The following is a 121,896-nucleotide window of genomic DNA, read 5'->3' as shown; positions in this document are numbered from 1 at the left end:
AGCATCTGTAACCCGAGGTACCACTGTATTTAAAATGCATCTCTGGGTTATTTGTGGGGCATAGGAATTCGTTCACCCCCCCCCAAAAAAAATATAGCCCAGCCCCCCACAACGTCTGAGGGACAGTGGACCAGCCCCTTGCTGAAAAAGTTTGCCGACCCCTGCTCTAGAGATTATGGAATATATTTCCTAGGAAGGCCCAGTTGGCTTCCTCCCTGATGGTTTTTACTCTCGAAAAGCCATGTTTCTCAGCAGGTACCCAGCCTTTGGAACTGGGGGTGTTTTTGTGGTGTTCTTACATTTCCATAAGTGGTGTGACGCTTCATCTGCTGCTTGTTTGTGGTTTTTTTTTAATGTAAACAATTTTAATTGTTTTATTGCCTTGATAGGTGGTGAAGAGTTTTCATCCGCTGTTGCACCGGCAACGTTTTCTGGTGACACCCCAGGTGCCTCTTGACCCCATTGCCGCTGCTGCTGCTGGAAATGTGAGGAGAAGCACTGGCAGCACCGAGATCTTGTGAGAGCATCACAAGATACCACTGGAACCCAGAAGCCGCCGCTGTCCCTGTTTCTCCAGTGCCATTGGACCCCTCCTGTCCTTCCCTTCAAAGTGTTGGTGCTGACCTTTAAAGCCCTAAATGGCTTTGTCCCAGTATACTGAAGGAGCATCTTCACCCCCATCACTGAGGTCCACTTCCAAAGGTCTTCTTCTGGTTTCCTCATTGCAAGATGCGAAGTTACAGGGAACCAGGCAGAGGGCCTTCTCCATAGTGACGCCCTGCCTTCAGATGTTAAGGAGATAAACGACTATCTGACTTTGGGAAGACATCTGTATCGGGAGTGTTTTAATGTCTGATGTTTTATTGTGGTTTTACTATTCAGGTGGGAGGCGCTGCGGCAACAGTGAGATCTGTGGAACTCCCTGTCTGTGTGCTTCATAGGCATGCTCACACTGCAGCTCAGAAAATTGCTTCCGGCTCCTTTCGGACCATGATATCCAGCTGAGATTGAACTTCAGGGGAATTTGGTCCTGAGCGCCAAACCAGGCAATTGATCCTTGAGGAGTTATGGCGTGGGGAAGGCTGTGGGCCTGTCTGACATCCCCTTGAACAGGATGGGTTGCCATATTTTGAAAAATGAAAACCAGAAAGCCCTGAAAGTTGTTTTGAAGCCTTTTTTAAGGAAACCACCATTTTTTTTTATTTTTACAAAAACACCAAATAACCCTCGATTTTTCGATGGACTCGCCTAAAATTCAGGGCAATTTCCCCTGAATGTCAATCCTGACTTTGAAATGCGATGTCCGGGAACATCCGGAAGCATGGCAGCCCCAATGCAGGGCGAAAACTAGATGATGGCATAGTGTCAGAAGAAAGCGACGGGCCAGATTCCTTCCTTCAGCTCTTTCCGTTTGCATCAACTGAGACCCAGGATATCGGCTTGAACAACAGACCTTGTCCTCTCCCCGACGTCGACTCGGGATCCCAGCGCCGTCCGGCCAAACCCGGACGGGTGGCAGCCCGAACCAGGCCGGAACCCGGCAGCCAGAGGAAGCAAGTTCGGGAAAGGAGGGCAAAGGCGGGCGAGGGGCGGGAAGCAGCAGCAGCAGCAGCCTCCGCACATGCGCCTTTAGGTGGGTCGGCGTGATGCCGTCACGACGCCGCACGCAAGATTCCCCCCACCTCCCCCCGCTCCCTCCCTCGGCGTGACGCACGCCCTGGCGAGCCCGTGAGTTTTCCGTTATGATTATTATTCATTACGGGAGGGGTGGGAGGGAAGAGGGGAGGGGGGGGCGGTCTGGGAACGGGCGGGGAGGGCGCGCGCGGGAAGGAGGGAGGGGGGCCGGAGGGGAGGGGGAGGGGTCTCGTCTCCCTCCTGTCGCATCAGGGAACATGGCGGCTGCCTCCGGTGCGGCAAAGGGACTGCGGCCAGGCCGGGGTGAGTGGCCGGGGGAGAGGCGGCCTCGCAGGCGGGAAGATGGGCTTGTTCTTCTCCCTTCAGAGCGAAGCCTCGGACGGCGGGGGGGGGGGAGGGGGCGGGGTAAGCCGCCGCCGCCGCCGCCGGCCTCCTCCTCCTCCTCCTCCCGCGGCTCCGACTGGGCCGGACACCGGAGCGCCGGGGCCTCCTCTGAGGAGGGTTTTCTCTCTGAGGAGGCCGCAGGCGTGGGGAGAGGAAGCCGAGGCGACCCCCCCCCCCCAGCTCGGGAAGGCCGTGGAAATAGCGAGGTCACCCTGGCAGCGGGTGGGGGAAACGGCCAGGTGAAACCAGGGGCTCCTTCTCGTCCCTGGGGCGCCTTGGCTACTTTTGTTTGTTTCCCCCTCCCAGGCCAGGTGAAAGTACCTGGGCCTCCTGGGTGCCACTTTTTCAAGGCCCCCCCCCCCCCAGCTTGGTCCCCGTTGCAAACGGCTCCAGCACAAGGCCGCCGAGGCTCTAGCCCCGCTGCGCCCTGGAGTTTCGCGATCCGACCGAGTTCCGCGGCTTCTGGCCGGTGGAAGCGGAGTGCTTTCTCTCCCCCGAAGCTCCCCTTTCAGCTCGCGGGGTCGGTAAGGCTCGCCTCGTCCCGCGAGCTCGGCAACTTCTATCAACGTGCCAGGGTAGTTCTGGAACTGGAACGTGTGAAAACGCACCAGGGACAATAGTAACCGTTGGTACTAATCGGCAGCGGACTCCCTGCACTATCCAGTTGCCTAGGGATGGATGGTGTCCTGAAATGTTTCCAAGCTCTTGTACACACACTTGTTGCTCTTCTCTTGGTCTGGCGCTCACATTGCAGGGCGAGAAAATGCTTCCACCGGCAAATCTTAACCAGGCACTTGCGATGTAACTGTTAAGCTACCAGAATGTGTGAGGGTGTAAATCACCTGCGTTTTGTTTTGATGGGAGAACTAACATTCGGAATTCCTTGTCCCCAGGTTGATGAATTTCAAGATGTGAAAGAACTTGGGCGGAAGAATTTTGCTGCTTTAGTGTAGGTAAGGCTTCAGGAGACTACGATTCTACGCAGAATTAGAAACGGAGATATGAAAGCCAGGAGCTAAAGAGCACCTTAAACCGAGGTTGCAGGCACAGCAACGGAATTTCTGGGGCGCTCTTTTTTACAATACGAAGCTGAAAATGAATGAACGACGGCTAAAATCTTACGTTCATTTTTCACATGGTCTAGTCCTTCCCCTGCCCACACCCCTAACATTCTTAAGAGGGTCTCTTCTCCAGTCTTTGGAGAGTAGCTGGTGGTTAGGAGGCAGAAAAAGGTCCTCCTTTCCTTCCACACTGCGGTTTTAATCGGAAATCTTAGGTGCAGTACTGCTTCTGTAGCTCAGAAGCTGCTTGCACTAAAGAAATTCCCTGTCGCAAAATGTGCCCAGAACAATGGGACTTTTGATCACTGATTCTACGTATTTCCTGGTGTGAAAGTCGTACGGCAAGGAGGACTTGAAAATACTTGACAAAACAAGATAAGCTAAAATGTACATTTAAAAAGCTGTCAATTCACCAAAACAATGCAGAGTACAAAGAAAAGGTCAATATGATAATCCTTTTACAACAGTAGAGATGGCACTAGTGGATCAGTAGTTTTTTTAACATAGGAGATCTGGTTCATATTCAGGTCACTTCATGGGCTTGGACACACTGTTGGGCAAGTTACTGTTTTCTTTGCATGTTACTTTACCCTAAGTAATACAAGGTATGAGATAAGAAGTGGAAAAGTTAAAAAAGGGGCTGAAATCATGAACCTGTATATCACATCCATATTATCAGGAGTGACACATGAAATTTGCCAGTCTTTCAAAAGTTAATTCAAGAAAGGAAAAACAGTCTTAATACGTAGCTTTTCAGTTATTTGTAAAATGAGAGTAGTGGTGAATCTCTTATTTACATTTTGGGGGTTAATTTAATAATACTATTTAAAAGCAGTATGCAAAATTAAGGCTCAAAAGTGATGTGATATTCGGCCTATTTGTGGAACCTTATTCAGAAATACAGGGCACAGTTTCAAATTAATGTATAAGTAGCACACCTTAAACCAATGACTTGGGAATATTGTCATGGTTCCCTTAAGATTGCTGCTAAAGTGTGTGCTTTATTGTAGTTTATCACATCAAATTGTTCCCAAGATACTGAAGTTCTTAAGTTCCTGGATGTACCAATACTCTTGACATATGAGTATATTTCAAAATACTGGTGCTGCAAGGAAAACTACTTTTTCATACTTGATGATGCTTTTATTTTTTAATTGGTCTGGACAGGTAAAAGAGATAGCATTGTGCAGCATTAATGTGTCAGAAAGGCTTTATTAAAAGTAAGAAGAGTTGTTCAGAAGTAGGGTAGATAGACTAGGAAGGTCTGGATTTGAGTTCCCGCTTAGATACATAGAGATTGGGAAAACATACATCTTAATTACACTTTTATTTACTAATTCATTATTCATTTTGAATGTGAACAGAGCCTGCTTTGCTCTTAAGAACATACAAATGTAAGAACAGCCTGCTGGATCAGGCCAGTGTGTGGCTCATCTAGTCCAGCATCTTGTTCTCAGAATGGCCAGCAGGATGCCTGTGGGAAGCTTATAAGCGCAACATGAGCACACAAGCACTTTACCTTCCCATTTCCACCAACTGACATTGCTGCCTCCAACAGTGTAGGTAGAGCATAGCTATCATAACTAGCAGCCATTGACAGCCCTCTCCTCCATGAATTTAATTCTATCTTAAAGCCATCCAAGTTGGTGGCTATTTCTGCCTCCCGGGGCATAGTTTGACTATGCACTGCATGGAGAAGTACTTTCTTTTATCTGTCCTGAATATTCCACGAAAGTGACAAATACATTTGAAACCTGCTATTCCAGGAAAAGTCGCTGACGAGGTTTGCTGCCACCTTGCTATCTGTGGCTAAGTCATGATTTGCCTTAGTGTTGTGTCTGCACCTGAGCTTGTAGTTTTGCTCCTTCAGAAAAACCACAAATGATCCACAAAAAACAAACTTCATGGTTTGTTTTGAGTGAGATAAGCCATAGGCCTGAATTTGGATGTAATGCTGAGCTAATCCATGACTTAGCTCACATCAGTGAGGGAGGAGTGGGAACCCACATTTGCTTGTTCTCGCTATACCATGATTTTGCTTAGTGTTAAATGTGAATGGGGCCAATAACTTTAGCATGTGTTGGGATTAGCAAAAACCAAACCACAGAACTAGTGATCGCAATGGCCAGATGGGCTTATTACTAACAGTATTCATATTGCCTCTAGAAGGTAAACTAAAAAAGCAGTTTAGGAGTAATTGTTTTTGTTAGTGTTATATGCCTCATTTCCTCATAAATTTATTATTATTTATCCCTAGTGTTCAGAAGCATTGGAACATTCATTACATTTATGGGACTGTGAACCAATTTTTCCATATCGTTAAGTCAGGATTTGGTTAAAGTCATGTGATTTTTCTTTAAAAAAAGAGGAGCATCAGAAGATCATGTTTTCAAATTTGCATGGCTTAAAAAAAAAAGTTAATTAGCATTTCTAAGATGAAAAATAAGCACTCTTTGATGTAACAGTGACTTTAGTGCTGATAGGTGCTTACTTGAACATTTAGAATTCAAGCTAAAGTATTAATTACTTCAAATGACAAATATAACACTGATTCTTTTATTTCAGTGAAGGATCTGAAAAAAATATTAAGACATGGCATATACTTTCGGACAACTTTGTATTGCGCTGGTGGACTTAAGTCTTGCTTAGTGAAATTCCACCAGTACTTTACAAGCTGACATATCTAGGAAACTAGGAAGTTACTGATAATTCACATTTAAAATTCTATCTAGAAATTGGTATCCCACATACTTAGGACATACTGTTGGCTGACTAGTTTTGTTCAATATTTATCCTTGGCCATGTTGGGGCAAATTATGGGACCAGAGGACAAAAGTATGTGGCGTGTAGCAAGAACTTATTCAGTTAAGTGTTGCAGCACCTTGGCCCAGTTCCATCCTGGCTAGCAGCCATCTGAACACCTTTGCCATGCACTCTGCAGCTATGCTTCTGTATGTAGAGAGGGGAAATTTGCTGAGGGTCCAGTGCAGAAGAACTTGGGCAGCTGCTACGCCCAAGCACCAGTGGTGGCCTTCTTGGCAGTCTCCTTGCTCTCCAGATTAAGACAAGAAGGCATAGAGAAGTGGAAATGGTTGTAGAATTCATTGCTGGACATCTGTCTCCTTACGTCAGGAAGAGGGAGGGGACAAGAGATGCCAGCCAGAAACTCCATGCTGAGGCAGCTCCTAGTCTCCATGTTGCCACTTTCTTTTCTACCTGAAACAGTTCCTCTGTGTATGAAACTTAGCCTTTTACTTTCTTAGCCTTTCACTTTCAGGCTTAGACTTCTAGTTTTAGGACTGGTAGGAAGAAAGAATCACTATACACCTGTAATAAAGGGGTGTGTTTTGTAGGTAGGGCTCAGGACTTTTTTTCCCCATCGCAGAAAGGGAGAGAGCCTGGGATGTAGTCATCTGGTATGCAAGCAAGGAGTTCTTCAAGGTTCAGAGGAAGAATTGGGACACAGTAGTTGATTGCCTGGGGACAATTCTTTTTCGCCATTGACAAATGACTGTCACAGCTGTAGTAAGCCAGTGGCAGCTAGAATAACGAAAGCATCTATGTCATCAAAGCAGGGCAACCATGGAGAGAGGCTTGGATCAAAAGTGCCATTCACAGTCTCCTCTAATCTTTGGGGGTTCATTGGTTCCCCCCCTTCAGCAGTGGCCTCTTGCACCTGCTGAAAAGAGCTTTTGAGACCCTCTGAAGGAGGGGCCTCTATCACAGGAAAAGAGGCAAGCTGCCTCGTGTATGGAAGTGTTTTTTCTGTGTGCAGAGACTTTGGTTCTCTGCCAGAGACTTGAATGCATGCATGTGCCATGTTGGTTTTGCTGCACGCTCATCAGAGCTTAATGTTTATAAGATTGTTTTAAAAGCTTTGGCTGTTATAAAAAGTACTAAATACATTGTACAGGAACATCCCACTGATAATAACAAACTGCTTTAAGTTGCAATGAAATATAAAGCTTTATACTCTTAGGCCAAAATATAAAGGCTGAATAGCTAATCTCCAAACTTTCCATCATTTTATCTGCTGTTGTGTTGTCAAAGTGTCAAGTTACCTCCTGCCTGGAGGCTGGAATGGAGCTTTTTATGTTTTTTTTTTTTTCTGTCTCCCAGCTGCTGCTAATAGATGGCAAATGTATTTTCAAAAATCACACAATTTGCAGATGACTGGGTTGTGGAAAGGAGGAGAATGATTTTCTGTTGTACCACTTTCTGTCCTGTTCTGTGTAAATATCCATTCACTGAATAGCTCTAGAGTTAGGCAGTGTTTCTGATAGTATTTGTAGTGATTGTCTTGATTCTTGAAAATTTCAAGCCATGGCTGTGTATTCAGAAGCAGCTACAGTGTTAGTCGTTGCATATACCGTAGGTACTATGACCAGTTGTAGTGGTTACTTGTGGTACTATATGCCTGAGGTTTTCAACCTTTTTGGGTCCACGGTTCCCTTGATGAACTGCATTCTTTCTGCGGCACCCTTGTGGGGCTCAGGAGCCCAGTTATGTCCCCCTTTGTCTGCAGAGCTGGCAGCCTCTCACCCTTTTTCAAACACCCTCCCTTGTGTGTTCCCTCAGCCTCCTCTTCCCTTTCCCTTGGATTCCTCTGGGCAGTCCCTGGTGTCTGAGCTGCTCCATCCCACCCCAAAGAGAGGTGCATCCTCACAGGGCATCAGAGAAAGGGGGGGAAGGAAGAGGGACAGAGGATAGTATTGCCCGTGGCACCCCTGACCATCATTCATGGCACCCCAGGGCGCCATGGCACACTGGTTGAAAACCACTGCTTTATGTTTATAAATCTACACTTTAAATTTGTTGTTGTTGTTTAGTCGTGTCTGACTCTTTGTGACCCCCTGGACCAGAGCACGCCAGGCACTCCTGTCTTCCACTGCCTCCCGCAGTTTGGTCAAACTCATGCTGGTAGCTTCGAGAACACTGTCTGACCATCTCGTCCTCTGTCGTCCCCACACTATAAATTACAGGATGACTAATGACTATCTCCTGTAGATCTGTGATGGGGGTGCCAAAAAGAGACTAGAGTTGATGTGGGTTTGCCTCCTAGAATCCTAGAATTGTAGAATTGGAAAGGACCCCAAGGGTCATCTAGTCCAACCCCCTGAAATGCAGGAATCTCATTTAATGTTCCCATGTCAGCTGTGGAAAATTATATTGGCATCCTTATTCACTTTAGAAATGAAGAATCCTTGTTGAATCCTTTAATGAAGATACAGCTTCAGGATCGCCCATCCTTTTACCTGTATATATTTCTGGGAAGAGGTCTCCCTTTCAGTGGTAGTAAATATAGATGACAGTGGTTGGAGATGGCACTTGCCTACCAGTCATCTCACTCTGCAAACACTAAGCTTTCGTCATTGCACACTTAGTTTTCACCTAGGCTTTTGCAGCAGCTATTTGTTGGGTGTGTGGCAGAGCTGTGGTAGCCAGAAAGATGGGGGAGTGCTGAAAGCGAATTCCAGCTGCTAGCATTTGTACAGGTGTTGATGGAAGGCAGTTTGCTTGCTTCTTCTAGAGGTCAGACCTTGGTTATGTAGTGAGTTAATTCTGCATAAGCTGTAATTGCAGGTTAGTCTAAGGTTCCCAGATTTTTTTCAATGAATCCGGGGACACTTTTCAACTTCCTACTAAATAGATGGATTTTGTCAGGGGACTGATTTGTAAATCCGGGGACTGTCCCCGGGAAACGGGGACATCTGGTAACCTTAGGTTAGTCTTCTACCATAGACAAATCTTGGAAATTTTTCCAATTTAAGAATGGTATAAAAATCTGATAAATGTCAGCAACTAATTGCCCAGTAAACTAGCAGTGTGGATAAATAAGAATTCTTCAGCATCAACATTTTCTGTTGATCATTGACAGCCAGACGTGAATTGACATTTACAAATACTATTGATTTCAAGATTCAGATTTTGACTGCAGAATTTCATCTTTGAAAGGGATAAAATTTAAATGTGCCTGACTTAGGAAAAGGTGAAATTAGGCCTTTGCTGGGAAGCCTCAGGAGACATTTATAGTACTGTATTTGGCTTCATGGTGCATTCATTATGATACATGGACTACTATATGGATGCCTGGTTTGGTTGCCAGAGCAGAAAAACCTGCTTGTGTGGCCTGCCCACTTTTGGCAGCCTGGTACACAATTCATCATGATATTCTTGCTTCATACTATATTGGTGTGTTTTTATAGCTAAGTAGGAATGAACTCTGAAATCTATGTTTAAGTTAATCATATAGTTATTGAAATCTTCTGGGCATTAAAATGTCAGGAATTGTACAAGGATAGAAATGAAAATAAATTAGGATTTATTTAATCAGATATCACATGTATGGTTGAATTGTAAAAAAATACTATCATTTGGAAGGGATAAACATCAAACTAAAAGGTAAAGGTACCCCTGCCCGTATGGGCCAGTCGTGTCCGACTCTAGGGTTGTGTGCCCATCTCACTTAAGAGGCCGGGGGCCAGCGCTGTCCGGAGATACTTCCGGGTCACGTGGCCAGCGTGACGAAGCTGCTCTGGCGAGCCGGCACCAAACTGAAAAAAGCTTAATACAGAATAAGCACTGGTGATAGAATCTGTTCACAGCTCAGCAGTATCTAAGGTGGAGTGCCTTTTGGAAATGAAAAAGAACATTTTTGTAGTAGTTTTTTCAGCACTCCAAGTTGGTAATTCAATTGAGAGAAGCTGAATTTTAATATTTAGAACAAAGTCATGAAATGTTTTATTCTACAACAGATAGAAAAGTTCAATCTTGCTTTGTCTTCTGTTAATTTTGTAATGAATTACTTTCAAACTTTACAAACTCTTGTCTCAAGCTTCCTACAGTTCCTAGATCTGCTGCCTGTTGTCCTTAGTGTCTTCTGGTTGCCTCATAATTTTCCACTTTGTTCTCTTGCTTGGTTTTCATTTTTATTTTACCTTCTGATCAAACTTATAAAGCATTTTTCTCATCTCTTCACCACCTTGTCCATCACATTCCCTTCACTCTGCTGACACCCTTCTACTTATCAAGCCCAATATTTCTTCCTTCTTGCCATCCTTTTCGCTGTTTCCTTCCACCCAAATGCCCTGCTTCCTGACGTAACAGACATCTCCCTTGGTCTCTATATTTTAAAGAGCTGCTTTTATCCATCTTTGCTCAGAGTTGTCCTTCTCCCTTCTCCTCCATCATTCTCCCTTTATCAGATTTCTGTTACTCTTGGGTAGTTTGTAGGCAAAATATACCAGTTTTGTTTGTATTCAAATGCATAGTCCCCCCCCCAAATGCTGTACAGTTCACGCATATGATTAATAATCTTACTGTTGTTACAGCACATTGGAGTGTTCATAGCACTCAAGATACATTACCTTGTAATTTGGATAGATCTGTATCTTGTGTTAGTTAGCTGGTAATACTAAAGTTGAGTTTTTGTGTTGTTCCTGGGTGTTGATTGGAGGAGTTACTTTGAGTGTAGGAGAGTGAATGTGGTAACAAGTATGGCATAGACTTGCATAAAATGCTGCTTGCCAGACCCCTCTCCCCAATTGTGCTGGGCTTGGGCATACTACAAACATTTCCAAAGGGATGAGGCATTCTCTTCAACTCGGAGGGAAGGGGTGGGGCCTCAACCTTGCAAATATGCTGGGACTTGTAGGCATCCTGAAGACATTGGCTGAGCTGTTGGAACATGTCAGAACAATCTGCGGAAATCTCATACCAGTTAGAGATTGATGGGTCTATTTATGGCTAGTGGGAAGATGACTGGAGAAGCAGGAAGGCCTGAAAGCATAGGAAACTTCTATGGATTTTTTCAAGCTTCCAGTTGTAAGTCAGATTTTTGAGGGGTAATTGTAGCCTACAATAGGGTAAATGAATAGCTATCTTCAAATTTCCTAGTTTAACAGAAGGAAGGAAAGTGGGTTCATTTTAAAATTGGAGTAGTTCTGTTCTGCAGTAGTGCGTAGTTGAAATGCAGATGAAAGTTGCGTTAGATGGCAATATTCTTTGGTGTAAGCTTATAGAAAAATAGAAAAGAGCACAAGTTAATTATTGCCACCTTCAGGTTTAAAGGGAGAGTGCAGTAAGAAATGCAGAATCGTCAGTGTTTGATACAAAAAGAAAATGGCTACCAGAAATGAGTGCTGGTGCAGCAACATGGCTTGCTGTAGTTTTTTATGTGCTGCTTCTACATCTTTCTGATGGTTTTGTTGTAAATTCTGATATAATTTGAAAAGAATTACATATGTTATTTTGGTATTTTGAATTTTGTAATAAATGACTGATTCTACTGTAGAAATATCTGATTCAGATTCATTAATTTACATAAAGTACAAGGAATTAAGTCTCAACCCTGAAAGATGCTGGATATCCATTTTTAACCCATTGCTCTGAAACAAAGCTAGATGCTGATCTTTTGGACACATTTAAGCATCTTAGGAACATCATAAAGTTTCTGTGGCACTGTACCTAGTTTATTTCAAATATATAGTTAAGCTCAGAAAATGTTGATGGTGAAAATGAAGTTTCTTTACATTACTATAATCAATGAAATATCCTCTTCCTTACTTGCAAATGGTGTAACCTACCCTTCAGTGCCTTCCCTCCACCTCATTGTTGAGGAATTTTTTTCTGGAATATTTTCCATTGATTCATTTCCCCCCCGAAATATGCCCGTTTCTAAAAATAAATGAAATCCATCTATAACCATGAATATGGATTCCAATACAATATTAACAAGCTTGGCAGCTTCCAAATTAATAATTCCCAAGCAGTTATTCCTAGGAATTGTGTGAGAAAGTGTGTGTGTGTGTGTGTGTGTGTGTGTGTGCGCGCGCGCATGTATGTATGTTTTGTAGATATCTAAGCAGGGATGAGATACACAGAATAATCCAAACCAAGTAATGAACTCTCAGGACTGGCTGTGCAGTTAAATAAGAACCAAGCTGAAACTATTATTTCATTTCCTAACTACAATTGAAAGCAAAACTGAAACTAAAATTGTGATTGCTATTGCTTTCACTTTCAGCAAACACCATGAAAAGAAATTGACATTCCCAGTGTCTCTCTTTAGGGCCTGTCCCCAGACTTCCCTTTAATGTATTTGCTGTCACCACCTAAAGACTTTGGGAGCTCCAGGACTTTCACTTTGTAATATTACCCATATACCTTTTGAACTATTGACATAAGTTGAGACATACTTTGGTTTAGAATCTACCCGGACTAGAGCACAGATAAGGAAACAAACATTTATTCAGTTAGTGAATGCAATAAGCAGTCATTAAATGCAGCATTCTTATAGCTCTAGTTTTCTGATTTAACCGACTAAACATTTTCTATCTATCCCAGTTACCCCAACTCTCCCTTAATTAGCCCTTGTGCTAGCCAGCACTAATTAACTGTCATTTCCTGCCTGCCACTCCCTGCCAGTCATTCTCTTTAGCTCTGCTTAATATTTCATTCCTCCACTGTTAAGTCAGCCTTCCACTTAGATGTCTGGTACAGAAACTGCTATGTGGTCATGCACGTAATTCTGCAGGTAGCGACTGTGAAACTGGAGGTGTCCAAGTTGGATTATAACTCTGAAGTACAGTGGTGCCTCGCAAGACGAAATTAATCCGTTCCGTGATTCTCTTCGTCTAGCGGTTTTTTCGTCTTGCGAAGCAAGCCCATTGACAGCTTAGCGGATTAGCGCTATTAGCGGTCTAGCGGCTTTTAGCGATCAGCTGAGAAGCGGCTTATCAGCGGAACAGCTGATAAGCGGCTTAGCGCTTAGGGAAAGGGCAGAAAAAAGCGAGAAAAAACCGCGGGAACTCGCAAGATTTTTTCGTCTTGCGAAGCAACCCCATAGAGAAATTCGTTTAGCGAAGCACCTCCAAAAACGGAAAACCCTTTCGTCTAGCGGGTTTTTCGTCTTGCGAGGCGTTCGTCTTGCGGGGCACCACTGTAGAATTGTGGACAACCATGATACATCATGCACAATTACTTTGGTGTGCTAAAATTGTTGTGTTAGTAGTTTTCCCTGCCTTCATCCCTCCCCCTCTTATACAATGTAAGGGAAGTGCAAACTATCATCTTTATAATTTTTTTCAATTTATTATTTCCTTGTAAGGTTTTGAGTTTCTTTAACATTTAAACCACTTTTAAGTATAATAATGTGCCTGATAAAATATGTTGATTCAAAAACTTTAGAATTACCTCATGCTAATTTTATAAGTCACATGATGAACATGTTAGAATTATGAATTTTCCAATTCAAACTCCCTACCACTTTAAAAACCCATTCTATTTTAAATTCAGCTATGGAAGAAACTGGATATCTCTGTTTGCAAATTAAGTTTTTCATTATTGATGCAAAAGAAGCATGTTTTAAGAAGGGAGATGCCAAGAAAATATGCCACTTAAGAGTTTTAAGCGCAAACATATAGATGCATCTGCTTAGGTAAGCTGAATTTGTGCAGATCAACAGTGGCCACATTTGGCATAACACTAAACCATAGTTTCATATTTTGTGAAGAAATTAGCTGTTTCCTGGGCTCTGGCATTCTCATCCCACTTAGCGAAGAGTTTGTAAGCTTTTGCCTTGCAGTATAAGAATCTTCCCATGTCGTCCAAATTGGGGGTAGTGATTTAACACTACATATGGTTTGTTTTGGAAGAGTCAATTACAGCATGGTTTAGGTAACTATTACGATAGACAATAGCCATCTTTGGATATAATGCTAAGCCTTGGTTTAGTGCTACATGAATAAACCTTCCAGACTTGTGTGATCTCCACTCCGTGGTTTGAAGTTAGCTTTTTCTAGAACCAGTTAGCGTTAAACCATGGTCCTTGGTTTTGCCAATGAAGAAGCCACACTTAAGGAGAAGTGGTAAAAGTTTTGAAATCTGCTTCTAGACCACGGAGGGGAGGGGAGGAGAGGAGGGAGATGGTAAATTGACATTGATGGTAGGTTACTTTATGTAGAACAAAACTGGGGGCAGGTAAAGATAACTTTCAGATGGAGGACTGGATTCAAACCTGGCCAGCCTTCTGTGGGTAGCATTCTGATGGTGGACGGAAACTGTGGGGCCAAAAGAATTACATACGTTTTATGTTTAGTCTTGAGGAAAATGTATGTAAAATATATAACATTTTAAGTCTAACCAGCTGCTACATAAAACCATGATTTAGCATTGCCGCCAAACATGGCCAATGTCTATGGCTAAGTTACCTAAATCATACTCTGATAGATCCCTTTAAGTCATAGCCAATGGGAAATAGTGTTGCCTTAATAGGCACAGTAAGATGAGAGAATACTATACAGTGGAACCTTGGTTCTCGAACTTAATCCGTTCCGGGAGTCTGTTCGACTCCTGGAACAATTCAAAAACCAAGGTGCGGCGTTGAGTTGGCTGCGGGAACTTCCTGCACTCAGGCGGAAGCCGCGTTGGACATTCAGCTTCCGAAAAATGTTGGAAAACTGGAACACTTCTGGGTTTTCGGCATTCGGGAGCCAAAACGTACGAGAACCAAGGTACAACTGTATTGCATACTCTTTATTCTCCATGTATATCGGGAGTAGCCAGTTTGGTGTACAATTCCTGTCATTCTGATCATGGGACTTGCTGGAGGGGCTGATGGGAGTTGTAGTTCAAAACATATGCAGTATACCACAGTAGCTGTCCCTGGTCTGTAGCTTCAGTCTCGATCCTCCATGTTCTGTGTCAAAGCAGGATTATTGCTGATGCACTGAATAAAGTTTTGAAAGGATTTTAATTCTGTTGTTGCCACTGGTATCTTGATTCCTTTGTTGCATTCTGGAACATTTTGTTTTTTTCATCCTAGCATTTGATTAAGTACTGTCTAAAATAACAGGTTTCTATTTCAGAAAAACTCTGGGGGGAAAAGTACTTCTGTTTGTAAAGAAACGTGTATGTACTTCAGCAGGGCTGAAGACTGATGGGTACTCAGGATACTTGAGCATTAATCACCATATTCTTCTATAAAATGTAGTCATTGGAGAGTTGGAGGAAAAACGTGTATATAGAGGTTTCAATAATGGGATAAATGTTTAGGTATAAATATTAAGGAAATAACTTACGTGGTGTTTCATTGTTGGTGAGATTGAATGATTGCATATCCATTTGTACAGCCTGGGTGCCTATCAGGGGTATAATAAATTTGCTTTCAGACAACTTTATCATAGTCTTTTATTTACTGCTTGTAGGTTTGTCTTGGTATTGGATCCAAACTTGCAGCTTGAAGAGGGAGAAGGCAAACACAGGTAAGCAGTAAAAACTTCTACAGGTTTGTATCTCAGTTGGAATAATAATTAATGAATATTCAGAATCATAACTAATTTCTTTTCTCTCGTATGATGTTATATTTCAGGTTTACAGATTTCCCCTTTTTCATAAATAAACCATAGTGAAGAAATCAAAATGCATGAAGTTTTCATTAAAGCAAATGTTCTTACATATAATCATCTCTGCAAGAAAGCCATTAGTTTTCATTATGTGATTATTTATTTCTATACTGCCCTTTATGAAGATACACGGCAACCCAAGCAGTTTCTGTGCCAAAACGGTGCCTAAACCCTGATTGAAATGGATCTAAAAAATCAGTTTCCTCCCAAGAGTGCCTGGGTATGGTCTGCGACCACCTGCTCAAGAACCTTGCCCAAGAAAGGGAAATTGGCCACTGGCCACTAATTTCTTAGATTTTCCAAATCCAGTGAGGGTTTCTTGAGTAGTAGTTTTACCACTGCCTCATTCAAGCAGGCAGGTACCACCTCCTCTTGCAAGGAGGCGTTAATCACCTCTCTGGCCCAGCCAGCTGTTAGATCTTATCAGTCATGGGGGGCAGGGATTCAGAGCGCAAGCGGTCACCCTGACTGATTCAAGCACCTTGTCCACATCCTTGAGCCTTGCTAACTGAAACTTGAAACAACACAACAGGACTAGACAGTGTTCAGATACCCCTTGAGATTAATCTGCTGTCACAGCAGATTTACAATCCCAGTGGATGCAAGCAATTTAATTCTCACAGTGCTTTGCAAACAAGTCACAATGCTACCTTCAATTCTGCCACCTCCTTCAGACCAGACTGTAAGCGGCCCGCACTACCTGGAAAAGCTGTGCCAGAAGGCACAAAGAGGATGCTATGGAGGCAGCACAGTATGCCTTCTAAAGTAGACTCTATAATGAGCCCTCTCCAGTGTGCAGTTGCATTTGACTGGAGTTTACCTGCACTTGTGTTTAAGCTGTCTCCCAGCTTGTTTCCTTGCCCTAAGCTCTGGACTATTACCAGGAAGCCAAGTGGGCTCTGTGAAGTGGGAAAGGGCGCTCAAAGGTCAGCATCCTGAGCAATTTGGATGTTCCAGAGGTTGGCCAGGGCTTTGACAGGAGTGCCAGGCATATCAGCAGGTAAACCCTACAAAGATGTCTGGAAACCCATTGGCTCCATCAGCCTCTGAGAGTGGAATATCCTAATTGGCCTGTTGCAGAGGAGAAAAGGTGCTGAAAGCCTAAATCTTGCAAGAAGTGATCTGACCATCCCGAGGGACTGATGTCAATATCTCCCACTTTCAGATGGTTGAACCCCTTCCTGCCTGGTTGAGAAAATGTCCCAAGTGTGGCCTGCTACATGCTTTGGGCCGGTGACATGTTGAGATAGCCCCATGGTCGTCATGGCAGCCATGGAGCCACCCCAGAGCCAGTTGCCTCAGCATGAATGTTGAAGTCCCCCAAAACCGGCAGTCTGGGAGTCCTCAGCACTACCTCTGAGTCTGGCTCTGTCATCTCAGGCAGGGAGATTGTTAACAGCAGAGTGGGTTGTAAACCAGCAGAATCCCTAATCTGTTCCAGTTGCCCAATGCCAGGAACACACACTCAAGATTGCCTCCCCTCCTCTACCCAACTGGACAGTGAGCCTGGAAAGAGAAAGAGAGAGAATTTCTATAGACCACAAGAAAGAACTCCCTCTCCCCAACCTTTAAGCCTACCCTGATGCTGCATCAAGTACCCAGGTGGGCACAGCTGAGTGAGACTTGTTCCACCCACCCAGGTCTCTGTGATACAGACCAAATCTGAGCTGACCTGTCATTCAGCAACAACAGCCCAGTCGCTGATCCAATAGCTGGCTGATAGGACAACCACAATTCCCCATGTTGGAGAAGGGACTGTCACACAGCACAGTCACTAACTGCCTGTGCTATGTGCCCCCAACTCAACCTTCCCCACCCTCCACACCATACCTTCCCCCCAGAACCACTGTGATTGGGGTTGCTCATGCTCTTTCTAGCTCCTCTCCTTCCATGCAGATCTTATGTTCCCTTACTTTAAAAAACAGCAAACCCTCAAATGTAACAACTTAAAAGTTGAAAGCAGTTAAAAACATTTTAAAACATTTTAAAGAGGGCAATAAAAAGAGAGGACTTCCGGGTTGGCGCCTCCGACAATGGCAGAATTCCTCTGATCGGGAGGAATTTGCTGCATGGAAATCAGGGTCTGGCCGCCACGGCGAAGGCGGAGACCCACCAAAAATCACAGGCGGGAGAAGCCTGTGAACGTGGGATTCGGCTGGCACCTTTTGCGCCTCCCCTACTCACGGGGAGACCTGGTTTCAGGGATCCGGAGCGATGTGGGGTGAGCGGCGCGGTGCTTTGAATTGACTGCTTCTTTCACGGAGTTAAGCCGCACTGCTGTTGCCGGAGAGCGCTGACTTTTTCCTGTGGACAATTTGATCCTAAACAACTACCCGTGAGTAGAACGGAAAACTGGATTTTTAAACGTCTTAATTTGGCACCGAAATGGGGAGGTTTCAAACAGGAAGTCCGCCTCCCCCTTTTGTAAATAGATTGAAGCAAAGAGCTTGCAAGCTAAAGTCTTGGAAAGTCCTCTGTAAAGGATTAAACTTCCATCGGCTAAAACCATTAAACCCACCTTGGAAGCAGGAGAAGAGGGGGGGAAATTTGGGATCGCGTAAGCCTGCAGTAGAGAGTGAAGAAAGTTAAATTACCACCGCTCTGAACCTGGAAACAGGCTGCTAGTAAGACTGACGTTTTGGGAAAGTTCATTGACTGTGAATAAAACGTATCTTGACAGCTAGTTAAATAAGAGAAATACATTGTTTCCACTGTCTCCTTCTGCGTTTAAAAAGGAGTAAAAGTAACTGAAAATTGAAACTAATTTTATTGCTTGAACTGTGCTTAAAAGGATTGATACAAATAGAAATTGTTTCCCTCTAGAGGGAGCCTTTGAAACTGTTACAAGAGTTGAGATGGTGGAATCTCCAGCTGCAAGATAAAAAACCGTGAGAACCAGGGATTGACCTTGGATAGGTTAAGAATGTCGACAGAAGAAGCCTTAGTGATTGCATTATGTAAGATAAGTGATTCATTGGAACAGCTCCACAAGAAGACGGATTTGATGACTATTAAAATTGATAACTTGGGACAAAAAGTGACTAATTTGGGACAAAGAGTGAACATCTATACAGGAGCCGTTCAGGAATCGATGCAGGAATCTACTTTGGCGTGGCAGGCTGTGGAGAAGGCAAGGGAGAAAGTTGTTGTTGTTGAACCTAAAGTAATACGGGTGGAGAGGGGGAGAGCCCCAGCCTTACAGAGGCAATTTGATGACTATAAGTTGTTGCCTTCTATGATTGAATTCAGAGGTCAGATTTTGAGGATTGGAGCCCTGCTTGGACTGGAGAAGGAAAGTTGGATAGATCACCTCATGCAGGGATTTACTGACCTTTGGGACCTGGACCTGGGTCAGGAGGAGATTGGAGTTGTGGGGACTTTCAGATTTGGAGGGATTTTGAAACACGTCCTGAAATATCTTTTGGATTTTAGTTTTAATTACGGAGATTTGGCTGACCTGTCGAGAAGGAATAAAAACATTGCTAGGTCGGAGCTTCCCCGAGATCTACTCTTCAGCATCAAAGGAAGGAAATTAAGAACAAGATCAGCAGAAGACAAAGTAAAGTGCATGTATAAATATGAAGAAGACCTGCAGAAGGGACTTGGAAAAGAGTTAAGAGCCTCGGACAGAAGATCACCAGGTTGATGAACTATATGGAATTGACGGAAATGACTGGCAGAATCTGAGACTAGGGAGAAGAGATGGTGGAAGAAGATTGGAAAAAGTTTAAAGTTTATTTATAGAAATACTGTAAAATTAATGAGTGTCAGAAAAATGTTGGAATGAAATTATAAGGCTTTAGTAGAAATGTTATAAGGAGTTAAGCATAAATAAGTATTATAGTATTAATGGAAAATAAGGTTAAAATAAGTTAAGATAATTATATGACAGAAAATATAGAAAGATGGAAAGGAATTGCTGAAACAATTAATAGAAGTGGAATACAAAAAGGGAGCTGAGAGGAGGTCGATGAAACAAGGGAATGAAAGATAAGGCATTGAAATGGTATGATGTATGTTTTTAAATTGTTTTTGCTTTGTTTTTGTTTAGTCTAATGTGTTAATGTTGCATTGTGTACTGTTTATATATTGTATCGTATTGTTTTTTCCCCTTTCTTTTGCTGCTTCTTTTTTCCCTTTCTTTTTCTTCTTTATTGTAAGGTTTAAAAGTAATAAATATTATTTAAAAAAAAATAGCAATAAAACCCTGCAACAAAAACCCCTGTTCAGCCACTTCAACTTTTTGTAGCTGCCCCCACCCCCGGGCAAGGAGCAGGTCATCCAGGACTCACAGCAAGATGGCAATGTGCATTTGGATGGCAAGTGCAAATCCTTCTGCAGCTCATTAACCATGACACTTGCTTCCATAAAACTTACATCAAGCTATAAGTTCTGAGGTGTTCCAACAATAGTTTATGTGTTAAAACAAAATAATAACATTAAAAGCCAGCAGTACTTAAAATGTGTAGAAAAGAATAAATAACTGGGGTGTGTGCCCCAAAATAATATTTGGCCTGACACCCATGCATTCAGCAGAATGTCCTCTACTAGATAGCATTTAGTTACATATTCGCTGTGCTTTGTTTGGGCACTAACCCATCAGTGGACCCATAAATCCTTTTAACCTGGAATTGCTGAAGTAGTCTACTTTTGAACATACCCCCCACCTTAGTTATAAAAGCCAATAGTTATTGATGCCATCCAGGAATTTCTCTAATCCCTTGTTTTACCAACTGTTGATAGAAAATTGATCGTACCAATTTGGTATTGTAGTGAAAGGTACCCAGGAGGGCCATCCAAATAAAATAATTGATGGAAGTTATAAAAAAATAATTGATGGAAGTTGCATTAATAAAATAATTGATGGAAGTTGCATTTTATTTTTTTAAATCCCTTTATTGAGACCTTCCCTTGTCCAATAAAACAGTCTAGTTACTAATAAGTACTGTGGTCAACAAGGCTCAAGAGTAAAGTACAACAACCTACACAAACTATGGAGGTGTCTTAGTAATCTCAGTTTTTAAAATGTAACATATTGTGCCATAAACCATGCATATAAGATAGTTATAGCAGCTGCAAAAGTATAACAGTGCAGTAATCTTGAGTGTGAACTTCTAGTGACAACAGCAAGTCTAGCATACTTTGCAAATTTATTGGACATGACCTGAGCATTTTCTAATCAACATGACTGTTTGAGCTGGGTAGACAGAATTGTTAAATGAAATGCATTATTGCTGTGATCTTCTCACTGCATCGTCTGAAGAGACATCATCTGCCCAAGTCCTTTATATCGGCAGCAGCAGACTTTACCAGTTCTGAGGCTATCTCTCTTGACATCCTAAGAAAGCTATGTGTGTTGACTCAATCTGGTTTTGATCTACCGTAGATCTACTGGAAAGAGACTTCTTTTGAGATCTTCACATTGTGTGTTGTCTGGCTTCTATAGGCATGAAAGCAGGCCTTGTCTTCCATTGTTCAAGTGTTGCTGCTGCTGTATTTATAGTGTGTAATGATTTTTATCTTTCGAAAGCTTTTGGTGCTGTTTTACAGTTTGTTTTCATAATTTCATAATTTGTGCTTTCTTCAGATTATAATCATGTTTTTATATATGGTACTGGGTCACTATTTGAGGAAGGGTTGTTTAAAAGTTGAGTAAATCAAATAAATAAATATTAAAACAATATTAGCTGCTGCTTGATCATGAGTTTAGGATTGTTTGTGGAGACCATTTGGATGCATGAGTCCATATCACCATTAGTTTTATTGTAATAAAGGAGTAGGCAATTCTGATTTATTTATTTCATAAAATTTATACACCACTTAATAAAAAGAACACTATCAAAGTGGTTTACAGAAAAGTTAATCTGAGATTGCTTGTATACACTACCCTTCATTTATTTGCTATATTGCTTAAAAGGGTCAAATCTTTTTGAACTTAAAAAATGTTGTAGTTGGCACTAGGATTTGAGGGCAAGGAACTTTGGGGATATTTCTGTTTTTTTGATGTCCTAAGGTGAGTTAGGTTTTTCTTTGCTAAGCCTCTGGCATACTGGTGATGTTATCAGTTGCTATATTCTGTTCAGAAAATAATAAATCTGCTCTTAGTTTCTTAGCCTGTGTATGGCCTTGTTTTTGAGCTTATGGGGCACTTGTCTTTACCACATTTATGTCTACCAGTTATGTTCAAGATACAATCACAACACATGTATGACGTACTTTGTGGGTTTGGATGGTATGTACACCATCATTTTCATTCAAATGGAACAAATCTGTTCATAAACGGTAACTCGCAAAGCATTGTGGGAGAGTGCACAGCTTGTGCACACAAGCATACTTGTCTCCTGCATTGGCAGTTCGGCATTGACAATTCTAATAAAATTTGAGGACTTTCTCTATTGTTTCCTTTGAAGGATGCCAGTGACATTTGGCCCAGAAGTGTTGAGGTCAACCCTCAACAACACATTTTGCAATGATCTTTCTGTGCGTAGAACAGAGAAAGATCCTTTACTGTATTAGAAGTTGCCATTAGGTCTGGCTTTCAGTTGAAGTGAGTGTGCTGGTTGTCCAAAAACATTTTTGCAGATACAGTTACATTCTTAAGGATTCCAAAACCCGGATCAGCATGTTTTGCACAAAATGAAAGTCATGATGAAATAAACCCCAGTATTGCTGGGTCAGAAGGAAGGTTGTAGCTGGAAAAGGGTTTGTAACAGATTTTATAAACCCGTGAGGTATAGATTACTAGTAAATAAAAACTTTAAATACATTTCACAGCATCACTTTGACCCAACACCTGATGTGCATGGTGTACACAGGGGTAAAATTGACCTCAAAAATCACAAAAGTAAAAGCTTCAGTATTTCACTGAAGTATGGAGACTCCCCCCCACACCACACCACAAATAATTCCCAGGTTCACATAGTTGAGGACTACTTAGAATATGGAGTTGTGGAGAACGGACACAAAAGTTTTATGTAATTTCTAGTGCTATTGGGATGTATATAGCCCCGTCTCTTGGGCAAGGGGTAAAGCCCTGTATGCTAATGGTTATCTCCATATTAGTCCTTTTCACACATTATTAATGTGTTGGGCTCTCACAGTTTCAGGGTGGAGTGCAGCTACTCATTTTGCCTTGCCAGCTCTGTCCTCTGATTGTGTTGCGCATAGCTGTCTGCAAGGAAACCCCCTACGCTTCAGCAGCTTCTCACACATAGGAAATCCGTGGGATTGGGAACACTGGTGTCCGGAATGCATCAAGTCTGTGAGATGCTGCTTGTGCATAGAGATTCCACTGCATACAACCATTCTTAACATGTGGTCTTTGAGGGCATGGCATAGTTAGAGTGGAGCTTGAAACCGTGATTTTCCTATTTGCAAGTAGTATGCAAATTGGGCTATTGTGGTGGGCAATTCTGTATGTTAAGTAAACAAATACAGTAATTAAAAGTAATCAAGTAATTCTTGCTTTCATGGCAACTATTTCATAGAATGATATTCTAAGGGATGTGTTGGTGGTGAAGGATACATTCCTTTCTTTTCCTTCCATTGTATGTAACACACTCCTTGTGTGCATTGTTTTTCCATATAGAATGTGCTCCAGTTATGTTTATTTCCCCCTTTTCTAACATGCATCTAACACCATGCATGGCTTAAACTGCATGTTCAGATGTGGCTAGGGCAGTAAACTTTCCTGTTGAGAAGAACTATTGGTGAAGATTTGTTCGTCCAGTGTTGGAGCATGAGTCTCCATAATCATGAGGTCTTGCAAGATCCATTTTGGTTGATTATCTCAATGCTTGGGAAATAACAGTTCTGATATTTGTGAACATCGGCGAACTTCAATTAAATCTTGATAACAGAATTAATATGCAAGCAGACCTCCATCCGAAAGGGATGTGTGTGCACAAATTGTAAGTGATTACATGAAGAGTTATGTTACATCAGAGCTTTCAAAACTGTGCCACGACACATGAGTGTGTTGGCTGCACTGTGTAGGTGTGTCACTCAAATGCTCCCCACGCTCTTCCCGGGGCTGGAAAGGGTTAGTTTAACCTCCAGCTTGCTAGTCAAACTGAATTACACAGTATGTAACCAACTTGAAAAGTTTGAAAAGCTCTGTATTGCATGAATGTAGTTGGTTTTTTAATGGAACAACTGGTGACTTTTAACTTAATGGGATGTGGTTGAGAGAGAGAAAGATGATTAGTAGATGTCACAATACAGCTTGATATCGCCGGCTACTGCATGATCGCCTTCAGCATTACTGCTACTGTTCTATATATTATGGGGCTGGAAAATAGTCACAAATACTTGTTGCTTTCCATTCTACATGGCAACATTTATGTGTTTGTATAGTTACCACCCTTTCTTCCTTGAAACCTTTGCATAAGGTCTAAGAACAAGTTGCAAGTTGAGAAGGCCTGCCTTAGGTTACACATTTCTGGTTTTTTTTAGTTTAGAATGCTTTGTTATATCAAATTCACACTGCTGCTCTTTTTCAGAAACAATTTTAGGTGGGTGTTAAAACCATTAACTCACTTTCTAGGGTGTTTATTTCTGAAATGTTGCTAGTTTAATTTGTAAGAAATTTGTCTCAAGAAGCATCATAAAACCTTAGCAGTCAGAACAAAGATCCATCCAGTTCATTATCCTGTTAACACCAAACATCTCTGGAATTCTTTGAGGGCATTTATAACAGTATATTACTACTGCTGTAACTGCTACTATTTTGTTGCTGACATTAACTAAAGTGCAACGTCCCTTGGGTCCTCATTGAGCTCATTGGGGAAGCCAGAGTATCTAGTTGTATAGTTAGTTGCCCAGCCTCACCATAAACATATCCATGGTAAACTGCTGCAGTAACTTGCAGAACTACACAGCAACAGGACTCTCCATAAATATGTTTGCCTTTCTAGAAATGTAGGGAAAAACCCTTTTACCAATACCCTATATACTCAAGTATAAGCTGACCCGAATATAAGCCGAGGCACCTAATTTTACCACCAAAACCTGGGAAAACTTACTTACTCGAGTATAAGCCTAGGGTGGGAAATGCTGACCGTGGCAAAGGTGGAGGAAGGAGCAGCCCAGAAGGGCTGCTTTCAGGCTGCTCCTTCCTCCTCCTCCACTGACAACAGCCTCTGTCGCTCGCAAGGGTAGGCACAGGAGCCGCGCTTGGTAGAGCAGTGGCGGCGGCAGCAAACAGTAAGTGGGACCCTCAGTTGAATGTAAGCCGAGGGGGGCTTTTTCAGCATTAAAAATGTGCTGGAAAAGTCGACTTAAACACGAGTATATATGGTAATTTTCAGATCACTTTTTAAAGATTTTGCAGCAAAGCTGTTTTACACACCAAATCCAAATTTGAAAGCTAAATGAATTCAAATCATAACAAGAGCCTCTCAGATACACATTTTGATGTGAATGAAATGCAGAGATGATGAAATATTTAAAATGAAATGAAATAGAAATCTATTCAAGAAAAGCTATGAACATAATGTATTTTCCAAAAGAGTGTAGTTTTCAGGTTTATTTAAATTTAAGAGAGTTGTTATAACATGATCTACCAACGGTATCTTACATGTTGGAAAAATAAAAATATACATAGACAGAAGGTAAATGTTGATCTTGCTCCAAAAGCAAAGGGAACTTTATTCAGTTGTGGATATGTGGAAAAAAGAGATGATTTTGGAAAATCTTTATAGATATTGTTTAATATTTGAAACCGTTTAATATTTAAAACTAAACTAATCAGTCAACTGATTGTCATCTAGAGCAACTTCCTTTGGTGCTGAAAGCATGTCTTCAATCGGGATTGGTGCTGGAAGTGTATCTTTGAAGAGGCTAAATCTCTTTAACTGATGTGCAGTTGATTGTTTGTTGGAGGGGAGCTTCTTTGAAGCATCTGCAGTGGGGAAAATATTCCTTTAAAAAATGGAAACAAATCTTTCCAAAGGAAGCTTGGAAGTCTGGTAAATTTTATGAGCCACTTTGCTAAATATACTAAATATATAAAAAATACTTTTAAGAAGACTAAGATAATATCAAAACACAGAGTATACTGTAAACAATTGTTTTATTTACAGTGGTGCCCTGCAAGACGAATGCCTCGCAAGACGAAAAACCCGCTAGACGAAAGGGTTTTCCGTTTTTCGAGGCGCTTCGCAAGACGAATTTTCCCATGGGCTTGCTTCACAAGACGAAAACATCTTGCGAGTTTTTTCCCTTCCCCCCCTTTTTCTAAGCCGCAAATAGCCGCTAAGCCGCTAATAGCGCTAATCCGCTAATAGGGATGCTTCGCAAGACGAAAAAACCGCAAGACGAAGAGACTCACGGAACGAATTATTTTCGTCTTGCGAGGCACCACTGTATTTCCCCCAACAATTATGACATTTAAGTTTCAAAAGCAGATTCACTTTACAGATAGGAAAAAATGTAAAATGCAGCAGCCACAAGCAAAAGCAGCGTTGAGTTGGATGAGAGCCCTACATATAAATATTATTTAATTGAAATCAGAATTAATTTAAAATTGCCCAAACTTCCACTGCAAAAGGAACTTAATTCACCTGGAAATTATAGGAACTACTTTCAGGTGTAAATATTAGATTTTTGAATTCAGTGAATTAGTTAATCTAAATTAGTTCATCGCAAGCCCTGCTCATATCTAAGAACTGAAAAGCCACTTAATGTATGTGGTGCTCAACAAGCAGTATACTTTATTGGCAAGTGCTGAAGTTATGCAGTAACCATTTCAGTATAGCTAATGCAGGAACTACACATGAATGAAATATAGGGTAATTTCAAGAGAATATCTTGTTCTGTCAGCTGACTTCCAGCTTCTGAACACAATGACTTGGATCCGAAGATCCACACAATTAGTTCTGCATGTCTCAGCAAACTTGGGGGTTATTTTTCCTCAAAGATCAGTCACCCTTTTCACAGCACTGGGTAAATTACATGAAGCTGAAGGGACACTCGAAAGCTGTTTGATATGGCTGAGGAGTCTGCTACTAAAAAAGAGAGAGGTCAAATATAATTCTGGATGTGCCCAAGCTGTTTGACCTGCTTAAAGTAGTTATTTGGATAGAATAGTAGAATTGTAGAGTTGGAAGGGATCCCAAGGGTCATCCTAGTCCAACCCCCTGCAATGCAGGAATCTCTACTGAAGCATCCATGCTAGATGGCCATCAAACCTCTGCTTAAAAAACGCCAAGGAAGGAGAGTCCACCACCTCCCGAGGGAGACTGTTCCACTGTCAAACAGCTCTTAATGTCAGAAAGTTTCCTTATGTTTACCTGGAATCTCCTTTCCTGCAGCCTTTGGTTTGAGTCCTACCTTCCAGAAAGGGGGAAAGCAAGCTTGCTCCATTGTCCATGTAACAGCCCTTCTGATATTTGAAGATGGCTTTGAAGATATTTGAAGATGGACTCAACTTATGTTCTCACATTTTGGTTTACTATACACTTAGTACCAAACCAGCCTATTAGACAGTGCTATAGTTGAATGGTGATAGTACAGAGCATGTCATAATAAATCAGTGTGTCTCAAAATTTGGTCCCCAGCAGTTGTTGGACTACAACTCTTACCATCCCTAGGGATGATGGAAGTTGTAGTCCAACAACAGCTGGAGTTTGCGAAATAGTGATGTATGGTAAAAAAAAACTGTGTCAGGTTCTGCGGCAGTTTCAGCCTCACAAATCAGGAGAACTTCTGTAATTGACATGGATCAACCACTAGATATGAGAGAATTAATTTTAAGTTTGAAGAAAGATATCCAAGATTTAAAAAATAATGTAAATGAAAAGGCAAAAGCAACAGAAGAAAAACTTATTTCAATGGGAGTTAAAATAGATGAAAATGTGAAAATAGCAGCTGAGTTATCAACTCAGGTCAACAATTTAGTACAAAAAAAAATCAGAACTGACGAAAATAGTGCTAGACCTTAAAGGTAAAACACAGAACCTAGAGGAAGCTCAGAAAAAAAATACAAAATGAAAATAGAGAGTTGAAAAGGGAATGCGATAAGATAAGGAAAGAAACAGCAGATCTGAAAGCACAGCAGGATTCAACTTTGGACTCTATTGCGATGTTGCAGATGCAGAGAAGGGAGAATACCCTAAGATTCAGAGGACTAACAGAGGACGCAGAGGAAATAATTGAGGAAAAAATCTCAAAAGAGCTAGCAGCTTGGTTAGACCTAGAAGAAGCAGAAGTAGCACAAAAAATAGAAAAAGCATTCAGTCAAATCTAATGTAGCAAAAGCAAACAACTGGCCGGCTGATTGTTTAGTCTCTTTTAACTCTATGGATTTCAGAAATAGAATTTTACAAGCTAGTAACAAGAAGAAATTTCAATTGGAAGGAAATATTATCGTCCACAAGATTATTCCAAATCGGTTGATAAAAAAGAGAGAAGCTTATAGACATCTGGCCGAGGCACTAAAGGCAAAGGCAGTGGACTATAGGTGGGAGTACCCGGAAGGCATCTCTTTTTTTCTTTAAAGGGAAACGTAGAAAGTGCTTGTTGGCATTAGATGCGGACAAGTTCTGGAGAAAGTACCGGAAAGACCTCAGAGGAAAAAGGCAATTGTTGGGAGAATCAGAGGATATTGAACAAACAGTTGAGAGTTAGGAGACAGATCTAAGAAGGGAATTTATTAAATGTATACTGAGACCTTGAATGTGTAATTTTTTATTTTTTATTTTTTTTTAACCCGTTGACGTATCATAAGAAATAAAGTATGGATTATAAATTTATTACTTGGAACGTAAATGGTTTAAATGAAAAATCAAAAAGGAACAAGGTGGAACATATTCTGGTTAAACAAAAATATGATCTAATCTGTCTGCAAGAAACTCATGTAGCGGAAAAACATAAAAGAGTATTAATAAATAAGAGATTGGGGCTTGAGTTTATTGCATCAAGTAAAGAAAAAAAGAGAGGGGTGGTAATTTATGTAAAACCTCAGCTGGAGCCAAAACTGCTTTACAATGATGAAAAAGGCCGAACAGTGATTATAGAGGTTAAGATCAATAATGAAAAAGTGATAGTTATTGGAATTTATGCACCAAATGAAAGAAAATCCGAATTCTATCAATTCCTGGAAGAAAAGTCATAGAATATTTAGGGGGGAAAATATATTATTAGGAGATTTTAATGGAGTAGTCAATCCAAACATGGACAGGACAATAAAGAAGAAAGAAAAGAGGCAGAACAAACTCCCAACTACATTTTTCCAATTAATAGAACTCCTGAATTTGTTCGACGCTTGGAGGTTTAAGAATCCAACAGAGAAAGAATTTACACATTACTCAGAGCCACATAAATCGGCGGGATGAATCGACGCGATCTGGACAACAAAGGATTTATTAAATAATAAGAAATCCATCCAAGAAACCATCCATCCAGCAGAAATCCATCCAAGGATAATTTCTGATCACAGCGCGGTCTGGGTTAACTTTAAAGGAAAAGAAGAAAAGGTTAAAAGGTGGCAACTGAATGAGAGTATGCTAAACAATGAAAAAATTGTACAGAAGGCCAAGCAAATCTTAGAAGAATATTTTAAGTTTAATTTAAATCAAGGAGTAGATCTAGATACGGTTTGGGACGCGGGTAAAGCCGTCATAAGAGGCTTCTTTATACAACAAAACGCATTCCAAAGGAAAATAAAGGAGAAGAAGAAAATGGAGATCTGGGAGAAAATTAGAAAAAAGGAAAGGATCCTTTTCCAAATACCAGATGATGAACTAATTAAGCAAAGTATAAAAATTTTACAGATGCAATTCTCCATGATAATAAATGAAGAGATAGAATGGAAGATAAAATGGTTGAGACATAGAAATTTTGAGTTTGCAAATAAACCTGGTAAACTTCTGGCCTGGCAATTAAAGAAGAAAAAGGAAGATAGAATTATCAATAAAATTAAAATTAAAGACAAATGGATTCAACAACCGAAGGAAATTAGTAAAAACTTTGCTAGATTTTTCGGAAAACTATATAAAGAAGATCCAGAGACTCTAGAAAAAATAATTGATTATTTGGGCAAAAATAAACTACCAATAATACCTAAGGAAAAAACTGAAATCTTGAACTCACTAATAACAGCTATGGAGGTGCAACAAGCTATACAGAGATCAAAATTAGGAAAGATACCGGGCCCAGATGGTCTTCCAGCTAATTACTATAAAAAGTTAGAACAAGCATTATTTCTTCCCATGAAAGACCTAATGAATAATATTCTGGCAAATGGAAAACTTCCGAAAACCTGGAAGGACAGCTTTATTACTCTTATTCATAAACAGGGAACAGATGCCTCAAACATGGCCAATTACAGACCCATTGCACTGCTAAATAACGATTACAAGATATTCGCAGACATTCTTGCAAATAGATTAAAAATGGTGCTGAAAGAGATAATTCATAAAGATCAAACCGGATTTCTTCCCGGACGATTTATGCAATCCAATATTAGATGTGTGATTAATGTATTAGAATATTTGGATATTAAAATTGATAAACCAGCAGCTATTATGTTGGTAGACGCTGAAAAAGCTTTTGATAACGTGTCCTGGAAGTTTATGAAAAAATTAATGGAAGAAATCGGACTGGGAGAAAATATTTGTAAAGGAATAAATGCCATCTATTCGGAACAATATGCAAAATTGATCATCAACGGAAGAATTACTGAGGAGTGCAAAATAAACAAGGGAACCAGACAGGGCTGCCCACTGTCTCCACTGATATTTATCTTGGTGATGGAAGTATTGAACAATCAGATAAGAAGGGATCAGCTTGTTAAAGGCATCACTCTGGGAAACAAAACATATAAAATTAAAGCTTTCGCGGACAATCTACTTGTTATGGCTGAAAACCCTAAAGAAAGTCTGAAAAGAGTGCTGGAACTGATTAAAGAATTTGGAGAAGTGGCAGGCTTTAAGCTGAATATAACAAAAACAAAAATGCTTGTTAAAAATGTAACCACAGAAGAAAAGGACGGCTTAGAAAAAATATTGGGCCTGAAAATCTCTTCAAAAGCGAAATACTTGGGTATTTGGATCACCCCCAAGAACATAAACTTATTTCAGGATAATAACACCAAAACTTGGCTAGAGATTAGAAAAAACTTGGTAACCTGGAGTAAACTAAAATTAACATTTCTGGGTAGGATTTCCATTATAAAGATGAATGTGCTTCCAAAATTAATCTTTTTATTTCAAAGGATTCCGATACTGGGTGAAGCAGGTTGTCTCAAGATATGGCAAAGAGAAATTTCCAAATTTCTGTGGGAAGGGAAGAAACCTAGGATTAAACACCTGATCTTAATAGACATAAAAGAGAGAGGAGGCTTTTCCCTACCCGACCTAAAACTCTATTACGAGGCAGCCTGTTTCACCTGGCTAAAAGATTGGTGCACGTTGCAGAATCCGGACCTCCCAGACCTGGAAGGTTTTGACAACCGTTGGGGATGGCACGCCTACCTAATATATGGGAAAGCGAAAATTCATAAAAATTTTACCAACCATATAATAATAAAGTCACTCTTTGCAGTATGGGAAAAATATAAAGACCTGATGGAGCCTAAAGTCCCGTGGTGGACTTGTCTAGTAGAAGCCATAGCAGTAAAATGGAAAAATACTCAGGAAAGCTGGCAACATATAAAAGACTTCTAAAAAATGAAGATAACCAAATAAAATTTAAAAAAATTGAGGAAATAAGAGAACACATTTCAGACTGGTTCCAATACCATCAGTTATTTGAAAAATTTAAATCTGACCAACAAAAGGGGTTCTCAGTAGAAATTTCCTGATTTGAATCTGATCTTGTAAATTCTAAAAGAAAAACTCTTTCCAAAACTTACCTTGACTGTTCAGTCAAGGAGGAGGAGGTAACAGTGGCAATGGTGAGGTGGCCCCAGGATTTTGGCCATTCAGTAACCATGGCCCAATGGGAAAATTTATGGAAGATCAATTGGAAATTCACAAACTGTTACACGATTAGAGAGAACTTTCAAAAAATGCAACATCGATGGTATCTAACACCATGGAAACTTTCAAAAATGTATAAAAATGTGTCAAGTAATTGTTGGAGATGCGGAGACTCAGGAACATTCTACCATATGCGGTGGACATGTAGGAAAATACAGGTATTCTGGGAGAGTATACATGCAGAACTGCAAAAAATGCTAAAGATCTCTTTCAATAAAAAACCAGAGGCCTACCTCCTGGGAATAACAGATTGGATATTCCACAAAAGAGGAAGGGTATACTTTTTATATGTGACGGCGGCAGCAAGAGTTTTGATCGCAGCAAAATGGAAGAGTAATGAAATCCCCTCTATACAAGATTGGATCCAAAAGCTGACAGAATATGCCGAATTAGATGGTTTATCAGAAAAAATAAAGAATAAATCAAAACAAGAATTTGTTTCTAAATGGGAGGTTTTCAAAGAATATCTGAAAAATAAATATAGTAGTTTAAATTCTGTTGCAGCATTTGAGGAACTTCAGTAATAGTTGCTAGGTAGATAGAAGAAATTAGATTTATTGAGAATAAGTTTAATTATGAAAAAAATGTGTATTGGCAATAAGTAATATGAATTTGAAATATGGAATAGACGGGAAGTTGGGTCTTTAGTGTTAAGACCAATAGATGTTTTATTGTTTGCCAAAAAAATTAGGTGTCTATGGTTATTTTTGTAATTTGTGTGTAATTTGGTATTTGTGTTTTTGTGTGTGTTTTTTTCTTGTATAAATAAATATTAAAAAAAATTAGAGAAATAGTGACATAACGTTCCCTTTGTGTTTTTTTCTGAACCAAATTGTCAACAATTCTAAGTAGTAAGCAGTGTAGTAAAAGGACAGGATTAACATGTATGTAAACAGAAAATTTAGCTTACGCTAGGGATGAGGTATGTCATCTTTTTCACTTTGGATGTTTAAGCAAACTGATCTAATTTGCATTTCTCAAACATGGATTGGAATGCAGTTTTCCTTCAGAATTTTGAGGTACAACTACATTCAGCTCAAAAAAGTTCAAAAATGCATAAAGCAACTATTTTGGAGTAAGATATGTCTAGAAATTGATATATTGAGATGATCGATATTTAAATATGAATGTTCATCTGTACTTCAAAATATCATTGCAGCTAAATGCAGAAAAGGTACTGAACAGATTTACGATTGAGCATATGCAAAATTTACAGAGACTGGAAATAGACTGATCCAGTCATCCATATTTGCCCCTTGAGCTAGAGGAGGTGAACAGAATTGGCATTTATAGAATATGTTGGATGAGGGAAACAGATACTAGAAGTAAGATTGTCTGTTAGGTAAAGAGTAGAAAATACAGTCGTAACTTGGTTTTCAAACAGCTTAGTTCTCGAATGTTTTAGCTCCCGCCAAATGCTGCAAACCTGGAAGTGACTTCCAGTTTGTGAACTATTTTTGAAAGCTGAACATCTGATGGGGCTTCCACGGCTTCTGATTGGCTGCAGGATCTTCCTGCAGCCAATCAGAAGCCGCGCTTTGGTTTCCGAATGTTTTGGAAGTCGTATGGATTCCGTTCAACGTTCGAGGTACGACTGTACATTCATCTGATTATTCTGTGTTCAAGTGGAAATTTTGGTTGGCTAGTAAAACTTGCATCGTTTAGCTACTGAATGTGATGTGGAACAGGAATCATTTCAGCAATGAGATACTATCAAAAGTAACTGACTGAAATATAAACCTACCCAAATTTTGGTATACCTTTTTGTATGCTAAAAGACTGATACCCTGCTTCTTGTTTTAGGTACAGTTAACATCTATTCCAATGAATTACTGACACATTTAGAGATCAGTCATGTTATGAACATTTCAGTTGGGCCTTCTAGCATTCATTGATACTTTCTTATGAAAAATCCCTAAAAGCTATTTAGCCACAATAATATGTAAATTAATGTTGGCATTTAAAAAAATAATTTTGGAGTGAATGAGCCTGATAAGATTTTTTTTTGTAACAACTACTGAAATGTGATCTATTTGCATCTATTTAACTATTGGCTTTCCCCTTAGAGGCCTTCTAAATGAATGTTTTAACTTAGTGTGTCTATCTGACATGCACGGCTGTTGGATGTCAGATTGTTAAGGCTGATGATGAAACATTTTCAGACTTAATTTGCAGAAGGTGAATTCCACTTTGTGAGGTGGTTTGAACTGAATGTTGGATACAAAATGTGACTACCACTTGGTGGCAGTGCCTTGCTTCAATACACAAGTCTTCATTAACATTTTAATTCTGGAACTGAGTAGTGATTTGTGCAAGGGGGAGTTAGATGTAGGTTAAAATAAAACCAATATATATGTTAAAAGTGCAGAATTCTGTGAATTCAGAGATGGCCTTGAACATGCAGCATCATGGCCACACGCATACACAAACCCCAGTTCTAGGTATAATGGAATCTGTGACTTATCTGACTTGGTAGTCCACTTCGTATAGTTTCCAGGTATGGTATCTGACTAAACTGAACTCTCTGAAGAAACAGCCCCCCGCCCCCCCACTGCCCAGAACTGCCATGATAAGGAACTGGTTCATGGTCCACAAAGACTTAATAATCAGCATGGTCATATCTGCTAGTGCTTTACTAACATTAGATGGACAAGTTTTTGTAAATTGCTTAGAGGTGTGTTTTTTAAAGAAATAAAACAATCGAGTAGTATATAACTTTTAAAAAATGAATGAATTAAATAAAATTGAGAAGCAAGTGGTCACTTGTCTGGGTATGTCTGGCAAATGAGGCTTAAAAGTAACCTACCAGAACATTCATACCTCTTTTCTGATTTTCCATTTCTGATTAAACGTTTAGAGAGAAATTGTTATTTGCATATGCAGGAAGTTTGGGTTGTCTGCATCTGCAGGAAGGGCTGCTTTCCTAGTGGTAACAGGCAAAATCACATCTGCAATAAGTTTTCAGTACCCCTCCCTCCTTTGGAAGCAGTTCTCATGTTCTTTTTCCCTATTCTTTGCAGTGGCTGTTTCACAAGAAACATTTAATTTTGACATGCCGGTAGTAGAACTGATAAGTCCATAAAAGTTATAAGCATTCCCTACCACCACCAAAATAACCCCCACCTACTTGTCTGCTGAGAGATCACAAAGATACTTCACATTTTCCCCTTGCCTGTCGCTGATTGGCACCAACATTTAGCATCTTTGGGCAGCTGTCAGTATTGCAGCATGCTGTCAGGGTTTTATAATACTGCATGCTCTGCCCTCTGAGAAGAACTTGGTGGCTGGGTCAAGCTACTAGTAAAATTTCTCACAGTGCCTCTATGTAGCATCAGTCTGGGACTATGTGGAAATCTAAAATGGCAGCCTAGCCAATCAACTCTGCTATTGCCTGTCACTGCTGCTGGTTAGGGTTTGCCATATGTCCTCTTTTTCCAGGACATGTCCTCTTTTTCATGGGTAGAAGCGTCATAGTGGCCCATAGTTAAAAGTAGAAGTCGGCAAATGTGTCCTCTTTTTTGCACTTCAAAATATGGCAACCCTAAGTTTGGATCCACTGACAGGAGGAAGAGGTTGAAAAACTGGGCATCTTCTAGAATAAAGTAGCACTTCATCAATAATTACAGTTCGTCAATATCCAGAGATTTTAGTATGGAGAGAACAAATGTTTTTAGATTTTTGGATATGCCCAATAAAAACAGAATGTATATGTACATTTGCTGTGTACACGCACCCAAGAATGAGTCTGAAGCTCAGTTGAGTTTACTTCCAAAAACAAGGTTGAATTTTAAGTCTATCAATAGATAAAAATGGAATTTCATTTTAGTAGTCTGTTTTTTGTGTGCTATTTTCAAAACTAGAGCTCTGCACTGAATCAGGATTTTTGTGTGTGGAGCAGTGTCTATTCTGCTGTTTTCTATGTAGACTCAGAGGTTGGCTTTGTTTACAGAAATTCACTATCGTGAATTTCAGTTTTCATGGGAAACAAGTATCTGGCGAAGATAAGGTTAAAACGTAAGGATATTTTTTGATAGAAAAAATAATTAATTTGAATCTCAGCAGTGCCATTCATACATTTCTTCATAATTTTTTATCCACAAATATTTGAGTATACAATTTCAAGGGGGTATCAGTGCTAGTCTGTTGCAGCAAAAGCAACAAAGAGATGTGTGCTACCTCTAAAGGCTAACACATTTTATTATGACAAGCTTTTGTGTACTAGAATATCAGTCACAATATGATTAAGTGGACTCCAGTCCACAGAAAGTTTTTTCAGAATTAATTTTGTCTTGAGTATAGAGGGCTTTTTACTCTTGACCCACTAGTAAACAGTAATATATACATTCCTGGATTGAAATAATTTAAGCAAAGACTTCTGGAAGATAGATGTCAGGATGCAGATTTGAACAGCAGAGGCCATCAACATGCGCAATTGCTTGGTTTGTCTGTGTATTCTTTTTCTCCCCCTTTACTAATCTACTTACTGTATTTATAGGCTTCTCTCTTACAAAGTTCTCAGGGGATCTTACAGTAAAAATCAAATTAAATTACAATCGAACAGCAATAAAAAAATGGCAAAAGGATAAACACAGCACAAAATTATTCAGAGAGCATAAACGGCTTAAAACTAGCAGATTAATAAAGCCAGAGAAAATAAAAAAGACCTTTTCCTGCTGCTAAAATGATACCCAGGAAGTAGCATCTGACAGGCTTATCATGGGAGAACATTCTATCATGAGCCACCACTGAAAAGGCCTCTGTCTTATACAGTGTTGGGAACTGGGATAGAAAAGCTAGGAGCCAAATGGCTCTTGTGACCTGGGTTTGGCAAGACTTTTTATATATTATTTTGATAAGCACGAACTAATACGCAGTTCGCACAAGTGACACATTGTTAATATCACATTTTTAACAGAAATTGTTTACACATTTTTAAATTGGTGTTTACAATAAAAATATTGGTACCATACTTCAGTTTACTCTTTATTGTTAAACTCCTTAACATATTGTCTACCCCTGGCATATACTTCGAGGCTTCAAAGCACATACATTTAATTGTTGAGTGTCAACCAGGTGTAAAAAATGGCATCCGTACTTTTGGAGGTGCTCGCAAATGGAGAATCTTTAGGCGCAAAATGTGCCTGGCGCCCTGCTAATTTCGAACCCTGCTCTTACAACCTTTTGCCACATCTTAGTTGGTGGAGGCATTCAGGGAAGAGCCTCCAGAGAAGATCTCATGGTCTGGATAGGGACCATGGTGAAAAGCCTGAAGATCCTTGCTCAATTGCACTTTTACTGAACTGAAAAATAGCTTGCTTCTGGGGATGCCTTGCTACACAAATAGTTTTAGTTTGCTTTTGGTAGCTCACCAGGTAGTAAGCATTTTATATTGTTGTATCAAAACTGTTGTTTTTATACCTCTTAGAAGTCAGACTAAAGCTTACAATGTATAAAGTGTTGTTGTTTTTTTAAAAAACATTTTACAAGAATGAAACCTCATTCAACTTCTTATTTATTCTATAACCATTGTGAAATGTGGAGGGAGGGAAGTTACCTTGCAGAAGCATAAATCTCTGCACTGACAGGAATCTTTCTTAGCGTTGCATTGAATACAAACCTAAAACTTTTATTTTTAATCAGCTTTCTTTTTTAGCAGATCAGATTACTTACACATTTGGCTGGTCTTATAAAGGTATTGCCCTACTGGAGTTTTTGGAACATTACTACATTTGTTGTTGTTTTTTATCACTGATCATGTTTGTTTTTTCTCTCATTTTTTTGTGAACTAGTACTATATAGGCACTATATAAGTATCTCTTGTTTTGATCTTAACAGCGGCTGATACTGAAAATGCCGCTTCCGTTTTGGATGTTTTAAAATTAACATAAAGAATGGATGTTACAGAAACATCTAGGGATGTGGCCTTAAATTATTGAAATTTATACTAAACGGATCTCTCAGCAATAGTAAGTGCAACAAAAATTGAGTATGTAATAAGCAAAAACTTGTTAGCAGCTTTAATGAGTGTTGAATCGCAGCTAGAGGAAACTGCTGGTTATTTGCCACTGAAAAGATATTCATTTTAAATATAGTCATGTGACAAAGGTGCATACTAAGTAAGTTCTTAGTTCAGAAAACAATTTTTTTAGTTCTTGACATTTCACTACTCTAAATGGAAAACTCTATAGTGTTAATTTAGCTTGAGGCACTTTTACCTTTTACAAATAGGTTGGTTTTGTTAATGGAACATACATAATGCATGCTACTTAAGTTCAAAGAGAAGAACCCATCTTTTTATAGTTAAACTTTAAAGGCTCTGGTAATGTTGAGTTTTAAAGTACTTGTACCTGTTGTTAAGAAGTGCTTAACTTTGTTTTATTCTTAATGCTACAACATCAAATGAAGTTTTCTGGGTAACATCTCTGGCAATTAGAAGTATGTAGTCTCATTTTTGGAGGTCATGGAAATACTTCATGTATGCTCAAAGGAGAAAAATTAATTTGACAAATGCTCTAGGGATTCTTAAGTGAACTATATATATTTCTCATGCCAAACTACTTCCGAAAACGAATACTACTTTATGTTCAAAATCTTTCTTGCATATTAATCACTGACTTGGAACTCTGCCCTCCTTATGTTAACGCTGCTCCTGATTCAAGTTTGCAGTAGAAGCTGGCATGTTTTCATAGATTTGAGACCTTTTTGACTTGTAGTTGCATGAACACCATAACACCATGGGACGTATTCTCATATAAACAAGACATTACAACTTTTTAATCCTTTGTGCCCTGATAACTTGAAATTGAACTTTTAATCCAATTGCACCAAATCACTAACAGTTTTAAACCTAGTGGCCTTAGTCCATTATCGATAATGTGCTTGAGTGCTGTGAGCCATCACATATTTAGTGGGGTAGGAGAGCTGAAAATATTGTCAATGTATTTCACATCTGGCAACCAATGCGTCCCTTTAATTTCAGATAAGTACATGGGTAGCTGAGTCTGAAAAGCTTGGGACACATTTTTTTGCGGCCTTCTAGCTTCTATGGTTGGTTCATTTACCAGAAGTAATGTATTTAGTGTTAACTCTGGAAGTGTATACTCGATTTTGACCAAACGAAGGCTCGTCTGCCCATGTACTTTCTGAAACTAAAGGGGTGCATTGGTTACTAGATGTGATTTTCCCCCCCTAGCTCTCCTACCCCACTAATTGAACCTTTCCTAGAATCAGCCTTTGAGGATTCTTCTATTGACACTCTCTTTCGTCTGACTACACTCTGCATAGTCAGTCACCAAAGCTGCTATCAACCTCAAATCCCCCCACCCACACAAGCATAATTTAGAGCTCAAATTTCTTACAGATTATTGTGCTTTTGTTAGTGAATTACCTGCTTGAGTAGTGAATTACCTGTAACAACAACAGCTGCAACATTTTTTGCATACCAACTGCATTAAGCAGCATATGCGTAATCACCATATGCATGAGTTGGTCAGACAAAACAGTTACATGAAATGCATTGTTACTGTGATTCTCGTGTCATTGACAGAGATGACACCTGCCCCTTTTCTTGATGGCAGGCCCTATCATTTCTGAGGTGTCTTCTCTCAACTTGTCCAAGACCAGTTGGCTGTGTTTCTAGAGTCCAGTTAGGATTTGATGAACTCAAGTCCCAGGTCTGCGAGGAAGAGAGAGGTATTTGGGGATGTTCATTCCATTGTGGTTTCAGTTTCCAAGCAGTTTCAAACAGTGTAGGCATTTGAGCAGGCAATGTCTAATAGATTGGAAAAACGAATCTATTAATGTTTGATTATATATTTGGAAGTGTATCATTACAGGTATTTACACCACCTTTGGTTTAAGTATAATATAGGATGATCTCAGGCTTAGGTTTGTGGTCTGAGATTGCTGCTTCTTCATTTATTTTGTATAAATATATACCCCAGCCTTCTGATACCTGTGCACCACTTAAAGTGGTGAACGACAATTAAAATCAGCCATAAAATACAGTTTTGAAGAAAGTGTCCGATTTTACAAAGCTGCTTAACCAAGTCATGCTGTTGATCTCTTTAGGTTGGTATTGTCTACACAGATTCATAGCAGTTGTCCAGGGTTTCAAACAGGTATCTTCCCCAGTCCTACTTGAAAATGCCATGGTCTCAACCTGGAACCTGCTACATACATACACTTAACCCACCATTGAGTAATGGCGTGCTGTTGAGACTTCAGGATTTGCAAGGAATGTCTTAGGCCTTCTTTTCCTTCCTTCCTTCTTCCTTCCTTCCTTTTTGATGTGCCAACCATAGTCTGATTTCCTCTTAGCTAATCCCATGAACAATTAAAATGTTAGCAATTGTTACTTTCCATCCAGAACCCTGTAAATTTGGTGTTGGTATCTCAACCATTGTCCTGAGTTTTTCAACCACTGTCCATTCTTAAGTTTTCTTATTTACTTACTAAAAACATTTAGGCCAATCTGAGGGTGGGGCACCTAATAATTAAACAATTTGAGAAGGGATAACCCCTCTCCTACAAATATACATCAATAATTTTAAAACAGCAGAGTGGTTGTACTACATTGTTCAGCATCACAATCAACAAGTCACAGTGACCTAAGAGACCAACCAGGTGTTGATCTGGTGCTGAAAAGAAAAGAAAATTAGTGACAGACATGCCTCGGGTTTAGAGCTGTTGGGCTGCTTGATTATAAAGATGACAGATGCAACTCTCAACTGCATATTTTGGAAAACTCTTCCTGTAAACAGAGGGAAGGGGTCATCTAAAGGTTCTTGATTGAGAGTTGCCATTAAGCCTGGCCACCTGCTGAGGTGAGGACACAAGCATTTGCAGATGCAGTTAGGGTGAAAATGACCCCCAAAGCAAATCAGTAAGTATTGCTGAACAGACACTCAGCAAATCACAAAGATGAATTGGGGAGTGGGTGGGTGCACATAAAAGTTGGCTTTTATGTGATGGGAAAAACAATGAATTGAATGCTGTAAAGGGGTGCTGTAAAACTGATTCCTGACGCCATATGTAGTGAGTGATCTAAAGCAGGGATGTCCAACAGGTTGATCGCGGTCGATCGCTGGGTCCCTTTCCCAAGTGTTGGTAAACTAGAATCCGGGCCCGTCCTTGCCCCGCCCTCCATTGTTGCACGATCTGCCAAATGGAAGACGGAGTTTACTCAGAGAGGCTGTTTGTCTCCTCAGCGATCTGTTGGTGAGGCCAACATCTTAGCCTTGAACTTTTCTCCTCCCTAAAAAAAAGCTCAACAACTTTGCCCTGAAAACGGGGGTAGTTCACCACCATTTTTTAATTCTGTGAGTAGATCACAGTATCTTGGGAGTTGGCCACCCCAATCTAAAGGAAAGTAAGTAATTCGTCTATTATATTATGAAAATACAGTTTTATTTCACTCTCTGTGCACTTTTATCACAAATCAACTTCTTGAGCCATGCTCTGAAATTGGTTTTCTTAAACCAATCATATTTAATAAGATCAAGGGCATTTTGTCCATGTTTGGACAACTTACAGTTAATTTAAGATGGAAGTGAAAGCTTTCAAGTTCTTCCTAGTGGCTGTTTCTGAGCCCAAGTTTGGTTCTCATAACACTAAGGCACAGATTCCTGTTGTGTCTGAATAGGACTCATAGTATCATACCTTCTGCTCATTCAAGAGCTACTTCATCCCTTATATTAGTGCATTGTATGAGAAAAGTAAAACTAAACCACTGAAGCTCATTCTTGTGATAGCAAATCATGGGTTAGTGTTGAATTTGAATTGGGCCCATGGTAGCATTATCATAACATTCAGGTTTGGGTACTGTTGGGTGGTTCCCTGTGGTCTATTTATATTTTGACCTTTTTAAATGTAGGCATGGATTCAAAGGGGTCCTTACAGAGGCAGCAGGTGTGTTATGTTCATGGAGGGGCTTATGTACTGCTCATGTTAGAGCATTGTATGAGGACAACAACGGAAGCATGAGGACAATAACAGAACCTGCCTGTTATAGCACTGTATCAACTTTTTTGCTAGCACTTGCACAAGCATTTACATAGCTGCGCTAGTGGCTATTTTCATTCTGCTCATGGTTCTTTGGATCCAACCCATGGTGCTTTCTAATTGAATATGACAAACCTTTAACTGTAACTGCTAGTGGGCAACTAGCATAACATTTAATTTGGTTATGTGGCTAAATGAGCTAACATTTGAATGAGGACACTGTTATCGTTTGTGTAACCATATTACACGGAAAAGGTTGCCATTATGAAATAGGTATTCAGTGAATATTAACCTACTTGTAATAAATACAATTAATAATGTACATAAAAGAATAAAATTAAGTGCATTTTGCTACAAAGAATTCTTAATGAACAGAAAGTGGGCAGCATAGATATGACAGGAAGGTTGAATCTAATCTGAATTACGAAGTGACCTAGGAAGTTTGCTCAGAGGGGATTACAGAATAATTATGTTAATATGCAATTATCACCTCATTTCTTCTGTAGTAACCTCAAGATGTAGTGTAGTAAGGGTGTTATAGCAAGTGCTGATAGTTTGCAAAAATACTGATGTTTGAGATTTCCGAGACAATGAGACTAGCCTGAGGCGGTTAAGTGATGATCTGTCATCTTGAAGACAGATCTGACCTTTGTGCTTCATTTCTTAAAGCTTACATTATATGGCTACAGGCAGCTATAGCTGCAGAACTCATTAAGGGTCCCCCCTCCCAAAAAATTGAAATGTTTATGCAAAAAACGAGGATATTTTAGAGAAGTTTGTTTTTAGGTTTTGAAAAGGAGAAAATAGAGAAATGGTTATTAAAGCTTTGCGACACTGAGTAGTGTTACATTTATAGAAATCTGTTGGAGCTACCTTCTCTTTAGGATTTTGAATAGAAAGCTAGCACACATTCAGCACATCTCAGGTGTTACAGTTACTCTTTAATGTGTCGTCCTATCGATGTTCAAAGTGCGAAAGAACCCCAGTTGATAGAAGGCTCTCAAATCGAATAGAAGCTTCCATGAGTGGAACTTGGGTTTTTGCTGCTCCCCCCTTTCATTTGCAGCCCCCCCATATGCTCCAGATCAGGGGTCAGCAAACCTTTTCAGCAGGGGGCCGTTCCACTGTCCCCCAGACCTTGTGGGGGGCCGGACTATATTTTGAAGGGGAAAAAAGAATGAATTCCTATGCCCCACAAATAACCCAGAGATGCATTTTAAATAAAAGGACACATTCTACTCATGTAAAAATACGCTGATTCCCGGACCGTCTGTGGGCCAGATTTAGAAGGTGATTGGGCCGGATCCGGCCCCTGGGCCTTAGTTTGCCTACCCCTGCTCCGGATCATTGAGGTGACCCTTTGAACGGCATGGGAGGTGATGGAAGAGGCCGCAGGAGGGAAGGGGGAATTGGCAAGCCCTCCTTCTGCTGGATTGGAGAACCTTTTGGCAATGAAGGTGGACACAGCTGAAGAGTGTAGGCTGAAAGCACTCTTTACTCAAATAAATTTTTACTAGATGTATTTCGCTTCAGGCTAAAAATAATATTGAAATGTACCGATGTGACAATTCGAGGCATTTGCTGATGACCTGAATGGGTTGGGTATTATCCCTCATAACTTGACAGAGGCAGAAGAGCAAAGAACTCTGGGAGGCAGGCCCTCCATTTTCTCTCTCTTGCCTGATGGATCAGATCCGTTTCCCCCATTTCTGGCTGACCTTTAAGCTTAAGTTCTTCTACTTTCAAATATTCTTTTTTACTGATTGCTTCTGGTGCTTTCCGGTTCCCTCTTATTCCCCTTTCACTTTCCTACTGTATTTTATTTCTGACTTGTGTTTTGCTTTTCACCACTGAGATAAACAAAAAACATTTTAGTGTGGTGCTTTGTCATATAAGATTTTAGCCAAAGTGTTTTGTAAATTTCTAATGGATTCAGTTGTTGTTTTTTTAAGATAAAATGCTTGCTAAGGAAAGATAAGCATCTGTCAGTTCTACTATTTTGAAAAACAACCAAGTTGTACCTTTATAAAAGGAGTTTGGTGGATTGTTTTTTTAATGCAGTCTTACCAACATGAAGCCACATTTCACACAGCAGGACTTACTTCGATACATAGGGTTCAATAGCATACTACCTAATTCCTGGCTTTCATGAAATGTCTGCATAACTTAACTTCTTTATTTCTTCTATGTAGTAACAGAATATTGTTTTGGCTGGCAACTCATTATTTCTTATTTTCTCAAACAGAGTTTTTCCACACAAATATTCTTTATTAATCTTTAATATTCATATTGAACAACAGCTTGCAATAACACAGAGTGCACATTTAAAAGTGAATTCATCAATCTGTATTTCATTATTCTCTTGCTCTACAAATTGTCAGAAAATAATACTGTTTAGTATTGGGGTTTTTTTTAAGAGTTAAAATAGAATTAAACTAAAGGCACCCTTGGCCAAGAAGCCAAATTCATAATTTGTGTAGATTTAAAAGGGCAGTTTGTGACTTTTACAATCACAATTTTAATTTTGTACCAATGTCCGTACTGCAGACTATTTGACATCAGAAGTGCCCTGAAAAAGTCATAAACACCATGAAGTCCATCATGTCAATTCCACAATCTATGCTTGCCCTCTCAACCATTTAGGTTGAGTGACTATGAACTGAACTATCATGACCTATATGGACTGCAGATTGGATGTGCAGTAATCCTGCAAATTAATTTGGGGTTACGTTCTGGGGATCCCGTCTAAAGCCAAAATCCCATATCGTCCAAACATAGTGGGTTCAATGGTGGCTGGGATTGTCAAAAATATTTTAGCCTGGACACCCCCCTCATTCTGCTCCCTTTTATTTTTATATGATTTTTTTTGCCAAGCTCGTAAAGCTGAATGCGCACAAGTTAAATGCATGTCACTTGTGGGCTTACTGTACTGCATGTGATCCAGCACTGACTTGGTTTTGGCACATGGGAAAACATCTCTGTTAAAAAAAACTTCTGGCTTCTTTTGACAGATAAAAATTGTTTTGATATTAAAATCTTTCTGTGCCTACAAATTGGTTTAAATTAAAAATCTGAGTCTGTTGAAAAGGCCTCATTGCTTGTGAACAAAATTCTATGTGGTTTTGACCAAAGTGTTATGTTTAGTTATTAACCTCAGACAATATTGTCTATAAAAGTCATACTTTTATATGCATAAGGAGAAACAACATTTCATGCAGACTTGCTTCAGGTTCTCTTGAAACCTTTCTGATAATGATAATTGCAGTCTCCAAGCAAATATGATATTCTTAGTTTACCACCCTGCTGTTCAGGGGGTACCAACAAAGTTGCTTTAAATGGGAAGCGTCTGTTCTTTCTCTGAACCCCTAACACCAGAACAGATGGATAGAACATGAAACGTGAAAGGTTTTACCTCAGAGGTGGCAACAGTGAAGCCACTCATTAACACTGAATTTACCACTTCGTTAGCAACGTTGCTTCCTGTTGAGAAAAGCTAATATAGACTCTCAAATTGACTGAGCATACATTTGTCTACTTCTGTGAGTGTAATAAGTTGGAGAAAATACAAATCTTTCTACTGCATAAACATCACCAAACATCTAAAACTTAATTCCTGTACTTAAGTTTTCAAGATACCTTGGACTTTTGCTTTCATTTCTCGTAACATTTTATACTGCTTTTTAATATTACTTTCATGCCCATTTTTAACCTTTGTCTATGTGATGTTGTAGTTCCTACTGGGTGCTGCATTATCACCATTTTAGGGTGATAACATTTAGTTCAATTTATTAGAGGAGTCTACTTTTATTCATTTGTAAACCTGTTAATATACAAATGCAATGAATTTTAAAAGCAAAGTTATTAAAACTTAAGTATAGCTTTATAAAGCTTAATGAAGACTAGAGAGTAGATAAATTTCAAGATATTTCAGTGCAAGATCCTTAAATATTTGACTTTGTTTTCAGCCTCTCATCAGTATGAAAATATTGATTATTCAATACTTAAATAAAGTGAAAGTATTGGCCTGAATTTAATCAAATGCAAGACTGCTAAGTGCTATAACAATATTATAACAACCTTTAAATGTTTTTGTATTTGGAAAATGAGTTAAGATGGTTTTGCCAACCATAAATGATTTGTCTGTTAAGTAACTGAGAAACTTTAACCTTAGTAGCGTTAAAGTATTGCTTTATTGTGTGATAATTGTTGTGCCAATTTCATTGGTTAGAAAGCAGGTTAGGAGCAAGACAATTTATTGTTTGGACTACTTGCTGACTTGTCTCACTTAAAATATATTGAGAGATCTGTACCTATTATCTTGGAAGATTTTATCTAAAAATGTCTAAGAATTAAGTCACAATTGTTGAGAACCAGAGAGCCATGTTAGGCAAGGATGACACTTGCATGTAGCAGAGTGAAGCGATGTTCCTTATGCAGCACCATGAGGAAAGGATGGGTGCAGGAATTGGTGTGTAAATGATGCAGCAAGACTTTTAAGAATCTATAGGGCACAGTGGGGAATATGGAATAAGGTGGGGTGATATTAAGTGGACTAGGAGCTGAGAAACCAGTGTTAAAATCAGCCATGAAACTCACTGTATGACCATGTGCCAGTCACTGTCACTCACTCTGATCTGCTTCACAGGGTTGTTGTGAGGATAACATGCAGAAAAGGAGACTAATGAATGTCACATTGAGCTCCTTGGAAGAAGGTGGAATGGATACTGATAAATAAGGAACAGCCAAAATTAAAAGTTCAGCCAGCTTGTCTCTTGTTTTCAGTTGGGGGCCTGTTTGGAATCACGAAAAAGCCTAACCTAAAAATCAAATTAGGGACAGAATCAGAATATTCAGCCCCCACCCCCAAACACTGGACTTCACATGTAGGTCCTCAGCAAATCTAGTGTGTGCCTGTAGGTGCTGGATGTGTACTGAAACCCTAAATAATATAAAGATTTCAACTATATACTTAAAATATGATAGAGAGATTGGTTTTTATCAGGCTAAAAACAAAAAAGTTGAAATTCTGTTTTCTTTGATCTGTGTCTGATTTAATGGCGGGAATAAAAATTTGGGCTTACTTAGAGTAGACCCAATGAAATCAATGGGGCCAAGATACAAGTTTGTAATAACCAAGAGTTTTGTGGCATGCTAAAAGATTGTTATGGCATAAGTCACAATGTAGTTTGGCAAGTCTGCTGTATGTCTGGATCTAACCTAATACATTTTTCTGCTTTCCTTTAGGAGACTTGTAAAAATTGTTGCTTTTTCAGTATTCATTAGAAGTAATATTTATAACTTTTCCATGACTCTTGAGATTGAGTTTTTAAATTTGGCATAATTTCCCCTGGAATTAGCTTCTTTAATTAATAGTGTTTGTGTTATATATTAGTGGTCTTACAGTGAATGGTCAGTTTAGTAATGAAAATGCTTTTTAACTGATCCAGATTTAAACATAAAAATGTTTTAATATATTATAAAAACTGCCTGTCTCAGATACATAGAGAAAAGTTCTAATAAGGATTTCTTTGCTTTTATTCTAGCATAAATGTGCTTAATGGGCAGAGCAGACCAGCAGTATGGATGAAACTGAGATTGATACTCAGATCATTGGTGCTAAAGGACTGCTAGATGACAGCAGCTTCATTTCTGAGAAGCAGAGCAGCATTCTCAAATCACAAGAGAGTGAAACATCATTTCAGAAAAATACGTTAACTCTGCCTGAAGAGCTATCAAGGGACAAGTCTGAAAAAGCCTTAAGCGGAGGCCAAACGTCTCTATTTATACACTCTAGTGCTCCTACTGTTTCAAGTGAAAACTTTCTTCTGCCTACAGGAACTGCTGTTAATGGACCAGTTTCACACTCCACTTCCATTATGAAGAAAGGCAGCATTTCATTAACCACTGCACAAACTGTGGGCCATCAAGCAGATTCTTGCTCAGCTGGGACGGTGGCACATGATCAACTTCCCACAAAGACTTCAACCCAAAATTCAAGTCCACACCAACATTTGTTTTTGTTACCTGAAGCAGCTCATGCTAAGAACCTGACACATTCCATAAAAAATCTACCTCCCTCTGCTTCAGTTGCTTGTGACACACAGCCATCTATACGAAAAAGCATAAAACCAGATAGCACTTTAGTAAGCCAAGTAGACATGTGTGAGGATAGCAAAAGCTCGCTAGAAAAAGATGGCGGTAGCAAATCACTAACAGCCACATCCTCAGGTACAGGTGACTTCAGAACTGAAAGTGATGCAAACTGGGACCCACAGAAAGAGTTTATAGAATTTCTCATGACAAATGAAGAACCTGTAGAGAAGTCACCAGTCCAGCCTAAAGTGGGCGTACCAAAAAGGAGGAAAAGAAAGATGGATGTTAGCAAAATCACACGTTACACTGAGGACTGTTTTAATGAATCAAATTATACTCATGACAATTCAGAATCACTAGATACTGAGTTTTTGGAGCAGAGTGAGACTCTACAAGTGATAGAATCTCATAAATTTTCATTAGCAAAAGTGAAGCCTGAATCAACAGATGAGGAATTGGAAGTTGTAGATGCCATCCAACAGTTGATTTATAACCCAAGTAATAAATGTGCAGGTGATACTTCTCCTATTCACACTAGCACTTTTCTTTCTAATACTCTGTTAAACAAATGTGAACAAGATGAATTGGAACCACCAACTAATTTCAGTACTGATGAGCCTTCATTTTATCCCTGTACAAAGTGCAATGTGAATTTTAGGGAAAAGAAACACCTGCACAGGCACATGATGTATCACTTGGATGGCAATAGCCACTTTCGCCATTTAAATGTTCCAAGGCCTTATGCATGTAGGGAATGTGGTCGGACCTTTCGAGACCGCAATTCCCTTCTTAAACATATGATAATTCACCAGGAAAGAAGACAGAAACTGATGGAGGAAATTCGTGAATTGAAAGAGCTTCAGGACGAGGGTAGGAGTGCACGGTTACAGTGTCCACAATGTGTATTTGGTACCAATTGTCCCAAAACCTTTGTGCAGCATGCTAAAACCCATGAGAAGGACAAAAGGTACTACTGCTGTGAAGAATGTAACTTTATGGCAGTGACAGAGAGTGAACTTGAATGTCATCGAGGGATTGCTCATGGGGCAGTGGTGAAATGTTCAATGATCACTGCAGACATAGCTCAGAGAAAATCACAGAAAAAGGCATTAGCGAAAGATTCCTTCATGGAATCGTCCAAAAAATCAGCTGACTATATGTGCAAAATGTGTCCATTCACTACATCAGCCAGAAGCATTTTGAAAAAACATATGGAATACCTGCATCCAACATCATGCATAGACCCTTTCGGTAGCCGACTTAGACTAGAAAAAAGAAAAGGTCATATTATAGAAGACCCTTTAGATTTTGGTAGCAGGACTAAACATTTCGTCAAACAATCATCTGCCTTTCCAAAGAACTCTGTTTTAAAACAAGATATAAAAAGACCATTTGGCTCTGCATTCCAGTCCAGTAACTTTGCAAAACTTCACAAGAGACCCCCCAGGATACAGAAGGCTCGGAAAAGCGTTGCACAGTCAGCTGTAAGTGTGTATGGTCATAGCTCTACAGACAAGCCTATTTTGAATAGAAATAGCACTGGCCAAAAACCTAAATATTTGCATCATTCAGGAAAGCAAAAGACTAGCGTCAGAGCTAGCAATAATTATTTATATAGATACAAACATGAAAACAATAGGATTAAAAAATCTAGCAGCCCTTATCTTTTACACTTAAAAAGGGAAGCTGCAAGATCTGTCAGGTCCTTACCTTTATTATCTTCAAATAATTCTCATAGATTTATTATGGATTCTCTTAACTATGATGCAAAAAGACCAGGAGTCTATAAAGATAAGCATGTAACTGTAAAAAGGTTGGTTAAAAGATCCAAAAGTGAAGGCTCTGTAAAAGGAGATGATTTGGACAGTTATCCAGACTTTCTACATAAAATGACTGTTGTTGTTTTGCAGAAACTTGCTGGGAAAAAAGACAGCTATGAAACGGAGGATGAAAGTTCATGGGATAATGTTGAACTGTGTGATTACACTACACGGTCTGTGGAGGATGACTCTTACAGTGATATTAATCAGGAGCATGTAAACCTGTTCCCTTTATTTAAAGGTAAAATGGAAGAAGAAACTGGTGGTAAATCCTCTCTTAGATATGAACAAAATGACGGATTTTATTTTGAGTATTATGAAGATGGCGAAGGTAGCAATTACCTGCATGATTTTCAAGACCCTCATAATTTAGAAAACATAGGCACAACATTGCCAAAGCATAACTCAGTTTTCCATTGGACTGACTTATCGCTTGAGAAAAAAAACTGTCCATATTGTCCAGCAACTTTTGAAACAGGTGTTGGATTGTCTAATCATGTCCGTGGGCATCTTCACAGAGCTGGGTTAAGTTATGAAGCCCGTCATGTTGTCTCGCCTGAACAGATAGCAACAAGTGACAAAATGCAGCATTTCAAAAGAACTGTAACAGGAACTCCTGTTAAACGCGTTAGAAAAGGTAAGATTTTTCTTTCCTTATCCTATGTAGGGGGGGAGCGGGGTGTATAATAATGTGGTTGCAGGTCTGGCTATGTTACATCCTGCCTCTCATAATAGCTTTTATTTCCATTCATGGTAGAAACTTTTAATGTCTACGGTTTAAGCAAGCTGGGTCCTTAGTGTCTGACAAATTGATAAATGGATGATTTTTCTTTTTAGCTATTGAGAAATCAGAAAGTTCTTCAGAACACACATGCCAACTCTGTGGAGGTTGGTTTGACACTAAAATAGGATTATCTAATCATGTTCGAGGACACCTGAAAAGGCTTGGTAAAACCAAATGGGATGCACACAAATCTCCAATCTGTGTTCTGAATGAGATGATGCAAAATGAAGAAAAATATGAAAAAATCCTGAAGGCATTGAACAGTCGGCGTATTATTCCCAGACCGTTTGTCGCTCAGAAACTTTCATCAAATGAGTTTTTATCTCAAAATGTTATACCTCTTGAAGCATACCGCAATGGCCTAAAGACTGAAGATATATCTGTATCTGCATCAGAGGAAGAAGGGCTGAGTTTCCTCAATGAATGTGATGAAGCAAAATCAGTACTACACGATGAAAAAAAAAACCAGTCAGTCACACTGATAGAACTTTTGAAAAATAAGAGGTTAGGAGAAGAAAGAAACCCTGATACCTCTCCTCAAAAGATCCATAATCAGACTGCAAGAAAGAGGTTTGTTCAAAAATGTGTTCTTCCATTAGATGAAGACAGTCCTTTGATGTATCAGCCACAAAAAATGGACTTGACTATGCAGTCAGGTAAGAGGCTTGTTACAATTTTAATAACTTGGAAATACATTACAATATAAATCCCCCCCCCGCCACCCCAGTATTCTAAAAGTAATTATTTTCTTTGAGACTGTTTTTCCCCTTTGCAAGGTTCTAGACAGAGAAATATTAATGAAATTAGTTTTAACGTTAAAATTGCCTTAGTTTTCTGCATACAAATTGAGTTCTGAAAAGAGAGTAGCTTTTGCTCTGTAATGGCTCTTGAAGATGCATATAAAGAGGAAACGAGAACGTCTACTTAGCAAAATATGGTATCACTTAAATAGCAGACACATCTGGGAGAACCCCTTGATCTTTCTTAGACTCTAAGTGTTGCAGATATATAATCGGTTCATAGTGTTAGGATTGTTCTTTTATCTGGTGTAAGTGAATGCACGACTTACTGGTTAACCGGGTGATGTGTTGTCTGATCTATGCCTAGATTTTATACCCTGTCAGAGTAACTGTGATGGCCATACCCCCTGAACACAGCTGTTGCCGTCAACACAAAATCCTTAAAAGTTTTAGATACATCTCTTAGAAATCGTGCCAACAATTTTATTCCTTTATCCTCCCCCCACCCCACCCCTATTCTAGCATAGTTTTAGAATGCTCTTCTGAAAGGTGTCTTTCAGTCTTGGCTGTCATGGCTCCGGAAAGCTCTGCTCATCTCCTCCAACACCTCTGCACAGACCTTATTGCAGCTATCTTTCCTCAGTCTAGTTTGAGTGAACGATTTATGTAAACTGCTCTGCGATGAAAGTGCTTGATCTTGTCTTATACCCTTTTATCGTTTTGCTGGTACTTAAAATTATTACCGTGTGGTTGATAAAAGTCTTGTTCACTGAGCATTACTTGATTTGCAGACCCATGTGATCGACCTGTTGCTGTGTAGTACCGCTATGGACTGTAGATAAAGGACTGAATGTTAATATTGCCATATAAAAACCCTGGATAAGTGAGGGTTTTTTTCATGGGGAAGCATTCATATATTTGAATCTATCTGCAGTCTGAAGTTCCTTAATATGGCAACAGGTACAGCACATGAGGCCACTAATTCTGTCTTCTACTTTTGTCTGGTTAGGCACTCTGTCTTCACACCAAATTTTGCCTTAGGTGACCATGGTCATAGATAATGGGGACTGAAAATATCAGTTAACTATATATATATAGAGAGAGAGAGAGAGAGAGAAACTTTAAGATCAGAGCTCCCCCAATAAAGTTTATTTCTTGGACCAGCTTCACAAAAACTTGGAAGATGATGTTCAACTACAGCTTGTTAAATTTGGAAGTAATGTGCTACTTAATGTTAGGTAGCCTGCCTTCTAGGTTTCACTAAAAAAAGCTGCTTGCATAATACTAATAGTTACATGAATAGAGCCCTTAAGCTAATTGTGGTTAACATAGCATTTGACAATTAACTCACTCTCCTACTTCAGTTATTTAAACTTTCATAATTTTAAGTCTGTTTTTTTAAAAATATTTTCTCAAGTATATTATGAAACCCAGATTTAGTGTATATTGCAGTAAATCTAAATTTTGGTTTTTTCATGTGTTGGAAGCAGCCCAGAGTGGCAGGGGCAACCCAGCCAGATGGGTGGCATATAAATGTTCTTCTTCTTCTTATTACCTGACAAGATTCTTGTTTTGATAAAAAAGCTTTCAAATAAATGAAAAACCTTTTCCCAATTTATTGAATGTGTTGTCTAAGACAATATATTTCTGAGGACAGTGAAAATTTTGTGCCTCTATGAAAGTAAAGTTGAGAAGAAACCATTTTTATTGGTTTCTTTGTCTGAAACAGTGTAGTATGGTTTGACTGTGTGTTCTTTCCTGTGATGTTTGTTGATCATTTATTTAGCACAAAGATTTTAGCAAAAACTACAAATCATTAACTTTCATTATTGATTGCGCATTCAGAGTAATGAAGATAAAATGCACCAAATAAAATGTTTTGTCTAACAGCTGTGCAGTGGTGTGTTTTACCACCTTTTCCTCCCAGCCTTCATCAGCAACCTAATTTAGTATTGAGCCTTTTACAGTCTTGTGGGTAAAACACTTTAATTACCACTTTGTCAACTAGACTTTATAATTCTCTTTATTGGGAACATTAGAAGCCTTGAAACTTCTTAACAAAACTGTGCTATTCAAATTGTAGAATTGTATTTTGGGTTTAGGAAATAATCTGTGCAATGTGAAGATAAGCAGGAAAGTGATAATTCAAAGAAGCTTAGGAATTCAAATCATGCCTTCCATTTTTTTGTACAAAATAGCATGTTTCATGCTAAATGTCACATGCAGAAGTAATCGCCATGAGCGTGGCTCTTTCTAGTATATGAAATAATTACGTTGATGATGTAGTGAACCTGCGTAAAAGCAACTTTTAATACAGAATTTTCCAAAACGCTTTTGAGAGTTTCACTTTTAAAGAGAGAACTGGATTATAGTTTTCTTTTGAATGATAGGTATGCCTGTGAAGCTTAGAACGTGTGTGCATTGCAATACGGCGTTTACAAGTGCTGTTAGCCTGTCCAACCATTTGCGCGCTTATGCACGAAAGAAGAGTGCTGGACTTTTGACTGGGACAGGTATGTTTGTTACAGATGTAAAATCAAGTCTGTCTGTATACGTTTTCCTCATCAGACTTGACAGATTCATATGCTAATTCAGTTGACATTTAAAATATTCTGAAACAAAAGTTGAATTTGAGAAACAGAACTTTTAGCAACTTGTAAACTTACGTTGCTAATGTCCATTTTTTTTCCATGCCTGGTTTTTATTTTCATTGGTTCATTTTAGATCCAGCATTATTTTCATGTGTACAAACAGTTGAGAGCGGAATGCCTTTTTGTTTTCTGGCTAAATGCAAAAGGAGCTGCTTTTATAAATGAGGGAGATTTTCACCAATTATTTGTTAGGTGAATTGAGAACAAGCTCGGATAAACATAGACAATTATATGTGGTACAATTTTCAGCACATCATGTTCAACAAAAGCTACTCTTATTTTCTCCCATATATTTATTATCAGTTACTTTTTTTTTACTTTGGTCTTCCACAAAATGAAATAGTAACAACAAAGTGCTGCTGTGTTTTGTGTATCCATTTGGTGCTTTATACTGTACTTGGATTTTGACAGTGATGGGACTTTTATATAAATCGGATCCACCCAACTGCAGTAGTCTTCAACTGATGGGCCCTGACCCACTATTGAGTCACAGTCTGATCTAAGGTGGATTGCAGCCACAATGCAAATACTTAAGAAATGGGTCCCACAAATGCATGAGGGTTCTCAAATTGAAAATGCTGAAGACCGCTGGTCCAAACAAAAGGAGATGTTATCAGACTACTTGTAGGGTAGTCAAACTTTCAGTGTATAAACAATCCCCTCCTTTCAAGTGCAGGTGCCCAAGGCCAGCATAATTTAGGAAAAATTATTACTATTTCCATTCAACAGCCAACCAAACTAGTGTTCTAATTTGTCTCCTAGCTTTCAAGCCTGCTGAGTTGTCATGGCTATAAAGTTGTGATCCTTAAGTGTGATAAAGGAAGCGTGCTCTCCTTTCCTAACCCATAACCGAGCTATGTTGGGACTGCCATTATCCGTGGTTAGCACAAACCAGGGCTCATTTTATACCGGAATTTGAAATCGGGTTTGAAGCCGGCTTTCAATTCCTGGCCAAAAGCAAACCCTAGATCGTGCTCACCGCAACCAATGTCTGCACCAATATGACTTCCATTAAGGCTGCTATAGTGAAATGGAGTGCTTAAGAGTTGGGGCTGGGCGTTCTCAGTCCATGATCTATTCCTGCTCCCTTCATGGGGTGGTAACATTACATTGGCTTAGGCTCCGAGGTGGCTTATAAAAACACTGTAAATGATCAAGCACTTAATCATAAACTGTCTAGTCCTTAGACGTATGATAGGTTCTTAATATCAGGCTTGTGTTACTGTAAATGTCATACTTTGCCATAACACTTGCAAATGGATACACATTCAGAATGAATTGGAATATTTTTAATTTATTGCTTAGTTTCATAGGTTTAATTGTGTAATTACCCTCTGGCAACACTGAAGGGGTGGAATGTTAATACATAAATAGCCTGCAACATTTCCATACAGATGTTTAATTTATCTGCAAACCTGGAGACTGCAATGGATATTGTCACAATTTTTTATGCTTTGCAAATCATAAACGGCTGTCTCCTATGTGTGTGATCTGGAAATAAATCCCTTTCAGTTGTAGACTGTGCCTGGCTATTTAGTATTGTCAATTCAAGTGAAGAATTCTACCACCAATTTTCCTATGAGAATTCGAGAGCAAAATCCTGGTGTTCGTCTTCAGTTTGACACCACTTCTTTAAATTTCATTGTTTCCTCTTATTTCTGTTAGCAGTTTCCCTAGATAAGAGAAAGCTGCATTTTAGGGAAAGAAAATGTTTACTCTTCTGTGACAAAAATATAATGCTCCTGTGTTCAAAGGTCATGTTAATTGCTGTACTATGTAATTATTTTTCTTCATTTCAGCTTAATTTTAATACCTAAGACTAGTATTTTTCGTAGTGTTACATATTTTTGAAGGAAATGCCATGGCCATAAATTCCTTTGAGCATTTTTCAGTTTTGTGCCCTAGTTGCATAATTGTATGCATAAATGACCTTTATTTTTATATGTGACAATTGCTATGGGACCTTTTGTATTTTACTTTTGAATAGGAGAAAAACTATCAACTATCAAACTCACTGAAGCTGAAAGGAGTGTTTTTCCCAGGGCTACATGAGCTTCTGGTCAAGACATTGGCATTTTTCACTACTCTGCCTTTGTTTATTTAATGACTTGTGGAGAACACGAGCATGCCCTTTCCTCTAATGGTCAATTGAGCCCAGTGATTAGATACAGATGCTACCATGAAAAGGGTAAGATTTAGGATAGTGATGGTCATTGTCAGCCTGGAACATTGCATTCTCCCTGACCAAACTGCTTAGGGATTAGTTCCAGGACATCCCTGGTATCATTAGATCGCTCTACCCTTAACTGTCAGTTGCAACTTGAGTCTGGTCTGGGACACCCTAGTTTTATTCAACAAAATTTATATACCGCTTGATGGTAAATAAGCAGTTTACAATGAAGAGTGAATACTCTTTATCTTCATAATAATCACTATTGTATTTAGTCTGTGAATTTCAAGGTGTATAAAAAGACATGGTTTTAAAAGTAATTTTTAAAAAAATCAGATACAGTAAGTTTCAATTATAACAAGGTGCACTTTTAAAATAAAGTCTTAATTTCATGCAAATATGTCTTAAAACTGAATTTATATAATTTGAGAGGCTAGTCATCACAAGATTTAGTACTACAATTTACATAATTCTTATATTATGTCTTGATATTTGATGTCAGAGACTAGAAGGTCATCATAGGCTCTAGAATCCAGGTAATGCTATTCTGTTTCGCACCAGGATTATCCACTGAGCACACATAATCTACTTCTATCTAATGCTTTAGCTCCCTAAACTCTGCAATATGTTCAGTTCCAATAGACTGCCTTTAATTCATGAGTCTACCAGTTAAATGAAATACACGTTCTTACTGCTTTCCCTCTTGTAGAGAAACTGTGTTTTCATTCTATTATTATTATTATTATTATTATTATTATTATTACTGTATTATTGTTGTTGTTATTAATTAAATTTATCCAAGGATTACAGGGCGGTTTACAATATAAAAACGCAAAAATGCACAACCTAGTAACAAACAAAAACAGTATATAGATTATGTAATTAGCTGAAGACCTAGAAGAAGAGGAATGTGTTTTCCTAGCGCCTAAAGTTATGTAATGAAGGGGCCAGGTGAGCCTCCCTGGGGAGAGTATTCCACAAACAGGGAGTCACCACAGAAAAGGCCTATTCTTGTGTTGCCGCTCTCTGGACCTCTTGCAGAGAAGGCATATGAAGAAAGGTCTCCTATGATGATTACAGGGTCCGGGTCGATTCATATGCAGAGAGCTGCTCCTTGAGGTTGAACCATATTGTGGCCGTAAGCCACAAACAGGGAGCCACTGCAGAAAAGGCCTGTTCTCATGTTGCCACCCTCCATACCTCTCATGGAGAAGGCACACAAAGAAGGCCCTCAGATGATGATCACAGGGTCCAGGTAGGCTCATATGGACAGACAATCTTTGAGCTATTGTGCTCCTCAGCCATTTAAGGCTTTGTGGATCAAAACCAGCACTTTGAATAGGGCCCCAAAACTAACTGGCAGGGCAGTTGGCTCAGGGTTGGTGTTATATGTTCAAACTGTCTTGCCCCGATGAGCTACTTGACCACTGAATTCTGCTCCAGTTGTAGTTTCCAAACTGTCTTTAGATTCTATAGCACAAAAGACAGGTGGGTTGTATGGCCTAAGATAAGATAAAATAGTAAGGTCAAAGTGTTAAGCTTATTTAAAGTTCTGATCAGGACTATCCTAAGCTGAGGTGGGTCACCATAGTTAATAACTTTATATTTTTGAAGGGATTTGGATTCTCTGACCCTGTCACCAAAATGTATTGGGCTGTTTCTAGTCCTAACTGCATTTGCAAGGCATTATGAATCCCAAATAATTTGGATTGACTTTACCTTTTTTTTTTTTTTTTTTTTTTACTTTTATGCATGTTGAAGTGGGTTGATCAGATCTGTGGGACAGTATTACAGCATACTTTATGGCTGGATTTTTAAATATTTTCCCTAAAAAAATTATTTCGGTTTTGTTGGCGATAATGTATTTCACTGATATTTTGAGAATTATTTTCTGAAGTCATTAGAAATAATTTAGAATCAAAATGCGTGTAAGTTTATTTTTTTATTTTTTGTAATCTTTCATTTATTTCCAGTTAGTGTAAGATGTGTAATCTGGTTATGTGGCAAAACTAGAAGAATAAGCAGAAGCTCTTGCAATGGGCTTCCGCTGGTTGAGCTGGTTAGAGGAATCCTGCTGTAAATGGGCATGTATTCTCTTCTTTGAGTTTATTAGCATTAAGAAAATGTGACTGGATGTTAGCTGAAATTTTTGTTTCACGTACAACAGTTCTTGTGACCACCATGACACCACAATGCGCAACTTACGTAGCGTAAATGTGTTGTCAGGTGTGTCATTTAAACTTGTCTCGGCACTGTCACAATTTCTTCCCTACAACTTTAGTGATTATTTTTTTAAAAAAATAATTTTTATTAACAGGCCAATCACATCACATTATTCAAATCACATTAGTTCCAAATTATACAGCCATATTTTAAATTTTGTTGAGGGTACCCATACATCAAGCTCCGCACAAGTCCAAAATTCCGGATAACTCCAGGCACCACTCCAGGAATCTTTTGCCCAACATGGGGTTCAAACCCATGACCCTGAGACTAAGAGTCTCATGCTATACTGATTGAGCATCAGACAAGGGGAGGCTTGAACATACATTATTTCTTTTAGGGAGTGGGTGGAGCTATGGTCTAAAGTCGGAAGGTCGAATCCGCGTGATGGGGTGAGCTCCCATTGCTCTGTCCCAGTTCCTGCCAACTTAGCAGTTTAAAAGCACACCATTGCAAGTAGATAAATAGGTACTGCTGTGGTGGGAAGGTAAATGGCATTTCTGTGTGCTCTGGCTTCCGTCATAGTGTCCCGTTGCACCATAAGCAGTTTAGTCATGCTGGCCACATGACCCAGAAAGCTGTCTGTGGACAAATGCTGGCTCCCTTGGCCTGAAAAGCGAGATGAGTGCTACCCCATAGTCACCTTTGACTGGTCTTAACCGTCCAGGGGTCCTTTACCTTTACCTTTTATTGCTTCTCGAAGAAAGATAATAGAATTGCACATTAATATGTTTAGTAGATAGATAGATTTTAATGGTTATTTATCAGTAACCTCAACTTGGGCGTGACTTTGAAAACTGTAGCATATTTTTCTACTAGACCCCCACCCCCACCCCACTTTATTGAAGCATGTAGAAGCTTCTACCTGCTTCAACTCAGGTATATCAGGCCCTTCCTGGTTGGCTCCTGCTAGCTAGGCTGATGCCACCATGGGAAATGTTATTCCAAAAGAACGCACAGAAGCAGGAAAAGTCACCAAAGTACTAGTGTCAGTTGGGAACTTCATTATTTTTGCATTTGAGAGAGGGCAGTTCAACAGGAAATTTGTCTGCCAAGTGATGATCTTTGAATATGAAAACCTCTTCTTAAAAAAGGAGACTTCCCTGACATTTGTCTTCCCTTCAGATGATGATAAATGTTCACTTGAAAAGAAACAAATCAATAGGGTGTTGCTACAACCAAGTGTTAATTCCTGCAGGTTTTGCAACATCCCACATGGGCTTGACCTGCAATTTGAATGCATAGACAAATGTCATGTGCAGGATCTTGCTGTGGAGTCATTTATTTGTATGTGTCTGTCAGTAAATTGCCACATCCTATGTTGGTCACAGATCATTTGTTGGAAAACTTTCTTTCCACAGTTTCCAATAAACATTACCTTAAGTTTGATATTTGCCTGTGAAACATTAGCTGTTTATGTATTTGACTGCAGATGGAGAATAAATTTACAGATAACTTCTTGAGGTTACAGAACTATTGTGAAGGACACACATGTTAAAGTACAGTAAAAATACAGCATTTAAACTTTCTGTGGCATACTTCTTGGTTATTTCTGTAGGGAAGATCATTCCTGTTAACAAATAGTTTAATGTTAATCCGAGTTCAAGTATTATTAGCTAACACACGAAATGCTATGTAAGAAGCTTACAGATTTTATGTTGCTCAGTATTGTACTATCCGTTTATTTTTGTTAATTGGCTTCCATAAAACTTTGTTGTGAATCAAGCAGCTTTTATCATTCTTGTAAGAATTGATATGGCTCGCTGTCAGTGGTGATCTGGTAACATGCTATATTCTTTTACCATTGGAATTAGCTTTATTTTCTACAAGTTTGGTAGAAAGTGTTTAAATGGTGATTCCTTGGCAAGCTATCATCAGCCTGGCATATTCAGGAATGGCAAGGAGACTTCTCTTGTTTCTCTGAGATCTTTCCCCTGTTGTACTTCACTGTGTTTCTTGGAGATTCTTCTCCCTTAGTCCAACATTTACCTTCTATTGCAACTTTGGTGCCTTCCAGGCTCCCTTCTTTTATTTAACTCTGCTTCCTTAGATAATGCTCTAAAAATGAGAGTTGGAAGGTACATCCGGTTCAATTTCCTGCCAGTGCAGGAAACACTCTATTGCAGGGGAAGGGAACCTCTTGACTCAGCAGGCCAGAACTTCATCTAGCCCCATCCCCATTGAGTAATTTTGGCTGGCGGTGCTTTGTCCAGATCTTAGGCAAGTCAATTGAAAAATAATGTTTTCTTTTTGGGGGGAAATGCCTTCTAAAAAAAAGCTCAACAATTTTGGAGTGTTTGTAACCAAGACAACACGCCTGTCAAAGTCACAGCACAGCACTTCCCAAGCAAGCTGGCTATTGGGAACTTGGGAACTTCAGTGCATGGGGCTTTGCATTGGATAATTTTACTGATCAGATAACTCATATTGGTCCTTGGGTAAAGACCAATGGAAGGGGGCACTATTGACTGGCCAGCAAAATATACAAGGCCAGAGGCAGACAAGGATAAAGACCAGAAGGCGGAGATGGCGTAAAGATTAGTGGAGTTGAGGTGTGCCAAGTGGTCATGAGATGAAGACTCATAGCTTAAGGTAATCCTAGAAGAGGAAGGACCAGAAGAAAGCAGCTGGAGGTAGACACTTCTGGAAGATATGTGCTTAAGGAAGCAGATCGGCTCCAGCAAACAGGCAGCGTAGAATCTTTAAGATTGTGGTTCTGACTCAAGTGAGAACTTTTTCCTCAGAAAAGCATATTTGCTGTGACTGAAGGTTTATCAGGCCAGTGAGAAGCAAAGTGAGGGTTGGAACTGAGAGAATATGTCATTGTAGATGCTAGTCTTGCTTTGTGACTGCTGGCTGGTATAGGGAGGATAGGGAATTAAGTCCTGAATTTAAATAGAAGGTTAAATAGGGAAAGGAGATTCCATATTCTATTCCACATTCCATGGCAATTATGCCAAGTTTAAGGCATAACATTTGAAGTTGTAACGTTTTATCTTTAATAATATATTAACCTGCCGTTGTTAAATTAATCTAATTTCTGCATATATTAATGCCTGTAATATATTATTTTGTTCTTGTTTAAGCTCTTAGTTGATCAGATCTTATGCCCACGCTTTGTTATCCAGACTGTTATAAAAAGGTGAAATCCAGGGAGTGGTTATTGTGGTTGTAATGGGTGTTTATCAGCAGGGCTAAGTTAAAGATGCATATATTTTTCCCCACACTATTCATGGTTGCATTTCTTCTACAGCCTATGTAAGCTTTTCAGTCATTTGGTACGGTTAGTGTGCTGTGACATCTAGAGTTTTTGCCTCCAGGAGGACATTCTGAATCAAAGTCCCAGGACTATTTTAGCTTTCAGTAATCTGTGCAAGAGAAGAGCTAGCTTTAGAGCAAATAGCTGGTGTAATCTCAGACCCCTAGAGCATTTGCTGATGGCAGGTCTAATAATTTGAGAATTGGGAAGAGAGGTAGATTTTATCCCCCCCCCCCGAAAACTGTTTATCTTGGGAAATCAAATCTAAGAAATTGTGAGGAACTAAGCAATAGTGAGCTTTTCGCTATTCTTCGTCCTGCTGCCCATATAGTGGTCTTTAATAATTCTTTAGCCTGGTTTTGCAATTTATATATCCAAGACACACATGCAGAGATAGGTGTTATTTGGAACTGTGCCTTCTTCCTTTTTTGCCAATGCTTGTCCTTTAAATAGTAGCCAGAAAATGCTGTTATGGATGGTATGGCATCTCCAATACCAATACAATTATCATAGTTTCATTCCGAAGAGAGAATTTCCTTGGTGATGCTCAGTGGTTTTTGAGTGCAGCAACGCAATACATTTTCCATTTCTGTATTTTATTATTATTATTATTATCTAGGTGATAGGAGGAAACACCTCATCCTATAGTTTGTGGATTTTTGTTTGAAAATGTTATGTTATTTGATTTGAGGTATGGACAAAAGCTTGCTGTTAAGGTCTTTAAAGTTTACCTTGACTCACTGGATTCCAGCATATATTCTGACTGTTAGGTTGTAGTAGTTGTCAGATGGAAACTGCAGGCTGTCCTGCCTTTTATCTTCTTCATGCCATAAGTAGCTTAGATGAGGAATTTGGAGGTTATATTATATTGAGAGCATTTTACTTTACACAGTTTCTGACATTATCCTTCTCTGTAGAAGAGGGTTACATTAATCACAAACTTAAGTAGGTATTTGCAAGTAAAATTCTTGCTTTGTTTCCAACTCTTTTGTACTGCTGGTACATGTGCTTGGATGAAGCTGCATGCATTCATTTTCCCAAATATCCTAAGTGTTTCATGTTCAATTACATTAGGAACTAAACAGTGCATTCTTGTCAGACTAGGCTTTTCCTTTTGAATTCCCTACATTGCTTTATTTCCTTTTGTACCTCAAAAGAATTCACATCACCCTGACACAAATCAGTAATAATTCTGTAGCACATCTGATTCCAGTACACCTTATTAAAGGGACAATCAGCAATGGTTGGAGATCCTGATACTCTTCAGCCTTAAGAACTTAAAACCAAAACAAAACCATTATCATAAGACTCCTTTAGCATACAGAACAGAAAACGTTTCAGTGTAATATATACAAAAGTTCTAGTTATGAAGTTTGTGAAAACATACAGTGGTGCCTCGCAAGACGAAATTAATTCGTTCCGCGAGTTTTTTCGTCTTGCGATTTTTTCCTCTTGCGAAGCACGGACTTTGGAAAAGCTTCAAAAATCACCAAAGTCTTCAAAAACCTCAAAAAAGGCTACCACACCGCGCCACGTGCTATGAGTTGCTCCTCGAAGTGAATGCACGGTTTTGAGAAAAATGAATCAAACTTGCAAGACAAAGGAAACAAACTTGCAAGACGTTTTCGTCTTGCGAAGCAAGCCCATAGGGAAATCCGTCTTGCGAAGCAGCTCAAAAAACGAAAAACTCTTTCGTTTTGCGAGTTTTTCGTCTTTCGAGGCATTTGTCTTGCGAGGTACCACTGTACTTTATATTTAATCATTGGTCCTTTTGAGTTATGGTTGTTGGGTGCATGATGAAAACAATTGATATTGACATTTCAAATGATATTGAAGGCCTCTATATTGATAAAATTTACAAGCAAAGCATGATGCTTGGGTTACCAGTTAGGTAGAATGACTTAGTAGCCTGAAATGTGGTTTGGTCATCAAATACACATGTTTTAAAATTAAATTTAAACTGTAGGTGTCAAGCATGTAAGCTCATTTGTGCATGAAAACGGTGTGCACATTTCAGCTTTATGATGAATTGGAAAGTGCATATTTTCAAGTTACAAAATTTAATATGGTATAGAAAATAAGTGAGTATAGAAGTATCCTTTAACATATTTTGGGGGGAGGGAATTATCCAGTAAAGTGCTCAAAACTTATATCTATCTACATGATTTTATTTTCTCTTCGTAGCCATAGATTGTAAGCAAAAAAAATCAAGATCAAGATCTGGGAGCAAGAAAAAAATTCTGCCATTACCTCATGGTGCTGATGAAGTTTACATACTCCGGTGCAGGTATATGTGGGACTGCATTGGGTCATTTGGAGTAGCTATAGCTTGTTTCCAATTTGTAGAAATGCATCTTGTATTTGAGTGTCATGTATGTACAAAAATTATAGTTACCTAGTGACCTGTGGACCCAATGATGCTCACCATGCATGAGTGTAGCCGGTAGCTGCCCCCCAAATCAAGTAAATAAATGAAAATACTTAACTAACTGACCAGTTGTGTTGCTGATAATTCGAGAAGTCCTTTGGGGGAAATGGGAAGTCATTGGGGGGGAACTGAGAAAGCCTTATTTTCCTTGACCCACCCCCTCCCAGGCCCTCATTACTTCCCTACATCCCAGCAAATAAGTCACTGCTAATGAAAGTGAATATTAGCAAGGCTTCCCCACACTCTAGGATTTTAAGGAAGGGTAACCTAATCTGGGGAGAGGTAGAGTCGTACCTTGTTTTGCAACTGGGATCTGTTCCGGAGCCCCGGAGGCTAGACGAAAAGGACGCACGACAAAGCGCGTGCGTGGAGAGGTTTGTGCTTCTGCGCATGCGTGAAGTGCGATTTAGCGCTTCTGCACATGTGTGAGCAGAAGCAGCAAACCCAAAAGTAACCCGTTCTAGTACTTCTGGGTTTGCCACGGGCAGTCGACGAAATGGACGCTCGACGAGGCAGACTCAAAACAAGGTACCACTGTACTACCTAATTAGGACTTTACTTAGGTAATAACTAGCACCTTGAACTGGACCAAGAACCTCACGTTAGCTGTTAGATTATTTACCTTCCCCCTATTATGAGTTGGGACTCACAAAACACTTTGCAGTGGTAGCATATAGCAGAAGAGCATTCCTGCCCTCATGCTTATCGTCTAAAAAAACACAACACAAATTGAAGAAAGATGAGGAGGGAAGAAGAAAACCAGACACCAGTTTTTAATTTACAGTTGTAATTTTAGAATTAGAGGTATAATTTGTGATATAAAGTTGTATGCTTCTGTTACTTATATCTGTGATAAACGATAGCTGAATTAACACCCAGGAATTTTTTAAAATCTATCAGTGATATGCATACTCAGGCTTAGTTTTTCTGTTGTTATTTTGTGAATCTACTGCACCTAACATAAAGTTCAATTGCAATGCTAATGTGCTTTATTTGGATGATTTTAAAAACTGTGCAGGTTTTGTGGTCTGGTGTTTCGGGGGCCCTTGTCTGTTCAAGAAGACTGGATAAAACACCTTCAGCGCCACATTGTCAATGCAAATCTTCCTCGAACTGGGGCTGGCATGGTGGAAGTAACGTCACTGCTTAAAAAACCTGCCTCAATTACTGAAACTTCATTTTCTTTCCTGATGGCGGAAGCAGCTTCATAGAACGTTGGAAACACTTCATATTGCATTGAATGAACATTTTAAATATCTTTGTTAGTTTTTTTAAGGTTAAAATAAATTATCTGTTTATAAAATCTGAAGCCGGAAAATGGGGAGAAGAGTGACAGTTAACATCCAAACAATTGAGTACTTAAAACAGTTACCGTAAGTAGTCTTTATATTTTATATAGGGTGGAAGATGTGTTTTTAAAGTTTACTATGTTTTTTGTCAATTACTGTGTTCACTATTGATACAAGCCCATTACACGTAAGCAGCCGTTTTTAAAATGTTGCACATGGGTACTTAAGATAGGTTTTATGAAATGAAAACATTCTTTACAGTGTTACCAGAATCAATGCTCTGTTTATTAAACAAAAACCCTTGCTTAGTAAAATATTATATTTTGTTTGTATGTATGTAGTGTTTTGTACAATACCAAGAAATGCTAATGCAATTAACTCAGTTTAGGGCATTAAATATCATGTACTTCATTGTTCAAGAGACTGTTCCATTCAAATAGGGCAATTAGTACTACTCTTATCTAGCTGTGTAAGTGTTTTTTTTAATCACTCGAGACTCTTTTGTACTAAAAGTAGAGGGAAACTTGTTAAACAAATTTCTAAAAATAATGTACATAGTACTGGAAACTATTTGTGGTAAGGAAATAATATTCTTTACTTCACTTGCATTTCTCACTGACAATAAAATGGTGCATCCATGCTACCTCCAACTTTGTCAGCAGTAATGGTATTTCCCCTTTCCATTTGTTGCATCAAGCACTCACAGTTTTCTTTATTTTTAATCACAATTTTGTTAAGTCTTTCTTTTTATGCCTAGCTTAAGTATGAGTTGCTTACAGGACATTTTTGACATTTTTTGCCACCTCTTTTATTTAATACTGTAGAAATGTACTAAGAAGCATTGCTCACTACATGACTTAGCCTAGACTTTTCATTTTACAATTGTTTAAAGAAATCATAACACCCTTGGACAAAAAAAAAAAAAGTTTCTACATATGAAGAGAATGTTTACAATTTGAATTTTAAAACTTGTTTTGGATGTAATTATATGTATGAAAACTGTAACACTATGCTCATGCTAAGGACCTATTTACAGAATTATTGAAATAAATGTGCTGTGAGGATGGAAAAAATATGGTGCAGGTGTCTTGGTCAAAATAAGTATTGGCTGTTCACAAAAATGAAATGTCACGTTTCAACAAATAAGCAAATTCCTCTTTTGAAAACTGGTTCTGTAATGCAAGTAATGTTTCATTTTATTCATGTAGGGTGACTAATACTGTAGTTAAGCCAAGGAAAAGCATTGATATTGTTTTGCGTGTAAATAAAGTTATAAAAGCAGTTGAGATGTGAGGAGTATTTTGGTGGAGAATATACATACCTCACAGCCAGTGAAATTGCTTTCCTCATGGTATATCTCCTTACCAAGAATATATCTCTCTAAATAAAAAGGTTAAAAGAAAACATTAAAATGTCTGTAATGTGAACTATTATTTTACATTATGTGTGGCATACAAAGTTGATTTTTCTCTTTTGATCTTTTGAAGGATCTCAAGCAAAGTACCTGTGATGAAAATGTAATATTAGTTCCCAGGTAAAATGCATCTGTCTTAAATGTATAGAAACTTCTATAGTTTGGCAATGGTTTCAAGAGCAGGCAAGGAAAACCAGTGGAAAATATAGTGCAGGCAAGTCTTTTGTGTGTATGTATAGAGACGGAAGAGATTCATACCAGCATCTCCTTTACTGTACATGGTTGGTATTACTTAACAAAAAAAAGTCTTATGCTTAAGCAAATGGAAACCACAACTGCACCCAGGGAGGGAAATGGTTTTTGCCTCCTCAAAACTGAGTTTCCTAATGCAGCCAATCTCAGTTGATCATCGAAGCTGTACTACAAAGCCTGGTCAATCAGCTGACGGTTGGTTGTGCAGGGCTCTCTTCAATCGGCTGGTCATCAGCTGATAGCCAGGGCTTCAATACTGCAGAGGGCTTTGCAGATATGTTGATCAACTGATGGGCGGTTCCACCAAAACGCCTTTGGGCTCAGCCATGACTCTAACTATAAGGCAAGTGAGTGTGGCTTGGCCAAAATGGCCTCATAGACCCAATGAGGAGGCCTGGTGGATTTAATTAAATCCATGGGCTGGGAGGTCCCTCGCCCCTATTCTCGATGGCAATGCTTCATCAAAACTGTATAACATTTGGTGTTTCTTTTAGAAATGGCAGAAGTAAAGTTAAAATGTTCTACCTGCTTATTTGATAGCCTAAAAATCCATAATTCATACTCAATCCTGCAGTGATTCTTGCACTTGAAAGCTTGAGGAATGTCAGACTAAGGTAGGTTCATTCTCTACTTTTCAACCATCTGTGGCCCAAAGAAAGAACTGCAGGGAGACTTGCTTTTTGCAGGTCTGATCAATTAGGAAGCCTGCTCTCGCTGACTGCTGACCACCTTTGCTGTGCTCTCCTCAACCATCTCTGTCACATACAAAAAAATATTCCTCCTATTTAGCTGAGAGACTATGACTTGCCGAGTTGTCAAACCAGGATTCTTAACCCAAGACTTCCTAGCCAAAGCCCAACATACTACACAACTGTACACTTTTATCTTGAGCTTTTAATCTAAAGGTGGGTGGTGCCGTATAAAGTTATTGTGCATTGCTGCTGGCCTCTACTTTGTACCTATCATTTTCTTTCTGAGTAGATGGGAAATGTGTGACCCTCCAGATGTTGCTGGACCACAACTCCCATCATCCCTTGCCATAGACCATGCTGGTTGAGACTGATGGGCATTGGAGTCTAACAACAGCTGGAGACCCATAGGTCCCTCTTTTCAGCCTTTCTGCTTCTTAACTGCAGCTTTGCCACTCTCAATTTACCCATGGTTATTCCCCAACCTCAGTCCTATTCCTATGGACTCACAGCAGACTCAACCTTCATTTGTTCATTGGAATAAATGTTTTTCTAGAATGGTGACTTAATAGATAATGAGATCTGCCCCCAGCCCAATCCTTTGGGGGGGGGCATTTCATGGGCTACACAACAAGGAGTGTCCATATTTGAATTTTTATATAACTACAGTTGTTCTCTACTTATGAAATGGCTACTTGATATATTATTCAAATATTTGAATAAACATACCCAGTGAGTTGAGATGATATGCTGGTAGAGTGATGGATTTATTTCTTTAAGATGCTACATCCTACGGACAAGTCTTCAACAATCATTGCCTTTCTGATCAGTGTCAAACCTAGAGTAATTGTTCCTATTGTCACATCTCTCTTGTGCTGTGGATTTAAAAAGAAGCAAAGACCCAGAGTTTTACAGAACAGCACAACATAAAGCATGCATCATAGAGCAGGTATGCATCACTTTAGATACACTATTTGCAGGACCTGAATTATTGATTCCTCAACACTCCAAAGCTTTAAGATGTACAAAAGGGCCAACGAATGTTCAGTTATATCTTTCGCATTTGCAAAATGCTGTGCTGAAGAAAATTGGAATAAAAGTGGAAACATTATATGCTTCTCTTTCTGTACTGGAATCATATTGCCATTCTGATTGTTCTTCGGATATTTAAGGTAGCTGCATTTATTAGTATTCCTGCTGTATATCTTAAAACGGGTACAGACACAAATCATGTGTCTATATGTCTGTGAAACGCAACCCAGTGCAACTTGTTTATACCTTAAGTTTGTACCGCAGTACCAAATGCTTCAATCTGATTTTCTCTCATTTCATTCTGACTGGAGTGTAAAAAGAATGACTGACAAAGTAGAGTGTGAGTTAACAAGATTAAACTGTATTTTACCTGAGTAAGGATCTGCATGTCAACATAGTATATATACCACTCACTCGAAATGCCTTTCATCTGCCTCTTTCACAAGGAAGCCAATTATATCATGTAAAAATAATGTATAAAATAGCATATCTGCTTTCTAGGATGTAGAAACTGCTGGGAACACAGCTCAAAACTGTATAAGAAACGAGAATGGCATCAGAAAATAAGGTTCTGTGTGCATTTCTATTACCTGGGAGCCTCTTCAATTTGTCATCATTCTTTGCTGAATAGAGTTCACATCTTCTTGTCAATGTTCTTGAATGTGAATGCTGAAAGTTGCTGGAAGATGTTGGCTACCAATAGAGTTGACAAAAGTGTAAAATTGTAGCAACAACTCTTAATAGCAGATAAGCAGAATTTCTTGTTTACGTATTTATTTTTGAGTAAGCCTGTGAGTGGGAATTCTCTCCTGCGTGTAGCTTCAAATATGTTGGTTGACATGATTTAAGAGAAGAAGAACCAGGGCAATAAAGGATTGGAGCGTCTGTCTTGCCCTGGACAAAGCATCAGACTTGAGTGTTTCTCCTTAAGTGCACAGCTGGTTAGGTTCCATAATGAAGGTAAGATGCTTTTCTTCTTCTTTTTTACAACTCCTGTACAAACTTGCAGGGAGTTCTGGTTAATAATGAATGCAGTAGATGTCACAAAACTTTCCATACAAAATTAAAAGGCAGTTTCTGATTTTAACTGGAACCGTGCCAGATAAGCTCAAACTACCACCACTAGAAGCAAACAAATTAAGCAACCTGCAGGCTAACATGATTTCTTCACAGTATGGAGCAGATGGCAAATGATTTAATTAGGGGTGAAAAAAGTGCTGGCTTTACATTTCAGTTTGCTTTAAGGTCTCGTTCTATGGAGCAGACTATGGATGGTGTGATGTCAAACTAATGCGTTTTTAGACCTTGGTGTTGAGTAAAAAGAAAATGGGAAGACATGTCTCTAAAAAATAAAAAATCTGCCCAAAGGAGCAATTATGTAGTTTAGTCTAGGCTACTTGCCACCTTAGTAAGTTTTATTAGTAAGTTAGTTGACACCATGGTTTATAAGCCATCTGGATTCACAAGGATCTGCTGCTTCCACAGTTCTGTAAGAGTTCTTGGAGCAAAATTTTCAAAGCTATTACACGTAAAATCTAATCTAGCTTTTCTTTTAGTAAAAAGCAAACCGGGGGGGTTATCTTGCAAAGTTACAGATACTGAAGCACTTTGATTTGGGTGGCTTGCATAAGCTGCTTTCATCATTCTACAAAGCGTATCTGAAAATCCCCTAATCCTAGACCTTCAGCCGTCGTGGCTGGGGCTGATCTAAGTTGGTGTCAAACTGCATCCAGAGGGCCATAGGTCCTCCGCCATGTTCTAAAACTGTTGCTGACTTGTATTGTGGTCCCCTCTAACAGTGCTGACTATCTGTTGCAGGGTGCTGAATGCAGTGTTGCTATGGTACCACTCAGCGTAAAGAACACACACCATCCCTACAAATCCAGTGTTGCTACTTTATTCAGTGCAATCCAGAGAACCATGAAGATACTCTTAGGCAGCTGGGTTTTTGTCTTACCAGCACTGGAGAGTCACAGGTTTAGACAATGTACAATATATACGAGTCAGCAAGGGTCTGTGTGTGCGCTGGATGTAGGCTGTTTTACATTGCACAGCTCCATTTGTGCACGAGAGCGTAGGTCATATATTTCATTAGCAGCTTGCTATAATGCTCTATATCAATAGTAAAAAGGTACCCCTGCCGGTACAGGCCAGTCGTGTCCGACTCTAGGGTTGTGCGCCCATCTCACTTAAGAGGCCGAGGCCGGGGGCCAGCGCTGACGAAGCTGCTCTGGCAAGCCAGCACCAGTGCAGCACACAGAAATGCCGTTTACCTTCCCGCTATAAAGCGGTATCTATTTATCTACTTGCACTTAAGAGTGCTTTCGAACTGCTAAGTGGGCAGGAGCTGGGACCGAACGACGGGAGCTCACCCCGCTGCGGGGATTCGAACCGCCGACCATACGATCGGTAAGTCCTAGGCGCTGAGGTTTTACCCACAGCGCCACCCGCGTCCCTTCTATATCAATAGACCCAGTACCAAAATAAAATAGGTTGATAAAGGATTATCCATAGGTAAAAAATGGATCCTTTAAAAAATAATTCATTACATCTGGTAATATAAAGTATGATAGTTTGATCCAGTTCAGGGGTGATTCCTAGTTGTTGAGCAGAAAGATATGGTAAGTTACATATAGTCCCAAAGAAAATCAGATAGCTCTGTGTCTTATGCTTTGAGGTGGTCACCAGACTTATGGGTGATGATTAGCCATAGAGTAGCAAAATCTTTAATACAAACTTTGCCCCATTGTACTTTGTAATTGATTTGAATTTTTTTAGAAACTGCCATAATGTTCTCTATACTACATTGCCAGGTGCAATTTTGTTTTGTTTTTGCCTCTTTCTGATTCTGAGTTATGATTAAATTTGCACCCACTATAACAGAATTAACCATCAGTTTTGGATGGAGATCATTGGCATGATCAGGGAATGCAGATAGCAAACATAAAATGGGATCATGGGAAATATTTGTAATACTGTACCCACCTCTTGCAATATTTGCATCCATAGAGAGCAAATCGAACATGATGATCCGTGTGTTGTTGATGAAATGCCAAACTAGGTAGTTTCTGATGCAGTTTATCGTGTGTGTGTGTGTGTGTGTGAGAGAGAGAGAGAGAGAGGGGAAATACCTGATGAAAGAGTTGCTGAAAGGCTGCAACCACACAACCTTGCCTGTTATGCTCGAGTTCAAGCCCCTGAGAGTTTGTTGTTGCCGGGGGTGAATGAGAAGTCGTACCTGTAGATTTATCCATCTGTTTCAAACAGAAAAGAGCCACAGTGCAATTATAGAGCACATGCATTGAATGCAGGAGGTCACAGGTTCAAACCCTGACGTATCTGGGTTGCTATAGGACTCGTTTATCAAACTACAAAGAGATGCTGCTCAGTGTAGACCACAAGTGGGGAACCTGTGGCCCTCCGGATGTGGATAGACTCCAGCTCCCATCAGAACCTGCCAGCAGAGCCAATGGCCAGGGATGATTGGGCGTTTCAGTGATTGGCTCATCCCGCTCAGTATTGCCTACTGTAACAGATTTTTCAGTAAATAGATAGTCGGGTTCTTCCAAGAACAAAAAAGAAGGTAGCTGGTAAAAGCACACCACTGCCCTGAAACTAGCAGTGAGCATGTAGTCAGACAAAAATCACAAGAGGGAGGCAGCATATAAATTTTAAAGGGCTTTAATGTGATTTAAATACCATGATGAAGTTGCATTCAGCAACAGTCTGGTCACCAAGTACAGCGTAAAATTATTCTCCACGGAGACGCAGTCCTACAAACTACTTTACCATCAGCCATCTGGCCCAGATTTAATAAGCGCAGTTCAGTGAGTGATATGTAACCCAGGGGGGTGTACTAAATTTGCCTAAACATAAGCATATAATCAGCTCATAATAAAAACCTGGACGCATCTCCAATTTTATATTGCGTTGGGAGTGTTCTTCAAAATCCAAAAAACCATTGCTTGCTTGTCAGTAAAAACCACTGTTTTCTCATTCTTCTGTTGAAGTAAGACACCTTCTGACAGAGAAAGGGAACCTCTGGGTTCTCCTATGGGGTTTCCTTGCTGTTGGCTAGAGGAAATTTCTGGCCTTGCAAGCAAAAGGAATATAAAACTCAAGTCTCTGGCCTTGCATGGGTTTCAGTTCTGGAAGTTGATAGATGGGGAACATCTTTCAGCCTGTGGGTCAGAGATGCACAAGGTTACCCTTTTGAGGGCCAAATGGGAGGGTCAGAGGCAAAGTGGGTGGGTTAGAATTTTAAATCCTCACCTTTGATGCAAATAATGGACATGCTTGTTTTGTGTTGTTTTATTTCCCCCTGTCCTCCAGTCCTCTTTTTTTTTCTAGTGTAGTGTTTGCACCCTCTTTACCTTTGTGAGCCTTGCCAAGTGTGGCTGTGTGGATGTTGACGTCACTCTTGCTGCCTTTCTGTTGTCATCTGTCACAAAGATGGTTCTTGGCCTGCGTCAGCTTCGGAAACGATGCTTCACAGCAGTAGGTTGTCCCAAAGAGAGATGCTATTCTTAGTGCATGTCTCCCTAGCGCAGGAAATTCCTCCTGAGAGATGCACAGTATGCAGAATTCCAGCATAGTCATGCTGTTGCATTTGGCCTGCATTTCCGTGTTGCTTGCAGTCCTAACAGCTTGAATTGAAATCCTTGAATAATAATAATAATAATAAATTTTATTTATATCCCGCCCTCCCCAGCCGAAGCCGGGCTCAGGGCGGCTAACAACACTAAAACAATACAACATTATAAAACATTATAAAAATGAGTTAAAAACAAAATTAATGGCAACCATAAGCTAAAGTCTTGAAAAGATTGCCAAAGGAGGGAGTCAGGCTGCGCCCTAACAAAAGGCCAGGTGGAACAGCTCTGTCTTGCAGGCCCTGCGGAAAGATGTCAAGTCCTGCAGGGCCCTTGTCTCTTGTGACAGAGCGTTCCACCAGGTTGGAGCCGCAGCCGAAAAAGCCCTGGCTCTGGTTGAGGCCAGCCTAACCTCTCTGTGGCTTGGGACCTTCAAGGTGTTTTTATTTGAAGACCGTAAGTTCCTCTGTGGGGCATACCAGGAGAGGCGGTCCCGTAGGTACGAGGGCCCTAGGCCGTATAGGGCTTTGAAGGTTAAAACCAGCACCTTAAACCTGATCCTGTACTCCACCGGGAGCCAGTGCAGCTTGTATAGCACCGGATGAATGTGATCTCTAAGCGAAGACCCCGTAAGGAGTCTCGCTGCGGCATTCTGCACCCGTTGGAGTTTCTGGGTCAGTCTCAAGGGCAGCCCCACGTAGAGCGAGTTACAATAATCCAGTCTGGAGGTGACCGTCGCGTGGATCACAGTGGCTAGGTCAGGGCGAGAGAGGTAAGGAGCCAACTGCTTAGCTTGGCGGAGATGAAAAAATGCCGCCTTTGTTATAGCTGCAATCTGCGCCTCCATAGAGAGGGAGGTATCGAAGATTACACCCAAACTCTTAACGGATGGTGCTGGCACTAATTGCACCCCCGCAAGAGATGGGAGTTGCCCCCTCAGTCCCAAGTCGTCCCGTCCCAGCCAGAGGACCTCTGTCTTCGAAGGATTTAACTTCAACCGGCTCCCACGAAACCATCCAGCCACAGCCTCCAAGCATCTGATCAGTGTGTCTGGGGCCGAGTCCGGGTGGCCGTCCATCAACAGATAGAGTTGGGTGTCATCAGCATACTGATGGCAGCCCAGCCCAAAACTCCGGACAAGCTGGGCGAGGGGGCGCATAAAGATGTTAAAAAGCATCGGGGAGAGTATTGCACCCTGGGGCACACCACACACCAAGGAGTGGCGGGATGACAATTCCCCCCCAAGCGCCACCCTCTGTCCCCGACCAGAGAGAAACGAGCGCAGCCATTGAAGGACTGTGCCCTGGATCCCCACGTCGGCAAGGCGGTGGTCTAGGAGTTCGTGATCGACCATGTCGAAGGCTGCTGACAGGTCTAGAAGAATCAGCAGCCCCGACCCGCCTCGATCCAGCTGCCTGCGGAGATCATCTGTTAGGGCGACCAGAGCCGTCTCGGTCCCATGACCAGCGCGGAAGCCGGACTGGAATGGATCCAGAGCTGATGTTTCATCCAGAAACCTACCAAGCTGTTCAGCAACCGCTCTCTCAATCACCTTACCCAGGAATGGAAGATTCGAAACCGGGCGGTAATTGGATAGATCTAAAGGATCTAATGATGTTTTCTTTAAGAGCGGGCGCACCACTGCCTCCTTCAGTTCCCCTGGGAATGTCCCAGCGCCAAGAGACAGATTGATGATATCCCCCAGGGGGCCCCGCACCTCGTCTGGACACGCTCTAATCAGCCAGGACGGGCACGGGTCGAGAGGACAGGTGGTGGGCTTTCCAGCTCGGAGGAGTCTGTCCACATCAGCTGGGGATATCCAGTCAAAGTGGTCTAATACTGAACCCGAGGACAGTCGAGGGGCCTCCAGTTCCTTTATTGTATCCAAATTGGCAGGGAGGTCATGGCGGAGCAACAAGACCTTCTCCGCAAAAAAGCTCGCGAATGCCTCACAGCTGTGTGTCGAATTGTTATTTAAATTTGGCTGTCCTTCAAGGGACGTTAAAGACCGAATTATACTAAATAATTGCGCCGGGCGAGAGCTAGCGGATGCAATGGAGGCCGAGAAGTAGGACTTCTTAGCGGCCTTCACTGCCATCTCATAGGTTTTCATAAAAACCCTATAAGATGTTCTTGAAGCTCCGTCACGGGCACCCCGCCATACTCGCTCTAGCCGTCTGAGGTCCCGCTTCATTTTCCGGAGCTCCTCGGTAAACCAGGGAGCCCGGTTTCTGCGGGGTCGCAGAGGGCGCTTAGGTGCGATCTCATCGATGGCTGCCAGGAGCTGGGTATTCCAGGCCTCAACAAGCTCAGTCAATGAGTCGCCAGGGGGAGAAAGGTCCCGCAAGGCTTGACGGAATCTATCAGGGTCCATCAGCCTCTGCGGGCGAGCCCAAATTGGCTCGCCACCCAAGCAGGGTGGGGGTGGAACGTCAATCCTGGCTTTCAGAGCATAGTGATCAGACCATGGCACCTTCATTGAAGGAAACATGATCACATCTATACCGATGCCAAAGATCAAATCCAGCGTGTGGCCTGCTTGATGTGTGGGGCCCGAAACAAACTGGGAGAGCCCTAGTGTCGCCATGGAAGACACCAGGTCCAGAGCCTGTGAGGAGGGAGTGGCATCAGCATGGATGTTGAAGTCCCCCAATACCAATAGGTTAGGGAACTCCAAGGCCCAGCCAGCCACCGCCTCCAGCAGGCCTGACAGGGTGGCTGCTGGTGTGCTAGGTGGCCGGTACACCAGCCAGACAGCCAAGCTCACCTCGGAGCCCCACACTAGGCCAACACATTCAATGCCGGGGATCGATGGCGATGGTAGAGCCCTGAAAGAACAATCTTCCCGGATTAATAACGCCACCCCTCCCCCCCGGCCCACAGTCCGCGACTGGTGAAGGACGGAGAAACCCGGGGGCGCCATCTCTCGTAAGGGAACAGTATCCCCTTCACGCACCCAGGTCTCAGTCACACATGCCAGGTCAACCCCCTGCGAGGTGAAGAAATCTCGCAGGGTGGCGGTTTTGTTGCCTATAGACCTGGCATTGCACAACACCAGTGACGGAGGTGAGTAATCCTTGCTCACCCTACCCTCGTCTCTCGGGATGGGGCGCAGATTGGAAGGGGTACGAGCATATCCGTATCTCGATCCCCTTCGCCTATGACATCTGCCCCCACCGCCATACCTCCCTCGCCCCTGCACAGTAGGAATCCCAAGCCTAATATTCGCCTCCATTTACAGAATATAAAAACAAACAAATAAAAAACAATTACATGAAAACAAAACCAATCCCCACCCCACTCCACAACCACCCAACCCTGACCCAAAATAAACCAAAACAAAAAAACCCTGACCCAAAATAAACCAAAACAAAATAAAAATACATAGATAAAAACCACCGCTTATGGTGGTACAACTAAGCAAAAAATAAAAACCGTTTAAAACATATAAAAACACTTCAAACAACCACTGCAGCAGCACTAGTGTCCCCCAAAGCTGCGGCAGTGGTAAGCGTGGGCCCCGCCCCCTGGCCTGATGGAAAGTGGGCCTGCAGGGGGAAGAGCCCTCCCCACAGATGCACGGCAAAGCGGCAGCAGCAATGATTCCAAGGGCTCCAATGCTGAGATGGAGTCTGGGGCCCGCCCCCAGGCCCAAGGTGGAGAATGGGCTTGCAGGGGGAGCGGTCCTCCCCAAGACTCACCGGCAAAGCGGCAGCAGCAGTGTTCCGGGCCTCCTTGGAGTCTTTTATGCTGGGGTGGAGTCTGGGGCCCGTCCCCAGGCCCAAGATGGAAAATGGGCCTGCAGGGGAAAGAGCCCTCCCCACAAACGCACGGCAAAGCGGCAGCAGCGATGTTCCAAGGCCTCCTTGGGGCCTTATATGCTGAGGTGGAGTCTGGGGCCCGCCCCCAGGCCCAAGGTGGAGAATGGGCCTGCAGGGGGAGCGGTCCTCCCCAAGACTCACCGGCAAAGCGGCAGCAGCAGTGTTCCGGGCCTCCTTGGAGTCTTTTATGCTGGGGTGGAGTCTGGGGCCCGTCCCCAGGCCCAAGATGGAAAATGGGCCTGCAGGGGAAAGAGCCCTCCCCACAAACGCACGGCAAAGCGGCAGCAGCGATGTTCCAAGGCCTCCTTGGGGCCTTATATGCTGAGGTGGAGTCTGGGGCCCGCCCCCAGGCCCAAGGTGGAGAATGGGCCTGCAGGGGGAGCGGTCCTCCCCAAGACTCACCGGCAAAGCGGCAGCAGCAGTGTTCCGGGCCTCCTTGGAGTCTTTTATGCTGGGGTGGAGTCTGGGGCCCGTCCCCAGGCCCAAGATGGAAAATGGGCCTGCAGGGGAAAGAGCCCTCCCCACAAACGCACGGCAAAGCGGCAGCAGCGATGTTCCAAGGCCTCCTTGGGGCCTTATATGCTGAGGTGGAGTCTGGGGCCCGCCCCCAGGCCCAAGGTGGAGAATGGGCCTGCAGGGGGAGCGGTCCTCCCCAAGACTCACCGGCAAAGCGGCAGCAGCAGTGTTCCGGGCCTCCTTGGAGTCTTTTATGCTGGGGTGGAGTCTGGGGCCCGTCCCCAGGCCCAAGATGGAAAATGGGCCTGCAGGGGAAAGAGCCCTCCCCACAAACGCACGGCAAAGCGGCAGCAGCGATGTTCCAAGGCCTCCTTGGGGCCTTATATGCTGAGGTGGAGTCTGGGGCCCGCCCCCAGGCCCAAGGTGGAGAATGGGCCTGCAGGGGGAGCGGTCCTCCCCAAGACTCACCGGCAAAGCGGCAGCAGCAGTGTTCCGGGCCTCCTTGGAGTCTTTTATGCTGGGGTGGAGTCTGGGGCCCGTCCCCAGGCCCAAGATGGAAAATGGGCCTGCAGGGGAAAGAGCCCTCCCCACAAACGCACGGCAAAGCGGCAGCAGCCGTTGAAGGGCATCATTTGCTGATTTTTTTCTCAAAACTGATCTAGTTGTTCCCGCACTTTGGAGTCTTTGAAACACCCATGAAACTTCTCCAGAGAATTCACACACTCGGTAAGAATAGCACTGTCTGCTGTTGATTCTGGTTTCTGCTTAGCCAGAGGATGCAAGTATATTATGCACCCCACCCCCCAGCCTGACTCCAACACACTCAGGAGCAGCTGGCTTTTCCCTTTGCACTTTTAGAGTGAGGTCTGAAATATGGCCAGTGATACCAACAACGTAAGCAAGGTTACAGGGCCAATTGTGATCGCTAAGTTGAGGTGCAGACCAGGTCTTTTCCGTGGTCTCTAGCTACCTACTTGGGAATTGGCAGGCAGATAGGACCAGCGAGGCAGCAGAAGTTGAAAAATGTCTGCCACCGATAGTATGATCTAATTGATGGAGACTCATTGATTTGCTGCCCTTCATCAGTAATGGTTCCAGGGAGACTTACAATAGCTGCACAAAAGGTGGACTACGGCTTCCATCATCCCTGACCACTGACCATGTTAACTCAGGCTTTGGGGAGTTCAGAGTCCCAACAACATCTTGAAGATCACAGGTTCCCCATTTCTGGTCTAGAACCTTAAGAGAGGCCAGTCTCAGAATTGGAGCCATTGTTATGAACCTTCTGAGCAAAAGGAACATATTTGAAACTACTTGGGAGTTTTGTTTCTTTGCCCTGGAAGTAGGTTTAACACTTTCTGTAACATGAAAACTGCATTTTGGGAATTAGGAGAGCACACTTTTCAAGACATGAGAATACCACCTCAAGTGGATCATATTCCAGTAAGCAATGCCAAACACAACAAATATTTCCTATCCTAATTTTATCACAATCGCCAACAATACATGCTTTGTTTTAACACTGCTTTGGATTTTCCCTCTTAAAATTAATAATTAGAAATCTGATGTGTTGCTACAAAGTTAACACAACGTTCAAAATAAACTGCAGCTCCTGTTAGGCATCTGTTGACATTTTAAAAATAAATTAGGATAAATAAGAAGAGGTGATGGAGGAATTAAAGTTCCCTTTGTTTCAGTTCCATGGAAATGAAATCTGATAGCTTGATAGCAGACTTGGGCTGAATAAGCCGCTGTGTATTAAGTTACTCAAGGACTGGGAGCAACAGCTGACCAACTGCAGTTCATTTACTGTTTGCTGTGAGGAGCCTTACTGGAAATTTATGGAGCAGATGGTCAAGCAATATTCATGGCCTTATGTGCCCGAGTTGTTTTAAAACCCAGATAGGAGCCTAAGGGAGGTATTCAACGTCATGCTAATTTAAAGTCGCTTAGTGGTGTTCTAGTTGCAGCTAGTAGAATGTCTTGCGCAAGAGGAGGTGCAGAAAACCGCCATGGTTCTTGTCACTGGTTGTGCAACAGGTTGCTGCTGTGGTCCTGAAGCTTCCACCAGTGTTATTGTCATGCAGCATTTTGTATTGCACAACCTTTTATTTTTGTGCTTACACTAGTGCAACAGGCTTTGCCCTGGAGGCTGGAGAAGGTTGAATCTCAGCCTGAGTCTCCTTGACATCTTTTGATATCTCTCGGGTAGTGATGAAGTATACATTAAACCTAAGCCACGGTGTTCTTGGATTAATGTATATTTCAATTTGATCACATTAAAACACTTTCCTAGTGTTTAAAGTTATCCATTTGACTAAACTAAATAAAGAAATTGGAGGAACTGTTTGCTCCCGATATGCCAACAATCAAATAAAATTTTGTAATAAATGATAAAAATACAAATAACGAGCTATTTTCTTTCCTTCTCTGCCTTCTCCGCCTGCTGCTGGGAGCTCTGCTTAAGAAGGCTGAAGCCAGCTGGTTCTCGTAAGCGCCTTCTCCTCAGAGTCTTTGAAGCTGCAGGAGAAGTCACTCCCCCTTCTCCCCCTTAAGGCTGCTGTTCAGCAGGTGAAGCTGATTTCTGTCCCAAGGTGCCCCTCCACCTGCCAGATGGGTGCCGGCTTTCGGGGAACACAAGAGTGGAAGTGTTGGATCAACTGGGGGAAGGGGAGGCATGGATATGTGAGGCACCTTCCCAAGAGAGTTTAATGAAGTCCATGAACTTGGCTGTAGACCCCAAATCTCATGTTCTTTGGCGATCACTCATAGCCAAGTAAGATTGTCTTCCATGAACACGGTCTTAACAGTGAGTCCATAAGTGACTGTGGAGGCCAATTCTGGATCCACACGTCCTTCCACAGTGGGGACATAGGTTTCCATGCAGGAGTCGATCATGGTGAGGGTTTGCCAAACATGCCTTCCTCTTAGCTCATTTCTCCCTTTCATCCTGAGTTTGAGTGTCTTCAAAGTCCACGACACCTTTGGTAAAGGCTGTTCTCCAACTGAAGCGCTTGCAGGCCAGTGTTTTTCACTTTGTCGGGACCAGCCTTACGCTTTCCATTTTTAAGTTGCTTTGGAAGACAATCAGGCATAGCCCAGGCCTATGAAGCTGCTTTTCAGGTGCTTGGAGGGGGTGGTGCGAGGCATCCGGGCATTAGCAATGCTAGCCAAGCCCTGGCTCCGTGGCCCACCTAAACCGAGGGATTTCTGTTTCCCGCGCAGCTGGCAGAGCCCCTCTTCGCTGGACATGGGACTGCCACATGCCCTGGCCTCCACAGGAGACTCATAGTCCCTCTCTGCGTCTCTATTCCTTTTTGGCCACTATCAAATGAGGGCAATGGCAACTGCCCTAATGATCCTAAGCTGAATAGCTGCCCAGCCCAGCTTCAGGTCCCCCACCAAGTGCCCCCCCCCGAACCCACCGCTCTCAACCGACTAAACTATCTCCTCCCCAACATTCACACTCCCTTTCCAAGCCTCCTACAGTCTACTCTCTCTCCACCAGAATTCCACTCACTCTCTTCCCCGCTCCCTCCCTGCTTGACATTCCCTTGGTAACTCTAATAGCATTACTTCAGTTACCCTATTGCACACAATGTTTCTTACAGATTTGTGGGGGGACTGCACCAAACCCTGTGAAGGGAAAGGACTTGGTATTCTCCTGGCAGACGTGGGGAATGGATGCGCAGTGCACCTGCCCTGACATTGCTCCCAAAGAAAGCTTGGCCCACCCACTTCAAAGACGAGAGCACCTCATTTGCGCTCTCATGCAGGAAGGTTCTCCCATTCTCCGTTCACGCTCAACTTGTATTCTCCCCGCCCCATGAAAATCCTTCCTCTGAAATAGGTAAGAGGAAGGGAAATTTCTTGATTTACAAAAATACATGCATTGTCTCTTTTTTCAAGTTGTGTTTGGTGTGTGGTAGCCCATTCACATGTTCAGGGATTCTTCCTTCAAAGCAACCCATAGCATAGAGTTCTGCCATGCTTCAAGGATACCGTCTTCCTTCCTGGATCTCCATTGTGCTCCTGCAGAAGCGCTCTGTAAAAAGAACAGGTAATTGATGATGATGGGCGGGGTACAAATAATAAATGTTCTACAAGTGAGACCAATGTCAACACACCCTTCAGTGATGTCATGTGGAAGAACAATAGCAAGGAGAGTTGGCTCCTAGGTCCTTTCTTTGAGCAAGACCCAGGACATGCATGTAAATAAATGTAACCCATGTTCATGGCCTTTATACCAACCTAAAAAAAGAAATAGTAAAGGACCCCTGAAAGTTAAGTCCAGTCACAGATGACTCTGGGGTTGCGGTGCTCATCTGCTTTACAGGCTGAGTGGGCCGGCGTTTGCAGTTTTTCCGGGTCATGTGGCCAGCATGACTAAGCCGCTTCTGGTGCAATGGAGCACCGAAACCAGAGCAGCACACGGAAATACTGTTTATCTTCCCGCTGGAGTGGTACCTATTTATCTACTTGCAATTTTGGTGTGCTTTCGAACTGCTAGGTTGGCAGGAGCTGGGACCGAGCAATGGGAGCTCACCCCGTCCCGGGGATTCGAACTGCCGACCTGATCGGTAAGCTCAAGAGGCTCAGTGGTTTAGACCGCAGTGCCACCCATGTCCCAACCTACAGCTACCCATAAAGTCTTGCCACTGAAAAACTATGGGTAGCTGTTCTACCTACCTACAGCTACCCATAAAAGTTTTTCAGGTGTAAATTTTCATCATCATTAGAATTTATTACCTGCACTTCACCCTAAGGTCCCAGAGTGGGTACCAACTTTTTTGTAAAAAAATAAATAAATCAGTAATAGTTAAGCGGTATATGTAAAAACCCTGTCCACTCCAAATATGCTGGTCTATTGCCTTGAGGTGGTAGTGGACTGAATGTGGGCCAACAAACTGAAGCTGAATGCAGGCAAGACAGGTGCTGTGCATTTGGGGGTTTTGGATCTGGGAAATGGGGAGCTGGTTACACTGCCTGAAGGAGCCAGTGTGTAGTTTGGGGGTACTCTGAGATTCAGCACTGCCACTTGAGGCCTGGATGGCCTCCATGGTTAGAGTTAGGGTTTTGCCAGCTATGAGCCTTCTTGGACGGAGAAAGTTTGGCTATTCAAGCACTGGAAATCTCCCACCTGCTCTGCTCATTACACTGCCCTTGAAGACTGGACGCTACAACTCTTGGCGAGCAGGATACCAACTAGTGCTACAGGTGGAGTGCCTATTACATCTGTTTTTAAAAACCTGCACTCTCAGCCAGTTTGTTTACAGACCCAATTCAATGAGATTTTTCAGATATACAAAGCCCTAAATGACTTGTGCCCCCAAAATATCTGGAGGAGTGCCTTCTGCCACATTAACCTGCCCAAATGTTCAGATCTGAGGGCAGGGACTGCTCTTGGTGCCGCTGCCTAACAAAAATTGAGTGGTGGGAGCACAAGAGAAGGTCGTCATGGTCCCTAGCCAGAGATGAACCTTGTATGTTGTTTTGTCAGCAGGTCAAGGCATACCTCTTTTAGCCAGGTCTTTGGAGAGGGAACGGGCAAGATTAGTGCCATCTCCTTTCCCTTACATGTCTTGAGATTACTGTGTAACACAGTGTTACTGTGGTTTTATTCAGTGTGTTTTACCTTACTGATTTTGATGTACCCTGCCCTGGGACAGTAGGTGAAGGCTGAATAATAAACACAGACAAATCCAGCTCTCTATCTTCCCTTGAAATATGTAACACAAGTTAAAATTTTAAGTAGATAACCGTCCTAAACTTTGTTGCTTGAATTTGACTGATTCCTTAGCATGCACTGATACGACACAAATCTCCTAACAACGATGAATAAGTTTTTTATTTCTTGCATGTAGTTTATTAGTGATGGATAGCATATGAGATAAAGGTCATTGTACTTTCTGTAGTTTTGGATTCCTAGGCTAATTTCCTTCTCAAGAAGGTCTGAGTAAAAACAAACAAAAACCAGAGTTGCCAATTGTTTCAGGGTGGGGGCTGGACCATCTTTGTTTGTTCTATCCTGTTTGTTAATTTCTGTGGGGTAATCTATGCAAAGAAGCATTCTGTCCTAGATTCTCATCCTCTGCTGGACACCAGCTGTCGAGCGTACTAAAGATGAACTTGAATCCCTGCAATTGAAGGCTCAGAGTCTAGAGTAAGCAGTTTAAGACAGTATTATGCAGTCCACGGCCACATGGTGGAATGTTGTTAAAATCTGATCCCTTTACCAATCCTCGGAGCCAAGAGAAGAGAGGACTGGCATTTTCCACAAGTAAGAGAAAAGTGACTACTAGCTGAGAGTCTGCCTGCTCAAGGAATTGCTGCCTCCTTTTGTAAATAAGAGTTGAGATTGTGCAGCTGTGTGCGGGCATTGTTTTCCATTAAATATCTAACCCCCCAAGAAACCATTCTTTATCAACTTGCAGTCATTGTATAGATCACACAGATGTATGGCTATAGGTTTCACGTTGGTCCTTAATGCCAAACACTGAAAGTCTTCACTAACCTGCACTAACTTCTTGTGCCCTGAGCATGACTGAATACTGGGGGAGAGATTTCAGGGGGCAACAAGTGACCCCTTCACAGGAACAAAGCAGCCTTGCACAGCAAGGCTTGGCTTCATGGTGAAAATGAGGCGAGCTACGGTGTTGCTCCAGCAAATGTCAGCAACTATAGGAATCAGACCTTAGGAAGTAGATGTGGCTCTTTTTCCAGCTAGGGTAGTGTAGAGTGTCATAACCATCCAACAGATTACTTGATTAGGACTTGCAAAGGAATAAAACTTCCAAGAAATGATTGGGAGGCAAAATTACAATGTTTTGGACTTTTTAGTTTCGGGGGAGGGAGATGAGTTTGGGCGGGGGGAGAGGTGATGTGATAGCAGTGCGTGGTGTGAAGAAAGTGGAGACAAAAGGAAGGACTTCTTTGATGAAGACTAGGGCTGCCATGTGTTGGGCAAGTCAATAGGAGAATCACTTTTTTGGCCTTTGTCTAAAACAAACAACTCAACAATGTTGTGGTCTTTCGGAGTTAATGTTTGGAATTTGCTCCTGCAAGATGTAAGTAAAATATGAGGTTAATGTTTGGAATTTGCTCCTGCAAGATGTAAGTGAAATATGGAGTTAATGTTTGGAATGTGCTCCCGCAAGATGTAAGACACACTCCCGCAAGAAGTACGCAACAACTACCAGACTTTTAGAAGACATCTGAAGGCAGCCCTGTTTAGGGAAGCTTTTAATGTTTGATGTATTACAGTATTTTAATATTTTTTGGAAGCTGCCCAGATGGGCGGGGTATAAATAAATTATTATTATTATGGGGGGGGGGGCTGCCAACTTGGATGACTTTAAAAAGGGGTTAGACAAATTAATGGAGGATAAAAATGGCTTGCTAGTCATGATGGCTATGCATTCCCTTCAGGATCAAAGGTATCGTGCCCCTGAATAGACTTGCTAAAGAACAACAGAGGAGGGATATTGGGCACATGCCTTGTGGGCTTTCTAGGGGCATCTGATGGTCAACTGTGGAAACAGGACGGTGGACTGCATAGGCCTTGGGATCCATGCGCTCTTATTTTGTGCTCCTCCAAAGACCCCTCTTTGTGCTTGCTGCAGTAAGCGATCGTGTCTCTACTTGACAAACGTAACATGGGAAAAACCTCAGCTATTTGATTGCTTATCCTATTGCAAAAAGTAGCTTGCGACTTCAGCCCTTATTGTTTAACTGGGGGCTGATTGCTCGTGGTTTACGTCTGGGACAAGCTGATAAAGTCTAGTTTGTGTTTTTCACCAGCAAACTGTCAGGCCGGGCAGAAGATCTTTGGTACTCTTGTCTATCAGACTCCAAGGCAATTGATGACATTACATTGGTTGTTCGTTTCAGATCTGCTGAGCCCCATGAAAATCAATAGTTTTCCATTATCAGGTCTGGCTGGGTCACTGGTCTGTCAATGAGCTGTTACAATTGGCGTACAAGGGTGAACCTGACCAGTCAATTGCTGCTGACAAGAGGAAAACATGCTGACAGCCAATAGAACAAGTCAGAACACAGATTTGCACTTCATCGAAAGAGGCTCAGAGCAAGGCCATTGTCGAGATGTAGGGCACACAGAGTTTCTGCTCTAGGAGAGACTGTGGTGTAACCTTTCTAGGGAATATAATCCTCGTCTGATGCAAGCTATGCATAGGTGAGCTAAGATTCAAATAGAGACATTTGCTAGCAAGTGAACCCACAGGCCATAGGCCCATGAGGTCTGACATCTCAATTTTTGCCCCACTCTTTAACACGCTCTTCCAAGCTTCTCAGCTACCATTTAAAAAAATGTTGAGAGATCATCCCAATATTAGGATATTAATTATTTTCAACCTTTTATTAGCTCCTTTCAAGTATTAAATCCCAGGCTTTTCACATTATTTATGCCTTTGGTTCTGTTTGATTCTTCCAGAATTCAACGTTCAATTGTGTTCTCTCATGAAACAGGAAAAGGAGGGGAGGGGAAAAGCACACACAACTCCCTAGTCATCACTGGAAGTCAAATTAGCTGGGGTGAAGACCGGACTCCTCCAAAAAGAAATCTTGTGGATTTTAAATTTTTTCCTGTGGTAAAGAGGGAAAAGCAGAGCTGAGTAATGCCACCTTGCTTGGGAATAATAATAATAATGAGATGAAAAATTGCCGTTTGACTTGCAGCATTTGGTAGCTCGAAACCCCTATCAGATCCCTCATAGCATTAATTAAAAAGAACTTATTTTTTTAAATAAAATGATGCACGGTTTAGACGCCCCCTCCACCTCCCCCATATCTATCCTCCGCCTCCTCTTCTCCCATGTGAGTCTGTGGGCTGAAGGGAATTCAGGTTAATATGTTGACACACTTAACAATGTAGGGTCATGTTGCACCGCATGCTTCACTGGTTTGCTTGAGCGCCGCCTCTGACAGGTTCCTAATCAGCCACTGCCCTAAAGGCAGAGGCAAAAGAGAGGGATTTTAATTACTGCTCCAGCCTAGGCTTTGCCAGCATTAAATTGAGACATAATTAGGCCTCCGAATTTTAATAATTGTCCTAGCTAATTGGGCAGACAAGTGCGTTTCAGCAGCATGGCGTGATTAGATAATTAGTATTTCCAAATGACAAAATTGGGCTCTTGATTACAAAGTTGAGAGAAATGAGTTAGGGGGCGGGTAACTGGGAAGGAGTGGAGGGATGGAAAAAGAGAGAGAGGACAAGGTAGCTCAGGAAAGCGGCTCTTTAGGAGTCTATTAAGAGAGAGTTTAATGGTGCAGGTAATTTGGTAGCCATTCAGAGATGTCTGAGAGCTCACTTGAGAGAGATGTGAGCATTTTGGCTGCAGAGGGCAGCAGGCCGAGGAAAGCCGGCTTTGAAACTCTGCAATGATATCATTATTTGGGGCCTTCGTGTGTTCGCTGGTGGTGGTTCACTAGGCCCTTTCCTGCAGGTGGTGCGTGAACTTCAGAAGGAGCATCTCATGGGCCTCTTTCTTCAGCAGTCTTAACTCACCAAACTTCCAACGCAGCCTGCTGTGGCATGGAGGAGGGTGGTGAGAGGTCCTGCAGAGCAATGGCCTGGCCAGGTAGCACAGCTGCCTTGGGACATTGAAAGGTCAAGGATCTCATGATACCTTCAGCAGAGAGTACCTCACAGCAGCTGCAAGTAGTTCACAAGTGAGGCCTGCAGCAAAACCTTATAGTCTGGAGTGGTCCCAGACCCTCCAAGTGTCCAGGGACGTCCCTGAATTAGAGAAGCCGTTCCTGTTTCTGATTTGACCCTATTTTCCTTGGGATGTCCCTATTTTCACTGGAGAAACGTTGGAGGGTATGTGATCCTGTGCAGGATTCCAGCTTTTCCAGAATTCTGCATTCTATCCCTCTTTATGGTCGTCTCTCCTAGCACCTCACTAGCCAGTATTCTATGGACACTGAGCCATCCTGGTTTCCTCTCAGGATTTCCCTCTGTTTTTTCAACCTGCAAACCTTGGGGTCCCCTCAATGCTTGCTGTTAGCACCTTCCTATAATTCCTCACTTATAGTCTACCCTTTCATCCAAGTCTTAAGGTGACATACAGAGTTCTCCATTGCCCCATGTCTCACAACAACCCTGTAAGGTAGGCTAAGCTGAGAGACGGTGAGTGGCCCAAGTTTGCTAAGTGAGTCTCTTAAGTCCTAGTCTGGCACTTTAACCGTGACACTGGTTAAATAACATTTAATAACATTTCTGCCGGACCTCTGCAAACTGTGGTTGAAGACATATCCATTAGAAAGCCGTAGGTATCTTCTGACATAGCTAATGATATGGACCTGCTAACCCTCCCTCCCTCAGTAAAAAAAAGTGTAGAAAATAACAGTAGATTCTGTGAAACAAAAAACACATTCCCCCTCTCTCCCGCCCCCAACGTAGCACATGATGACAATGATTGTACACTCCAAGGGTTATCACAACATACTTGTAGTACAATTATAAGTAGCACATTGCTACTATTTAACCTCCATGTGCTATACATGCATGGCAAAGCATGGTCTTCCCACCACCAGGGGGCATAACAGCACACAGAATAACTAACCAGCAATTCTGAGCCTTCTGCATTGTAGCCAGACAGCTTGTTGCCTCTTCTTTGCTTAGTTTTTCTTCCAGGTCAATGGGCAACAAGATGGCCAATGTGGCACAATGTAGTTAAGTGTTACACATTGTTTTATGCAATACATATTATCACTTGGATGCTGCTAACACACTGGTTTGACCTCCCCACCCAGCCGCCCTTCATTGTCTCTTGAGACAGACGGATGCCAACAATATACAGTGGTACCTTGGGTTACATACGCTTCAGGTTACATACGCTTCAGGTTACAGACTCCGCTAACCCAGAAATAGTACCTCGGGTTAAGAACTTCAGGATGAGAACAGAAATCATGCTCCGGCGGCGCGGCAGCAGCAGGAGGCCCCATTAGCTAAAGTGGTGCTTCAGGTTAAGAACAGTTTCAGGTTAAGAACGGACCTCCGGAACGAATTAAGTACTTAACCCGAGGCACCCATGTATTGTTGCATACCACTCCAATCTCTGAGCGGTGTGAGATTGCAGGGGTCCAGGTGCCTACCCAGGGTTCGTGTATCCTTTTTGGAAATGAGGCACAACAGAGACAGTGGTGCCTTTATGATATATGGTTTATTTACACATATATATCTAGTCTACAATGGAGAGTTTCCCAGCATGACACTCCAAGAGGGTCTCTTTCTCTGGGGGATAGGATATAGTTTGATGAAATTATGTATACCATGGAGAATGTGGAATATAATACTAGTACTTGAGATCATCCAAGAGGGTCTCTTGCTTCTCCCTTCCAGTAAAATCAAATGCCTGTGTGTTTAGGAGAGGCAAAAGGAAGTCCTTCATATATAAAGATGTGGTGGTAGCCACTGATTTAGATGGTGTTAAAAGAGGATTAGACAAATTCATTGAGGATTGGTGTGTCAATAGTTAATAGCTATGATGGCTAAATAGAAGCTCCATGTTCAGAGGCAGGGTGCAGTTGAATGCCAGTCACCGGGGAACAGGAGGGGGCTCTTGCTGTCAAGCCTTACTTGAGGGCATCCTTGAGAGATCTGGTTGGTGACTTTGTGAAAGAAGATGCTGGACTAGATTCCCACTGTCTGGTCCACAAGGACGCTTCTTGTGCTGCATGCCACTTCTTGCAGAAAGGAGTTGGCTATTCCTTAAGTTACCTGCAAGATCAGAGATGAAGGTAGAGTTGGGCATTTGCCAACACCACTTGCTGAATGAGAACAATGCAAGTCTAGCAAGAACAGAGGATGTGAATTGTGTGCTCAGGATTACTTCACATTTATCCATTTTAAGTTTCTGTTTTCTAGTTTCCTTGTTCTCTTCTAGGACCAGTTCACCCATATCTGTGGTTACATCATCTGAAAAATGAACACTGATTCATCTAAATGAACATGTTCCTTTGAAGAGTGAGCTGAGATGCTATGATATGGACCAGCCATTGCTGTTCTGCTTTAAGTTGGAAATGGAATAGCAACTTTGCTTCCAGACTTCTGGAATCCAAATAACATTCTGTAACAAGTTGGACACTTGCCCTTTATCCAGACCCAAATTTTGCGTGTGTGTAATTTTCATTAGGATGGAGAGGGTTCAATATTCCCTCTCACTCTCCCCCTGCACTGCAATTTAGGGAAGAAGAATAGAAACTGATAGGGCAATGCTACTTAGAAAAGAAAAGGTTAAGGAGATAGAGTTGATTCCTAGAGAGGAGGAATGACCCACAGAGGAAGAAATGATAGAGTAAATTCTATATTGGCCATAACCAGCCAGGAAAGCTGAATAGCTGCACAGTGGATCAGCTACACCTGAGGAAATTATGCAATGGTTCCGTTGTGCTAAAAAAGCCCACATTTTCTTACCTGTGGGGTTGACAGTGTAGCTGAGCAGAGAAAGCATAGGCGCATGATTTGAACCTGATGTCATGCATATATGCCTCATAAAAAAGTAAGTGAACAAAGCATGGCTATTCTACAGTAAATGCCCAGGGTTAAAACAGCCATGGAAGGTCTACCTGTGATGTTTGGCCTGTGGTGGACTCATTACCCAGGTAAGTTGCCGTGATGCTGATCTCAAATGATGCATATGCAGTAGTGGCTGGTGTCCATTGGGAGTGGCAGGGCAGAAGGGAGGCCAATAGTAGGTAGAGCGAAAGCCAGGGGTGAACTCTGGAAATGTGGTGTCCTGAATGTGGACAAAATTTGGTGCCATCCCCCAACTTTTAATAGGTACCCCCTTGGCAGCCTTTGAGGAGGAAGTGTTCACAGCACCCTGAATCTGGCACTGCCAGAGCCAATGAGAGCCAACTAATTCTAGTTTTGTTTCCATCTTCCCTGCTTGGTTCTGTTGGGGCATCATGGCAAGAAAGGCAATTGAGACTGGCAGCCAGTGCCATAGCCTAGGCAGGCTGCAAGTACCATACCTTATTACAGGCTATTTTTTGACAGTTATTTCACTTTTTTTTAAAATGGTTTTTGTTGTTGGCATAATTCTGCATTTTGTTAACCGTTCTGATGAATAAATACTTAAAATAATATCTGAACCAATGATTGACCGCTTAGTTAATCAAGTTTGCCTCATTTTTAAAAATGACTAAATAGATGCCAAACTTGCTGGGTCCAGGGCAGGAGAGGAAGAGAATGGGTATTAAGTCACTCAAGAGAGGCTTTTCCGAAGGCATGGGTCCGCTGAACCTCTTCCAAAAGCAACAACTTTTCCATACATCCGGATTTTCCCAGACATTATAGGCATTTCAAGGGCAGGATTGATGTCCGGGCGAAATTACTGAAATTTGTCAATCGAAAAATCACGTTTTGGCGTTTGTCTTTTAAAAAATGCTGAACAACTTTGGGGTTGTTCAACAATTTACAATTTGGATGGTTTCCTTAAAAAACGCAACAACTTTTTTTGGGGGGGGGTGTCTTGGTTTTCACTTTTTGAAATAAATATGGCAACACTTATCTGTTTGGCAGTAGCTGGGCTCCCATTTTGAGTTCACTTTTTGCCTTCCACAGATAAAAATCTAACAGCCACGGAAGGAAGGTGTAATATCAGACTGTCACAAAGATTTCGCCTGCCTGTACACAATGCGAGGGTTTCTCTCCCCTCCCTGCCCGCTTTTTGAAGAATTTCTTTTATGACTGATCACTCAACACCTTGTTGGCTCTGATTGCAGAAAACGCACCTTATAAATATATGATAACCACCCTGTAATAGGGAGTGTGACAATTTACTTCACAGTGTGTTTCAGGCTGCTAATTGATCGTTTCAGTCCAGGGACTATGCAGAATAAATTACAGCCATCAAAAGGATATCACAGTTCATTTTTGTAGAATGGTGCCTGTGTCGCTTCTTGTTCATCTTTTGTCGAATAAACCACATTAATCCGATGCGCTTGCTATTAATATGACTATTCAGACGGATCTGCGCGCAGCCACAAGGGGGCGCTCGATTTGCATCCTTTGGCAAGCCATGCCTGTTTAAACCTACCTTGATCAGATTCCGGTTCTTTTGTAAAAGGCCTGGATTATGCAAGACAGTGTGACTACTGGCTGTGCTCCACTATTTTATAAATTAGCAGGAGGGGGAAAAATACATAGAAAAATGTTTTTTTTATGAGATTTTTTTCCCCTTCAATTTTTAATTCCTCATTGAGCGATCAAAGAGCTGGCAAGTGGGTAAGAGATTAATCCTGAGCTGGTAAGCCCTTTAAATAGAAACTGTTTTTTTTTTTGTTTGTTTCCTTCTCTTTATAAATGGTAATAACAACAGCAGCAATAACAAGAACACCATCAAGATATGACCTGGTTCAAACCAACAGCCTATGTTTTGGGATAATGTCTGAATCTGATCAAAGGCTCAAATAAAACGTGATGAGATGTATTCCACTTTTAGGTAGTTCATCAAACACTCTTTTATTATGATGATTAAATAATAATAAAATAATAACTATTATTAGTACAAAAGAACTAATTTCTTTCTTTAAAGAAAGTAAAAGGGCTGAGTTACTTCTTTCCAAAGGCTTTAGGAGAAATTATTCCTTTCTTAAGGCTGCAATCCTATACACACTTTCCTGGGAGCAGGTAAGGTTTACTTCTGAGTAGAGAAGGCTAGGATTTCATTGGAAATCACAAAATGAATGCATATATTGTTTCAAACGAAGCGTACATTTATCAGATATACGTGTGTGTTTTACATTTAGTCTATCTCCCGTTTTACTAGTTGAAGAATATATTGGAATTAGAAGAACTATTTTGTTGGCTAAGGGATGAAGTAGAGGGTTTTTGGTCTGCTTGATATGATGAAAGTTGACCAATGAATATTTCAGGCGTTTGTTTTAGACAGCTTTGCAAGCAAGTACCTGTAAAGACAGTTCTTCCATTTGAAAAATAATAATAATTGGTACCCACCTTCAGTAAAAGACTCTGCCGCCCCCTCAAGAGCACTTTTTCTTATAGCTTTCCCTAAACAAATCAGATGCTAAAGCAAAAGTTTTTTCTCTGCCAGTGCAGCCACCTGCTTGCAATGCTCTTATTCCCTCCAGAATCACATCTAGGAAAATCTGTTAAGACCATGGTGCCTAATGCAACCTTTGGGGTGAAAAGCAGTGCCTGAATTCTGGGGGGTTGTGTGTGTGTGTTGATCCCTCTTGGATAACACAAAGGGTACTCTTTGCAGCAGAAATAGGAGTGGGGCACACACGCACTTGAATGTGTGTGCAGAATATCAGGATAGGACCTCTCATGTCTCGAGACCCATATTATGCATTTGAGCCGATACCCAGAAAAAAGACCGCCTGAGCTGGTAGGGATAATCCTTAGTGCATCGCTAGTTCTTCTTTTCACTCAGGTGACATGCTCGTTGACTTAGTGTTGACATGTACTTCAGTCAAAAGGCTGCTGTTATCTTTTTTTTTTTTTTTTTTATAAAAATTTTTATTAATTTTACAGAATAGAAAAGAACAAAAAATAAAATACAAAAGTTTCATAAATCATATTTCTTTTACAGAATCTTTTGGACTTCCCCACATCTTCCCGAATCTGCATTATTTATAATACCAATTTCAGCATTTTGTTATCTTGTTTCATCACTTATTGTATCTTTCATTTTGTCATATTACCCTTTTCAATATATTTATAACCCAATGTTCATAATACAAAATCTTCAGCTATTTATTGTCTTATTTCATTACTTATTATATCTTTCAATTCATTATTGTATCTTTCAATTTCATGTTACCAAAATCCAAGTTATTGTAACCATAATCTTATATATTGTGATTAAAACGTAATGCAATAAAGATTTTTCTTAATTTCACCTCTCTTTTCTTGTGCCTTAATTTCAATTTCACCTAATTACCATTGCTGGGGCTAATATTTCCTAAAAAGTGCATTTTCTTAACATTCATACAGCTTATAATATTTTTGTAAATAGTCCTTAAATTTTTTCCAGTCCTCTTCCATTTTTTCTTCTCCCAAGTCTCGGATTCTGCCAGTCATTTCCGCCAGTTCCATATAGTCCATCAACTGCGTCTGCCATTCCTCCAGTGTGGGTAAATCTTGTGTCTTCCAACACTTTGCGATGAGAATTCTTGCTGCTGTTGTAGCATACATAAAAAAAGTTCTATCTTTCTTTAACACATTCTGGTCTACAATGCCCAGAAGGAAGGCCTCCGGTTTCTTAGGCAAGGTATATCTAAATACCTTTTTTAACTCATTATAGATCATTTCCCAAAAGGCCTTCACTTTCGGACATGTCCACCAGAGATGAAAGAATGTCCCTTCCGCCTCTTTACACTTCCAGCATTTATTATCAGACAGGTGATATATCTTAGCAAGCTTGACTGGGGTCATGTACCACCGGTATATCATTTTCATAATATTTTCTTTCAGGGCACTACATGCCGTGAATTTCAATCCGGTGATCCATAACCTTTCCCAGTCCTCAAACATAATGTTATGTCCAATATCCTGTGCCCACTTTATCATGGCGGATTTGACTGTCTCATCCTGTGTATTCCATTTGAGCAGCAAGTTATACATTCTTGAAAGTAATTTGTCTTTAGGTTCTAACAATTCTGTCTCTAATTTCGATTTTTCCACCTGGAACCCAACCTTTTTGTCTGTTTTGAAAATTTCTCGAATTTGGGCATAATGCAACCAGTCTCGCACCTTACTTTTTACATTTTCAAAACTCTGCAGCTTCCAATTGTCACCATCTTTTTCTATTAATTCCCAATATTTTGGCCAGTAGGCCTCCATGTTAAGTCTCTTGCGTGCCTTGGCCTCTGCCGGTGAAAGCCACCTTGGAGTTTTACTCTCCAATAAGTCTTTATATTTTGTCCAGACCATAAAAATTGCTCTTCTAACAATATGGTTTTTGAACATTTTATGAACTTTAACCTTGTCATACCACAAATACGCATGCCACCCAAAAGCGTTATCAAACCCTTCCAGATCTAGGACATCGGTGTTCTCTAACAAAAACCAATCTTTCAACCAGCAGAAGGCTGCAGATTCATAATATAACCTCAAGTCTGGCAGGGCAAATCCCCCCCTTTCTTTCGCATCTGTTAGTATTTTAAACTTAATTCGGGGCTTTTTGCCCTGCCAAACAAACTTAGAAATATCCCTCTGCCACTTTTCGAAGCATACCACTTTGTCCACAATCTGCAGGGTCTGAAACAAAAATAACATTTTCGGCAAAACATTCATCTTTATAGCTGCTATTCGGCCTAACAAGGAAAGTTTTAGTCTTGTCCAAGTTTCCAAATCCCTTTTGATTTCTGACCAACATTTCTCATAATTGTCCTTAAACAAATTCAAGTTTTTAGAAGTCAAGAACACCCCTAAATATTTTACCTTTTTAACCACATTTAATCCTGTCTCTTTCAAAAACTCATCTGTTTCTGTAGACGTTAGGTTCTTAGCTAAGACCTTAGTCTTTTGCTTGTTCAACTTAAATCCCGCCACCCGACCATAATCAGATATTAAATCCAAAACTCTTTTTGTGCTAGAAACTGGCTCCTGTAATGTTAATACCAAGTCATCTGCAAATGCTTTCAGTTTATATTGTTTCACTCCGACCTCAATGCCCCGAACTGACCGGTCCCTTCTAATCATGTTCAAAAGCACCTCCAGGACCGAGATAAACAGTAATGGGGATAGAGGGCACCCTTGCCGTGTCCCTTTTTCAATATTGAATTCCTCCGTCACCACATTGTTTACTATCAATTTAGCTTTTTGGTCTGAATATATTGCTTCTATACCATTTTCAAACCCCCGTCCCACTCCCATCCCTTCCAAATTTTTCTTCATGAACATCCAAGAAATGTTGTCAAAGGCTTTCTCCGCATCAATAAAAATTAACGCCGCTCTAGTGTTGATATTTGTTTGTAAGAGTTCCAAGATATCAATAATGTTTCTCGTGTTGTCAAACAAATGCCTACCCGGGAGAAAGCCTGCTTGGTCCTTGTGGATCACTTCATTCAATACCTTTTTAAATCTATTTGCCAAAATGTCTGCAAAAATTTTGTAATCCACGTTTAGGAGTGAGATGGGACGGTAGTTCTTAAGTTGAGTCTTTTCAGTTTCTGTTTTAGGAATCAATGTGATGAAAGCTTCTTTCCACGTTTCTGGTGCCTTCTTACCCTCCATAATCTGGTTACATACTTCCATCAAGGGTTGTATCAAATAGTCCTTCAAAACCTTATAATATTTGGAGGTAAGTCCATCAGGGCCTGGAGATTTGCCTAATTGGAGGTTCTGTATGGCACTCTCGATTTCCTGCTGTGTAACTTTAACATTCAGGGTTGTTCTCATTTCCTGAGAAATTTTTTGTAATCCGTTAGTTTTAATAAATTGATCTATCTCGGATTCTTTCTGCGGCCCTTGTGCATAGAGATCTTTGAAATATCTCTGGAAACATTTCCTAATTTCTTCAGGCTTCTGAACCATTCTTCCTTCAATCTCTAGATTTGTAACTGTATTTAATTTTTGTCTTTTTTTCAGCTGCCATGCTAGCAGTTTCCCACATTTATTTGCTGAATCGAAAGATCTTTGTCTCATTTGTTTAATTTTCCACTCCACTTCTTGGTTTATCAGTTTCATATATTGGGCCTGGAAAAATTTCACTTCTCTCAACACTTCCTTAGACTTGGGCCTAGATCTTAATTTCCTTTCACCCTCACTTATTCTCTCCAGTATCTTCTGCTTCTTTTCATTCCAGAGTCTTTTCTTTACAGTGTTTTGTTGTATTAGAAACCCTCTCATCACCGCTTTACTTGCGTCCCAGATTGTTCTTTTTTCCACCGTAGTGTTCAGATTTATCTCAAAGTAATCTTTCAAAGTTTTTTGGGCCTTCTTCACAATCTCCTGATCTCTGAATAAAGTGTCATTCATTTTCCATCTGAAGGATCCGGTTATATTTAGTCTCAATTCCATTTTCAAAGCATTATGGTCGGAGCAAGTTTTTGGGCAGATTTCCACTTTTCTAGTTTTAGGTGCCAGTCCTTTAGTTATCCATATTTGGTCGATTCGTGTCCATGTCAAATGAGCTTCAGAAAAGAAAGTTCCTTCTTTTCCTAGGGGGTTCTTGACTCTCCATATATCAATCAAATCCATATTGTCTGTCATTTCAAAAAAAGTTTTAGGTAGTCTGCCTTCTTTTGTTATATTTACACTCTGCGACTTATCCATATTTACAGAGACAACCCCATTCATATCTCCCAACATAATAATGTTGTCATAATCCAGATAGTCCAATAAAGTCTCATGCAGCTTCTTAAAAAATTCCGATTTTCCATCATTTGGCGCATAAAAAGGCTGCTGTTATCTGTATGTATTGTCAAGATACATAATTCCATCTCTGATCATTCGTGCTGTGCTAATGAGAAATTATTCTCTCTAGAATGCAGTAACTCCAGAGCGGAGCAGTGGTTGCAGGGTTTTACGCCTGTGAAATACCCGGAAGATGAAAGGACATATATGCATATAATTTTGCAGCCATCAAATCTGCATTAGCAAAATCCAAACATTTTTACACGGGGTGTGTGTGTGTAAGCATAATGAGACTTGTTTGGAGAAGAGGGAAATTTAGAAATTGGATTGGTGGCAGTAGATTCTCCCCACTCAGAGACAGGAGGCGTTTTGATGCGTTGTCATTGAACCCACGTAGCTCTGTATATTTCATAGATTGATTGAAACTGATAGCAAGACATTTCTATCTATTTCTAATATTTGCACAGTGTGTGTATATCTAGCTATCTAGCTATATCTGTATCTAGAGGATAGAGATGATTTCATATTTCTTTGTTGGATAGCACCTTGCAATTATTATTATTATTATTATTATTATTATTATTATTATTATTATTTACTATAGATTTGCAGATCAAGACTTATGGTACAATCCTAAGTGTGTCTGCTCAGGAGTAAGCCCAATAATAATTGCTATTGCTATTATTTACTATAGATTTTCAGATCAAGACTTATGGTACAAAATCCTATGTGTAAGTAAGCCCTGTTGAGTTGAATGGGACTTACTCCTGTGTAAGCATGCTTAGGTTTGCAGCCTTAGACATTTGTAATCACACCTTTTAAGAGTTGATATGCATATGAGCATGAATGGAAAGGGAAGGAGATGGCTCTCATTTCTCTTCACTGCATTATAACTGAAGCTACAGTATAAACTGAGTGAAAATGGCCTTCTGAAATTCTCTATTCTGTTTGCAGGCAGTGAGGTTGGGGTATTTCTCTGAATATTCTCCATTGGGAGAAGAAAACCTCCAATAGGTTTTGTTTTTTGCAATAGGACCACCTGTTGTGCATTACAGCTTCTCTCTCATTTCCCAAGATACTATTTTTCTGCTGCTACAAGCCTCAATTCTATTGGTAACTTGGCCACCATTTTGCATCTTCCAAATTGTCCCAGGCATAATATTGTTCTGGGGTGTTATGCTTGTGTAGGGATGGAGGAGAAAATTGATTCTGCTCTCATTCAAAGGCAAATCTACCCAATTCACACTACCTAATTCACATTTTCATGAAACAACATGTGAAGTGAAACACAGGCATCCTACAAAATTTGCATTTTGTAGGAGCTAGCAGGAGTTCCTATGACAAGCACAAAATTTATTGCAACGCCACCAATAGGAAGTAGATTTCCGTCCTGCCTTCTATACCTCTCCCTTGCTTATTTTTTTAAAAAACCAGCTAGTTAATACTTAGTTATATCAATGACATGGAGAGCATCTGAAGTTTAGAAAAATAATGCTAAAACATTGAAATAACCAGAAATAAATAAATAGGTGTGCAATTTCCCAAAAAGGCATTGTATAGCGCAGGCATCCCCAACCTGTGGCACTCCAGATGTCTTGGCCTACAATTCCCATGATCCCTAGCTAACAGGACCAGTAGTCAGGGATGATGGGAATTGTAGTCCAAAACATCTGGAGGGCCGAAGGTTGGGGATGCCTGGAAAACGGCTATAATGTCTACTGTACTACTATTGTAGATATAGTTTGGCTGATATCCTAGGGATAATAATAATAATAATAATAATAATAATAATAATAATAATAATTTATTATTTATACCCCGCCCATCTGGCTGGGCCTCCCCAGCCACTCTGGGCGGCTTCCATAGAAAGCAAAAATATAGTAAAATATCACACGTTAAAAACTTCCCTGAACAGGGCTGCCTTAAGATGTCTTCTGAATGTCAGGTAGTTGTTTATCGCTTTGACATCTGCTGGAAGGGTGTTCCACAGGGCGGGCGCCACTACCGAGAAGGCCCTCTGCCTGGTGCAAAGAATTCTCTGCACTCCTGCAAAACTACAGTTCATTGTTTCTTTGTGGGAAGCTACAACAGTGAAATCTGTTTTCAACCCTCTTTAAATTGGTAGTGAATATTCCGTTCTGCCAGAGATTTGCAGAAGCCCAAATCCGCCTTTATACTCCAGGGACTGTAGAAGACCTTGCAAAAACAATCTGACTGGACATGTGCACAGTTTTTATTACAAAAATTATTGCATCAATCAACATTCAGAAATCCCTACCTCCTATGACAAGCATCAAAAGTCTGTTTAATTACATTAAACTTTTAATTCATTTCAATTTTTAAACAAATGCAAGTTGCCATGTGCCCTTGGAGATGCAAAGCCATGTTATATCGATGTTGCATATGTAACAAAACTACACAAGGTTGATTGAGTAGTGGTTTTCTCACCTGGTCAACTCTCCCAGACGTGGGTTGTCAGTTTGTCCATAATATTAATGGACAATATTAATATTAAGTCCCAAAGTTGTGAGATCCAGATTTCAAGCTGGTCTGCACTGAGAGTCTTGCAATAGTAAGCTGTGCTACAGTCACCAGATGAGTGATGAGATCCCTGTGGGAAAGTTGTTGAACAGTTTCTGAATAGTACAATAGGAGTGGTATTTTAGGATCCAAAGAGATACTTTGTTTTCTGACAAGGTCTGCTTCTTGAAAAACCTTTTTCCAAAACAAAAAGACTTTGGGGCATTGCCACCACATGTGAACTAATGAGATAGTAACATTACATTTTCTCTAATGCATAGCTGATACATTTTTAGCCGGCTTTCTCGATAATACTGGGTATATATACCATCAATATGTAACTTGGAGTGCATTTTCCTAGATGCTTACTGAAATGGATTTACAGGGAACTTTTAGCCAGATTCTGTTGCAGAATGTATCGGCTACTCTCTTTTTCCCATCATGCCTTTAGAGATGTGAGAGGCGGCAGCATTAGAAAGTTTAATGCTTTGTAGATTTGGGAGACAAGGCCTTTACCTAGTGGGTTGTAAATGGACACTATCTTTTCAAAAGGAATTTAGATTGTACGTTTCCGAGCACGATTCAAAGTGTTGGTGCTGACCTTTAAAGCCCTAAACGGCCTCGGTCCTGTATACCTGAAGGAGCGTCTCCACCCCCATCGTTCAGCCCGGACACTGAGATCCAGCGCTGAGGGCCTTCTGGCGGTTCCCTCATTGCCAGAAGTGAGGCTACAGGGAACCAGACAGAGGGCCTTCTCGGTAGTGGCGCCCGCCCTGTGGAACGCCCTCCCATCAGATGTCAAAGAGATAAAGAATTACCTGACGTTCAGAAGACATCTTAAGGCAGCCCTGTTCAGGGATGTTTTTAATATGTAATGCTGTATTGTTTTTAATACTGATTGGGAGCCGCCCAGAGTGGCTGGGGAAACTCAGCCAGATGGGCGGGGTATAAATAATAAATTATTATTATTATTATTATTATTATTATTATTATTATTATTATGCCTTAGAAAATGCAGGACCTGGTACACTGCATACAAATTACTTGGCACTCTAGCCAATTTTTGTTGTAATTCAATTTTTGTTGTAACTTGTAAGAAGTTTTGGACCTGTGAGAAAACATTTGAGCCATGGCAGAATCTGTGACCAAGGAAAAGAGACGGTGGAGGAAGATTGGAAGAAATTTAAAGTGTATCTTAAGAATGATTATAAAATTAATGAGTGCTAAAATGTCGAGGTTAGAGAAAAAAGAGGATTACAGCTGTAAATGATTAGGTAAGAGAGAAGGGGGAAAAAAGAGTAATTAGTTAAATTAAGTGAGGATTTGCTGAAAAAAATCTGGAAATGGGGATGCAGAAAGGAGAGGTATGGGGAAGTCAGAGAAGTAATGTTTATGAAAAGAAGGTTTTGAAACTATATTTGTGTGTGTTTATGTGTTTGTTTGTCTTTGTATAATGTATTGTGTTTAATATGTGTTGGAAAATCAATAAAAATATTATATATATATAAAAAGAAAACATTTGAGCCAAAAGGGCCTCACTCTCTCCCATTGTAGTAGTTCATTATCAAGTTCATTAATTTACATATTCTTTTTCTCTTTAGGTTCTTTGGGCCTTTAAGTTTAAAGATTATAATAGCTGGGAACAATAAACTAAACAATTAATATTCCACATGTGTATTTCATGTTCATGTTTTGTTTGTCTTCCTAAGTAGATTTTATACTTCTCATTGGATCTTGTAATGCTCTGAATGGTGGAATTTTTATTTGGGCAAGGATTGTTTGAATGAATATGAATTGAACTATAAACTGTGTGTACACTGAACTAGTTCATTTTGTAAATGTGTGTTGAAATGAGTTCCTTTTGGGTCATGTTATACTTGAGCTAGAACAAGGTCCTTCTGAAAATGAACTTCCCAAGCTCTGTTGAAATTGCATCAGGATTTTCTATGGATCGGGGAGCTCCACTGTTTATCATAGCTCTATGTCCTTTTCCATGAGCCACGGAAGCAGAATAATTTGTGCAAAAGAAGCAAAGCTATCTGAATGCATAATTTACACAGGTTGTTAACTGGTGGTGCAGAAAGGGCTAATCTGTTGGACTCCAACTCCCTTCATCCCCAGCCAGCATGCCCAATGGTCAGGGGTGATGGTTGTTGTAGTTCAGCAACATCTGATGGTCACTAGATTAGCCAACCCTGTTGTAGATTTTAGTATTTCTTGACCCCACCACATACTATACAGAGCTTAGGATATAAAAGGGTTCTTCCAGGCTACCTGCCTATTAAGCATATATATGCTGTAAACCACCCAAAGTGGCTGGGGAAACCCAGCCAGATGAGTGGAGTATAAATAATAAAATTGTTGTTTTCGTTGTTCTTGTTTGCTTGCACACAGAAGTTAGACTTTATTAAGCATTCATTCATATTGTTTTGTGGGGAGATTGTACAACCATGAACATTTGTCCCGGATTCTTTGCTTGCACAGTGCTGATACATCTTCCTGTCGATCAATCATTTATCCCACACTTTCCCCAGTGTATTTCCCTGTCACATTCTTAACTGCAAAAAGTCCATAAAGAAAGACATTTCTTGCATCTCTCTCTTGCAAAATACTCTCGGCCTGAGTGGTGAGCTGGCCTGAGTGGTGCAGAGGCCCTGGAAAGGTGGGATAGATTTCACATATATATGAAATCTCTCTCTGTGCCCCTAACCCCTGGCCAGGGGTTAGGGGCACACAGAGAGACCCTGGCTGTCTAGAAAGCCCCAGAGAACGTATAACTTGAGAGCCAGACCCCAGCTTTTCTGCCAGGCTGCCTGCCTTTTCATACTACAAAACAGCACCCCTGGCGCCCCCTGTTGTTCACTGCGGGGTGTATCATGCTAGCAGACTGTTTTCCAGGCGTTTCCTAATGGATGTGAGCAGAGACGGCTGATGGGAGCTAATTGCTTTAATTGGCCGCTGCGCCATTAAAATTTCTTTTTGTAATTATAGGATTTTTTAATGTGATTATTATTTTACGTCAAGTGAAAGCTATTCCACACACTCCTCCCCTCTGGAGCAAAGATTGGGAGATGTTTCAGGCACTTTGAAATAAATTATTCAGGCTTCTCTCTCATCCCCATCCCAACCTCTGATCTCTTCCCTCCAGACCCCTCATTCAGGAATAGTGAGTCCCCAGCCTGTGTTCCCCCTCCTCTCCTAAGGCAGATTGCAGTCCCAGGTGGTGGGGTAGAAGCGAGATAACAGGGAGTATGTTGCTGCAAGCTTCGCCGCCATCTTAATGCCACAGTGTCATGTACAGTGGCACCTTGGGTTAAGAACTTAATTTGTTCCAGAGGCCTGATCTTAACCTGAAACTGTTCTTAACCTGAATCACCACTTTACAGTTTGGATTTGATATCACGCTTTATCACTACCTGAAGGAGTCTCAAAGCGGCTAACATTCTCCTTTCCCTTCCTCCCCCACAACAAACACTCTGTGAAGTGAGTGGGGCTGAGAGACTTCAGAGAAGTGTGACTAGCCCAAGGTCACCCAGCAGCTGCATGTGGAGGAGCGGGGAATCGAACCCGGTTCCCCAGATTACGAGTCTACCACTCTTAACCACTATACCACACTGGCTCCTTTAGCTCCACTTTAGCTAATGGGGCCCCCTGCTGCCGCCGCGCCACCGGAGCACGATTTCTGTTCTCATCCTGAAGCAAAGTTCTTAACCTGAAGCACTATTTCTGGGTTAGCGGAGTCTGTAACCTGAAGCGTATGTAACCTGAAGCGTAGGTAACCTGAGGTACCACTGTATTATACAAAAACTCCCTCTAACAGAGAAGCTCACAGACCTACTTCTCCTTTCCATCTGCAGGTGGGGCAGAGGATGTGCTGGACTGTCGTCTTGCCTCGGTAATGGACTGGATGAGAGCCAACAAACTGAAGCTCCATTCTGATAAGACTGAAGCACCGTTAGTGGGTGGTTCCCAAGACTGGGGCGTAGTGGATGGGAGTTTGCTTGCTCTTGATGGGGTTACCACTCCCTCTGAAAGAGTGGGGACTCAGCTTGGGGGTTACTTCTGGACCCTTGACTGTCGCTTGAGGTTTAAGTGGCCTCAGTGGCACAAAGCGCCTTTCGTCAGCTTTGGCTGGTGGCCCTTTGGGACAAGGAGAGCCTAACTTCCATCGTCTATGCTCTGATAACCTCTAGGTCAGATTGCTGCAATGTGTGATAAGCAGGGCTGCCTCTGAAGATGGTGCAGTAACTCCAGCTGGTGCAGAATTTGGCGGCCAGGTTATTCACCAGGGCCAGAGGTCTGAGCATATTACAGTAGTACCTCGGGTTACATACGCTTCAGGTTACATACTCTTCAGGTTACAGACTCCGCTAACCCAGAAATAGTACCTCGGGTTAAGAACTTTGCTTCAGAATGAGAACAGAAATTGCGTGGCGGCGGCAGCGGGAGGCCCCATTAGCTAAAGTGGTGCTTCAGGTTAAGAACAATTTCAGGTTAAGTATGGACCTCTGGAACGAATTAAGTACTTAACCCGAGGTACCACTGTACACTGATCCTGGCCTGACTACACTGGCTGCCAGTTAGCTTTGGGGCCCTATTCAAAGTGCTGGCTTTGATCTATAAAGCCTTAAATGACTCAGGAGCACAATACCTCAAGGATCACCTCTGTCCATATGAGCTTACCTGGACCCTGTGATCATCTTCTGAGGCCCTTCTTTGCATGCCTTCTCCAGGAGAGGTCTGGAGGGTGGCAACATGAGAACATGCCTTTTCTGTGGTGGCTCCCCGTTTGTGGAATGCTCTTCCCAGGATGGCTCGCCTGGTGCCTTCATTATACACCTTTAGGTGCCTGGCAAAAGCATTCTTCTTCAACCAGGCCTTTGACTGATTAACATCCTATACCTTTTTAGATGCGTTTGTGGGAATGGGTTGGGAGAGGGGGTTGTTGGTTTGCTCTTGTTTTTATTACCTTGTGTTTTTATGTTGCAAACAGCCCTGATATCTACAGATGAAGGGCAGCATACAAATTTAATAAATAATTATTATGATAAATAATATGGGACGCAGGTGGCGCTGTGGGTTAAACCACTGAGCTTAGGGCTTGCTGATCAGAAGGTCGGCGGTTCGAATCCCCGCAACGGGCTGAGCTCCCGTTGCTCAGTCCCTGCTCCTGCCAACCTAGCAGTTCGAAAGCTCATCCAAGTGCAAGTACATAAATAGGTACCGCTCTGGCGGGAAGGTAAACGGTGTTTCCGTGCATTGCTCTGGTTCGCCAGAAGCGGCTTAGTCATGCTGGCCACATGACCCGTAAGCTATACGCCAGCTCCCTTGGCCAATAAAGCGAGATGAGCGCCGCAACCCCAAAGTCGGCCACGACTGGACCTAATGGTCAGGGGCCCCTTTACCTTTATATAAATAATATTTATGGGCTCCTGGTGCCCCAGAGTTGGAGACCTTAGCTGGCCTAGTCCAAGTACCAGATGGCGAGTTGGGGGCTGCACTGATCACCTGATCTCCCTTGACCTCCCTCCGGCTGCGAGTCTGCAGCAACCCAGGATAGACAGTGGGAGGGGTGAGGCAGTAGTGAAGTTGTAGTTCCAATGCTCCAACAGCAGCTCCGCTGGCAAGTTTTCACCGTGCCAACCTCCCTGCCACCTGCCACCTCCCCCTCTCCATCCTTGTGTGTTGCAGCATCCCAGTGGGAGGGAGGTCAGGAGAGTAGCACAGCTCCAACACACCACCTGCTACTCTAGCAGACCCTCTGCTCTGTACTTTTCGAGCCGCTTCCTTAGCTGCTGATGCTCTGCTGCCAAAAAAAACCTCTCTATTATAGTGTCTTGGGTGGGTGTGGGTGTGCTTCAGGGCTGCCCCCCCCAATTGAACTGCCTTCAGTGTTAGACTGATCTTCTTAGGGGTGGTGACCTTGCTTCTTCTCCATGCCAACCTTGTGAGAGGAGACGTCTGGCTCAAGGCATTTCCTACCTTAGTTTGAACTCAGATTTTTCCTATCAAGCACTTATTTCTTGCAATAACCATAGCTTCCTCATTCCCCCAAACTTGGGAGTATTAGATTATATCCCAGGTAACGTGTGCTTCTCCAGTGGATAGTCAGTGCTCAGTTCAGCTTCACTCCAAATGTCAACCTGAGCAAGGATAGGGCTGTACAGAAAGGTGTTAGCAGGGCAGGCCTCAATATCACCCTCCCAAACTCAACCAGGTAAGCTGCAGTGATGCCAAAGTCAAGCCACTACTGATATGTCAGTTTAAAGTAGTTACAGTAGATTGCAGATAAACGGCTCAGGATTGCAATGCTTCAAGGACCGCCTCTTTCCATATGAACCTATCCGGACCCTGAGATCATCTTCTGAGGCCCTTCTTCGTGTGCCTCATCCTCTAGAGGTCCGGAGAATGGCAAAACGATAATGGGCCTTCCCTGCAGTGGCTCCCCGTCTGGAATGCTCTCCCCAGGGAAGTTTGCCTGGCGCCTTCCTTATACACCTTTCGGCACCAGGCAAAAAAACCTTCCTTTTTAACCAGGCCTTTGGTTGATCTGATTGACATCCTGTGCCCTTGTAAAATGTGGTTCTTTTTGTGGGGGTGCGGAGGGCGCTATTGGGTTGTTGTTTGTATTTTTATTATGTATTTTGTGGTTTTATATCTTGAGGCCTTTTTGAGATCTTGAGACCTTCTTGAGATCTTTTATTCTGAGACCACCGGGTATAGGGTGATATATAAATTCAATAAATGATGATGATGACGATAGATTGAATGCATATACAATGCACCTCACCATCAAGGGGAAGACTGTGACCAGGTGACCTGACTGAAGTGCTATTTTCCTAGAAAAATAGGTACCAGAACTCACCACGAACCTCTCCCTCGTTCTCTTATAATAGCAATAGTGCCCACCTGAGAGGGGCCAGAAATGAGTTCTGGTGAGTTCCGGCTGAAAAAAGCCCTCCCTGTGTGTCTGCTCAGTCTGGTGCCTTAAGTAATAACAGTTGATGGGGAACTTCAAGGCACCTCCTCCCTCCCTCCCTCCCCCCTCCCTCCTTATGGTCTTCATCTTTAAATCAGACTTGGATTTGATGGACAGCCCTTGAAGTAGAGGACTCTTTCAGGTAGAGGACCGTCCATTGTAAAGTAGCGCACGCAGCCAACTTAGTTTGTGGGGCTCTCCTACTGGAGTGCTGGTTTCCGCACCGGATTCTATCTGGGTAGCAATATTTATATGAAACTCTTTAACGATGAGCCGCACTCCATGCGCCCAATTCTGGATGTGCGTATCCCAGCGTGTGGCTTTGCATATGCTGCTTGCCTTAAAGCTTCTTCCACCCCGATTCAAAACAAACACTAAATAAAATCCAGCGCCAGACATGAATCCTGACATCCCTGTGCCCAGCCTCTGACTGTGCGGATTCTGATTCTGAGAAAACGCTGTTTCCTTATTGCAAAAAGAAAAAGAAGGGGAAAAAAAGGAGTAAGGATGAGCAGCTGGAAGACCAAAAAAAATTATTACCTTGGAAGCTCTGTGACTCATTTTTTATTTGTAAAGATTTATGAACAGAAGAAGAAGGTAAAGTTTAATACTTCACAGAAGAGGATGGTGGCAGAAGGGACGCCGACAAAAGAAGGCAGCGGAATAGCAAATACGCTTTATGCGAAGGGAATTATTCTTTAAACATAAAAAAATCAGAGATGTGGCAATCACCCGTCCAACTCTGTGGCTTTCTGATTGGGACGCAAGGGTGAGATCTTGCTAACAATGCGCAGATCTGTATATTTAATTGCGACCCGCTTGTATGTTCCTGTTGAGGGAGGATGCAGATGACAAGCGCATTTTATATATATATATGTATCTGAAGTTGACAAAACCAGGAAGGAAATAACTGACAGATGAAAAGACAGCCAATGCTGAGCTAACAGGCAAATACATCAGTACAAAGTCACCTGCTTTCTGTGGGGAGCAGGAGTTTGTTTTATTCTGCCTCTCCAGAGTTTTATCTTCTGTCTGTGTGATGGGCAAGAGAGAGGGAGGGAGGGAGCTGGGGGAAGAGAAAAGCTAATGTGCCCAGTTTAGGATATAAACATGCAGATGAGATGAGAGATCTGACATCATGTTTCACTCAGGACTTTAAACAGAGGAATAATACAGGCTTTCTCCTGCTGTGGAAAAGGGGGGGGCAGAGAAAAAGGGGGAAAGACTGTGATCATTAAAAAAGAGAGAGCAACCTAGCAGCTGGTTCTAGGTGTGTTTACACAAAGAACCCACTCAGTTCAATGAAACTTACTGCCTGCCAAGAAAATGTGCATAGGATTGCAGCCTTCAAGCCATTTGCACCTAAAATGTGTCTGCCTGCAGGGACGGCCCTACCATTAGGCAGAGGGAGGTGGTGACCTCAGACACCAGTAGGCAGGGAGTGGTGCTGAGATATTTGGAAGACAGGGCTGTGTGTTCCCCATGGCCTGCTGCCTATATCTGCAGCTGAGTATGCTAGTCTGTCAGCAGGACTGCAGTAAGATTCAATTGCTGTACATGCAATTGGGAGGGGGCATCTTCTCCTTTGCCTCAGGTGGCAAAATGTCTTGGGCTGGCTCTGTTATCAACATACATCTGCAAGAAAAATGCTGTAAGCATACCCTGTGGCACAAAGACTTTGGGTATGCCAAACATGGATACCTATTTAGAATTGCCTATTTCCAGATGTGCCTTCCTACCCATACATTAAGGTTGTAGGTGGGAACCTTCAGCCTTCCATATAATGTTGGGACTACGACTTCCATCATGCCTGACCATTTGCCATGCTGGCTGGGGCCCATGGGAGTTGGAGTCCAGCAATATCTGGGCATTCACCATCTCTGCTTTAAGCTCTTCTGCTCTGAGGTGGGGCAGAGAGCATGGTGCCCCAGCCATGGAATTTTATCTGCAGAGAGGTCTGCCAGCAGAAATATCTTGCTGTCCTTTTTGCAGCAGGCAAATACCTCTTTATTTTCTCAGGCCTTTTACCCTTAATTTACACCCAAATGACGATAATTCTTTACCTATAATGCAGTGTTGCCTTTAGTCTTTGTGATTTTATAATTATTTTTTATTTCTATTATTCACATATTTAAATGGTTTTTTTCCTGGTAGTCTGCAGTTTTGTTTTGTTTATTTTTTTAAAAAAACAACCCGACGCACAAATTCTTATTGCAGGGCATTATAGATATTTCTGTATTAAGTGAATAACAAACATTAGACAAAGTGAGCTGAGTTTTATAGCATTTCCTTTATTCAATAGTGTGATCTGTCATCAAGGCATGAGGTCCCGATAGACTAAGTGGTAAAATGTTGCATTAAAATCCGGTGAACGTCATTTATAATCTAAAAAACTCTGTAATGTTAAATGTTATGAGCATGATATTTAAACCACCACTTACTGTGTTAATCAATAGTTTCCCCAAAAGCTCTCTCTCTCTCTGTTGTATGTGCAAAGGGTGTGGGTGGCACTATGGTCTAAACCACTGAGCCTCTTGGGATTGCTGATCAGAAGGTCAGTGGTTCAAATCTGCGTTGCTCTGTCCCACCTTCTGCCAACCAAACAGTTTGAAAGCACACCAGTGCAAATAGATGATGATGATGATGATAATTTATTTATACCCTGCCCATCTGGCCAGGTTTCCCCAGCCACTCTGGACGGCTCTCAGCAGAATACTAAAAACACGATAAAAAGATCAAACATTAAAAACTTCCCTAAACAGGGCTGCTTTCAGATGTTTTCTAAAAGTCAGATAGTTGTTTATTTCTTGAACATCTGATGGGAGGGTGTTCCACAGTGTGGGCGCCACTACCTAGAAGGCCCTCTGCCTGGTTCTCTGTAAATAGATACAGCTGCTGCAGGAAGGTAAATGGTGTTTCCATGCACTCTGGTTTCCGTCATGGTGTCCCATTTCTCCAGAAGCGGTTTAGACGTGCTGGCCACATGACCCGGAAAGCTGTCTGCGGACAAACAGTGGCTCCCTCGGCCTGAAAATGAGATGAGCGCTGCAGCCCCATAGTCGCCTTTGACTGGACTTAACCGTCCAGGGGTCCTTTATCTTTACCCACCTCTAAAAGCAGTTGGAGTTCACCTGTACAAAGGTGATAGTACTTATAGGTGTGTGCATTTGACTTTACAGCATTGATCTGCAATTGTTCGAGGCCTAGAGGCACATTTGGAAATAAGAAACTGCCGTTGGTGCTACATAATACCCACTTCACAGGAGAAAAAACAATTGGTGACCAGCCACCAAACTTGGCAAGACATCCTAAAACACAGACAAAAAAGCACACAATAGCCCTGCAAACAAACCCTGCACCCCCATCCCAATCTCATTCTTTTAAAAAAAAGAAATTAGGGAGAGAGGGCATTGGTACACACCAAATGGGGTGTATGTTGGTGCCACGGTACTCATGGGTGTTACATTGGGGACCCCTGTGCAGTGTACACTCGCCTCTATGAATAAGCCATATAAAGATATTATTAATATTATTATTTGTATACCACCCACAGGTCTCAGGGCAGTTCGCAACATAAAAGCACTAAATACATAATAAAAACAAAAACAATTCAATAATCCCCCCTCCCCAACATATTTTAAAAGGGCATTGAGTATCTATCAGCTCAAAGGCCTGGTTAAAGGAACGATTTTGCCTGGCACCTAATGGTGTAGAATGAAGATCTGAACAAGGTGCCTGAATGGTGTAATCAGAACCCACCCAATTGGCCTTGCAGATTTATTTCTAGCAGCATTGTATATGGCGTTGCTTGGGACTTCTAAGAAACCCCCAAAGCCAGCTCAGTTTTGAAATGGGTGGTTAAAATCAGCTCGGCTTTGAAAGGTTCTGCCCGCCATTTTGATTCAAAATGGCGTCCAGTTGTATCCAAACATAGACCAAAGCCTGCTGGCTTGACCTCCGAAACCACCCTGCGAAACATGTTTATGATACCTTACGAGGTATCGAAACGCGTAGTGAGCAGGCGAGTGACTTTCCACAATATATAGAGCCGTTGCGTGTCTCTGTATAGCCAAGGTGATCAGAGCTCACCTGCCCTGGAGAAAGCCTTTGTTCTCTCTGCATCGACTTTGTCTGCTCCTTTTGAACCCAGACGAGGTTCCAGTGGGGGAGGCCTTTTAAGCTTTCAGCTCGGAGATGTGGGGGTGAGGCCTTAACCCTGCTCCCGGCTCCTTTGGGGGGGGGGAGAGAAAAGAAACCACAGTGGCCTCTTTGCTTGGCGACGAGTGGAATTAGGAGGCGTTTAACTTTTTGCCAGGCGCTTTCATCGCAGCTCCGCCGCTTGTCCCTTCTGCTTTTAAGGGAACTAATAACTTTCGCAGTGAGGGGCAAATCCTGTTAATGAACAAATTAAAGTTCAACCTGTTATTCAAGTTCACAGCGACGGGCCCCACTCACTGCTCTTTTAATAATAAGAGTTATACATGTTACTTTCTCTTTCTCTCCCCTGCCCCCCCCCAAACCCCCCTCACGTTGATTAACTTGGTCAGGCTTTTCAGATCTGTCCCCCTGGCTAGTAGAGCGATGGCTTCTGGATGGAATCTGACCTTAATCCGAGCTTAATTTGGCAACTTTTGTAAAACACATAAAAGCCCCTGTGCAACTTTTGTGTGCTCAAATGATTCGATCAGAGACAAGCGGACCCACAGGAAGGGGCTCTGTTGCCCCCAGCGCCCCAAGCAAGATCTCGTTGCAGTCTAGCCGGCTAATTTTTCATTGGGTTTCGAAGGAGAGGGTCCAGTTTACATTATATCGATTTCTTTGAATGATGGGTGTGTGAGAAAGAAGGAATTTCCTCATCTCCAATAGAGGGCTGTGCTGCAAAGGAATTTGGAGGCCAAGAGGGAAGGAATGTTGCTCTTTGCATGAGGCTATCTCCCCGGCCACCACCTCCAACCCCTCCATTCAGATTTGGTTTTCGAGGCCTGTTGTTGTAAGCAGTCCTCACCAGGTCCCAAAATGTTGACACTCGCCAAACGCAGGCTCCGTGCCTCTCAAGTGATCTCTAAGATATAATGCCAGGATCCAGAGATTTGCAGCGTGATGCAGGGATGGCTGGAGAAATTTGGTTCAGTTCACATGGAATACCAAAATCGAATCTGCACTTTCTGAAACCACGTGAGGGGCAAAATACAGACATCCTTCAAAATTCGCACTTCTCTGAATTGTGCAATGCAGTTCTCCAACCAAACAAACGCATATATTAGGGGGAAGGGCGTAAAAATGCATGTATCGGTGAAAAGAACATACGGGAATGGATTTTATTAGAAGTTGCTTGCAAAAATGTGGACATCAGCCAAAAGTGATTACAAAAACGGGTTTATTAGGTGAAATTCACATTAAGTGCTGATGAATTTTCATGGCTATTTCTTAAATAAATAAAAAAATCGTTAATCGTTGAGGAATTGCAGTGAACTGAAATTAAGAAAGAAATTGAAAACAGGAGAGAACTGACATTGACAGATCCTTCCGTTCCTAAAGTGACAGCAGAACATGTGCTTGGTTAGTTTGGGATTAGAAAGCCAGTGTGGTGTAGTGGTTAAGAGCGATAGACTTGTAATCTGGGGAACCGGGTTCGCGTCTCCACTCCTCCACATGCAGCTGCTGGGTGACCTTGGGCCAGTCACACTTCTCTGAAGTCTCTCAGCCCCACTCACCTCACAGGGTGTTTGTTGTGGGGGAGGAAGGGAAAGGAGAATGTTAGCCGCTTTGAGACTCCTTCGGGTAGTGATAAAGCGGGATATCAGATCCAAACTCTTCTTCTTCTATTTGCCAGTGGAAGACTGTCTGTGGGTGGCAAAATTATGAACATATGATACTGTCTCATACTGAGCCAGACCATTAGTCCATGCAGCCTGGTACTGTTTGCTCTGACTCACAGCAGCTAGCCCTGTTAGATGGATTAGATTGGGACAGAGTGACTTACCAAGGTGACCCAGTTAGCTGCATGCCTGGGCAGACATTTGCATCCAGGTCTCTGTGGCCTAAGTCCAGTGCTCTATCCATTATACCACGCTGCCTCTCAGGAACTCTGATTGCAGCAGTTCTTCCCTGCCTCTGACATGCTCCCAACCACTGCAACCACTCTCTCTACCTTCTTCCAGTGTGCATTTCCCAAAACAGTACACAAACTTAAAACGCGGCTGTTCTTAAAAAGCAGTGCTTCTCTGAAGTTTGCAATGTTGTTCTCCACCCAAAGTAATGTGTACCAAAAAGGGGGAGGGGGCTATTGGGGGAAAGTGTGAAAAACAGCGTACAGAGATGCCTTATGTTTGGATAACTGCTTACTAAAAGAGCCAGTGTGGTGTAGTGGTTAAGAGCAGTAGACTCATAATCTGGTGAACCAGGTTCACTTCCTCGCTCCTCCACATGCAGCTGCTGGGTGACCTTGGGCTAGTCACACTTCTCTGAAGTCTCTCAGCCTCACTCACCTCACAGAGTGTTTGTTGTGGGGGAGGAAGGGAAAGGAGAATGTTAGCCGCTTTGAGACTCCTTCGGGTAGTGATAAAGCCGGATATCAAATCCAAATTCTTCTTCTTCTACTACTAAAATGCATGCAAATATGCACAAAATTGTGCACAAATGCCTATATGAAAAGAAATGCACATGAAAATGCTGGGGTTTTTTGCAAACTGGTGCAGAAATGTGATGAATGGGACTTAAGAAACCAGAACTCAGAGATTTCTCCATCCTTCGTTCCCTCTCTCATTCTTTCTCTCTCCTATTTGAGAAACTTTAGCTTTGCCTGAGTGGGAAGGAAAATGCCTTTCTAGAGCTTCTCATCAGAAAAGAGCACACAGAACATCTAGGCAAACATGAGACATCTGGTGGAGAGATCACTTGCTCTTTCCCAAACACATCAGTCTTGAAAACCACATGTCAGAAAATGTCGGTGAACTGGCATACTGGTTTGAATGGCATACTGGTTTAACCTCAGTTGAATTCTTATCCATGCCACAGAATGCCCCAAAATAACAAATGGTCCTTAAAACTGGATGCTATTTGATAATTTAATCTTGATATGGGTATGTGTATGAACTGGATGAATAAAACATCAGTTTTCTATAATATATGATGCTATATGACAGTCTTTCTTAAACTTGGGTCTCCAGATATTGTTGGACTACAACTCCAATCTGGTAGCTAGGGATGATGGGAGTTGTAGTCCAACAACATCTGGGGACCCAAGTTCGGGAAAAACTGCTGCTATATGATATAAAATAGCTATATGATATAATATGATATAATAGCTATATGATATAATAGCTCTGAAGATGCAGTTTTCTAGACTCCGCTGCAGTCTTCAGCAATTGGGGGTGTAAAAAGAGGCTTTGGGGCTGAGAACTCACTGCTAGAGTCATTGCAATCAGCACTCCCTTCTCAATTGTGGGTTAGGACCATGAATTAGGAATGGGCGAATCAGGCGATTCAGATTTCTTTCTGTTTCTTTTTCTTCCGGTCTTTGGGTCAGTTCTCCACATTTCCACCTCAGTATGCTGCTGATTTTACTTTCTTGGGCTCCATGATCACTGCAGATGGTGACAGCAGTCACAAAATTAAAAGACGCCTGCTTCTTGGGAGAAAGGCGATGACAAACCTAGACAGCATCTTAAAAAGCAGAGACATCACCTTGCCAACAAAGGTCCGTATAGTTAAAGCCATGGTTTTCCCAGTAGTGATGTATGGAAGTGAGAGCTGGACCATAAAGAAGGCTGATCGCCGAAGAATTGATGCATTTGAATTATGGTGCTGGAGGAGACTCTTTAGAGTCCCATGGACTGCAGGAAGATCAAACCTATCCATTCTTAAGGAAATCAGCCCTGAGTGCTCACTGGAAGGACAGATCCTGAAGCTGAGGCTCCAATACTTTGGCCACCTCATGAGAAGAGAAGACTCCCTGGAAAAGACCCTGATGTTGGGAAAGATTGAGGGCACAAGGAGAAGGGGACGACAGAGGACAAGATGGCTGGACAGTGTTCTCGAAGCTACGAACATGACCAAACTGCGGGAGGCAATGAAAGACAGGAGTGCCTGGCATGCTCTGGTCCATGGGGTCACGAAGAGTCGGACATGACTAAATGACTAAACAACAACAAATGCTTCTGATTTATTTTAAAACACCCTGAAAATTCACCAGCATTTCACTGCAAAAGTATCCTAATGCGTGCATCAATTTGTGCGTAGTTCTGCCTAATGCTAAATGGTATGTTAACTGCACAAATATATGCTGTTTTCCGCACACTTTATGAACATGCATCTTTATGTACACAAGACTTGGCCGGAGAAGCGCGATGCAAAATTCAGTGAAGCACAGGTTGCAAGGGATCGCCGTTTCTCGGCCGGCTTGTTGGTTTGGGCAGCGCGAATGAGGCAGGATCGCCTCTCGGTGCGAAGTGGAGCGACTTCCTCTTTGCATCCGGACAGTGACGTCAAAGGGTGAGCACTGGTTCTTGTCAGCTTTCTAAAACCAGCGGCTTCCTGCGGCCAGCATTCGATAACCCCCAGAAACACAAGAAGCGCCCTAAAGGAACTTGGCTAGAGGGGTGGGCTGGCGACTGATACCCTCCTCGGGGCAACATGGTGGTCTTGGGGGAGTATCGGGAGCTATTGTGGTGATTAGAGAGTCCCGCCTCCCCCCTCAGCTGATCTCGAGGGATTGGCCAGATGGGCTGCCCTTGTGCTTCGCTTCCCTCCCCCTTTTTTAAGACCTCTGGGCTGCAGAGAAGCTTGATATAATCACCATGACAACTTGCCATCTATGAGCATACAAATCATGGAGATGAAATAGACAAAAGATTAGGCCTGCCCTGAAAAGTACAATAAGTTTCTTATTTAGCATTTAGATAACTGCCTTGCCTTTCGGAGCAAGCTTCAAAGTTGAAGCCAGTTTAGACCAAGAGGATTAATTCTTTCTCCCGCATGCTTCATTGAATCTCTCATTACCAAACTTTGTCTGTATTGATGTAAGATTTGATTGAAGATTAGAGCATTTAGCAAATCTTGCTTTTCTGCATGTATCAGGCCTTTTCAAGCACAGCCCGGTGCTGCCCCAGTGGTCAATACCCTTACTTTTATCCAGTGTCTGCTTCATTTAAACTTAATCAACTCCATCAATGAACTGGAACAGGGAAACGTCCCTGCGGTAAGAATGCGGTGCTCTTCTTAGATAATTCTTTGCTCCTGTTCCCCAGTCTGTTGGTGTTAAACCCAAAATTGCACTCTGATGAACTTCATCAATATGATAATGACAATTGGGGCTCGATAGCCGTCCTGGATGTATGCGCATGGTTTTTGTGCATGCATAGGAGAATGGAAAGTGCATCGTGAAAACCAGATACAGTGACTAGCACTTATTGTTCCTGCTAACTTCTGCTTAGCTTGCCTTTCTGGGTTTTTATTTATTTGCTTTTTTTCCTTTCAGGAGGTGGTGTCCTTGCCCCTTCACCAGATCCCTTCCTTGGTGATTTTGGAAAGAATCTTTTTGGCCGCCCTTATTTTCAGGCTTGGCACAGTCGACGTAGCAGTGAAAACGCTCCTGAAATGCCCTTGAGCATTTCATTCCAGACGAAATCTGTGGCTCTCCCAGATTTTCATAATTGTAGAGTTGAAAGGTAACCCTGGGGGGCATCTAGACCAACCCCCTGCAATGCAGGAATCGGCCATGCAACCTCTGCATAAAATACTGCAAGAAAGGTGAGTCCACTGCCTTCTGAGGGAGTCTGTTCCGTTGTCAACCAGCTCTTACCGTCAGAAAGTTTTTCTGAATGTCGGAATCTCCTTTCTTGCAACTTCAAGCCACTGGTTCGAGTCCTACCCTCCGCAGCAGGAGAAAACAAGCTTGTTCCATCTTCCATGTGACAGCCCTTGAGATATTTGAAGATGGCTTCTCATACAGGGGGTGATGGAACTGCCACAACTTTGCCGCTCTGGAGGCTGGAGACTTGATATGGAATGCTATGCCCTCAGACATAGGAGTCATCTCTGAGGGGCTGTGGGGGCTTTGGCCCCCAGAATAAAATATTTGAGGGGGCAGGGTCCCCGCAAAGTTGATGGACATTACCATTCAAATGGTGTGAGTGCACTGCATCGATTATGTGGGTCTGGGCTTACCTGGACCCCCACAATATTTTATTCAAGTTGGCACCCCTGCCCTCAGACTAGGTAGCCAGTGGGTTCCTTCCTGACGCCATTGGACTACATCAGCCTCCCATCAGCCTCAACCAGCACAATTGGGAATGTTGGGAGTTGTAGTCCAACATCTGAAGGACATCACATTGGCAACCCTTGGATGAGAAGCTGGCTATGGTTAGTCAACCAGTGAGATCAAAGCGCTTCGCACATGCTCTGAGAACCTCCTTGCTGCCACTTCCAGGAATGAAGCTTAAAAATAGGGCTCTTCCAGGCAACCTGTTTCGTTGAACTTTCATTCTGATTTGCTTGCGCAAAGCACCTTATGTGGAGGTTAGATTACAGCTGGCCTTTATGGAGCATTCCTTCTGATTATGTTGTGGGGTGTTTAAATGTCTTCCCCTCCATCTTTCCACACTTTCCGCTTCCATTTCTCATCGCTTGCGTAACTGCAAAAAGCCCCTTCTTTTTTGAAGTGGGTTTGCGGCGTTGAAGCGAGCTTTGATCCACTTCGATCTGAAGGAGTGTCTCCACTCCCACCGTTCTGCCCGGACACTGAGGTCCAGCGCCGAGGGCCTTCTGGCGTTTCCCTCACTGCGAGAAGCCAAGTTCCAGGGAACCAGGCAGAGGGCCTTCTCTGTAGTGGCACCCGCCCCGTGGAATGCCCTCCCACCAGATATCAAGGAGAACACAACTACCAGACTTTTAGAAGACATCTGAAGGCAGCCCTCTTTAGGGAAGCTTTTAATGCTTGATGCATTACTGTATTTTAATATTTTGTTGAAAGCCGCCCAGAGTGGCTGGGGAAGCCCAGCCAGATGGACGGGGTAATAATAATAATAATAATAATAATAATAATAATAATAATAATAATAATTTCAATTGCACCAACCAAAATTTCCCAGTGCTTCAATTCCTTGTGCAAAACACCGGCCCATCTAAGAGCCTAGAACTATGTGGGGTGTTGTTTTTAAGTGAACAGGCTCATCCTTGCAGGTGATAAAAAAGAGTTTCTTAGAGCATGTGCAGATTGCTTTGTCTGCACTACTGGCTTTAGTCATAGGGCACAGCATTCCACATTTCTTTTTTCTTCTTCTCCTTTTAGAAATTAACCTTTGACTATTCAACCTTTGCTGAGAACAATTAGCCACCGCCCGTTGGTAGGGATGAGGATTTGTTGCCTGGGGCCAGACTGGTCAGGTGAATGCTTTGGCTTGGGGCCTTGAATTATGTGCCCGATTTCTTCCCCTTGTCAACAAGTTTCCCCAGCAGTAGAGGACAGATCAATCAAAGCTGACAGGGTGCATGTGAAGCTTTTACGGTGTAAATCTGGAGCTCTCGTCCCAGCCCAGCGGCTGCTGCATCTGTATATCATTTTTATACGGCTACCAGTAGAGCAATTTCCAAAGTATTTGCAAGGAAAATGGATGTCCCCATCTGTTCGCAGCATCATAAATGTGCCACTTTTGGAAGCTTTTCCCCGGTAATCATATCTTTAATGATGAACAAACTTGTGATATATACCTTTCCATAAAATGGGGTTTTCTTTCACTTTATTGTGATTGGCTGGAATAAATAGCTTTTCCATATGTTAGGGAGATAAAATATAAGGATTAGCAAGGCTCATTTGCTAGATCGTAAACAAAAGAAACAATTCATCCCAAAGACTCCTTAAACAGAAACAACTACAGAATTGAGAGGTGTTAATGAGGGAGGTCCGGTGGCCTCGGCCATAAAGAGAGGAAGAAATGCAATAGAACAGATGGGCTGGACTACAACTCCCATCATGTCTGCTTTGGAAGAATAGCATCTGACAGGGAGAGCCTGCAGTTTTGTACATTGTTCTGTAGTTTTCTAATACAGTCAGCCTTATCCGACACATACTCTCTAACATTTCTCTGATGAAAATAGAGACATCCTATTCCATTATTATTATTATTATTATTATTATTATTATTATTATTATTCCCCCCCGTACATCTGACTGGGTAGCCCCAGCCACTCTGGGCTGCTTCCAACATATATTAAAATATTAAAAAGCTTCCCTATACAGGGCTGCCTTCAGATGTCTTCTAAAGGTTGTATAGTTATCTCCTTGGCTCGGCCAGTTGCATATCTCCATACCCTTCAATATTTATCCGATGAAAATAGGGACATCCTAAGGGACGCAGGTGGCGCTGTGGTCTAAACCACAGAGCCTAGGGCTTGCCGATCAGAAGGTCGGTGGTTCGAATCCCCCCGACGGGGTGAGCTCCCATTGCTCGGTCCCTGCTCCTGCCAACCTAGCAGTTCAAAAGTACATCAAAGTGCAAATAGATAAATAGGTACCACTGTGGTGGGAAGGTAAACGGCGTTTCCGTGCACTCCTCTGGTTCACCAGAAGCGGCTTAGTCATGCTGGCCACATGACCTGGAAGCTGTATGCCGGCTCCCTCGGCCAATAAAGCGAGATGAGCGCCGCAACCCCAGAGTCGTCCGTGACAGTACCTAACGGTCAGGGGTCCCTTTACCTTTACAGGAAAAGCAGGACATTCTGAGATCAAATCAGAAACTGGGACAATAGGAGGGGCTGTTATGAGCCTTGATTTTTAAAAAATAATTGTTTGAGTCTTTCCTGTGATTTTGCTGTGACTTCATCATTGCTTGGGTCTTCACCGTGAGGCAAGGCAAATGGCTGTGGTGCAATGGTAGCTAGGAATGTTGGACCCAGGAGGCTTAACATGCACCCTCACTGTGTGATCACGGGCTGGTTCTCTTTGGTGCAGGACTATTGTCAGCACAAAGTGATATGTCTGTGTATGATGCTGCCCTGAGTTCCTTGGATGGTGGGCCGAATTACGGAGGTGAGAAATGAAGACCTCTTGAACATCGAAACCAGGCTCCTGAAATTCTACGAGTGTCAAATCTTCATAGGAACTGTATAGGCAGCTGCCTTCTCCACTGCTCCTACCAAGCTTTGTAAAGTTGTGTTAAAGAACGTAGGGCAGGGAGGAAGCAGCTGGAATACAACTCCCATCATCTCCACCCAACAGTCATTGGTCAGGGATGGTGGAAGCCATAGCCCAACAGCTTCTGAAGGGCCACAGATTCCTCTATCCTTGCCTTAGAACAGTGTTTCCCAAATGTGGGTCTCCAGCTGTTTTTGGACTACAACTCCCATCATCCCTAGCTAGTCAGCTGGAGACCCACGTTTGGGAGACACTGCCTTAGAATGTGGACTTCCTGGGGTGAAAAGCTAGGTACTTGGTTGATTATATGTCAATATCTTCAATGTATTGTATAAATTTACAGCCCCTAATGGAGGCTTTATCAAGCTTGTGGGTGCAGGGACAGACTTTGGTCTTTCAAATTTCAGCAGTGCCCTTTGCGAGCCCAACAACTGATGCCCCCTGAAATATACTCAGAGTCGCAAAGTGATTTCATGCTCATAGTGGTGAGGAGGAATGAATGAATGTCCCCTCAAAGTATCTGCTTTATATACATTATTTACACAATGGGCTGCACATGATTGGCTAATTCCGGAATTCTACTGTAAGCCAATCAGGTTGTGGATTCGCTTCTATCTGGAGAATGATTGGGTGGTTCCTGCCAACCAATCATACTGCTGCATTGTTCTAGAACCAATCAGACTGCTGCATTCTGAATCCTATTGTTCTAGGACCAATCAGACTGCTGCATTCTGAATCCTATTGTTCTAGGACCAATCAGACTGCTGCGTTTTGGATCCTATTCAACTCAGTACATAACACCCCTCCCCTCTTGTCTCCCGTTCTTGCTCAATTCACTATATCATTGCTGCGATGCCCTGCAGTGCCCCCTAGGCTCAGCACTCATTGCGTCGGAACCACTTGTGCTGCCCTAAATCCATCTCTGGCAGATGTGCACAGATACATTGCTACTTGTGGCATTTCTGATAGGAGGCCAGGATTAGGCCTTGTTGTTCCAGCAGCCCCTAACCCACTGAATTCAGTGGCCAGACTCAGGCTGATTTGATGAAGCCAGCTCAAGCCCTCTATGAGACAATAGAGATCACAACTTCAACTCGCCGATATTTATTAATACAGGCACCTTGTACGCTGCCGAAAGTGAGATCCTGATGTGGTGGGGAGCCACACCAGCACCTCAGGTTTCCATGTTTTAGTCTCCTTTCAAAGACTTGTAGAATTCCAGCTGTGGAGATTCTCTGATCTTGTTCCTCCTGTTACGAACAGTGCAGTTCCCTCACTCCAAGAGGAACAGCGGTTCATCATCCTCTGGCAAGATAGTGATGAACGGCAGGTTGTATTCTCTACCTTTTGACTCTTAACAGTGCTTTAAACGCATGCAGGCTGCACAGAAACAACTTCTTCAAGCATCCAAATTACATAAAATATATGTAATTTAATTTGTATGCCACCTTTCCACAGTTCAAACCATGCTCAAGGTGGCTTCCAGCATGAAAAAATCACAACAGGAACAGAAGCAGTCATAAACACTAAACGGAGAATTAGAAAACACAAAGCCAAACTGACAAATTTCCACATAAATCGCAACAAAATCTAAAATAAAAATCAACCTTCCCCGCCACAATACCCCAGCCCAGCAGCAGGAAATGTTACAAGTAATAAAATATCCCCTTGGGATCCCAAGGCTGCTTCAGAAATAAATGCCCTTTGCCCACCAATCACATGTTATTCAGTGCTTTCTGAGGTGCTTGCATCAGAACAGAGGAAGCTGCCTTAACACTGAGTCGGGCCATTGGCCCATCTAACTGGCAGCGGTTCTCCAGGATTTCAGACAGAGTACTCTCCCAGATGTTGGGGACTGAACCTGGGGGCTTCTGCATGTAAAACAGATGTTCTACCCCCAAGCTTTGGCCCTTCACCATTAGGTATGGAAATATTTCTCCACAACGGTGAATTTTCCCCACCCTTCCCAACAGCAATTTCCTGGAGGCCTTTGCCCTGTTCTAGCAAATTTCCTGTGGATGCAAAGGCTCCCAAAGTGCCGCATTTTTCACTCTATAGGACGCACCGGACCATAGGACGCACCTTGTTTTAGAGGGGGAGAACAAGAAAAAAAATTTCTCTCCCTCTCTGCTCAGCGCCCCTTCAGCGAAGCAGCAGGAGAAATGGAGCCCCTTCCATTTCTCCTGCTGCTTCGCTGAAGGGGCGCTGCGGAAAGAGGGGGAGAATTTTTTTTTCTTATTCTCCCCCTCTAAAACAAGGTGCGTTCTGTGCGTTCAACTGTGCTGCCCCCCCTCAAAGACCAGGTCGGGGAGCAGTGCAAAGGCGGCGTGCTGCCTTCCCACTGCCCCCCGAGCTTGTGGGGCTGGCGGTGGGGGGAAGTGCTGCTTTCCCCCACCGCCAGCCTCAAAGATCCCTGAAGCCTTCGGAGCGCAGTGCGAGTTCCTGCTGTGCTCCGCAGGCTTCGGGTTCCTTTTGCTGAAGCTGGGATAGCAAGACTCTCCTGGTTTCAGCGAAAGGAACCTGAAGCCTCCGGAACGCAGCGGGAACTCGCGCTGTGCTCCGAAGATTTCAGGCGGCTCTCCCTGAAGCCTGGAGAGCGAGAGGGGTCGGTGTGTACCAACCCCTCTCGCCCTTCAGGCTTCAGCGATAGCAACGCGAAGCCTCCAGAGCGTGGAGGGAACTCTCCCTCTGTGCTTTGGAGGCTTCATGCTGCTATCGCTGAAGCCAAGGAG

General features: G+C 41.7%; 1 protein-coding gene and 1 long non-coding RNA gene across 11 annotated transcripts in view; both read left to right on the top strand.

The window, feature by feature from the left end:
- Positions 1–689: 689 nt before the first annotated feature.
- Positions 690–90,224, top strand: ZNF644 (zinc finger protein 644). Of its 10 annotated transcripts, none has more exons than XR_014157397.1 (12): positions 697–1,728; positions 2,913–2,972; positions 15,287–15,343; positions 47,010–50,016; positions 50,217–50,819; positions 53,294–53,416; positions 63,391–63,493; positions 64,653–65,007; positions 66,411–66,457; positions 68,059–68,227; positions 69,130–69,270; positions 89,089–90,224. XR_014157397.1 is itself a non-coding variant. In XM_081865703.1 (9 exons), exons 4-9 carry the CDS (start codon positions 47,046–47,048, stop codon positions 64,843–64,845), a joined length of 3,567 nt encoding a protein of 1,188 aa, XP_081721829.1. In that variant the 5' UTR covers positions 1,592–1,728; positions 2,913–2,972; positions 15,287–15,343; positions 47,010–47,045; the 3' UTR covers positions 64,846–66,335. The 10 variants fall into 10 exon arrangements, 7 of the variants coding, with proteins under 7 accessions (XP_081721828.1, XP_081721823.1, XP_081721827.1 ...); XR_014157398.1 differs by lacking the exon at positions 89,089–90,224 and adding an exon at positions 72,693–72,970; XR_014157399.1 differs by lacking the exons at positions 68,059–68,227; positions 69,130–69,270; positions 89,089–90,224 and having other exon boundaries at positions 66,411–68,024.
- A 24,024-nt stretch (positions 90,225–114,248) lies between these two features.
- Positions 114,249–121,896, top strand: part of LOC309344072 — a 22,885-nt gene continuing 15,237 nt past the window's right edge. The window contains exon 1 of the long non-coding RNA XR_014157603.1: positions 114,249–114,525. This is a non-coding gene — a long non-coding RNA (uncharacterized lncRNA). The remainder of the gene's footprint in view (positions 114,526–121,896) is intronic.

This window comes from Podarcis erhardii, assembly GCF_964252035.2.
Source record: "Podarcis erhardii genome assembly, chromosome: 6".
Lineage (NCBI taxonomy): Eukaryota > Metazoa > Chordata > Lepidosauria > Squamata > Lacertidae > Podarcis > Podarcis erhardii.
This window is presented reverse-complemented; position numbering and strand designations above follow the sequence as displayed.

Excerpts from the sequence above, each read along its gene's own strand:
- ZNF644 (XM_081865697.1), top strand. The coding sequence starts at position 47,046 with ATGGATGAAACTGAGATTGATACTCAGATCATTGGTGCTAAAGGACTG. Across the intron at positions 50,820-53,293 it reads GGACTTGACTATGCAGTCAG|GTATGCCTGTGAAGCTTAGA; the intron begins GTAAGAGGCTTG and ends TTTGAATGATAG. Across the intron at positions 63,494-64,652 it reads GTTTACATACTCCGGTGCAG|GTTTTGTGGTCTGGTGTTTC; the intron begins GTATATGTGGGA and ends AAAACTGTGCAG.